The sequence below is a fragment of the Protopterus annectens genome, chromosome 1.part1 (genome assembly GCF_019279795.1).
Source record: "Protopterus annectens isolate FY-2018-M chromosome 1.part1, PAN1.0, whole genome shotgun sequence".
In the NCBI taxonomy this organism is placed as follows: domain Eukaryota; kingdom Metazoa; phylum Chordata; order Ceratodontiformes; family Protopteridae; genus Protopterus; species Protopterus annectens.
In genome coordinates this window covers 941,982,777-942,126,955 of record NC_056726.1, presented here as the reverse complement: position 1 = coordinate 942,126,955, position 144,179 = coordinate 941,982,777, and the positions used below count along the sequence as shown (strand labels likewise).

General features: G+C 40.2%; 1 protein-coding gene across 1 annotated transcript in view; it reads left to right on the top strand.

Moving 5' to 3' along the window:
• LOC122808089 overlaps positions 1-4,139 on the top strand; it is a 101,133-nt gene extending 96,994 nt beyond the window's left edge. The window contains exon 7 of the mRNA XM_044079065.1: positions 3,369-4,139. Coding sequence (XP_043935000.1) covers positions 3,369-3,445 — 77 coding nt within the window. The 3' untranslated portion in view covers positions 3,446-4,139. The remainder of the gene's footprint in view (positions 1-3,368) is intronic.
• Positions 4,140-144,179: the final 140,040 nt, after the last annotated feature.

Genomic DNA, 144,179 nt, shown 5'->3' with positions numbered 1-144,179 from the left:
CAAGCAGAGATCGCCTCTAAGTAGGCAATATGAGACAGAGAATAGCTGGAGTTTTTTTGAGCCTGTCCATATAGGACAAGTTTTTAAGGCCAAGGATCATCTTTGTAAGGTACGTTTGCAGCCTCTCCAGTTGTTGCAGGTGTCTAGTGAGGTACATGCCAAATGGGGCATTGTACTCAATGATTGGCCTAATGAGGGAAGAGTAGAAGGAGACAATGACCTCTTTCTTCCTGGATGCAAAACCTTTAGTAATGAGCTGTGCCACAAAGAAGCACTTTCTGAACACAGTGGCAATGTGGTGGTCAAAAGAGAGGTTGCTGTCAACCTGTGTTCCCAGATCTCTTATAATGCCCTCTGTGTTCAGTGGACTACCATCAATGTGGTAATTCATGGGAACCGAGTTTTAGCTGAACTAATAAACAATGATAACTTCCTGGATAGTCACTGGTTCAGTTTTGTAAACATTTTGATCATGCCTGCTCAGCTTGGTTGAGATCTTTAAAAGGGCTATCAAGACCATAGATAAATGAGACACAGTCCATGCTGTCTACTTGGACCTAGCCAATACCTTTGGAACTATGATGAGGTTATTGACTCACATCACCATTAAATCATATGCAGTTCACTGAACAGGTAATTATAACTGTATCTGACAAAACTGATCCCAGTTGAGGTCAGGATATTTGCTCAAGTAAAAAAAAAATGTAACCAGTGGTGTCCCACATGTCTCTGCTCTTGGCTCCATCATTTTTGGTATCTATTTCTCTGCTTGAAACCTGATATCAAGCTATGCTAGTGACTGCAAACTGGGGGGGGGGGTTATCAAATCCCATTTTGATTCCCTCTGTATGTCACCATATCAGCCACCCAAAAGTTTATGAGAATAAACAAATTTGTCCAATTCCTATTCAGACAGGCAGTTGCTGAGAAGAATAGAGAAACCACCTCAATCAAGAAGTCTTTTTCTGGAAACAGTCTTGAGGATAGAGGCAAATCCAACTCTTTCAGCATCATATTCTAATTCATTCTAATATATTCTATTCCTGTATCTAGTTTAACTATCACGGCATCAGATGCCCCCTCCTTCATCTTGTAGTCATTTCTCCCACACATCAGTCTGCACACTGTCTTAATCTGATAGGACTATATTGCTCATGCAGCAACTAGCTATTTATTTATTTATTTATTTTAACATATGTCTATTGGGCAAGTCCGACAAGGAACAAGCCAATTTTCAGTGGAGGTCCGGGGAAGAAATACTCCAGACGCATGTCTTTGTAACGTGGGAGGAAACCAAGGCACTCTGAGGAAATCCACAGGAATGCAGGGAGGACATGCAGACCCTGCACAGAAGGCACCCCAGCCAAGAATCAAACTGGAGAACCTCTTGCTGTGAGGCAACAAGGCAAACCGCTGTACCACTGCACCATCCATTTCCTGAAAACACAACTTTCCAACATAGTTTTTGGAGCTGGTTCCAGTATCCCCATTCTAATCAAGGTTATCTAATTCTTAAATTAATCAAGTGGAGGAGGGAATGCTTTGATCTCTCTGACTGCTGTGTGTGTGTGTGTGTGTGTGTGTGTGTGTGTGTATGTGTGTGTGTGTGTGTGTGTGTGTGTGTGTGTGTGTGTGTGTGTGTGTGTGTGTGTGTGTGTGTGTGTGTGTGTGTAGAAGGATAGCAAAGGCAGGGCGAACTGTTACAGTGTGCTATGAAGAAGGGCAGTTCTACAGTAAAAGCTGATTTTTTTTTCCTCTTGCAGAGGGGGTGTGTATCTGGCTGTAGCAGTTGGCATGCTACACCAAATGTCTGAGTCTTTTTTTCTCCTTATTTGATGAGCTGAAGGGGTAGGGTAATGTATCAGAAACAGGCACCATGCAGTAGATGAGCCAGCTATAGCTGTGTGTGTCTGTGTGTGTGTGTGTGTGTGTGTGTGTGTGTGTGTGTGTGTGTGTGTGTGTGTGTGAGTGTGTGTGTGTGTGTGTGTGTGTGTGTGTGTGTACAATTTAAACAAGACAATTTGACTCTTGTGTAGAGGTAGAAGTATACCCAGGAAACACCCCCTACCCCCTCACAACAAACATGAGAAAAACATACAGACTCTACACAGAGGATGGAGATGTGAGAAGTCTTAATGACTTTGCCACCGTGCTGCCCCTGTCTAGACCCTATTACAAAGCTATCCACCTGATTAAATACAAGTGCCCAAGGGAGCAGGTGAAAGGATCATGAGGGATAAACTATTTGTGCAACATTCTTGCATGTCTCTAGGTTTATGAGCTACAAGTCAGTATTGAAAGAGAATAGTCAGTAAGGAAAGGAAGGCCATCCCAGAAGGAGCACCTGATGCTGCTTCTCCAAGTCAGAGTTCATCTGTATATGCAGTGAATGGCAAATTGGTTCAGCAAGGTTAGGTGTCATATACTTTATGCTTTGTTTTTGAATAATAATTTAAAAGCAGAGGTGGAAGGAAGTAGATACACAGCAGAACAGCTGTAAGAATTAATAACCTTTAACGGAGGAAGACTTGCCACCACTGCTACCACTGGTCTGAAGAACACAGACTTTTAACTAGAAGATTGAAAAAGATCATAGAGTACAAAAGGGCTGAGGAAAGTCCTGTAAATAAGCTTAGGCAGAGCAGAATTGTATGTTTAGGAGTTTGGATGCTACAGAATGGGTTCTACAAATATGTATTAAAACTTGGGTAAACCAGACTGGCCGTGCTACCCCTACTTATGTCTTTACGTTGGAGTAGCTGCAGGAAATCCATCAGGTGGTCGTGGCTCAGCATTCTTGTGTCCTGAATCAGCAAGGAGTGTTAACTGTACAACCCATGTATTTTGTAATACATGTTAGTGCAAAGTGGGGTAATATGAAAAAGACTGATTAGTTTGAATATGTGTCCTAGATCTGGCATTTTTCAGAGGCTAAGAGCATATCTTAGATCTAATAAGCAAACTGCCATTGGTGATGCAGTTTAAAAGATCTATATTTACCTCAAAGTATATCCTCTGAATTCTATTATATAATATAATTTGGCACAGGTGTTAGTACTCCTGCTGCATATATCCAGAAAAACAGATCTTCCAGAAATGTTAAGCTCTGTGATGGCCTAAATCTGGGTTAACACTGTATTCAGCATGGTATGTCCTTGTTTATATTGCCATCTACATCTAAGTGTCTTATTTTGATTAAAGCAAATGAAATATTTGATGTGCCTTTATGTACTTAGTAACAAGATAAGATGTTTTATGGAATGGACAAAAATAAATGCAGTTGAATATTTTGCTTATGTGGCTTTTTGCTAAGAACACTGCGGTTGTTAAATATGTTTTATTTACAATTCTGTATGGTTTTCTTGCAGAACTGAATCAGGAGGTCACTGCATTACAGCAAACAGACATCGAACAGGGTACTGACCCAGAAATTCAGTCACTGTGAACAACTTTGTTGTAGAAGTTAAAGAAGAATTTAATGCAGCACAAAATAGTTTTGATGGGATACATGTCAAGATGTCGCTGCTACCTGATGACCTTTGTCAATGTTATACTTCTGGTCCATGCATTTTAAAATTTTCTATAGTGTTAGACCTCCTACGATGCTATATATTTTGATTTATCTGATACTCTTCACTGTTACTAAATGCTTCACTAGACGGTTTGGTGTCTTAGTAGATTAAAGAGTCGGCAATTTGAGTTCATCGATAAGTAGTAAAGAGATGGGAAGGAGCACTAAAAGTGAGCTGTAGAAGTTTCCAGAGCAGATAAAAAGCAATGGGTACATTACAGTACAGCCTTGAGCTGTATTACTCTCTGTGTGCTTGGCAAGTAGACAGTACAGCCTCAAAAGGGCGTCACATTTGTATTGACTGATGCTACTTAGAAAGTGATTTCTGCTGATTTTTTTAACAGAAATCAATTTTCATTGAATATATATTTTATAGTTAGCTAGGTTAGATCTTGTCATAATGAACTGCACTGTGTTGTCTCAGCAGATTACTCTTGGGGGTAAAAAAGATGGGTATGCTAAACTTAGTAGAGGTAACGGGGTAACAGGGAGTAAACTCTGCATCGTATAAGAAGTCATATTGTATATAGCATAACAAACTGAAATGAAACTCTTTGTAAACACTGCATCAGGTTTAAATCAAATTTTCATTTAAATTAATTGTCTCAGACATTCTGTGAAATTATAGAGTACTGGATTTTGTATTGTTTATTTGAAAGGTACTGCATAGCTAAATTAGTTTTTGCAATATCATAACTTTGTAACTAAACACAGTCTTCAGAGTGATAACAGTGCCATAGCTGAGAAATCTGTTACCTAATCACCATGACTATTTTAGACAGAATTGCAGACCATCTTTAACACAACAGAGCTGCACTTAAAGCAACAGATGCAGTAAAAAAGCAGGGGATAAGAATCTATGACTTGCAATCTAATACTTTTACAGTCATTCCATGAACTTACTCCTTTATTTTTATGATTATTATTATAATAAGTATTACCATATTAATCGGGTCTGAAAGACTGGAGTTAGCATATATGTAAATGAGTTAGGTACTACAAGTACCTCCTTCATGATTGTACATACATTTGTATGGTAAATATAAACGACATTGTTCTCTGCAGTGGTATATGATGCTGTATGAATCACATAAAATCTGAAAAGTCAGATAATATATTTGGAGTAATGATCTGTAGATTAACGTAACTTATCTCTAACTTCTCAAGTTAGTGTGTCATTACTCTGGGTTATAAATGAATGCTTGTATCAAGCATAATAAAACCGTTAGCTCATAATGAGCATGCCTTATTTGCTAACAAGTTTGTAACAGACCTGAAACTAGTTTTCATAAAACAGCCAGATGTGACATAGCCACAAGTGTAATTCACTGCAAGGCTACATTCCTAATTGATGAACTTCATAAACTCTGGCTACTTCTTGGGTCTAGAGTTGGCAGTTCATTTTGGTCAAAATTTTCTTGGAGCTTCTAACTGTCAAAGTTAAGTCCCAGACAAAATAAATGTATATAGATTCAGCTCTACGTAATAATATAAAGTGAAACATTTATACGTGGCATGTCTTATTCTCTGGATTTTATTGATTTATCTGTTTATTTCATCTTTACTCATTGTACAGCTCAATACTAGTTCATATCCAAATAACTGCACTATATCACAAAATACAAGGTTACACTCTTCTGTCACAAATTTTAAAACACCATAATTCTGGTTTAGTAAGACTCTTGCATGGGTACTCAATCATTATAACATTCAGTCTATTCCCCATAAGCTCTATAGACTTTATTGAGGACACATAATAATCCCTCTGTCATCTCTCCTTATGGTTCTCATAGACAGCTCTACAAAATTATCCTTTTCTGTATATCCTGTATATATATATATATATATATATATATATATATATATATGTGTGTGTGTGTGTGTGTGTGTGTATGTGTGTGTGCAATCTAAAGATATACTAAATATTTCTGCTACAATAAGGTGGGATTGCCATAATGGTTAAAGGTATTCACCTTACTGGCACAAGGTACAGGGTTTTATTCTGACTTTGGGTTATTGGTTAGTCTTAAAATAGCCCTTCAAGTTGATTAGCCTAGCATACACGTATAAACTTGCACCTTCCGACCATGTCACAGTTTCCTGTCACTCTTACCATCTGTCTGTCCCTAATAAGTCTATGACACTTCATCAATTACAAGTATCTTTCCCCTGTGCAGTTTCTGTGTCCCACGTTTTTAATGACGCTTTTCTTTTTCTTATCACTGTCTATTTCTTCTTTCATATGTGGTTTCCAGTCAGTAAGACTATACATTGCCGTCTTTAGAAAAGCTTGCATTCTCTTTTAACTGATTTGTGATATACAGTCAGACATAAAGAATAATCGGGTATAATGCTGATTCCTGTGACACTATTTGTTGGGCCGTGCCATCTACAGAATGTGCTTCTGGCAGAACTCTGTACCCTGTCACTCATAAAGTTCCTAATATTGTTTTCTATACCATATACCATTTCAAGACTCATTATAGACTTCTTGCGAAAGAGCTTAGTGTTACAGCTAAATCCTTTTCAGTAGTGAAAGTGCAGTTCCTAGGGTTAGTATTTACAATGAGTGAAATGTTTATGAACAATATCTGTATTGTCTTGCTATTTACTGTGAAATGATATAACATACTGTTTATCATCTACTGGCTAAACACATTTTTCCTGATAAATGGTGTTCAAATAAATCATGAAATGAAGGATAAAACTGTGTGTATCATTTAATATAGAAATCAACCTTGAGAGCTGCATTTGTAAAAATAATTGCAGTGATACAGTTGTAACATGGTTGCTGGCAGTGCAACAGAAAGGATGACTCTATCATTTTTAGTTTACTGATAATACCATGTAGATGTATGTGTTGGTCTACTGTATTTAAAACCTGATTAAATGATTTTCTTTTTATGATGTGGTCATGACATCAATAGCCTTGTTGTCTGTATTTTAAGGAACGTTACAAAAATATGATAAGATTGAACAAAGGTTCCCTACCTCCCTAAACAAACAAGTTTTTTTCTTGGATGTGATAGAAATGCATATATGAAAAAAGAAAGTGACTGATAACCAAGATTAATTCTTGTATATTTACTTTATATGTTAATAAGCCACAGTGGGACAGCAGTAGCATTGTTGCCTCACAGAAAGAGGTTCTCCTGTTCGATTCTTGGCTGGAGTGCCTTCTGTGTGGAGTCTGGATGTCCTCCCTGTGGACAAGTGGCCTCCGAAAGACATGCATGAATGGGCATGCCTTTGTTGAAGGCTGGCAACTCGGTACCATAAAAAAATCTGCTGCCAGTCAATAGCAGACCAGAATTCCGCTGTGGTGACCCCTAACCTGGAAAAGCCGAAAAGACAAACAACAAATATACTTTATATGTTAATGTCAGAAGGAGCTTAAACAGTCAACATCTAACATATAGCTTCTCAGTGAAATAAATACAAAAATTATACCTCAGGTAGCAAAGTGTATTTAATCTGATAGGCGACTGGCTGAAACCTCATATTAGCCACAAGCAAATTCCGTAATCACCAGCATAAAAAGAGTGGCATGCATACTATCGATTCTGCTGGTTTATTAATTTATGTTTGTTGACAAGGGTAGTGGATTGGTCTAAAGCAGACATATTTCAGCCACAGACCAAAAGGTAGACTAGAAATACAAAATTTACACAATTATTTGAGAACATTTTAAAAGTGCAAAAATTAGAAGATTTTTTTTTAAATTTTCATATTGATTTAAGAACAACGAAATGTGCAGAAATCATATACAGAGAAATCAGTTCACTAAACTGGTCTTAATATAGTAAAAATCTGAAGTCTTAAATAAGCAAGAAGATGCAATACCACAGCTGGTGATGGGGGCCTTCAAAAATGGTTTCATTCTTTAGTTTCAAAATCAAGCAAGATTAGTTAATGCATAAGTAAGATTATTATGCACATAACTATCAGTACAGAAGAGGTGCCTAGTGAAAGAAAACTTAGGCTATTGAGGGATGTGGGACAAGGGTAGTGTAAGATTTTTGGTAGATTAAGATTAATTGTCATCCAGCTGAGACCATGTTCACTGGTACTAGATGATGTGGCAATGTTGTTGTTGTGGTTTAGTTGTTTAGTCAGATGTGGCTCTGTGTGACCTAAAAATGATTAGCAGACCAGGCCTGCTTATTAAGTACTGATTTAATTTCCAGCAAATTCATATTGACTGCTTTGGTAATGCTGTTAATCCACCTTAGCCTCTGCTGCCCCTTTCTTCATTGATCTTTCCCAGCATCAGTCTTATCTAATGAATCCTATGCTCATACTACATGACTAAAGTTGCTGAGTAGTATTGCTACCCTCAGGCATTCCAGTGAACAATCTTTTATTTATTTATTTATTTTTAAGTATTGACTGGCTTCAGCTTCTTGCAATCTGTGGAATTCATATAAAACTTTTCCAACACCAGAGGTTAAAAGCATCAATTTTCTGTTGCATATCCTTACTTGCAATCCAACTTTCACAATAATGCAATACTGTATGACAACTTCTGTTAGCAGCAAGCAGCCACCTCCTATACATACTCCTGGTTTGTCTAAAGGTATAGAATTATACTTGAGCATAGAGTTGTTGTAGCATTATGTGTAGATTTAGCCAAGTTTTAGTCAATGAATAGATGTATAAATTGTGCTGTAATAACATTATTCTACCAACTCAAGTTGATTGTTGATCATTTCACAGTTAAGGTTGCCTACCCATACGTGATTAGCTAAAGTAGGTTTGTTAGCTGAACGTTGTGATGTAGTCTAGTTAGCTGTTGTTAGTGGGTCAGGAATCTTACCCATGCTCCCAGACATTGCTAATAGGAAATTAAGGATTTTAATTTTGTTGTGACTTGCATGTACAACTCTGTATTTTAGCACAAGGATAATAATGCATTTCTTCATATTGCAGGTTAGTGAAATATAAGGCATTTTGTCTGCAGGTGGTAGCAGGGATAGTTCTAGGGACATATAGTTGTACTTTTGCTTAGTGTTGCTACTTTGTGATGTAAGTGGAAGAAGGTAGTTTGTAGTCAGAAGTAGTCTGGTTTTCATGTATAACTAAATCAGTGGTATATGCTTTGTCTTGCCCCTGTAATTTGTTTTATATAGGGGAGACTAAAATAATATTCAAGTTACGGTTGCAAGAACATATTAGAGAAATAAACAATAATAATGCTATGAACCCTATAGCTTTACATTTTTTTACTTATAGTAGTGACTTTTTATTGTTAAAAGCTTGTATTTTGGAACATATTTCAAAAACAGATGAAGTGTTAATGAAAAAGAAATTATTGTACAAAGAAACTTTATATATTTTAAAATTTAATACACTATCTCCAGCAGGTCTAAATAGTGAATGTAACTGGAGAGTGTTTCTTTAAAATATATATATGATTATTTTAATTGATGGTTGATTAATTAGATGATTGTTTAATTCATTTTATTTAAGTGAATGTATGTGTGTCTATATATGGATGTATGGTGTGGCTATTTTGTAACTCCAGGAAGGCTGTGCCAGAGTGAATAAACTATTTAATACAAGATTGGTGGCATCTTTTTCGCTGGCTTTGTAGTGTGGTGTGTTTTAATAATAATAACTTGTTTGTAATAGTGTTTAATTACTCAAGGTCTTTGAATTAATTAACACATTTATTTTGCTGTGGACAAGTCCGGGGTTTCCGTGCACTTGTGTTTGGATCTATTGTTGTCTCATTTACCTAGTTTGTTGAGTGTTTTTGTCATAGCATCTGGTGTTCCAAGCAACCCATCTAGTCCTAGTTTGTTCGGTCCTACTCAGCAACAGATGGATTCTCCGAGCATTACAGCATTGCTGAATGCTCTGTCTCAGCATATGGATGCAATTGTAACTTGTTTGGATTCAGTGGAAGCTTTTGGCTCACAACATAGTCAAGCTTCACTCACTCCCCCACAGAATGGGATGGTGCTTCTTCCTTCTGATCAACAGCAGGTCAACAGCGGCAACCAGTTTGGAAGTGTTGCTTCAGGTAATAGTAACTTTTCTCTTCCCCCTGCACAACAGAGATTATGTGGGTCGGCCGACGGCCCTATTCTTATCTCGGGTGAGCGTACATGCATACAAAATGGTGTTACAGGGCTTATTGGAGCTCCACACTTCACTGACTGGATTAAAGATACCACAACACTAGCAGCTGCTTTTGGACGAAGCCAGTATCTACCGGCCGGTAACACCGAGTATGTACAGGTCAGTTTGCAGCCTTTAGCTGAAAAGCTAAAACTTTTTGATTACAAATTGCTCAAACTTAATAAAATACAGTTGGAAGTTGTTTATTTTAAACAATGTTTGCACGAGCGCATAGTACCAAAGGGCTTGCGGTTCCACCAGTACCCCACTGGATTGACTGCAGATTCTCCTTTTCATTTAGAACTGATTGCTCTGTTTGATCAACAAGGGTTTGACTTGTTGAATTTGATGATCAAGCACTATTCATTACAAATAGATGTTCTTACTAAAGAAGTTTCTGAGTTAAACATTGACATTACCTCTAACAAGGATTTTATTAGCTATAAGTTCGACTATGAGAGGTCATTCTCTAGTATCGACCAGCTCCTAGAAAGACTCAAATTTAACAAGACTAAAAAGATGTACCACAACCGACAGGCTTATGGTAGTGGTACAGCATACCCTAAACCATCGACAGCACAAGTGGGGCTGTTTAACTCAGGAGGGAATGTTGTACATCATGATACTGATGGTATTGTGATTGAGTCTGAAGGTGAAAACATTGACAATGTGGGGGCAAGACGTAGTGAACGTATACGTAACAACAACAACACTTGGCCTGAGTACAACAATGACCGTGCTAATAATGTCTCACAAAATGACACCACAGACAACAACCAAAATTTTTACAATGCCAGCCAGACAGGTGCTGTTCCGAGGAGACAACATCATCAACTTCAAAAAAACAAGCAACGCAACAACAAGCACAGGAGATAGTACATTGTGCTTCTCCTAACGTGAACATTGTTAAAAATTTAGCGGGAGATTTCAATATTTATAATTATTCAATGTCTTGTACTGATCCTGTTCTTATAGATCTCCTAGCTAAAGGCAATGCATTTGTTCTGGGCAGACACTTGAATGTAGCACAAACCATTTTGGATTTAAAACTCTATGCCAAGAAACTAAATCTGAAGATTTTGCTAGGTAATTCTAATTATGTTGTGTATACAACCCTCCACTCCATCCAGTGCTTAACTTATTTGAAAATATTTGTGAGCTTGATTTGAGACACATATTTGACTTACATAGGGTTATTAATAGTAGAAACATTAACAATGACAATGCCTCACAAGATGAAATAACAGCATTACAGTATTTGAGGTCCTTACATGTTCGAGTGGTCAAACCAGACAAAGGGGTTGGATTGGCCATTTTCGATCAGGCTGATTATAGTTCTAAAATGTGCACCTTACTCGATAGTGACACTTATGTGAACATTTCATTGAATGAAATTCACATAGCGTACAGTCAGATTAGGGGTTACTTCAATGATTTGTTCATTGAAGCTAAAATTGATATGGATACATACAATTTCATATCAATAGGATGCCCAAAAATTCCAATTATGTTTGGCACCCCAAAGGTACATAAGAGTATCATTAACCCACCCATGTGACCCCTTATTGATAGCAGGGGTTCTATCACATGCCCCTGTGCAAAAGTAGTGGACTCTATCTTACAGAAATATTTAAAAACTGAAGATCAAGTCTGTAAAGACTCATTGACGTTTTTGCAAAATATTAATGAGCTACAATTCAACATGGGTGACAATTTTCTTACCATCCATGTAAAAGATCTTTACACATGTACCCCACACCTTGAAGGTATTGAATGGGTGAGCTCTATCCTTAGACGTAAAGGGGCAACAACACATGAGATTGACCTAAGTGAAATGACTTTAGACATTATGCTTACCAATAGCTTTTTTCTTTTGATGGAGAATTCTACCTCCAAAAAATAGGAGTTGCTATGGGTTCACCAGTTGGTGCCAGCTTTGCAAATTTAGTCATCGTCTATTGATAAACAGAATTTATTTTTAATAACCCCCAACAGTTGACTCAGCTTACATACCATACTCATTTTTAGATGATATTTTTATCATCTTTAGAGGTAATGCACAACAAGCTGGTGAATTTGTTAACTACTTGAATCACAGTACCAATTTTCTCGAATTTACATTTAAATTTAATAGTGAAGTCATTGACTATCTTGATATCAAGTTGACCAAAGATACAGTGAATGGTAGACTGGTTTCTAATATGTTTAGAAAAAACACTTACTGTAATTCTTTCCTGCATTTCACAAGCAACCACCCTTTTGCACAAAAACGCTCCATTGTCAAGGGACAGTTAGTTAGAGCAGCTAGGATGGTTTCACTTGATAATGATTTCTCCGACGAATGTCAGTTACTTACGGAGATGTTTCATCATCGGGGGTACCCCACTGAGTTGATTGCTTCATTAGCTGACAAAGTTAAAACAAAAAGAACTAATGGTGTAATTAAACCTATACTCAGGGGGATGAGCTTATTGACCAACACATTGAATACCCCCTGTAGCCAAGTTTTACAAGATGTTGTTCAGAATTCTGATGTGAGTGTTAATTATTCAAGCCCAAATAATAACTGCAGTTTTATAACAACATATAGTAAGGACAGTTCTGAGATAAGATCTATCTTATATAAAAATTGGGAGTTCATCAGCAATGATGTCTTTGTCGTTGAGAAATTAGGTACCTAGCCAAACTTGATTTTCAGGAGAGGTCTTTACCTCAAGAATTTATTTGAAAGGAAAAGTGTATTGAAGTTTGACAGGAACACAGGTATGAGTACTTGTGGTGTCTGTAGGTACTGTAAATTTATAAATGTAGGAAAGACTTTCATTATCAGAGGACGGAAGTTTAGTTTTCATTCCAAATTTGATTGTAATTCCAAATCAGTGGTATACCTGGTGTCGTGCACAACATCCATGGCATTTTATATTGGAAAGATGGACCGGCATTTCCATGACAGAGTTTATGAACACATTTACGATATTGAAAAAGAAAAAGCAACAAATTCCTTAGCGAAACATGTGTTATTAAATGGGGGACATAGATTCAAGTTTAAGATAGTTGACCAGATACATCCTGACATTAGAGGGGGTCCGACAGCTCTTTTATTGGAAGAACGAGAATTCATTTGGCAGATGCGCCTTAATGCATTTTTCAACCCTGGGCTCAATGAATGTTTTAAAATTTCTTGCCTACTCAAGCTTAAGAGCTTGGTTAGATAAACAGTGCCCAATGTTAATATCCACTAGTTAGTATTTAACCAGGGCAGGTTATATAGAATGTCATGTATTATTTTTTATATATTTGTCGTTTTTATTCTATTTATATATTCTTTAATAATATATATACTTTTTAACCATTCATATATATATATATATATCTTTAATAACATGTTTGTAATAGTGTTTAATTACTCAAGGTGTTTGAATTAATTAACACAATGAGTTGATTGGAAGGTTTGCACCATGGGGTAAATTTTAAATGTTATTTAAAATGAACTAATTGCTTTTAAACATGTCTGATGAAGTCACTGTATCACAGTGATGAAAAGTGCTTCCCAATAAATTTATTTTGCTGTGGACAAGTCCGGGTGTTTGGTGCACTTGTGTTTGGATCTAGTGTTTTAACACTTGCTTGAGGGGTTTTTATATGGTGAGAGATGGCTAGTGGATCACTGCAACAATTGGCACATATGTTTTTGAGATGATGCATCTGTTTCTGCTACTTTTCATCCAGTTGGTGAAACTCAGATGGAGCTGAGTACTTCCATATCCAATGCTGCCCCTATTAACACTTGGGAGCATCTGTTAGAAGAAAGAAGAGGGAAATACAAACTTTTTTAATGAAGTGGGTAAGGTTAATGCTGTACATTTGTCAATAGCTGACCGTACTAACTTAGAGTCACTTGAACGGCTGCTGTTTAGAGAAAATGCTTGACATTATATTCTAGGCTTGCAGAGATATTTGGATATAGACATTGCCCCTAAGGGGTTATTTTTTGTAAAGAATCTTTCTGCTGCCTTTGATACCTCTGATGTAACTGAACTAGAGTTTGAGAAAAGATGGATTGCTTCCTCCCATAGGTGTGTAAAGGAATGGCTGCTTATACTGATAGAACGAGACATCCTAAAACAGCTTAAAGTGAAGACTGAAATTGCAGCTGCTTGTGATTAATTATCTGGGCAGCTGGGTAGTTCTAAATTTGAACAATGGTTATGTTCTTTAGATATCAAGTTAGAGGAAAAGTCTAGTGAACTTATACAATGCAAAATCAGTAAGTTACAAAGAGACATTAGAGACTAAGATTCTGGTTTGGCTTTTAAGAAGGTAGCCAATCAGAATTGTACCAGAGGTTTTAAAAATGCTTCTGGGAGATCTAAGAAACACCAAAATGTCACCTTTGCCTCTACAGATGGAACTAATACTTCTGCAAGCTCTAATAATGAAAATACAGACTATCCACCTTTGCCTGCTCCACAACAACCTAATTACATAAATAATATGTTTCGGTGCCAAGGGACACCACAATGAAGACAGAAGAATGGCTACAATCAACAAAACAGCTTTAAATGATGGCATGAAGGTAACAGACTTTCAACAGTTTAAACAACAAAATAAAAGGACTAAATATTGATTTTAAACATGTTTGCACAGTAGTTAGCAGTATAAAAAGATGTGATTTGAATAATTGCATTGTGAATTTATCTGGGGTTGATTTAAGTGAAACTGAAATATCTATTTTGAAGTTTGGTTTAAAGTTTATACCAACAGCTCTAACTAGAGCACATTGTATTAAAGCAGAAGTGTTAAAGTTAATAAGAAAGCTGCACTTGGTTAATTACTTTGAATGTAATGGTGAAAGTATGTCGGTTAATGAAGACAGTGTATCTGCAAGTGAAGATAAGTTGCTGGATTTCTTCTCTTGTGATTCTTCATTTGAAACAGCTGAAAATGTTAATGCATATTGCACTTTGAATACTGAAATGGTTACATCTGATGTAAATCTTTTTTATTCATTACCATTAGGACCTCAGTTCCATCCTCGGAACCGATACAGCCGTTTCCAAGCTCGCACCAGCCAAAAACTCTCAGCTAAGACCTGCCCATAATGCCCCTCTCCTAGTTACTTCAGATCTTGTTTGCCACGTTCCTAGTTAGACGTGATAGCCATCTCTCTCAAAGTTAAGTAGAAAATTGCTATTTTTAAGACAGTTTTTCTTCAAAATTGTTTACTTTTTAGTCAATTTAGCCTTTTCTCACTGTCGTGTATAACTTAGTTCTATTCCCTTTTCCTTGGTAATTTAAATGTTACCATTTTTGGTACTGTCCCTCTCTTCTGCCTTTGACAGGCCCTTCCTTACCATTTGTGGTATTTTTAAATACCATCTCTGGTATTTTCTCCCTTATTTTGTTTTTTTTCTATAGGCTAGCCTTCTTGCCTTATTATGTCAGACAAAGCTAAGTTCGGGTTTAAACAGTGTGACAAGTGTGGACGGAAGATGCCTAACTTGGATACACATGCTCGTTGTGTCTACTGTTTGTGCATGGCTCATATTAGAGCTAACTGTGACATTTGTGTTAGTTTTAGTAATTGTACACTTGTACACTAGCAGAATATAAAAATAAACTTATCTTAAAAAGATTACTCATGATACCTTTTTCAGTGGCTCTATCTGTGTTGGAGGTCTCACCCCCTCCAAAGACCAAAAAACATAAGGAAAAATGGATTACTCAAGACACCTTTTTCAGAGGCTCTATCTGGGTCGGAGGTCTCATCCCCTCCAAAAACCAAAAAACATAAGGATAAATGGAGTCACTCATTTCCACATCTCCATAAGTTACAGAACGGAGTTGGCTCTGTGCTTCGCCGGCACCCTCAGTGCAGACCTCTTCGGCACCAGGCTCTGTGTCTTCTCCCTTGGTGCCATCCATGATATTCACCCCTATTTTAGTTCCGACCTCAGCACCACTGACTTCAGTGCCATCCTTGGATCTGACATCAGCTCCAATGACTGTACCTGCTTCGGCATGATCCTCAGCCATGGTGCCGACAGTTTCTTCATCTCCATTGGTTTCAAACTCGAATACCTGCCAAGGACAAGATAATTCCACTCCGGTGCATACTGTCTTGGTTCTGACAGCAGTGTTTTCCCTGTCAGTACCATCTACCCTTGCCGCATTGGCTCCAATGGAACCGATGCTCTCCCAAAGCAGTGCTTGGACCATCTGTACCTTGGTACCTAGCCCGGCACCTATTTTTTGCTGGCACCATCTATGTCCATGGCTTTGATGGCTTCCAGTTCTCTCAGAGCTCCTCACCTGGAGGTGGGCTCCTCACGGCAAGGTGTGACCCCGGTTCCGAAGTTGTCCCTCTCGGTTCCAGACTTCCATCCTTCCTCAGGTGGGCCTGCTGTACAGGTAGTGGACTTGCAGTCAGCACCAATGACATCAGTATCAGAACCCTCCCCTAGCATGCACCTCTTCAAACCCTCTATTTTGGGACCCCGGGCATGGGAGTCACAAGAACCCTCTTTGAAGGGAACCCTTTCTCCAGAGTCTTCCTCAGAAGATCCCACTGGGGAGCCACCCTGGAAGAAACGGTGCAAGAGGAAGCACCTTGATTCACCAGAGGAATCCATCACTGACGACACTGATTGTGATGAGGGGGAAAGCTCCCCATGGTGTTGCTCAGACAACATCTCATTCAGAGACATTCTCAAAATCCTCAAGCAGCAGGGAGACTGGAAGTCCTATAACCCTTCTTCTGAAGAATTGGTGTTCCTGCAGGCCTTCTGTGCCTGCCCATCTACTTATTGGGTAACTCCACAGGCAGATGACCTTGTTAAAATCATTGTGCAGCATTCCTGGAAGGCCCCAGACAATGTAGAACCTGTCCCTCAGAGACCAGACAAAAAATTTTATCTACACCTGAAGACCAGCCCCACTGGTCCTAGCAGTTGACAGTTGATTCTATGGTCATGGCGGCAGCCACCAATAGGGAACTGGCAGAAGATAGTTCCACCATCCATCCTCCAAACAGAGTCCCGGACCATGGACAGACTAGGGAAATGGACCTATGCTTCAGCAACATTCGCCATTTGGTCGCTGTACTATCTGGCACACTTTACTCACCTCCAAAAAGACCTAATTTCTGAAATGTCTCCCTCTTTGGTGGGGTACTGCCTGATGAGGTGCATGATACTGTCATCTCACAGCTAGCTACCCTTGAATTTATCTCAAATTCCTCGATGCTTTTGATATCTCACTTCACCAAGGGGGCAGCTCGATCTGCCGCATCAGGCGTTTTCATGAGATGTAATGCTTGGATGCAGTTGTGTGACTTTTCAGACCCCTTTAAATCTTCCTTTGTCAATGCACCTGTCGATGAATCTGTACTTTTTGGACCCAAAGTAAGAGACACACTTACACATAGTGGGAAAAACAGAAAGACCTTGTCTGCTGTGGGCATACGCCTTTCCAACCCCCAGAGGTCTTACTTCAGGAGCCAGATGGGAAGAAAATATGGTTCAAGAAATCCAAAGGACCTATTCATGACACTGGTGGTGAACAATCCCCCTGGGACAGAGGGGGCAACTCATATGGAAGACATCGCTTTCTGGGTAGAGGGGGTCCACGTAACCAGGGCACTAAAGATTCTTTCTCTGGCAGACCCTACCAGTGCTCCTGAGCAGCAGCCCGATTGCTTTCCTCTGGAAGCAGTCGGAGCTCATTTTTCTCTGCATCTACCAGCCTGGCATCTTATTACTACTGATGTTTGGGTGCAGAGAATAATATCCAGAGGCTACCAAATACCATTCGATTTAACTCCCATCCCCGATATACCACCCAATCAGAGGGAATTAGCAGCCTTAGAAATAGAAAAGCTGATAAGGAAAAGAGTCATCCAACCAGTACCACCAGACCAGACAAGATCCAGGTTTTACTCGAAGTTCTTTTTAGTGCCAAAAAAGACAGGGGACTGGAGACCAATCCTGGATCTCAGCCTATTGAACAAATTTATCAAACTTCAAAATTTCTGGATGGTCATGATACAGTCCATTTTTCCCTTCCTAAAGAGAGATAACTGGATGTGCTCCATGGACCTCCAGGATGCATACTATCACATAAAGATGGATTACCACTCTTGGAGGTATCTCCACTCCCGGCTGGGACCCAATCACTACCAGTTCAGGGCACTGCCATTCGGTCTCTCGACAGCCCCTCGAGTGTTCACCAAATGTATGTCAGTTGTGGTAGCTCATCTTTGACTACAAGGATTTCAGGTGCTTCCCTATCTAGACGATTGGCTGCTTACAGCTCTGACCAGGAATCTTCTTACACTCAAGGTCTCACTTTCCGCTTTACAATCAACAAGGACAAATCTCAATGTCTCCAACGAAGACACTGGAATTCATTGGAGTGGTCTTCAACACAACATCCTGTCAAGCTTCTCTCCCCCCTCACAGGTTTTTGAACATAACACACCAAATCCAAGACCTTCTTCCTCAGTCCTATGTACCGGCACATCTTGTACTGCAACTCATAGGCTCCATGGTGGCTGCCATTACATTGGTACTACTGGCGAGACTGCACATGAGAATCCTACAGTGGCTCCTTTCTGCACAATGGTCATTGCTAATTTACCCACTCGACCACATGTTACGTCTTTCAAACTGTTGCAAGGAAGAAATATTATGGTGGATGAACCCACAAATGAATCTTTGGTGTTGACTGTTCTGTCTTCTCCAGCCCATGGCCATGGTGACCACAGACGCTTCCCTTTTTGGGTGGAGGGTGGCATTTCCAGGGAAAGACTGTCCAAGGCACCTGGTCCCCCATGGATGCCAATTTGCACATAAATGTCCTAGAACTGAGGGTAATTCTCCTAGCATTGCAAGCATTCCATGCATCCCTACCATCTGGGACCATTGCAGTTCAGTCAGACGACATGTCAGTCGTCTGGTATATCAACAAGTAAGGCAGAACCAGGTCTTACCCCCTGTGTTGGGAAGTCATGAGAATTTATCACTGGCAATAGCTTCCAACCACTTCCTTATAGCAACACACATTCCCGGGAGTTCCAGCCTTATTGTGGACAATCTGAGCAGGAACATCCTGATGCCTCATGAGTGGTCCCTCAACCCTATAACAGCAGATCGGATCTGCCAATGCTTGGGCAAGCCTTGCTGTGACCTGTTTGCTTCCCCCCTAAACTACAAATGCAAAAGCTACTCTGCCCTGATCCCCCCTCAGGGGGAACCACCGAAGGATGCTCTAACACACAATTGGCCAATGTGTCTTCCTTATGGCCTCATCTGATTCACAGTCTGTGGATCCCGGATCATTCCCAAGACCTGTTATCTCATCCTAAGGGACTGATTTATCCGAACCTGCACAGTCTCAAACTTACAGCTTTGTTCCTTCACTTCCAGTGATTGCTAGGCTGCCTGACATCCCATCTCCTGTTTGTGAAATTCTTCTGGCTTCACACAAACCTTCCACTAGGAAAGTTTATTCTAGTAAATGGACTAGGTTCTCTATTTGGGCCAAAGATCAGAACTTATACCCTTTCTCTATGCCTATTCAAAAGATCCTACAATACCTGACTACTGTTTTGCATGCAGGAGCCTCAGCTTCGACAACCACTGTACATTTAGCAGCTATCACCAATTTTCATAATGATCTTGATAATTCTTCAATTATGTCACACCACCTATGTAAGACCTTCTTGAAAGTAGTATTACATATTAAACCTCTGGTCAAGCCTCCCTTAGAACCTTGGGACTTGACTTTGGTACTTCAGTCTCTCACAGGTTCTCCTTTTGAGCCTTTTGATTCATGTGATTTGCAATTTTTGTCATGGAAAACCTTACTTCTAGTAGCACACACCTCAGCGGGAAGAGTATCTGAGCTGCAGGCTTTGAGTGTCAAGAGTCCTTATTGATCTTCCACATGGATAGGGTGTCCCTTCTTTCTTGCCCAAGGTAATTTCTGGCTTTTCCATTAACCAGTCTATTGACTTGCCAGTTTTCTTCCCAAGGCATTCTAACAGAGGGGAGTACCTTTTGCACACCCTTGATGTGCAATGGCAGCTTCACTGTTATTTGGACATGACTAAATCTTTCAGGAAAACATATCAATTGTTTGTGGCCTTTGCAGGACCTAGATTGGGTAAACCTGCTTCCAAAGTGACTTTATCCTCCTGGCTTAGAAATGTCATTACCATTATCTACCAACAGAATAAGCTATCCTTACCAGCCAGAATAAAGGCTCATTCTACCAGATCTATGTCTACTTCTATAGCATTTTATCCCAGAGCCTCTATGGATGATATCTGCACAGCAGCCACTTGGGCAAGACCTCATACCTTTATATCTCATTACAAATTGGATCTGGCCTCCAGAGGACGAGCATCTTTTGGTTCTATGGTGCTCAGGAATATCCTTCCTTATGGCCACCCAGGACTCAAGTAGCTGGTGACTCAGTCCTAATGATAATGAATAAACAAAGATTTACAACATCAGATAAAGAAGTTATGTCTGACCATAATGTTCCATCTGTGTTGTAGATCTTTGTTCATTCATTACTTCCCACCCTCCTTCCCCCTGCCTGGACTCCTGGTGGACTTTAGGTACTCCTGGTTAGGGTATTTTCTCAGACAGAGCCTCCTACTATTTTTTCTATTGCTACATCTATTATCTAGGGGCGGGCAAACTCGATCTGAAGTAAATAGGAGAGGGGCATTATGGGTAGGTCTTAGCTGAGAGTTTTTGGCTGGCGTGAGCTTGGAAACAGCTGTATCGGTTCCGTGAATGGAACTGAGGTCCTAATGGTAATGAATGAACAAAGATCTACAACACAGATGGAACATTATGGTAAGACATAACTTCTTTTTATACTAGCACTTTTATACCTGCATTTAACAACCAGGTGATTTTGCAATTTTCTAATATGCTTAATTTTGCATTAGAGAAAGTTCTGAAATATTTTTCTTCTGAGAAGAAAGACATTTTGTATAACATGAGTAAGAATGAATAGTTGCTATTAAATTTATGTAAAAGATCAGACATAATTATAAAACTCTCAGATAAAGACAGAAAAATTGTTGTTATGCACTAGAAACAATACCCGAAAATGTGTATGGACCATTTATCTGATGGCCAAATATATAGGGCAGTAAATATTGATGTTTTTTATCAATCTATAATTAATTTTAAAGAACTAGTAGCTAAAGGCCTAGGATTGGGCTATTTTACCCCCCCCGAGGTAGACCCAGAGTAGCAGCACAGAATTATTTTCTCCATAATATGGGAATTTTTTTACATTCCTATCTTCTGAACTATGTAGTCAAGTTAAATTCTTATATTAAAGACACTTTCCATTTTCTGGATAACATAAAGAATGTTAAATGTGATGAAGAATATTACTGGATAATTATAGATGCAAAAAGTCTCTATACAAGTATTACCCATGAGTTAGGTATGGAAGCTGTTAGATTTTTTTCTAGGTGATAGCCCTGTGAGTAATTATGTGATGGAATTATTATATTTTTGTTTGAATATTTTTTTTGAGTTTATAAGCTCATTTACTATCAGGTACAAGGTACTTCCATGGGTGCATCTTTTGCACCCATGTATGTTACCCTGTTCATGGGCCTTTTTGAAGTTGAGTTTTTGTATAGATTGAATTTTTTTAATAGTTATGTTATTTTATATTATAGATATATAGATTATTTTTTTTATGTAATTATGTAAGGGGGTGCTGAAATAGCTCCCCAGTTTATAAATGATTTAGATGCAAATCATTGTCATATAAAATTTGATGGCTTACAGATAGGAAAAACAGTTAACTATCTAGATGTCACTTTGACTATTAGGAATAATAATATAGTAACTAATATACACAGAAAGGGAATTGGGGATTATAATATTTTGGATAGTAGCAGTTGCCATCCACCACATACTTTGAAGGCACTACCTTATAATGAATTATTGAGAGTTAGCAGGCTATGTAGCGATGAAATGGGCCTAGAAAATAATAAAAGCACATATTAACTTCAAGCAAAGGGAGTATGATGAAAATGTTATTTTAGATGCCCTTCATAAAATAATAGATACCAGCTTACCTCATAATAGGCCTTTAGTAAATAAGATAAACAATAGAGAATGTAATACTGTGCAGGAGTGTAGAAAAGTTTTTTTGTTACTGTATCTAATATTCTAAGTGAGAAAATTAAGATATGGTGGTACACAATGGATTTGTTTCACCTGGTGAAAAATTAAACCTACAGTTTGGTGAATGTGGCACCTTCCCTTGTGGAAGGTGTTCTGTCTGCCTCAACATTACCAAATTTTTAAAAAATAAATGGTGTAAAATTCTGTTCCACGTCTGCTTTTTCATGTATAACTAAATTAGTGGTATATGCTTTGTCTTGCCCCTATAATTTGTTTTATGTAGGGGAGACTAAAAGAATATTCAAGCTACGGTTGCAAGAACATATTAGAGACATAAAAAACAATAATGGTATGAACCCTATAGCTTTACATTTTGTTTACTTGTCATAGTACTGACTTTTTACTGTTAAAAGCTTGTATTTTGGTTAATGAAAGAAATTATTGTACAAAGAAACTTTATATATTTTAAAATTTAATACACTATCTCCAGCAGGTCTAATGTAACTGGAGAGTGTTTCTTTAAAATGTATATATGATTATTGTAAATGATGGTTGATTAATCAGATTGTTTAATTGTATTTAAGTGAATATGTGTGTGTGTGTGTGTGTGTGTGTGTGTGTGTGTGTGTGTGTGTGTGTGTGTGTGTGTGTGTGTGTATCTATATCTATATATATCTATCTATATATATATATATATATATATATATATATATATATATAGATTCACTTTGAATAATTGAATGTTCAGAACATCGACGTTCTGATCATCGAGACCAGAACATTGATATTCAGAACATCGAAAATTCAAAATGAACCACAAAAAAAAAAAAAAAAAAAAATCGCAAACACTATGTTATACAGGGTGGCTTTGCCCCCCTACATGCCCCCACCCCCCACTTTAATATTCCAACTCTGAGATCACACTACAGTGGGGTAAGGGAAATCTCCCGTTTACTGCTATATGCGGTAGCGCTAAACAGGAGATTTCCCGTACCCTACCTGCAATGCCAACACTCAGATGGCACACACACACACACACACACACACACACACACACACACACACACACACACACACAGACACACACACACACACACACACCCCATGCAGGGCACCTTGCAGCCCTGCATACACACCCAACATTCCACAATCTCACTTACTTAATTTAAAGGGAACCCGTATATATATATATATATATATATATATATATATATATATATATATATATGGGTCACCTTTAGATGCCCGACAACGCGTTCCGCCGACACGGAATCCGACGGGACGAAAACACCGACAACGCAGATGACCGACAAGGTGAGAACCCGACGGACTCGGTAAGTGTGCGATCCAGTGAGGGATTTAGTGTTAGGGAGCGGACAGGTAAGTGTGCGATAGTGAGGGACTGTGGGTTTAGGGGTGGGTTAAGTGAGTTAGGGTTAGGGTGCAGGTAGGGTGTGTGTGCGATAGTGAGGGACTGTGGGTTTAGGGGTGGGTTAAGTGAGTTAGGGTTAGGGTGCAGGTAGGGTGTGTGTGTGATAGTGAGGGACTGTGGGTTTAGGGGTGGGTTAAGTGAGTTAGGGTTAGGGTGCAGGTAGGGTGAGTGTGCGGTAGTGTCGGATCTTGGGGTTACGGGTAGGTAAGTGAGTTAGGGTGCAGGTAGGATAAGTGTGCGGTAGTGTCGGACCTTAGGGTTAGGGTTTGGGTTAGGGATAGTGCATATGTTATGTAGTGTACTGTTTTGTTTACGTGTAGTGTGTTGCTGTAATGGTTTCGGAGTTTTGCGTTGTCGGCGTTTTTTGTTGTCGGTCTTTTGGGGTCGGTTATTAGTGTGTCGGCGAAACGCGATTTCAAGGATATAAAGGTGATCCATATATATATATATATATATATATATATATATATATATATATATATATATATAGATGTATGGTGTGGTATATTTTGTAACTCCAGGAAGGCTGTGTCGAGGCACCAGAGTGTTATTCAGTGTAAATAAACTATTTAATACAAGATTGGTGGTATCTTTTTCACTGGCTTTGTAGTCTGTTGTGGAAGAAGGTAGTTACTTGGTAACAGTCCTGTGAAAAGGATAACTAGGTGGTAGAACTAATAAATGTATAAGTGTGGCATGTGTCTCCAGATAAATAAGACTTGTCATAGGATATGATGAGTCAGTTTTAATGTCAGTGACATCATCTTTTTGGAGAGAAGGTTAGGTTTACCCATAGAATAGAGTTGTGGAATGCTAACATTTTTGGAGGAGACTATATTTTTAAATCCTGAAATCTAGTTTAGCTGCAATGAGTTACTTGATATGTTATACTGCTGACAGGCCAAAAGTCTTTTGTATGTTAAGCTATTATAGGTTAGCTGCTTTTGTTAATTCCCTTTACTCATATCTCAACATGCTCTTTACTGAAATCTGTTGGCATAGGCATGGCTGGCTTTTGTAGTACAATAAGGCTGCTCTCTGAACTGGTGCCCTGCCTTCCTATTTCTACATTTGAAGATTTGAAGAGGAAAAGGTCCTCCACTGTAAGCCAGATAGCTACCGATGGCCACATATACACCCTCTCACTCCTGCCCCAGGTTTTCATTGGAAAAGCAATACATGACCACAGCCCTAAGTCTTCATTGGAGGAGCAAAAAAAAATCTGTTCTGCACCAGCCAGATATACATCCCTTCTTCCTCTCCTTCCTCCAGCCCTTTAGTGGAACAGCAATAAAAAAATAAACAAAAAAGATTTGCTGTTTTACACTGGATTTCCAGTCCAGATATACACTCCATCATTGCACCAGCTCTTCGATGGAAGAGCTGGTACAGGGAAGTTTCTTTTTTAACAGCGTTTTTTCAATAGCTCCTTCTGATGAAACACAAACTTATTGCACTTTTAGGGGTGGGAAGATGGCATAATGGTTAAGGTGTTTACCTTGTAGACACAAGATGCAGGGTTTGATTCCCCCCCCTGGGGTAACTGGCTAGACTTAAAATGGCCCACAAGGGCAGTTTGCCTAGTACTAACGTATGAATATATAAATTGTAGCAAGCTGATTGCTGCAGTTTACCCCACAAAAGTGCTTTTGCTCTGAACTCCCTATTTGTACTGGCATTCAGAAATGTCAGCACAGAAAGAAGAATGCAGGGACTACACATCATGGTCACACCTCATAACACCTTGCAACCAAGACAGCTCCTCCCTTTGCCCCACTTTTACTACACTACTGTCTGCTGGTGGAGTATCGGATACCTGTCATGATGATGACCTTGGGCAACTGTGCCCACATGAATCTGACAGTGGTGGTGACATGGCCAGACAGTAATCATGTGGCTATGTGGTTGTGTTGCAGATATATTCAAATGTATCTCAGAAAGAGCATGTGATTAGTGACAGCGCCAATAACAGCAAAGAGCTGTTTGCACTTGCTCAGGAAACTGACTACATTGCACACCACATCTCCAAGTTACATGAGAGTCTGGAGTGCAATCATGCTGAGGGCAGGGCAGCACTCTCTGAACATAGAGAAGTATGGCATTGATTGCATGATCTGGAGATCAGCTTATCTCAGCTGTACTGGACCATTGCTGCAATACTTTGTGGGATGTATGTGCCCTGACCCATGTCATCTGTTAGCCTTTGCACACCCTTCATATTGCAGTTGGTCAGCTACGGTGCCTGTTTTAATGTGCATGTAGAGCTGTTAGTCACCATACTAAAACCCAGTCAGATGGTACTAGAAACACAGCATGTGTGATTGCACAGACCCCTGGTATGTCTCACCACATACAAGCCACCACAAGATGTATAGTACATCATCATAGGGTTGAGGTTTACTTACATGGCAGGGGGAGCCAAGACTGTAGCATGAGTCATTAGCGTGGATGACCTCATCTACATTTGTGTTACCATGACAGGTAGCCCAGTGTATGTTTCAATGTGTTTCTTGTAACCTGTAGCAATTAAGATCCCTGTGCTGACTATGGTGCACTGTATGTCTGTAGTCTTTCACGCCCGATGCCACAGAGATACTACATTTATATTATGTTCATCAGAGTGGGTTACACTGTCTTATCCTAGCTGTCACATACATTGTTCACAGGTTGGATGTCTATGATAAATCTGTCTTAGCATTTTCATTTACAAAATGTACACTAGCATCAATGATTAGCTGAATGGCATGGTTCACTATTTGCAACAACTGCCTTACTTCCACACATGATATTCAAGTATATTGTAATTGTTTTAATATAAGTAAGCAGTTGTATGACTACTGTTACTTGCCACCAACTGGAAGAATAACTTTACATATAGTGAGGCATACCTCTGTTGGATAGGTATACATAATGAGGCACACCTTTGTTAGATAGGTATACATAGTAAGGTACATCAATGTCGGATAGGTATACGTAGTGAGGCACACATCTGTTGGATATGTATGTATAGTGAGGCATACTTCTGTTTGATAGGTATGCATAATGAGGCACAGGTTTCTTGGATAGGTATAGTGAGGTACATCTCTCTTGGATAGGTCTACATAGTGAGGCACACCAGTGTTGGATAGATATACATAGTGAGGTACATCTCTGCCAGATAGATCTACCTAATGAGGCATGCCTGTGTTGGATATGTATACATAGTAAGGCATACCTCTATTGAATAGATATACATAGTGAAGCACAGTTCAGTCTGATAGGTATAAATAATAAGGCATATCTCTGTTGGATAGGTACACATTGTGAGGCACACCTGTGTTGGACAGGTATACATAGTGAGGCACATCTCTTTTGGATAGGTATACCTAGCGAAACATACCTCTGTTTGTTATTGTGTGGCATGTTTTCCTGTATGTACTGCCAATGGGTAAGCTCCACATCAATACAACGCATTCATTCCACAGTGTAGTATCACATGTTTACATTATAATGCAACATGCATACAGAATTTTTATGTGTTCCAGACATTCCACAATATACACAGTGCCCTTCTACTTGCAAAATATTCAGTGTTATTCCTCACAGACAGATTGTAAAATATTTTGTGAACTGAAATTATCTGGTACAGGTCTAATGACAAATGCCTTACAGGTATGGAAGTAACAGTCACATACAAAGCCTTTGGAGGTTATGGGATTCCTGGGGTTCCATATGAGTTTTCTGTCACTGTGGTAACAAGCACAGAACATGCCATGCATGCTGGCTGCATATGTCAGATGTTGTACTGACATAGGTTCATAGGTTCATACTAGGCTATCTGCCCAAGGGCATTTATAAGCCTAGCCCATAGTTATGTGGCTTTCGCCACCCCTTTAGTTTGAAAAAAAACTATGCCTATTATTTTGCTGTGCCTCTGTCAAGCAGTGACACTGAAGTAATCCCTGGGGTATATCTGCGATCTCCCATCCATTGGTCAAGATTCCTCTTGAACATGGCCAGCGAGGTGCTCTGCCTCACATGTACCGGGATTTTGTTCCACAGCATAGGGAGTCTCTGGGTGATGAATCTGTCCCTCCAGCACGTCCTATTAATAACCGTGTCAAGGTTTAAGTCTCCCACCCTTGTGGTTCTGAGGGATCTAGATTTTTTGAGGTGAAGCATATTCATCAAATCAGGGTTTGACATGGCCTTATATGTCAGGCACAGGTCACCTCTGAGCAAGCGGTATGAGACTGAAAAGAGCTGGAGTTCTTTCAGTCGGGCAGCATAAGACATATTTTTGAGACCCATTATCCTTTTGGTGAGGAACTTTTGGGGTCTTTCCAGCTGCTGCAGGTGTCGGGTCAGATACATTCCGAATGGGGCATTGTACTCAATCATAGGTCTAATGAGTGATGAGTACAGGGGGACGATGACCTCCCTTGATCTAGATGTGAATCCCTTCATGATCAGGTGGGCAATGTAGAAGGTTTTCCTGACTACTTTAGCAACATGAGTGTCAAGCGAAGGCTAGTGTCAACCTGGGTCCCCAGGTCCCTGATGACTTCTTCTGTGCTCAGTGGATTGCCACCTATATGGTAGCTAGGGGTAACCTTGTTTTTCCTGAAGGGTATGACTATGCATTTCTTGGCGTTTAACTTTAGGCCATGGCTCTGGCACCAGTTATCCATTTCTGTGAGGCCCTTCTGAAGGATATCTGTGTCAGAAGTGTTTTCGACTATGGCGCCTAGTTTGCAGTCATCTGCAAACTTTGTCAGCCATAACCCTCCTGTGTTTGCTTGTACTTCAGAAAAGTAGATGCCGAACAGGAGTGGACCCAGGACTGAGCCCTGTGGGACACCACTTGTGACAGGCTTTGAGTCTGACATGGCTCCAGCAACTCTGACCCTGTGGGTTCTGTCACTTAGCCAGTTTGCAACCCATCTTGTGATGTATGGGTTTACATTCAAGCTGATGAGTTTTTCGATGATACCTGAGTGGGGTATTGTGTCGAAGGCCTTTGCCAGGTCGAGGTAGGCTGTATGGACTGCCTTTCCCTCATCAATGGCCTTGGTGACTGTTTCAAAAAAGTCAACCAAGTTTAAAAGGCATGATCTGCCTTTGACAAAGCCAAACTGGGTTGGATCCAAAGTCTGCAAGTTCCCTATGTCTTTATTTATGAGTTCCATTATGATCCTCTCCATGGCTTTGCAGATAAGGCTTGTCAAGCTAATGGGACGGTAATTTCCAGGGTTGGTGGAGGCACCGCCCTTGTGAAGTGGGACCACAGTCACCGTGCGCCACTCCTTGGGTACGTATCCTGAGGTGATGCTAAGATTAAACAGCTGTCCTAACTGCGGGTTTAATTCCTCATTGAGTTCGTGGAGCACACAGCCGGGGACACCAGCCAGTCCCATGGATGCTGTGTTTTTTGCCTTGGAGAGAGCAGTTCTCACCTGGGCGTTGGAGATGTTTGGGGGGCTACACTCCTCTGGTATAGATATCTCTCCTTTTGGGGGGGAGGGGGGAGAAGTTTGCACTGAACCTGTCAGCCAGTATGTTGGCAATGTGTGTAGGTTCAGTAATCTTCACATCATTTTGAACTAATTCTGAGCATATCTGGGAGTTTTCTCCTAGGTTTCTAACATAGCTAAAGAAGGCTCATAGGTTAGTAAGTACTAGGCTAGCTACCCTTGCAGACCATTTGATCAACTGTTTCCATTTCTTCCTGTCCTCTGCATCTTGCTCTTTCACACCAACCACCTGCATATCCTCTCTCACCACATCCATAAACCTTATCTTTGGCCTCCCTCTTTTCCTGTTACCTGACAGCTTCATCCTTAGCATCTTTTTCCCAATATACTCAGCATCCCTCCTCAGCACATGTCCAAACCAACGTAATCTTGCCTCTCTGGCTTTGTCTCCAAACCTTCCAACCTGGGCTGACCCTCTAATATACTTATTCCTAATCCTGTCAACCCTCGTCACACCCAGTTCAAATCTTAACTTCTTCAACTCTGCCACGTCAAGCTCTGACTCCTGCCTTTTTGTCAATGCCACTGTCTCCAACCCATATAACATAGCTGGTCTCACTACCCTCTTATAGACCTTCCCTTTCACTCTTACTGGTACTCGTCTGTCACAAATCACTCCTGACACTCTTCTCCACCTACTCCATCCTGTCTGTACTCTCTTCTTCACCACTCTTCCACACTCACCATTACTCTGAATTGTTGATCCCAAGTATTTAAACTCATCCACCTTCGCCACCTATACTCCTTGCATCCTCACCATTCCTCTATCCTCCCTCTCATTCACACACATATATTCTGTCTTAGTCCTGCTGACCTTCATTCCTCTGCTCTCTAGAGCATATCTCCACCTCACCAGGGTCTCCTCCACCTGTTCCCTACTCTCACTACAGATCACAATGTCATCTGCAAACATCATAGTCCATGGGGACTCCTGTCTGATCTCGTCTGTCAACCTGCCCATCACCATTGCAAATAAGAAAGGGCTCAGAGTTGATCCTTGATGAAATCCCACCTCCACCTTAAACGCATCCATCACTCCCACCGCAGATCTCACCGCTGTCACACTACCCTCGTACATATCCTGTACCACTCTTACATACTTCACTGACACTCCCGACTTCCTCATACAATACCACAACTCCTCTCTAGGGACCCTGTCATATGCTTTCTCTAAATCCGCAAAGACACAATGCAACTCCTTCTGACCTTCTCTGTACTTTTCCATCAACACTCTCAGAGCAAACATCGCATCTGTAGTGCTCTTTCCTGGCATGAAACCATACTGCTGATCACTAATCATCACCTCCCTTCTTTGAGTTAACATATTCAATTTGGTTAGAAATTGGTCTTACCCATAGCATGGTCTATAGTTATATATTATCCCTATTGAAAATAACTTGGATCATACCATAGATCATTTGAGGTTACCCATGCATGGGATAAAGCATTGAGAGGCTGCATCTGTCCATTAGTAGTACAGGAGGCAGTCCTGGTGCAAATTTTCTGTTTTCCATGAATAGATCCAAGTTCTTAAATATTGACAAGGGATGAACTTTGTTTTATGTGGATGGGGAGTCTGTCCCAGAGCAGCTGTATCCTCTGCGAGATATACATGCTCCTACAAACCATTCTGTTGATGTTGCAGAGGAGATTTATTTTATTTTATTTATTTATTTTTATTTTACATTTGTTGGCTGGGCTAGTCCAACTGGATATATGTCCATTTTCAGTAGAGGCTCAGGGAAAAAAGCTCCATAAAAAGACATGCACAAAAACAGAGCAGTAAACTACAAGTAGAGGATACTTGAAGACAATAACAGGTGTTCCATTTTATTTTATTTTTCTTTTTAGTGCAAGAAGAAGAAAATAAAGAGAGGATTTAGAAAGGAGGGAAGATACCAAAGGAAAGTAATAAACAGGAACAGGTGAACAGGCCAGATAATAATAGAATTGGAAGAATTAGGATAAGGGTAGTGACTAAAGATAAGGCAGTAAGAAGGCCAATTCAGTTGTTCCTAGTTTCAGTAAGTGAACATCTAATGTAGGGGCCTTAAAGTGGCTGTGAAGAGAGATATAAGTGGTAGTAGCCTAGGGTAACAGTAAGATATTGACTTCTTTGAATCAGTCTCCAGAGCTGTGGACGAGGGTAAGGCGGTCCACACAGCCTATCTGGACCTCACCAAGGCCTTCGACACCATCCCCACTCGGGAATCATAGATAAACTTACTAAGCTGGGCATAAATCCCTACGTCACTCGATGGGTTGCCAACTGGCTTACTGACAGAACCCAGACTGTAAAAGTAGCTGACTCCAAATCCAGCTCCAGACATGTGACAAGTGGAGCACCTCAGGGTTCAGTCCTGGGACCACTCTTGTTTGGCATCTACTTCTCTGAAGTACAGGCCAACACTAAGGGACTCTGGCTAACAAAGTTTGTAGATGACTGCAAACTGGGAGCCATTATTGAATCCCCAAATTATGTTTATATTCTACAAAAGGGCTTACAGAAACAGATGCCTGGTGCCAGAGCCATGGGCTCAAGCTTAATGCCAATAAATGTATAGTTATCCCCTTTGGAAAAAAACATGTACCCATAAATTACCACATAGGTGGCAGGACACTAAACATCTAAAGTGTGATGAGAGACTTAGGGACACAGGTGGACAGTGGTCTCACTTTCGATAACCACATCGCCACAACAGTTAGGAAATTCTTCTATGTGGCACACCTCATCACTAAGGGCTTTTCATCCAGAAAAAAGGAGGTCATTGTCCCACTGTACTCATCCCTCATTAGACCCATTATAGAGTACAATGCATCATTTGGTATGTACCTCACAAGACATCTGCAACAGCTGGAAAGCCAACAGAAATACTTCAGTAAAAGAATCACAGGCCTAAAGCAGATGCCATATGCTGACCGTCTAAAAAAAACTCCAGCAATACTCTGTGGCATATCATCTACTCAGAGGTGATCTCTGCTTAACATACAAGGCCATGTCAAACCCTGAGCTGTTGGACATGCTCCACTTAAAGAATTACCAATCCCTCAGAGCCACATGCTCCAGGGATCTAAACCTTGTCATCACAATGAACAAAACATGCTGGAGGGATAGGTTCCTGACCCAGAGACTCCCCATACTTTGGAATAGACTGCCCATACATGTCAAGCAGAGCGCCTCATTGGCCCTCTTCAAAAGGAACCTTGATGATTGGATGGGAGATAGGAAATTCACCCCGGGGATCATGTCAGTTGCCCTGCTAGACAGGGGCCCAGAGAAGTAAATATTGTGGGAAGAAATATGCAGGGAATTGTTATGGCTAGGCTTGCATAGGCAATAGGGCCGATAGCCTAGTACCAAACTATGAACCCATGAGATACTCTAGTTGGGGTTGGTACAGGGACATAGCCAGTGGGTTGTAAGGTGTGACTTGAGATTCTTTTTAAATAGAGAAGTAGAAGAAAGAGATGTGACTGCACTAGGAAGTAGGTTCCAGCTTTTTCCCACAGTGTTAGAGAAAAGGGATTCTCCTGCTTTATTGTTCGGTTTTTGGGTAATGATGATTTGTTTTTTTTGCAGAAAGCATGTTTGTTACATTTTTTTATGGGCTGGCTAATTCAGTATTTTACGGGAAATAACCAGTTGGTGAAAAATAATTTGATTTTGCAATTCTAGCCAACCCAGTTGATTAAGATTTAGGCAGTAGTGGGTTCTAATTGGGGAGCTGGTAGAAAATCTGGCTATATTGTTGTAAGAGATTGCCAGCTTGTTGAGGTTGCTTTTAGATAGGTTTGTATATATAGGAGAGGCATAAAAGAGTGTTGAGATTAGGTGGGTGTGGGCAATGGTAGTTCTGGCATTGGGAGTAAGGAAGGGTTTAATTCTATACAGAGAGCCAAGTTTTCGGTTAACTGATTTTATTGTGGTATTGATGTGAGTATCATAGTTGAGGTTATGGTCGATAGTCACTCCTAAGAGTTTAGAGTTAGTATCAGGGGATATAACTGTACCATTTTTAGATTTAATAGTGAAGTGGGGAGGATTTGTGTGTGGGAGTAAACAGCAGTAGTTTAGTCTTTTTAGGGTTAAGGAGGAGACAACGCTGTAAAAAACATTCCTCTACAAGCTCAAAGACATTTTGGGTGAGGTACTGCAGTTCTGAAGGATTTGTAGCTGAGGATATTAGTGTGATGTCATCAGCATATTGTATGAATACAGCATGGGGGATACTAATAGATAGATCATTTATAAAGATAAGAGAATAGAAGAGGACCCAAAACAGAACCTTGGGGTACACCAAGGAAGACAGGAAGAAGGGAGGATAGAGTATTGTCCCAAAGCTCTGTCTGTAGCCTGTTGTCTAGGTAGGACTTGAACCACTGTAGGGCTTGAATATCGTGGGAAAGGGACTTAAGTATATTCAGTAGTAGTTGGATGGTTAACTATGTTGAATGCTTTTGAAAGATCTATAAAGATAGCAGAGGACAGGGTGTTATTATTACGTTGTTTGTTAATGAGGTCAGAAAATGATAGTAGGGCAGTGGTGGTGCTATGAAAAGGTCAAAAGCCATGCTGAGAGCTAGCTAAAATGTTATTTTGGAGAAGGTGGTCTAGAAGTTGCTGGTGAATACATTTTTCCATAATTTTAGCTATGGGAGAGAGAAGGGCATTTGGACGAAAGTTGGAAAGTTCAATTGAGTTACCACCTTTGTGTAGGGGGAATATATGAGAGAATTTCCAGATGATAGGGAGATTTAGATCTCTAGACCAAATATTTTTGATGCCATTTGACTTGCTGATGTGCAGTAAATCCATTAGTATTGCATTCGAAGATGCCTTGTATGCTCACTGACTGCTCCTAACTTGCAGTCATCTGCAAACATAGCAGCCAAAGTCCTTTGGCATTGGCTTTTATTTCAGGTCACCTTTTAGCAGTCTATAGGATATCAAGTACATAGGTTCATAGGTTCATAAATAGGTACAAGGCTATCGACCCAAGGGCCTATGTAAGCCTAGCCAACAAGGTTCCCTCTCTTACGCCACCCAAGAAAGTTATTTTCCTGTGCCACTGTCGAGCAGAGATACAGAAGTGATCCCCGGGGTGTATTTCCTATTTCCCATACCCTCATCAATATTTTTATTGAAGAGTGCTAATGAAGAACGTTGCTTGACATAGATGGGTAGCCTGTTCCAGAGTATGGGAAGTCTCTGGGACAGGAATCTATCCCTCCAGCATGTCCTGTTTATTGTGGTGACAAGGTTTAGGTCCCTAGAGCATGTAGCTCAGAGAGATTGGGATCTCTTTATGTGTAGCATGCCCAACAGCTCTGGGTTTGACATAGCTTTATATGTCAGGCAGAGATCACCTCAGAGTACGTGATATGCTACGGAGTAAAGCTGGAGGTAGGGCATTTGTTTGAGGCCAGTAATCCTCTTTGAGAGGTACTTCTGTGACCTTTCCAGCTGCTGCAGATGTCTTGTAAGGTACATTCCAAAAGGGGCGTTGTACTCTATAAAGGGTCTAATAAGTGTCGAGTAGAGGAGAACAATGACCTCTTTTTTCCTGAATGAGAACCCTTTTATGATGAGGTATGACACGTAAAAGGCCTTCCTGACTACTGTGGCATGTGACTATCAAAGGACAGACTGCTGTCCACCTGGGTCCCAAGGTCTCTTATCACACATTCGGTGTTAAGTAGATTGATGCCTATGTGGTAGTTCATGGGTACAGAGTTTTTACCACAGGGGATGACACTGCACTTTTTGGCATTGAGCTTGAGGCCATGGCTCTGACACCAGGCATCTGTCTCAGCGAGGTCCTTCTGTAGGATGTCCACATAATTTGGGGACTTGACTATAGCTCCTAGTTTGCAGTCATCGGCGAACTTCATTAGCCAGAGGCCTTCTGTGTTAGCCTGTATCTCAGAGAAGTAGATACCAAACAGGAGAGGTCCCAGGACTGAACCCTGTGGTACTCCACTTGTCACTGGTTTGAGGTCAGATTTGGAGTCTGCAACTTTTACAGTGTGGGTTCTGTCAGTGAGCCAGCTGGCAATCCATCTTGTGACGTAGGGATTAATACCTAGTTTAGTGAGTTTAGCTATAATTCTAGAATGGGGGATGGTGTCGAAAGCCTTGGTGAGGTCAAGATAGGCTGTGTGAACCACCTTACCCTCATCTACAGCTTTGTTGACTGAAAGAATTCGATCAGGTTCAGGAGGCATGATCTGCCTTTCACAAACCCGAACTGGGTGGGATCCAGAGTTTGGAGGTTACCAATGTCTTTGTTTATGAGTTCCATGATGATACAGTGACCGGGCTTTGAGTCGGCTCATGTAGGACATGTTGTTTAGGCCTTTTATCCTTTTAGTATGGTATCTTTGTGGGCATGCCAGTTGTTGCATGTGTCTGGAGAGATGCATGCATCTAGAATTAATAACTTATACAACAAGAGGAAGAAGTTGCTACCTAAGAATAAAAAAGAGAGGTCCCAGCACTGGAAGAACACCCTCCTCTGCTTGAACAAACAAAAAAGACAACTTGTAAAATCCTCTAAGGGCAACTTCGAAAAAATTTAGCATCTGTAGCTAAGGATAATGATAAGGCATTCTTCAGCTATATCCGTAACCTCAAAGGTAGGACCCAGATGTGTGCTGAATTAGTTGAATGGCATCATACATACATACTAATCCTGCAAAAATAGCTAACCTATTAGCTGACAGATTTGGTGAAAGGTTCACCCCCTGTCCCCTCCAAACATTCCACAAAACATTCCCTCTACATCTCCCCCACCTTGCAACTCCAAAGAGCAAGTCATTAATGCTCTTTCCAAGGCCAAAAATGCAGGCTCTATTGGACTAGATGGCACCCCAGGCTGCATTTAATGGTCTAAAACATGAGTTAGCAACTCCATTAAGTACTCTCTTCAATCACAGCCTGAGTACTGGTTTTGTCTCTGCTGACTGGAAAACAGCAACTGTTATCACCCTTCATAAAGGGGGTAGAGCAACAGACCCTGGTAACTACAGACCCATATGCCTAACCAGCCTTATCTGTAAGGCCATGGAACAAATCATCATGGACCTTATAAATAAGGGTATAGGTGATCTCCGAACCCTTGATCCGACACAGTTTGGTTTTGTCAGAGGCAGGTCATGCCTGTTAAACCTGGTGGACTTCTTTGAAAACATCACCAGAGCCATAGACTAAGGCAAATCTGTGCATACAGCCTACCTTGACTTTGCCAAGGCCTTTGACACAATCCCACATTTGGGCATCATTGATAAACTCCCCCAGTTGAATATTAACCCTTATGTCATCGGGTGGGTTACTAACTGGCTCACTGACAGATCGCACTCAGTCAAAGTTGGGGACTTTACCTCAACCAGAAGACTTGTCACCAGTGAGGTTCCACAGAGGTCAGTGCTGGGCCCCCTATTGTTTGGAATATACTTCTCAGAAGTTCAGGCCAAAACAAAGGGGCTGTGGCTAACTAAATTTGCTGATGACTGCAAATTAGGTGTAATCACTGAATCTCCAAGCAATGTCAATATGCTTCAAGAGGGACTTGACTGGTTTCAAAATGATTGACTCAAACTCAATGCAAAAAAAATGCATTATCATCCCCTTTGGTAAAAATGATATTCCTGTAGACTGTCATATAAATAATACCATAAGTAAGAAGTTGGTAGTGAGAGACTTGGGAACGCAAGTTGACTGCAGCCTAAACTTTGAACACCGTGTGTCTACTGTGGTAAGTAAGGCATTCTATGTTGCACACCTCATTAGAAAAGACATTGCCTCAAGAGTGAAAGAGGTCATAAAACCCTGTACTCAACCCTCATCAGGCCAATAATTGAGCACAATGCTCCCTTTGGTATGTACCTTACCAGGCACCTGCAACAACTTTGGAGACCTCAGACAACTTTGGCGACCTCAGAAATTTCTAACCAAGAAAATTCAAGGTCTGCAGCACATGTCACACATTGACAGACTGAAGTAACTGTCACTGTGATCAGTAGCATGTAGACTACCTAGTGGGGACTTATGCTGGCCTAGAGAGGAATCTCATATCCAAATCTAAAGAAAATGCTGCACATTCGCAAGTCAAATTGGGCAAGGGTCACCTGCTTCAGGGACCTTAACCTGGACAGTGACATAAATAGGACCTGCTGGAGAAACATATGTCTCTCAGAGGTTGCCACTCTACTCCTCTGGAATAGGTTACCAGTTCACATCAAGCAAAGCCCCCCTATGATCCTGTTTAAGTGTAGCCTGGATGACTGGATGGGAAACTGTAAATTCCTGCCGGGGATTTCACCTATGACCCTCCTAGACATGGGCAGTTGCAGCTAACTAAGATCTGGAGTTTAGGTAAGATCCTTTGTATTGGGTTTCTCTATTATAATATTGGGTATACACAGCTAGAATTATAAAGACCTTTGGGCAATATGACAGTAACCACCTTTGAACCAATGAGTATTATATTCAATGACTGGCATAATGATGACTGAGTAAAGGGGACAATGACATCCTTAGATCTAGACACAAACATTTTGTTTTAAACTATACAATATAGAATGACTTTCTTACAACAACAGACACATGTTGGCCAAAAGGTAGGCCGCTGTCTACATAAGTTCCCAAATCTCGAACAACTGAGTCAGCTCTTTAGGGTGCATTAGTGTGGCAGTTCCCTTGGAAAGATGACTTTACAAAGGATCCAAAGATGTATTTTTGGCATTTAGTTTCAGTCCATGATTTTGGCACCAGTTATTTATTTGGGACAAACATTCCTGTAGGATGGCTGTCATTTTGTGATTCACTGACTGCTCCTAACTTGCAGTCATCTGCAAACATAGCAGCCAAAGTCCTTTGGCATTGGCTTTTATTTCAGAAAAGTAGATGTCAAACGGGCAAGGTCCCAGCACAGAACCTTGAGGTACTCCACTGGTGACTGGCCTCTTTACAGAGGTAACTTCACCAAGTTTGATTTCCTGCTTCCCATCTGTGAGCCAGTTGGTAATCCAGCAGGTGGCATAGGAGGTTTATTCCCTCTTTGTTTAGCTTTTCTACTATGTCTGAGTGGGGAATTGTGTCAAACCTTTGACCAGGTCAAGGTATACAATGTGAACCATTTTGCCTTCATCTATGCCTTTGGTGACCTTTTCAAAAAAATCCACCAAGTTGAGTAAGCATAACCTATCCTTGAGAAATCCAAACTGAGACAGGACCAGTGTTTGGAGGTTCCCTATATCCTGATTAATTAGTTCCATGATAAGTCTTCCCATGACTTTGCATATAAGGCTGGTCAGATTTATGGGTCTGTGATTGCCTGGGTCTGTAGAAGCTCCTCCCTTATGCAGGGAATGGCTGTAGCTGTTCTCCATTCTCTTGGTACAAACCCTGTATTGAGACTGAGATTGAACAGTGTTAGGGGTGTGGCTAAAACATGCTTCAGGCTATTTAAGATGCATCCATAGATATTGTCAGATCCCATCAGTGCAATATTTTTAGCTTTTAATCACACTTGGGACTTGGTTTGTGTAATAGCTAAAGGCAAGCCAATTTCAGGTATATCTTGAGGGACAGATTGATGGGAGAGAGGTGTATAGTTAGAGTTAAATTTATTGGCATGTAGGTTCACTCTGTCTTCATCCTCAGTGTAGTTAATATCATTCACCATTAGCTCAGCGCATTGCTGCAGTGTGCTTTTGAAATTATGAACATAACTAAAAAATGCCTTGTGATTGTCTTTGGCTTGGGTAGCTATTTTAATATCAAACTTGTTTCTGTGGATTTTGTTAAACTCCTTAGTTGTTTGCTTATTTCAGTGACAAGAGCTCTAACATTCTGGGAATTCTTCTTACTTTTGGTCAGAATTGTTTTCCTTTTATTATAATGCTTGTTGATATTATGGTTCTACCATGTGGGTATGTTTCTGGGGTTTCCTATGAGGTACAGTCATTTACATGCTGGTACAGTGTGATGTATGTTTCTGCATATTTAGTGGAATTAACTAAGTTTGGTGGAAAACGTCTTTGACAATAATTAAAACCTGAGATGGGACAGATGCAGGCCATCTGCAGTGAAGCAGAGTGGTCTGTTGGTCATATCCTTCCAGGGTTACAAATACTGGACCTTGATACTAAAAACTAAGCCAGTTATTGAAGTCTGTTATTTTTTGCTTATATCACAGCATCACCCCTGGAGAAGAGCAAATGCTGCCCAATGGTACCTGCCTTGGACACACAGTCTGAGAGCTCCGTCATGTCTCTCTTCATATAGTCCAAGGAGAGAAATCTGCAGTATGGCAACAGTCTGAACATACTGTTCTGATTGTGTGCATAGGAATCATATGTTACCATCATAATTTACTTATACAGTCTTACCTGGGTGTTCCACTGTACTACTACTAACCACCCCAACCACCCCCAACTCACTCACACACACGCATATCCACACACACATCAGTCCACATATTTCATGGCTTTTTATTGGCATTATGAATGCAATGATGCAGAACATAAATGCAGCAAGTACATGGGTAAGCATGTCTGTGGTAGTTGTACTTGTGCAAATGTCCTACATATGTAGCCGCACATACTGTACTTCAGTACATACTTCCTCACACATTCCTGACATCTGTCCCTGAATGGTATGTAGCTGATGTGGCATAATACACATTGGATAATTTTGGTGTCTGTCTGATGCTCTTCATGTACTGGGCACATTTGAATTAATGCACCTGTCACCTGTGGTGTCACTCTATAGCCATGAATGGGTGTGCATCATATGTTGATCTTTGCACTAGTGTATTGTGTATCAAGACTCAAACTTCTCAGACAGATGTTGCCATGTTGCCTGAGCCAGCATATACAGCTGCAGTCTTCACTGCACACACCTAATTGTTAATTCATTTGTGTCATATTGAGCATCTTATGAAGTGTGTGATTTCTACCCCTCAGACATTTAGGGCTCTTGGGGTAGATCATCCCTACCTAGGACTAGCAGGCCAGTGTATGGCACACACTGTTCCCATTTACTTAGACTTTTCTGGTGGGGGCTACAGTGCACCCCAGATGTATACAGACATCTGAATCCTCCTTTTAGCATGCAAGATATTTACTCAATGCTATTCTGAGTTGTACTCACTCAGTGCTGTTCTGAGTTGTGACTTGTTCTCTGTTAAATGCATCCTCTCAGCAGGTGTGAATGAAGCTCTGAATGGTGTTATAATCCAGGCCTTCAGTGGATAACTGCAGTCACCTGTTGGTACATACAGGGAAGACATTAACAATGCAGTATCGAACAATGCCACAATGCAGAACAGCATTTTCATGTGCAGGTATACCTATCAAGTAGTAGCCCCTAGGGGATATCACCTAACTTAAACATTACTTTTAGGTCACTTTTTCATCATATGGCAGCACTGTACCAGAGTACGTAGCCATCGGATTAATTATGAATCCATCTGTGAAGCATATTATGTGACAATTGAGCAATGGCCACCCCTTTCATTTTTAGTATAGTGCTGCACCTTCACTGCTAGGGGACTTAATTGGAACACAGATCCATTCAATTGATCTGAAGACAAGATGGAAAATTTGCTTTGGAATAGAAATGTTCCATGGCAGCCTGCTGCTCATGTGGTACTGTCACAGTACATGATGAGCATCTTTCAGGAATAGCCCTATAGTATCACCGATGCACCACTGGAATGTCTCAGAGGCCAATATACCCAGGCTCAGACTAACTTTTGTTTCTATTGGGAGTGGGCTACCCCACAAACTGCATGAAGACATGAGGGGGGTGCATAAATCCAAACATATAGTTTGCACCAATTCTTTGTCTACTGTATAACTATCTATGATTTCTTGATCAGAGAACTGGCATAACTGCAGGCTGGCTCACCACCATGCTGGCTGTTTACAAATAACAGAATACATATACTGATCATCCTCTTACACCACCTGTATTACCCTTGCCTGCTGTACTGTATTATAAGCATTATGCATTTTTCACAGGTATATTACCAAATTCGCAAAGTCACAAATAACAGAAATTTAATAAAGTTATAGTCTTTAGCAGGTTACTTTGACCTCCACTTTACTCCTGACAGAAATTAAAAGTGATGCCAACATAGCCATTGGTCACCTTTTATTTCCATGTGGCATACACATTGTATTTCAGAACCAGGCAAACATTTTTTTTGTACAACACAAAGGTTTTTTTTGAGACATCACTGAACTGGCCCAGCCCCCAGTGCTCCACATCCATGCTGGGTCTACCAGGTCACCTCCTTACATGCTGGACTTACACTGGTATTGTCCGGGTCATTCGTTTATCCAGAGTGAGTCCTGGGGGCTCAGCCATCTCAGTGTTTATGGAGGGGGGCTGTTATATGTCCTAGTCACTCCCTGCTCCACCTGCAGTACTCATTGATTTTGTCCAAGGACAACTCCCCTCTTTGGGCCATAGTTCCCCTAAGGAAGTGTCATTGATGAACACCCTACTAACTGAGATGGGCACATCTATCCCTCCCTGACACTCCATCAGTCATGTGAGCCATTAATTTAACCCAGGTCAAGTGAGCCATCAGGGGTTTATCCCATTATACCAACAGTGTGTCTTTTAATCAAGCAACCATTGGCAGAGGTAGCTGTTGTACCCATTATCATTTACACCACATTTTGAGATGTTTTTGTGATTGCACTCACCTTGAGCTCACAGAAGACTACTTTTGGCATGCTACACTGGGAACCACTTTCTTTTGGAATCTGACACAGAGTACATGAATAGTGCTTCAGGCCCATATTAGTAGCTAAGTTTTTTTAGACCAATAACCTTTTTAGTTATGACCATTTGAGCCCTTTCTATGTACTGGGACTGTGTACAGAAGGATAATTACTTATTTTGACATGAATGAGATGCCTTTAAAATTATTTTGGATCAATATAAGGATTTCCTGACTACTGAAGCTACATGGTTGTTAAAGAAGAGGGAGTTGCCAAAGTCACTGACTATTGTGCTTATTTGGAGTGGGGTTGTGGTTATATGTAGATGAGAGGTGTTTGCCAAACTGCACTTTTTCAGTCAGTTTAAGCCCTGTTTTTGACTCCCCCCTGGTATATAAGGATTATTTCTTGTTGTAGCAAGTTTACAACTGAAGGGCGTAAACAATAGCTCCCAGCCTACATTCAGTGGTAAGTATAGTTAGCCTGGCTTTACAGTATTAAGGTCAGAAAAGTATATGCTAAAAAAGAGAAGATGAAGCACTAATCCCTGGGGTACTCCGCTAGTTACTTTCCTACTTTCTGAAGTGACACCTGCCAACTTAATTATGAGTTCTCTTTCAGCCAATTTGCAATCCCTCTAACCATGTAAAGATTAGCCTTGATGCCTTTCAGTTTACTTACAGTCCCAGCATGGATATTTCATCAAAAGCCTTGTTTAGATTCAAATATGCTGTACAAACTAAATGACCCCTATCCATTGACCCTGTGACCTTTTTGAATGACTTTACTAAATTAAGAAGACTTGAACTACTCCTGGCAAAAGCAACCTGTTGTGGATATGGGTTTATATTGGAACATCGAATGAACAAAATCCCAAATCACATTACATCGAACACGGAACATCGAATGCAAAAAACACCAAAATCCCATAATTCTGAAAACAGAGTTTACGAACAGCAACACTAAGGTTCATAGGTTCATAGGTAGGTACTAGGCTATCAGTCCAAGGGCTTATGAAGCCTAGCTAACAAGATTCCCTGGCTTACACCACCCAAGAAAGGTATTGGCCATCTACTCACCTGCACAAACTGACACTTCACCGTAGCAAACAAAACCACACCTCTTCAGTCATTCCAAAACCATCCAGTAAAGCAGCACACAACCATTCTTCCAATACACAAGACAAAACACACAAACACTACAAACTGTTCCTTATGTGGTGGGCTTTGCCCCCCCCACCTCCCCACCCCACCACTTATATATACCAACTCTGAGATCGCACCATAGCCGTGGAAGCCTTAGTTATCCATAGGAGGTGTTATTCATATTATTGCACATTTCTCACTGACCTCAGGATGTGTAGCTTTGTGAAGGCCAACTATGTATGTCTGGGGTTTTCGGGTTCGGAATTCTGAGCTTTTGGGTGTTTTTTGTGTTCGATGTTCAATGTTTGATGTAATGCGATTTGGGATTTTGTTTGTTTGATGTAATGATATATACCCGTGGATACAGTTGTCCGAGGTTTGAATGTTGTAGTATATGAAGTCAGAGATAATATGCTTTATAGCCGTGTGAATTAGGCTATTTAGGTTGATGGATGTATAATTCCCAGTGAATGTAGTAGTACCCCCTTTGCAAAGGGACAGTGCAACAGCTGCCTGCTATACCTTAGGGAAGTGTCCCCTAATTAGGCTTAAGTTAAACAAGCCCAGGAGGGGTTCAACAAGGAATGGTTTGGTACTATTTATTAGTCATACTGTTGAAGAGTCAGGGCCCAAGAGGTTAGTTTCTGATGAGTTTAAACGTTGCATGTGACACTGGGATATGAAGAATTCCAATTATTGTTTCTGTGTAGGGTTAGCACTTAACCTATCTCCAAGTAAGTTTGTTATATTTTTTGGGTCAATATTCATTGCCATTTACAATTAATTCAGAACACTAATAGGTATTATTTCTGTTTTCCAAACTAATTAAAGCATGATTTGTAGTTATTATTGGTATGGTCAGAACAACTTACTGTAGTTTATTTAGTTGTGTGTGGGTTGGAGACAGTGGCATTGACAAAAAGGCAGGAGTCAGAGCTTGAAGTGGCAGAGTTGAAGATGTTAAGATTTGCACTGGGTGTGACGAGGATGGACAGGATTAAGAATAAGTAAATTAGAGGGTCAGCCCAGGTTGGAAGGTTTGGAGACAAAGCCAGAGAGGCAAGATTACATTGGTTTGGACATGTGCTGAGGAGGGATGCAGAGTATATTGGGAAAAAGATTCTAAGGATGAAGCTGCCAGGTAACAGGAAAAGTGGAAGGCCTAAGATAAGGTTTATGGATCTGGTGAGAGAGGACATGCTGGTGGGTGGTGTGACAGAACAAGATGCAGAGGACAGGAAGAAATGGAAACAGTTGGTCTGCTGTGGCGACCCCTAACAGGAGCAGCCGAAAGAAGAAGAAGAAGATTTAGTTGTATATTGCTGGTGTGATTTTTTTTGTCATAGAAGTTGATTTAAGTTCTCTTTGAATTCTCTGGTTACTTGTGTCTTTTGACTTTTCCTGGTTAGGGGTCGCCACAGTGGAACTCCAGTCCGCTAATAATTGGTAATTGATTTTTACGTGCTGAGTTACCAGCCCTGATGCACAACCTTCAATGAAGGTACGCCCATTCACACATCTCCATGCAGAAGACGCTCTAGCTAAGAATCAAACCGGACAGCGTCTTACTGTGAGGCGACAACGCTACCGCAGCACCACCACCGCGGGTTTTTGAATTCTCTGGTTACTGATTTTGATAATTTCTTTTGTAATATTATATTTATTTGAAGCTGAATATGGATTCCTTAAATGAGTTTGCAATTAGCGATTTGCTAATGCACAAATATCTTGTACAGTGTAATAAATGCTATGCATATTTAAAGGTAACAGCTGATAACACTGGTGATCTGTGTTCCTCGTGTGAAAAGTGGGATGATTTGCTTAGCATTGTTAGAAGTAAATCTAGACAATGATGATGATGATTGCACTTGTGCAATTGGCATGGCTTGGGGAACTGTTGTTTCATATATGGACTGATGAACTAAATGTTAGGCATAGAACAAATAGAATCCATATAGGAAATGATGCATCTATTTTTTGCAAAGATCATTCAACTCCTATGAAACAAGATGATGCCGCTGACAACTCTAGAATTCTGAATGCAAGTATTCAGCAAGCTGAGGATCCAGTTTGTTTAGAAGGAAACAAAAAAAGAAAGAAAGGAAGAAGTTCACAACAAATAAAGAAGCAAAAGAAACTGACTAATGACTGAAAGAGAATACATAGTAAAAAGGACACTGCTTTGTTATGTAACATACAGGTTACAGGGAATGATGATATTTTTCTATCAGCAAATCTTTAGTCTACAGAAAAAGGCATCATTTTTCCCAAAGAGAAGGTAGAGAAAAAGGCAAGGGGCAGGTGAAAAGGAAGAAATCAAAACTGAACGTGGAAGGATTGAAGAACATTACTGTAAGAAAAAAAGAGAAAGACAGATGCTCACTCTACAGGGCTCAAGCTGTGGGTTTACAATACCAGCTGGATGAGAAATTAATACACAATGAAAACAGTGGGATTAATAGACTAATAGTGATGAAGAGCTATCCTTTGTAACAATTGGTAGAGCAGATATTACTATATCAGAAGATGAAGATTCTTCAGAGCTGGCGAGCAAAGATATTCCTGTAATCGGTGATTCAATTATTAGAGGAACTGATATGTATATTCGCAGAGATGATAATGAACATCGAATAGTGTTATGCTTGCCAATAGTGAAAACAGAAGATGTGAGACAAGCCTTGGAACGCCTTAATGTAAGGAAGTATGGCTCTCTTTTTATTCATGTTGGTACAAATGATGTCACCCACAAGGATTCTCCGACTGTTAGTAGGGAACTGACAGCCCTCTTAGACAGTATTGCTTGTACTGGTGTGCGGACGTATTATTCACAAATCCCGTATAGAAAAGATAGTCAGGTCACTGTGAATGAAAAGATTTTTTGGGTAAATACTTACATGGAAAAAATGTCCTGTTTTAAAAAATGGGAATGTGTAGAGCATCCAAGCCTTGTTTTGGGCACATGTGTTCAGACAGGATGGTGTGCATTTATCAAGATAAGGGAAGAGAATTTTTGCAGCAGATATTTTAAAATATTTGTCGAACACTAGGCAGGATTTTTGCCATGTCAAAAAATTAACAGCCCACAGATAGCAACATTTGATGCCTCTCTGATGGTTGTTAATGCTAGGACCATTAATAATGTTTTTTATTAGAAAATTTGCTACGTTCCCACAAGATTGATGTTATTGTTTGTGAAACATGGTTAAAGAACAATGACTGTAAGCCAGTTCTGAGAGGGTATAAATGTTTTTATCTGTAACAGACATTCTAATAAAAAAAATCAGGTGGAGGTGTTATGATAGGGATTAAAGATAACTAAGAGATCCATGATTATTACATGTTCAGTGATAACACCACCACTATGACAATAAAGACAACCCTGGAACATATAGCAATTGTTGGAGTGTATAGACCACCAAAGTCAAGTGCAGATGACCTAGAGGAATTCATACATTTCTTACATGAAACATAGGAGGGAAGAATAATATTAGCTGGGGACTTAAATTTACCAGAAATAGACTGGAATAATATTGATGCTACAACATTAGCAAGGAAATTATTCACAGTGTATATTCAGGAACAACAATTGCTTCAGATTGTAAAAAAAATACCAGAGAACAGAACATACTAGACATTGTTTGTGTTCCCAAAGAAATTACTTGTAACTTCAAGTCAAGTTTTACTACCATTGATTTGCAGTGATCATGGGGTTATAAAGGTTTATTTGTTGGTAGATAATTCTTCCAAACTGAAATCTAAGCCAATGCACAGAAGGTTAATTACAGATTATATGGAAGCAAAACAGTCACTATGTAAAACTAACTCGAGTGAGGTGTTCAGTGGAAAAACTACAGATGGAATATGGAAAGTTTTGAAGGAGAAATTGAGTGCAAAAAATCAAAAAAATGTTTAACATCAGGATCTAGACATACAACATCAGGTGGATATATTTCCATAAGAACAAGATATCTGATTTAGGTGAAAGACAAAAAATATAAGAAATGGAAGAAAAGTTGAACTATAACTTTGAAAACTGAAATAAACAAGCTGGACAAACTGATTAAGCATAGTGTGAGACAAGATCAAGAAAAATTTGAAGAAAATGTATATAAAGATATTGAGAATAACAGGAAACCTTTTTATATATGCATGTGGAAGGAGTAAAAACACACAAATTGATAAACTGTGTGCAGATTCTAAAATTTATTCTCAGACACAACAGATTATAGATATATTTACAAAATCTTATGCAAAACAGTTTGGCTCCACAAAAGGGGTGTTAAGTTGTCCTAGTGACATCCAGGTAACCCCAGATACTGGAATCAAATTAGATTATATTGAAAAAGAACTGTGCAAACTGGATCCAAACAAAGCACAGGGAGGAGACAGAATTAGTAACAATGACCTGAGAAGACTTCTGCAAGAACTTACAGTACCATTATATCTATTATTTACTATGTCATATAAATATGGGGAGATTCCTCAAGATTGGAGACATGCACTTATTAAACCTGTCTTTAAGGGAAAGGGGAGTAGGACAAATCCAGAATCATATAGACCCTCAAGTCTACTTTCATGTTGTGGAAAAATAATGGAGAAGGTAATATTGGATAAGTTATTGTCAGAACTAGATAGGTTGGGACTTGAAACCATATATCAGCATGCATATGTTGAAAACTGATCTATTACCACCTGTAACATGATGTTCTGTAACACTATAATAACAGCTATGAATGAAAAATTGTGCTGTGATGTAATTTATATAGATTTAACTTCAGCATTTGACAGGGTCATACACATAACACTGATCAATAAATTAGTACAACTAGGTATTGATGTACTCTTGATAAGATGGATAGCTGTGTGGCTGACATAGTGGACATGGCAAGTATCATACAGCAACTGGACAGGCAAAATCCTTGGTTACAGTCAGGGTGTCCCACAGGGCTCTTTCCTGGGCCGTTATTTGTTTAGATTGTATCTTTCAGACCTAACTTTTTAATCTGAGGTGTTTTATAGTCTATATGCAGACGACCTGAAATTGAGAAAACTAATTACATGTGTTACAGATAAGGCATGTCTGCAAAATAACTTGACTAAATTGACCATTTGGGCATAGGAGAATAATATGCTGTTAAATGCATCAAAAACTAAGCATATAAGATTTGGGAAACATAAACTGAAAAGCAAATATTTAATACAGCACACAGTGATTGAAAATGTGGACTCATTTAAGGACCTAGGTATATGGGTAGATTCCGCTATGAGTTTTTCTAATAATATCAACTAATTGGTTAATGATAGTTATAGAACTATAGGTTGTATAAAAATATTTATATAGTCTAGGAAATCAAAAATAATGAAGTCATTGTTTGTTAGTTACATTAGACCCAAACTTGAGTATGGAATAACAATATGGAAACCCTATAAGAAAACAAGCATGAGTCAACTGGAAAGAGTACAATGGAAATATACTAAGGGTATCCAAGGATGTGAAAATTTAAGTTATTATGAAAGACTAAAATATCTGAACTTGTACAGTGTCTCTTACAGATATCTAAGAGGAGATATTATTCAGGTATAGGTTCATAGGCGCATAGGTGTGTACTAGGCTAATGGTCCTGGAGCCTTTACAAGCCTAGCCCATAGAATTTCCCTGGCATCATGCTGCCCGATGTTAGTTCCCAGTGTTTCTATCGAGTAGAGCCACTGGAGTGATCCCTGGGGTGAACTTTCTTTTTCCCATCCACTCATCAAGATTTCTCTTGAAGAGGGCCAGTGAGGAGCTCTGCTTGACATGGGAAGTCTATTCCATAGCATGGACAGCCTCTGGGTTATGAACCTGTCCCTCCAGCATGTTCTGTTGATTGTAGTAATGAGGCTGAGGTCTCTGAAATGTATGGTGTGGAGTGATTGGGATTTCTTTAGATGTAGCATTTCTAACAAAGCTGGGTCAGACATGGCTTTGTAAGTCAAGCAGAGATTGCCTCTTAGTACACAATATGAGACAGAGAAAAGCTGGAATCTTTGAGTCTGTCCATGTAGGACATGTGTTTAAGGCTTAGGATCCTCTTTGTGAGGTACTTTTGTGGCCTCTCCAGCTGTTGCAGGTGTTTAGTGAGGTACATGCCAAATGGAGCATTATACTCGATGACTGGTGTAATGAGGGAAGAGTAGAGAGAGATGATAACCTCTTTCTTCCTGGATGCAAAACCCTTGGTAATAAAATGTGCCACATAGAAGGACTTTCTGGCCACAGTGGTAATGTGGTGGTCGAAGGAGAGTTTAGCGTCAACCTGTGTCCTCAGATCTCTTATAACGCCTTCAGTGTTCAGTGGACTACCACCGATGTGGTAATTTGTGGGAACTGAGTTTTTTTCCAAAGTGGATGATGATGCATTTTTTGGCATTTAGCTTAAGGCCATGGCTTTGACACCAGTCATTTGTCTCAGTGAGGCCTTTCTGTAGAATGTCTGCATCACTTGGGGAGTTAATAATGGCTCCCAGCTTGCAATCGTCTGTGAACTTGGTCAGCCAGACTCCCCCATGTTGGTCTGGGCTTCTGAGAAGTAGATGCCAAACAGGAGAGGACCCAAGACCGATTCTTGTGGGACTCCACTCAAGACTGGTCAACAGTCTGACTTGGTGTTTTCTACTTTCACACTGTGGGTTCTATCTGTGAGCCAATTCGCAGCCCATCTAGTGATATAGGGGTTGATGCCAAATTTGGTGAGTCTATCTATAATTCCTGAGTGGGGAATGGTATCAAAGACCTTGGCCAGATTGAGATAGGCTGTATGAACCACATTGCCCTAATCCACAGCTCTGGAGACTGACTCAAAGAAGTCCACCATGTTGGGCAGGCATGATCCACCCTTCACAAAACCAGACTGCATTGGGTCCAGAGTTGGGAGATTCCCTATATCCTTATTAATTAGGTCCATGATGATGTGCTCCATAGCCTTACAATATCAGACTCATCAGGCTGATGGGGCAATACTCAGGGTCTGTAGTCACTCCCTCTTTATGGAGAGGGATCATTGTAGCAGTCCGCCGTTCGGAAGGGAAAAAGCCTGAGATGAGGCTTTGATTGAACAGGGCACACAGGTGTGGTGCCAGTTCACTTTGTAGTTAATGTAGAGCACAGCCAGGGATATTGTTGGGTCCCATGGAAACTGTATTCTTGGCCTTGGACAATGCAGCTTTAACCTGTGCTGCAGTAATGCTGGGTGCCTGGCATTCTTCCTGTATTGTGATTGGTCTTTTGGGGGGGAGAAAGGGGTAAAGTTGGTAGTGAATCTTTCAGCCAGTATCTTGGCAGTATCAGTTGGCTCAGTGTAGGAGGTACCATTGTGCGGTAACTCAGAGCAAATCTGGGTATTGCCATGGAGATTCTTGACATAGCTATAGAAGGCCTTGTGGTTGTCTTTAGTATCTGCTGCAATTCTGCCTTCATAGCTAGCTTTAGAGGATTTTATAAGGGAATTCAACTTTTTGTTGAGGCTAATAGTCTTGAGAATTCCTGATCTCGAACACCACGTCACACAACAATTACCAAAAGAAATAAAGCTCCGTCGCTGTACCATAAAGGACTGTCCTCCAGTTACCACTTAGATGTTCTGCAAAGCATTCGTAAAGGAATATCAGGCTGAAGTTAGTCCAACGTTTTAATGCCACAAAAACCACAAAAAACACAAGCTGACATGAATAAAATACACTGGTGATTGAGCGCGCTTTCGTCTTTACATAAACACCTTCATCAGAATCACAAATTACAATAAAAATTCACCGTCTTTTATATACATATTGCAAGCCCTTATTGGTTGACTAATTAGTTAGTAATTGATTAATTCCATACAATTAAAATGTAACCCTTTGTTTGAGTGCTGTGTTTAGATCCTATTTAATACATGGGACATCTTTTCATAAAAAATGTCTAGCCCAACACAAATAATGGTGTTAATATATGGCAATACTTGTTCTTACCTACATGTAAATATCCCAATCTTAATTAATGTGAATACAAGTATAAAGTGAGTACAATTATAAAGTGCAAAGTGCAAAACAAATGTCTGTGTGTCTTTGTACTTCATATAATAATGTCAAAAAATATCGTTGACTCCCAAAGTATCCTTTCAGCAAACAGTCAAAAGTAAATGTTAGCAGCAAAACCGTAAGGATACACCACGAGAATAACTCTTAAAATCTTCTTTATTCAAACAAATGACAGAATGGATAAGCGCTTTCACATATGCTTTCAGCATCCAGTTTAAGCTGCCAAATTAATTCTCTATACTCTAATAGGGATTCCCAATCTCCTCCCCTGTCATTCTTTTTCACTTCTTCTAATACCCAAAATTTGAAATTGGCATTCTCACAAATATTTGTGTGTCTAAATAGGGCATTGTTCTCGTTCTTCCTGGTAATGTCTCTCATATGCTCATAAATACGTTTCCTGAGTTGGCGTTCTGTCTTGCCCATATAGTATCCTCCACAGGTTACACAGTAGGCAAGGTATACAACCCCCTTAGTATTACATGTGAAATACCCTTTGACCCTAAGCTTGCCTTCACATCCTTTCAAAAATATTTCTTTCTTACCAGAAATGAATGAACATTGCCCACATCTACCACATTTGTGTTCCAATCTTGTTTGTCACCCCTTTATGTACCAAATTTTTCTTCTCAAATAATTTTTTAAAATTAAGATTTTTCCTATACGTAAATTTTAATGGTTGTTGGAAAATAGATAAGCTATTAGACATCTTGGAAAAAATGTTCCAAATTTCATGTATTCCTTTTTGTATCCATTCACATCCCTTGTGGTAGGTGAATATTAATCTCAGGATTTCCTCATTTCCAATGCCTATGTTTCTAATATTCCTATTATTTATCACAGTAGAATCACCTTTTAGTAGTGGGGAATATTGTGTATTCCGTTTTCTCATTACTTCCCTTTTTATATTCTTAATTAATTCAATAGGATACCCTCTTTCCTTGAAGAAACTTTGTATTATGTCCATTTCATACCTACACTCTTTGTTATCACTAGTCATCCTAGAGGCTCTGACCATTTGCCCCTTAATAATGTTCCTTTTTAAATATAGGGGGTGGTCACTTTGGAAATGAACGTAAGTGTTGGAAAAACAACTTTTCCTGTATACCCTTGATTGGTATTGCTTATCTTCTCTATTCTTTATTAGAGTTACATCAAGGTAGTCAGCATACTCCATATTGTATTGATAAGTAAACTCTAAAAAATTGGTAGTCTCGTGTATATATTATATGAATTCCTTAATCAAGGCTGTATCACCATTCCAAACAATAAAAATATCATCCAAAAATCGGAAGTATTGTTTTATGTAACTCCAAAATTTGGATTTAAATACAAATTCACATTCCCAGTAGAGCATTATGATGTTTGCATAGATTGGGGCACAGGCTGACCCCATAGCCACCCCCCCCAATCTGATGATATATGTCCCCCTGGAAATAAATAAAGTTGTTCTTCAAAACTACTTCAATGTATTCTAATACTAATCTAAAGTCTATATTATTTAAAAAATTGAACTCTATTAACATTTCCTCAAACCATTTAAGCCCAGTACTGTGAGGTATTACTGAGAAAAGGTCTTTGACATCGATGGTAATAAACCCATAATTGTCATCATAGGGAATATTGTTAAATTTTTCCAAAAAATCCCATGAATCTATTAATATATGGGGATAATAATTATATAAAGGTTTGAGTTTGTTATCTACAAATATTGCTAGCGTTTGTGTCTTAGAACATTGGGAAGTAACGATAGGCCTAAGTGGTGGATTTTGTACGTCCTTATGTATCTTGGGTATCCCAAAGACCTCAGGGATTACTGGTTTAGGTACCTTCAAAAATTTATATAAATCCAGGTCTATAAAACCTTGCATCAAATTATCTTCCAAGTAATGATCAATTTTACTATACCAGATGTTCATCTCATTCCTTGATGCTATTTGATATCTATCACCCTGGCTCAAAATTTCAACCATCCTGTTTGTGTAGTCCCAGTGGTCCATCAAGACTACCCCACCCCCCTTGTCAGGCTTCATTATTCTAATTCTTTCGTTGTCCTGTAACATTTTTAACACTTTGGCTTCTTCATCCGATAAATTCACTTCTTCCCTGTCTATTTTATGTGATAGGTAACCCTCCCTAACCATATTAAAAGTACAGTTCTCAAAATTGGAAATGTCATTGTGTAGGGGTGGGTTAAAAATACTTCTCCTTTTAAGCCCTTGGTAGCTATTTGCTTCTTCACTTTGAAATATGTTCTTTAAGTTTAACTTCCTCGCAAATAACTTTATATCCAGTAATATATTCTCAATTTTGGGTTTCTGTGTAGGTATAAATGAAAACCCTTTTGTAAAAAGTTTAAAAAACTCCATTGTAACTTCTAAGTCAGTGAAATTATAAATGTTAAACATATTTATGAGCATATGAGAGACATTACCAGGAAGAACGAGAACAATGCCCTATTTAGACACACAAATATTTGTGAGAATGCCAATTTCAAATTTTGGGTATTAGAAGAAGTGAAAAAGAATGACAGGGGAGGAGATTGGGAATCCCTATTAGAGTATAGAGAATTAATTTGGCAGCTTAAACTGGATGCCTGTGGACCTAAAGGGATGAATGACCACCTTTCTATAAAACCAGCCTTAAAGCTTTTGGCAAATAACCCCAAATAAAAATAAAAATAAAAATAAAATAAAGACAAAATAAAACTAAATAAAATAACATAAAATTAACACTAACACATAATATAAAACTCCTATGACAAAATTCCTATGACTAAGATTAAATATTTTAATAGTGCAATATTTTAACATTTTAACATTTTAATACATAAATACAGTTAATACTAATATTAATATTACATATTGATTATTTATTTATTTATTTGATAGATGTTTAAAACAAGAAATAATACAATATTATACATAGGTTGAACTTATAGCATTTCAAGTGTATTACAGTTTTTTGACAGATGGAATCAAATTAATATTTATGTTTGGATGTATTCATAATTATTGTTATACTATTATATGAAGTACAAAGACACACAGACATTTGTTTTGCACTTTGCACTTTATAATTGTACTCACTTTATACTTGTATTCACATTAATTAAGATTGGGATATTTACATGTAGGTAAGAACAAGTATTGCCATATATTAACACCATTATTTGTGTTGGGCTAGACATTTTTTATGAAAAGATGTCCCATGTATTAAATAGGATCTAAACACAGCACTCAAACAAAGGGTTACATTTTAATTGTATGGAATTAATCAATTACTAACTAATTAGTCAACCAATAAGGGCTTGCAATATGTATATAAAAGACGGTGAATTTTTATTGTAATTTGTGATTCTGATGAAGGTGTTTATGTAAAGACGAAAGCGCGCTCAATCACCAGTGTATTTTATTCATGTCAGCTTGTGTTTTTTGTGGTTTTTGTGGCATTAAAACGTTGGACTAACTTCAGCCTGATATTCCTTTACGAATGCTTTGCAGAACATCTAAGTGGTAACTGGAGGACAGCCCTTTATGGTACAGCGACGGAGCTTTATTTCTTAAGTCTTGAGAATTCACCTTTTTCTGCAACAGTTTCTTCTTTCCTTCCTTCTTTTGTAGAGTTTAATGGCAGGGGACCACCAGATTGGAGGAGAGTGTTTTAGTTCTGTTGGGTATGGCTAGTTCCATGCATTTATGTACTTGTTCATACAGTACAATGGTGTATCATTTGGCAGTCATGCAACTATTTTCCATTTGTATGGGTGCTGTGAAGTTAGCCACTTCTGTTTTTAGGAGCCCAAACTTAGCTTTGGAGAAGTTTTTCATGGTGGTTACTTTTGCGGGGGGTGTGGGTGGAATGTGGATTTCCATGGTGAATAGTTTATGGTCGGATCTAATCAGGGAAGAATTGACTATTGATGTAGAGCAACAATCCCCTATGTTGGTAATAACCAGGTCAGGGATGCGGCCGCTGTTGGGGGTAAGAATGAGCTGTTCCAGGGCATTGGAATTAATGAATTCTAGGAAACATTGGGCAAGTGTTTTGATGCATGAATAGTTTTCCCAGTTAATGGCAGGAAGTTAAAGTCAACAAGTATGAGGATGTTGGGTTGGACCCTAATATTTTCCAGGTTGTCTAGGAACATGGAATGAGAGTCTTGGGACACGGTTGGGGACCTATAGCAGGCTATGACCTGAATCTCTGTTTTACCCAGTGTTAGTTGCACCCGGAGTATCTCCGATGCATTATGCTGCACTAGTAGTCTGGAGGTGTGCATATCCTTAATGAATATGGATACACCCCCACCTTTGGAGCTTCAGTCCAAATTCTGTGGCCAAAAGGTGTGAAGTGAGTTATAACCTAGTAGCGCAGGGGTGCTTTCTGCTGCTTTAAACCACGTCTCCGTTACAGCACAAATGTCGATGTTCTCCATTTTTAGGAGGGCTTCAAGTGAGTGCAACTTGAGATTTAGACTTCTAGCATTGAGCAGCATGATCCTCAGATTGCATTTATTTATAGCTGTTATGGTGGTAATTTGGTCTTTGGAACACCACCGAAAAAAGGCACTAAAGAGTTGGTAAGAGCCTTAACCAGTATTCGGAAACTCAGGAGTGACAGATGCAGGCCATCTCTGGCAAAGCATTGAAGTCTGTCAGTCACATCATCCCAAGCAGTCTGATACTGGATCCCCTTAGAATGACACCAGAAACTTAGCCAATTGTTGAAGTCAGTCATTTTCTGTTCATACTGCAGTATCATTCTGGGTGACGGTAGGATGGTGCTCAGGTCTAGGGTCATACCTGCCTGGGCTACATGATCCTAGAGCTCCTCCATGCCTCTTTTCATGTAGTCCAGGGAGGTGCGTTAAAGGTCATTCACACCCACATGGACAATGACAGAGTCATACTTGTACTTGTTGTGGAGTGACTTGAGTGCATATGTTGTGTCAGATCCTGGCACCCGACAGGCAGCTGACTGTTACCTTTTCCTTATTCAACCTAGTGAGTGGGACATCAGTGTGCCTCACTATTGAGTCACCTATGATTAATGTATTGGGTAAGCTGTTTTGCCTTAGGGGCTTAGATTGAGGGGCACACTGTGTGGATGAGATATGTGTCCTGTGATTTGTGCTGTGTTGTGGTGGTTGAGTGCATTTCTGCCTTGGAGGTCTCTGCTGTTTAGTTAGATTTCTCTTGAGAGCCTCCGCAAAGGTGGGTGTGTCGTTTGTGTTTTTATGTGAGAGTTGTGATAGTGGGTGTTTTGGAGGGCTATGTGTTCAATGTGGTGTGATGCAGGTGTTAACCTTCTTCTCTTGACCAGCTATTTTGGTCGTCTGGAGAGTGCATGGCTTCCAGTTTGGATATATAAGTACATCTCACACAAGTCTGAGTGTTTGGGGGTAAGAGGAGAGGGTTGTCTGTGTACATGACCCAGTTGCTACACTGCCACAAGATGCCCAAGTTCACCAGGTTAATAGGATAAAGTACAGGGAACTGACCTTTAGACATGCCTGGAGAGATGGGCATTATTAGTAAGTACTGGAGTTGTTTCCTTGTAGGATGTTAAGTGCTAATAGCACTTGTGTGCTACTGTAATTTCTACAAAAGTGGTAGACAAATAAGCTAGTTAAAGTGAAAGAGAGAAGAGAACTAGCAAGATCTAAGGGAAAACATGAAGAGCAGACTTACTGGCACCAGTAATGGTTTACCCGAGCTTAGTACGCAAACACAGGTTTTTAAAGCAAAAAGTTAAAAGGGATAGAAAAGCTGCCCAAATCACCAATAAGCTACAATTTCAGAGCTGGAAGCCACTCCTCTTGTGGTACATAGGCTACCTAGTGCTTACCACTCCCACTGATAAGCTGAGAGGCTTCCCTCTAACACAGAAAGGTCTGGGGAACTCGGAAACTGCAATACAGTCCTGAATACAGCAAATCTGTATCTGGACTACATAGGAAAGGCAGGAAAACAAACAAGCTAGAACTTTTTTTTTTTACCAGCAAAAAAGCACTTAAAACAGTAATAAAATTACTTTAAACACAGTGAAGACTATCACACCTGCGTGTGAAGCAGAATACAGTAAATGCAGTAGTGACAACTACCTCTGGGAATGTTTGCGGTTAACAAAAAGTACTAGAAAATCATCAGACAACCTATGTAGGATATTCTACAGGAATGAGAAGTGTACTAATTGGTTTTCTGAAGGAGTAGCTGATGCATGGAACAGACTACCAAATTACATTAAAGCAAGTACTAGTTTAGATATTTTTTAAGAACAGTCTGGACACTTGTTATGGGAACAAGGATTTTGGCATATTGGCATGTTAGAAGGGCATTAATGCCCGTGCTTGAAATATTTGTATGTATGTATGTACAATGATAATTTTAATCCATGTTTAGGTTTGACTTTCATATGGTTGTTTTTAGTTCTTTGCTGAACATTTTGACAAAGTCTTTAATGTGAGTTGCTTTTGATTTGCTGTAGGATTTTAGAGTTTTTTATTTTTGTAATTGAGGTTATTTATGCTTGTGGATTAATAAAGAAATGTAATTGTTTTAAAATTCTGATTATATTTGATTCCAGTTGTGACTGCTACATCTATACACTTACATGGGTGACATTAGAACTCTCTTGTATAAGGGACAGCTGAAGCCGCATAGGACTGGTGAGACTGCAATTAAACTTAAGATAGCTCATTATAGAATTTAAATTGCTTTGTAAGTTTAAAGTTCTTAAATTAAGAACTATTTGCAGCAGTGAAGTTTAAAGGAAAAGATTACACATTTGTCATCTGACTTGATCAGAGAAGAAGATACTATAAGCGTGGTAAAGTTGGGGATTACCTTGGGAAGGACTTGGTCCAGAATGCTTTGGCTCCTAGTGAACTGATTAATAAATGCTTGTAGCGGAACTGTCATTTATTAGGTTATGGGACCTTAGGACATTCCATGCTTCTGAGGTATGGATGCACCAGTTAATGGGAGAAAATTTGACGTTTCCCAACATAAAAGCATTTTTTATTAAGGGCCGTTCAATGAGTACCACTAGGCTTCACTTGTGGTGTGCTGGTGACATGGATGGTGTGCCATAGCCATTAGGAGTCTGAATTGAGAGATGAAACTGGGAAACAAAGTTGAGCATCATTGCTGGAACTGAATTCATCCTCAAGTCTTGGTGAGTACCTTCGTGTGGCTAACCCTGTTATTACAAAATTTCACCAAAACAAACTGCACTTTATGTATCATGGAAATAGGTAAGTTAAAAATAAAAATGAAGCTGGGTACACAGGTCCTACTATAAAATAGTGCCCAAACCTGATGTATGCACTGGTGCCAGGACTGGATAAAAGGCAGTACACAGGTCCCATGATAAAATGGTGCCCAAATCTGATGTATGCACTGGTGCCAGGACTGGATAAAAGGCAGTACACAGGTACCATGATAAAATGGCGCCCAAACCTGATGTAGGCACTGGTGCCAGGACTGGATAAAAGGCAGTACACAGGTACCATGATAAAATGGTGCCCAAACCTGATGTATGCACTGGTGCCAGGACTGGATAAAAGGCAGTACACAGGTCCCATGATAAAATAGTGCCCAAACCTGATGTATGCACTGGTGCTAGGACTGGATAAAAGGCAGTACACAGGTCCCATGATAAAATGGTGCCCAAACCTGATATATGCACTGGTGCCAGGACTGGATAAAAGGCAGTACACAGGTCCCATGATAAAATAGTGCCCAAACCTGATGTATGCAATGGTGCTAGGACTGGATAAAAGGCAGTACACAGGTCCCATGACAAAATAGTGCCCAAACCTGATGTATACACTGGTGCCAGGACTGGATAAAAGGCAGTACACAGGTACCATGATAAAATGGTGCCCAAACCTGATGTATGCACTGGTGCTAGGACTGGATAAAAGGCAGTACACAGGTCCCATGATAAAATAGTTCCCAAACCTGATGTATGCACTGGTGCCAGGACTGGATAAAAGGCAGTACACAGGTCCCATGATAAAATAGTGCCCAAACCTGATGTATGCACTGGTGCTAGGACTGGATAAAAGGCAGTACACAGGTCCCATGATAAAATAGTGCCCAAACCTGATGTAGGCACTGGTGCCAGGACTGGATAAAAGGCAGTACACAGGTCCCATGATAAAATAGTGCCCAAACCTGATGTAGGCACTGGTGCCAGGACTGGATGAAAGGCAGTACAGAGGTACCATGATAAAATAGTACCCAAACTTGATATATGCACTGGTGCTAGGACTGGATAAAAGGCAGTACACAGGTACCATGATAAAATAATGCCCAAACCTGATATATGCACTGGTGCCAGGACTGGATAAAAGGCAGTACACAGGTACCATGATAAAATGGTGCCCAAACCTGATATATGCACTGGTGCCAGGACTGGATAAAAGGCAGTACACAGGTCCCATGATAAAATAGTGCCCAAACCTGATGTAGGCACTGGTGCCAGGACTGGATATAAGGCAGTACACAGGTCCCATGATAAAATAGTGCCCAAACCTGATGTATGCACTGGTGCTAGGACTGGATAAAAGGCAGTACACATGTCCCATGATAAAATAGTGCCCAATCCTGATGTAGGCACTGGTGCCAGGACTGGATAAAAGGCAGTACGCAGGTCCCATGATAAAATAGTGCCCAAACCTGATGTAGGCACTGGTGCCAGGACTGGATAAAAGGCAGTACACAGGTCCCATGATAAAATAGTGCTCAAACTTGATATATGCACTGGTGCCAGGACTGGATAAAAGGCAGTACACATGTCCCATGATAAAATAGTGCCCAACCTGATGTATGCACTGGTGCTAGGACTGGATAAAAGGCAGTACACAGGTCCCATGATAAAATAGCGCCCAAACCTGATGTAGGCACTGGTGCCAGGACTGGATAAAAGGCAGTACACAGGTCCCATGATAAAATAGTGCCCAAACCTGATGTAGGCACTGGTGCCAGGACTGGATGAAAGGCAGTACAGAGGTACCATGATAAAATAGTGCCCAAACTTGATATATGCACTGGTGCTAGGACTGGATAAAAGGCAGTGCACAGGTACCATGATAAAATAGTGCCCAAACCTGATATATGCACTGGTGCCAGGACTGGATAAAAGGCAGTACACAGGTCCCATGATAAAATAGTGCCCAAACCTGATGTAGGCACTGGTGCCAGGACTGTATAAAAGGCAGTACACAGGTACCATGATAAAATGGTGCCCAAACCTGATATATGCACTGGTGCCAGGACTGGATAAAAGGCAGTACACAGGTCCCATGATAAAATAGTGCCCAAACCTGATGTAGGCACTGGTGCCAGGACTGGATAAAAGGCAGTACACAGGTCCCATGATAAAATAGTGCCCAAACCTGATGTATGCACTGGTGCTAGGACTGGATAAAAGGCAGTACACAGGTCCCATGATAAAATAGTGCCCAATCCTGATGTAGGCACTGGTGCCAGGACTGGATAAAAGGCAGTACGCAGGTCCCATGATAAAATAGTGCCCAAACCTGATGTAGGCACTGGTGCCAGGACTGGATAAAAGGCAGTACACAGGTCCCATGATAAAATAGTGCTCAAACTTGATATATGCACTGGTGCCAGGACTGGATAAAAGTCAGTGTAAAATCTTCAGAAAATTCCTACAACAGTGTTAGGTCAGCCTTAGGGTTGGGGGGGGGGTAAAAGGATTAAGTAGTCTATAAAAATAAATCTGGCAGGCCAAAAAAAGAGCCATAAAGATGTTAAAGTGGACTATTGAGGATAAGGAAGAAATGACGTATTGTTACTATTACATACGAAGCACATAATTTCCAGATAGAAGATATTCAGTAGTATTAAGAGAGAAATTAGAGGAAAGAAAAATACTTGCAAATGAAAAACTTGAAAGCTTCAGATAAAAAAATGTGTATTCGTTAATGAAACACTTCCATGAAAAACACTGCATTGATGAAGAAACGTTGGGCTGTCTGGAAAAAGAAGTGACAGAGAAACTGAGAAAATGTAAAGAGCAAATTCCAGCATTTTTGAAAGATATAAAAAAGAAACATAACATGGGAAGCTCGAGAGACTTGAACCTCAGCACTGGAATAAATAGGACATGCTGGAGGGACAGATGCATAACCCAGAGGCTCCCTTCACTCTGGAATAAAATCCCAGTCCAGGTTAGGCAGAGTCCCTCATTGACTCTCTTCAAGAGGAATCTTGATGAGTGGATGGGAGATCATAGGTTTACCCCGGGTATCACTTCTGTGTCACTGTTAGACAGAGGCACAGTATACTAACCTCGAAAAAGGGCATAGCAAAATTATTTTAAAATGGGTGGCGAAAGCCAAACACACTCTGGCTAGGCTTATAAATGCACTAGGGCAGATAGCCTAGTATGAACCTATGAACCTATGATCCTAAGTAAAAAGAGATCTAGCAAGGTGTAATATTTTTACAAAAGAGAAAGCCAAACTAATTAATACAAAGGAGCAACTCTGAAGATATTTGAAGAGAAATACAGGCAAAGGCAATTGGATATGGAAAATTTCACAATACAAAAAATACAAAAACAAAGGAAGAATGTAAAAAATAGAATTATTAAGGTAGTAGTTAAACAAATAAAAACTGAAGTTATGAATTAAATGTGAAGTGAAGATTTAATGTGGAGAATCCAATGCAAGCATTACTGCAGCATGATGGAATAACAGGACCCCACATTAAGGAGCAGCAGGTAGAGCATCTGGGCATCTGAAGTAGATTTGCCACATGGTGATGCTGTGGAATCTTTTGTAGAAGCTGGTACAAAAGTCCAGCTGAAACCGTATAGCAAGGAAGGGGCAGGAAACAGTGACAGCTGGGTCAATGGATTCCCATATGAAAGAGCAGCAGAAGAAGCATGGTACATCTGAAGAGGATATGACACAGGAAGATATTATGGAACTTTATGTGGAATACCCCCAGGAAACAGAGAGCACAGAAGTTGTTGATAGTATAGAAGAAAATGATTTAAGGGAAGACGTGTTTGATTTAATTCAGATAGACATATTAAGATAGATGAAAAATATAGATTACAGAAAGTTAATAGGTCAATGCTAATAACTGAAATAAACTGTAAATTAAGCATGAAGAAAGTAAAATGCCAAGAACACCAGGAAATGTCCTACCCTCACAAGAAAAAAAGCCTGCAGGTATTCCAAATAAACACAACTCTGAGACAATAAACTATACAAATTGATTAGCAGGCAATCAATTTTCACAGCACACAGATGGAACTGAAATAAATAAAACACACACTTCCCTGTTGCTGTTGAGACTTGTGTCAACATCAAGTCTGGTTAGAAATGGTCAATCCAGTAGCAGTATGTAGCACTGAATCGAACACTGTGCAGGAGGGTGTGCATCTGTGTGTGTGTTTGAGGCAGAGAGAGAAAAATTGTTGAATGTGTGTCTACGTATGTGCGTGTGAATGTGTATGTGTGTTTGTATAGGAGAGGGAGACACCTAGCTGGAAGTTTATAAATAATTATGTCATTTGCATATCAAACTGATTCGTACAGATGCTTGTGCTGAAAATGTATTTGCGAGGTTTGCTTGTGTTAAAATGTATCAAAGGTGTGCTCTGCTGAAGGAAAGGAAATGTACATGTATTATTCTAAATGAATTAAATGTATACATTGTAACAGCATATACTGGGAGACAACAGGTTAATCCACCTGACTTTGGAAAAAAATATTCTTGAAATTAAATTACTTTATGGGTTAAGCCATAAAAATGTTATTCGACAGTTTTGAAGTGAGTCAGAGATGCAATGTCTGTACTAGAGAATAGGTTGTAGCTCCTCTAGGAATAATAGAATATTTACAAAAACAAAAATTGTGTGTGTCTACATATATATATATATATATATATATATATATATATATATATATATATATATATATATATATCAAATTACTCTGTTTTTCTCTCTGATACTGTAACTTCCCACAATGTATTAGTCTGTTTCTCATTTTGTTATATTGTACTGTATTGTACTGTAATTTCTGTAAATTCTTGTAATATACTGTGTAATCATAATGTGTTTGTGGAGCTTTTCTCCCCAGTGCCTCCACTGAAAATGGGCTCTTGTCCTAGTCGGGCTTTCCTAGTCAACAAATGTCAATAAATAAATGCAATTATTACAAAATTCCAGCTAGCTGTGCTGGCACATGTTATCAATCTACTGACTAACTCCTCCTGGCATGGCTGACAGTACCTCCTATCATCACATCTCTCTCCCCTTTGAAGACTCAAGCTACTTTTTCAAGTGCCCCTTGAGAAATGTTGCTTGAGAAGAATGAGCCTGTCTGGGAATACATTATCCTTTACCCTGTCTTGAGATTCCATCTGCCTTGACATTGTTGACCCCACTACAGTGATGCACTGTCATATCATATCATATGCCTGCAGCCCTAGGCTCCACCATAGTAACTTACCATTTTGCTAGTTGGCTCGATGTAGCCATGGATCTCCCTTAGATATCCCCTGCTTCCTACTGCAAATACTTAGCAGTAGGACCTCCCTATCATGGTAAGGATCCATCATGTTAACATTGTAGAATTTGATCCCCTGTCTCCTGCCTAGCAGTTCTACCATATAGTTAACATTACTGACCTTCCTTCCCACTTTGAAGAGTCTCTCCTAAGCTGCCTGCAGCTTATTTATTTATTATTTGTCATTTGTTAACTGGGAAAGTGGACTGGGTCAGGAACCCATTTTCAATGGAGGCCTGGGGAGAAAAGCTCCACAGTTAAACAAAGTATTATACAATAATTATACAAGAAAAAGTACAAAATCAATATAATGTTACAGAGCTGCATGTAGATTCTCAGTGATATACATTCAGTCAGAATAATAGTAGTGAAACTTTCGTGAAACTTTAGTAAAGTATAGCATACTTTCAATCCAAATGCCTGACAGAAATGAGAACCATAACCTGCTGTCCTACAGCATACTCTCTGGCTCGAGCATTCCTATCATACCAGACCTTTTTCTGCTGTTGGGCTCCTGTCAGGTTCTCATGGGCCAAGCCTATGGATTCCCTGAGCCTTGTCCTGAGGTTTAGGGCATATGCCACAACAGACTCCTTGTGTGATTCACACACACCCTCCACTCATTACAAATCAAATCTAGAGGTCCCCTCACCCTATGCATATACAGCAACTCGAAGGGTGAAAAACTTGTGGATTCCTGGGGTACCTCTCTGTAAGCAAACAGCAGATGGAGCAAATATTTGTCTCACTCTCTCTTAAACTGATCTGCAAATGCCCGTAGCATGCACTTTAGTGTAGAGTTTAACCTTTCCACAAGACCATTAGTCTGGGGGATGGTAGGGGGTGGTCTTTAGGTACTTCACCCCACAGTGCTTCCACAGACAAGCCAGCAAGTCTGACATGAAACTGGCACCTCTGTTAGTCAGTCAGTATTTCTGTTGGGAAAACTACCCTGCTGAAAAACTCTAGCAAAGCATTTGCCACCTTCTTTGCCTCAATGGAGGACAGGGTCACTGCCTCAGGGTATCTGGCAGCATAATCAACTGCCACTAGTATATATTTCTTCCCTGTGGAACTTGGGGTACTCAGAGGCCCCACAATATCCATAGCTACCCTCTGAAATGGCTCCTCAATCACAGGCAAAGGCATTAAAGGAGCTTTGACCATGTCTTCTGCCTTATCTACTTTTTGGCACTGCCCATAGGTCCTGCAGTACCCTGTTACATCCCTTACAATCCCAGGCCAGTAAAAGTTCAGCATAATACATCTCTGGGAATGATTTATGCTCATACAACCTGCAAAAGGAATTCCTACGGGCTATGACTAGAAGTGCCAGACAGTAGGCTGTAGGCAATACCAACTGCTATATTACCTCATCCTCTAGCTCTCCCTCAGGGGTCCACTCTCTATACAGTAACCCTTTGTTCCAGTATACAGATTCCCCTTTTCTTTGAGAATCAGGTGCCTCACTAGCTACCTCCCTCAAGTCTCTTAGTGTAGGGTCTGAAAGCTGAGACTGTCTCAGCTCTACATTTGTGACTCTTCCCAGCTCCCCTTCCACAGGAAGTCTGGCATCCTCTGACAGTGGTGCCTCACTGTCAGGCTGGGTACTACCACTCACCTCTGCCCTTGCAGTCACTCTGTCCAAAGTAACATCAGTACCTACCAGCAGCTGTGGCTCACCTTCAGGCTCACTGCTACAGGGTAGCTCCCTTCCTGAAATATCCACACCACAAGCCCTGGCTTCAGGTGTAGTGTCTGTCTGGGTCTCCTCCAGGCTACCAGACCCACATGCCTGTCTCCAAGCCTGACTGCATGTAACTGCATGCACGCAAGGTAATGTGTTATCTAAATCATTTCCCATCAAGACATCTGCAGGGATATCCTCAAACACACCTGCATGCTTGCTTCCTTTTCTACCCTCCCAGTCAAGGTGAACCCTGGTCAAAGACATTTGGAATGGGGTTCCTCCTAAAAGCTCTGACTGGAGTGGACTGCCCAAGAAAGTACTGTTTTTCTTTAACCACTGCAGGGTTCATAATGGTTGTCAGAGGCTGTCTCTCTCTCTCTCTCTCTCTTTCTCTCCAAGCAGTGGCCTGTTTTCCATCCACTAAGACAGGATATAACCTCTGGTGATAGTTTGGTACCCCTGTTGTTTCTAGAAAACTTACCACTGGCATTCTGTTATTCCCACCTGCTGGCTCCCCCACCTTTTGTTCCCCACTTTGCCTCCATGGACCTGTCTATGCTACATGGCCCCACTGTTTACATTTAAAACATTTAATGCTTAATCCTGGCCATGTACTGGAACTAGTGGCTTCTCCTGTTACTGGTGGACTCTGTTGGGGCAAACCATGGATTCTCTTATATCTATGTGCAACACTGGGTATCCCTTTCCTGTGCAGTTATGCCCTGTTTGCTAAGTAAAGATCCCCTTTCTTCCCCAGATCATCTGCAGAGTTAGATTCTCGGTCTGCCAACCAGATTCTCATGTCCTCAAGTGAAGTGATAAAGGTTTGTTCCCTCACCAAAAGGTTTGCCATTCCTTCAAAAGTAGTGACTTGACACCCAATTGCCCACCTAACTCAGCAATGTAATCACACAGACTTTTTATCTGCCTTGCATCTATGCTCATGAAAGTTTTTTTCTGTAAGCTTCAGGTGTTAACTTAAAACATTCTAGTAAACAACATTTGACTTTGTCATAATTTAAACAATCAGTATCAGGCAATTTAAAAACAGCAGTTACAGCTTTACCATGGAGTAAGGAGGTTAGGAACCATACCCAGAGCCATTGGTCAACATTATACTGTTTACATGCTCTTTCAAATACATGAATAAAACTATCAAAATTATCACCCTCTGTAAATTGTGTAAGGAATTTATTGACCTTTTTTGATTCTGGGGTTCAGTTATTCCCTTCCCCATTACCTCCATGACCCTGACAACGAGTCAGCATCTCCCTCTAATGTTGACGCTGCTTCTCCTTTTCTGAATGCCACAGTTTCTCATTTTCTTCAGCCTCCAAATTCAGCAGTCTCTATGCTGATTATAATTCTAAATGTTTGGCTTCCAGTTCAAGTCTCTTTAACTCCAATGAGATTTTTTAAGTCCTCTGAGGAAAAGGTGAACTGTCCTATTTCTGAGAGCTGCAAATTCTCATCACCTATCTGGTTATCTTCCTGGTTGCTGGTCTATGTTGTAACTGTGACTAAGGGTGAAATCATTTCCTCTTTAGTCAGGGGCCCAGAAAGTACTGTTCCTCTTTAACCACTGCAGGGTTCATAATGGTTCCTTGTCAACTTGCCATAATACTCTGCTGACATTTTTACCTGTTCTGCCTAATTAGTCTAAACTAACAAAAAAATAAATAAATAAATAAAAACAGTTGTGATATGAAACTCTTAATGCTCACCATGTGGCTGCTGAGAGAATGCACAAGTTTAGTGATAACTGCTTATAGGCTTCAGAAGTTCTATATCCACACCACTGCTCACCAATATGTGACATACACACTCAGGGCCAGTAATCAAAAAGCCTGAATTCTAACTGCTGACACTGGAGAGGGACATTCACTTAGAATACAAATGGATACACTCAGTATTTCTAGATACAAACATCTCTGCATCAAGCACTATTTCCCTTACATGCACACAGGGAACACAGTGAGCCCAGGGTCTAGATTTCTTTATATCTGTCTCCCTTCAGGTCCCCAGTAATACTCTCCAGTGGCACAGCTGTAGGGTTAGGTCTTCAGCCGAGTGTTCAAGCCAAGTCCTCCAGCACCCTGTCTTTGAAACCAGTGCTTGTGTAGCTGACACATACACACACACACACACACACACACACACACACACACACACACACACACACACACACACACACACACACACACGCATGCACACACGCATGCACACACACACACACACACACACACACACACACACACACACACACACTTTGAGATTTAATTTTCACAAACATACACTTGGGAAAGACTGGCACAGATTACCCACTCTACCAACTTTGCCCAGGCTATAAGGTAGATTCACTGCCACCAGTCAGTTACTATAAGGTTCTTGAAAGGATATCCAATTATATTGAGTGAAATTAATACTAATACAAATGGTATTGTTGACTAGACAGCAAGGCTTTGCAAATAATTATATTCAAATACTTTCAAAACTTAAACATTTTTCTAAAAGGAGAAGCAACAATGAAAAGTTTAAATATATTTAATAATAAGTAAAAGAACATGAAAATACTAAATTTCTATTTACAGTAAACACCAAAGTTGCAGTCACAGGAAGCATTAAAAATGACACTAATTGAAAGTTTTACACAGTTATAGAAAAACAGCATTTAACTAGTCTCAATATCTATTCCTGATTGATTAAAAGAATTACTGTTCCTACTTACTCAATAACACAAGGATGAGTGAGTGGTCTTTGTTGTCAGATCCAATACAGAATACAGAATGCTCCTGAGACTTCAGTCTCCTCTAATATTAAAACATTATTTCTGTACAGAATGACATCACATACATCTGGTCATCTGACTCTGTTTCCCACACTATCCCCCATCACTAGAAGCTACAAGTGTTTTAGCAGCTATATGCTACAATACAAACAAAGCATTGCTCAGATGTGGTACAGCTGCTGTAAGTCATAAAACCATTCTATTCTTCCTACAGGAGCTACAACCAATATTCTCTAGTACAGATGTTGTGTCTCTGGCTCCCTTCAAAACTGTGGGATAACATCTTTATGGCTTAACCCATAAAGTAATTTAATTTCAAGAATATTTTTTCCAAAGTCAGGTGGATTAACCTCTTCTCTCCCATTATATGTTGTTACAATGCATACATTTAATTCAGTTACAATAATAAATGTACATTTCTTTTCCTTCCAGCAGGGCACACTGTTGATACATTTTACAATTTTGCTTGTTGATACAAGCAAACCTCACAAATAAATTTTCAGCACCAGCATCTGTACAGATCAGTTTGATATACAAATGACGTATAATTATTTACAAATTTCCAGCTAGCTGTGCTGGGGTATGTTACAAATCTACTGCCCTACTTCTTCTGGCATGGCTGGCCATTCCTCTTATCGTCACATCATGGATAAAAGTACTGGTAGTATTAGGCATTACCAGAAGGTCTAGTATTTGCAAAACACCATGAATTTATATAATGCCCATCTATCATGTACATGATTTATTCAATAAAGACTTCTGATAACCAACTTATTTAAAGTGATATGAAAAAATATTTATTCTAGATCAGATTTTATTTTGTGTACCGACTAACCCCCACACACATATATTGTGTTCCAAGAAATCTTGGTTTATAAAAAAAAACACTAATTGTGAAACTCAGTTCCTAAATGGCAAGATATCTCAAATAACCTATACATACATGAACTGCTTATACTAACTTTACAACGCTTGATATTCCAAGTATCACATCAACCAGATTTATAAATTTTCAGTTTTCCTGATTTTCTCCCATTTATTTTATTTTATTTTATTTTACTTAGTTTCTGTCATAATAGAAAATCTAAATTAATTGAAACTAAACCCCTGCATCACCTGTTGGATTGCCAATTGGTTCACAGACAGGGCACAAGAGATCCAAAGATGGAAAGCTTCCTCCACAAAGAGATCATTCACCAGTAGAGTCACCCATGGTTTGATGTTGGATCTCTCCTGTTTAGCATCTACTTCTCTGAAGGAAATGCCAACACCAATGGTCTCTGGTTGACAAAGTTTGCAGATGACTGCAAGCTAGGAGCAGTTACAGAAAACCCAAATGACTGTTCCATCTGTCAGAAAGGTTTGCCTCAAACAAATAACTGGTTCCAGAATCATGGACTGAAACTAAATGCCAAAAAATACATTATCATATCCTTTGGGAAGTCATCTACCCTGAGGAACTACCACATTGACAAGATGCCCGCTAATAGTTAACCCAGTTGTACAGGAGTTGGAAACATATGCGGACAATGACCTCAATTTTGCCCAACATGTGCCCACTGCTGTAATAAAGTCCCTCTATATATCACAGCTTATAAACAAAGTAATCATGTCTAGATCTATAGATGCCATTGTTCCCCCTTTACTCAACCCTCCTTAGGCCAATCTTTGAGTATGATGTCCCCTTTGGCAAGTAACTGCCCAGACACATGCAACAACTGGAACACTTGTAGAGTTACCTTACTAAAAGGATACTAAGCCTGAAAGATATGTCTTACATGAACCAACTCAAAGCTTTGTCACTATACTTAGTATACTACAGACTGCTGAGTGGTAACCTGTGTCTGGCATACAAGGCATCCTCTGACCCAATACTGATGGACCTACTGCAGATTACCAAGTCAAATGGCTTCAGACCTACTCTGTCCGGGGATCTAAACCTCTTCTGCATTATCAATAGAATGGTTTGGAGGGACAGATATATCTCATAGAAGTTAGCACTGCTCTGGAACAGACTCCCCAGCCACGTAATGCAAAGCTCATCCCTGTCAATATTCACGTGCAACTTGGATCTATGAATGGGTAATAAAAAATGTACCCCAGGACTCATTCCTGTACTTTTAATGGACAGAGGCAGCTCCTAAATGGTTTACCCCACTCATGGTCACCTCAAATTATCTATGGTTTGATCTCACTTATTCTCACTAAGGGTACTATATAATTATCAGCCATGGGATGGGTAAGGCCAGTCTAACAGCAAATAGGATAGGTTAATTCAAGCACCAAAATGGAAAACTGGCTGGATGAAAATGGCCTGCAATGGCAACTAGCCTAGTACTTACCCATGAATTTAGTTATTACCCCCCCCCTTCATTGAAGTGGGCTGAAATGATTAAGTTAATAATTGAACAGGGTTTTACATGATCTTCTCTTCTAGTTCTCAGGTAACTTCATTTATTTCCTTGTTTGTTTACTGTAGTGAGACATTGTTTTCTATTGTTTTTAATACTGTAGTAATGGTCATGTTAGCATTTCTAATACATAATTCAGTTACTTCTACAGTTTACAACTGTTTCCATTTTTCTGGAGATGCAATTCTCTGATTAGCTAGTTGTCGTGGCTTTATTTTGTATTGAGTCTTTAGGCCAGATTCCAAAACATTTGTGGAAGTTGGTGGAGAGCACTGAGTTCAGTGCAAATTTTGCAGGAAAACAGGTAATATGCTTATGCATATTAATGTGAGAATACTGCTTCAGAATAATGCAACTAGAAAAGGCAGTCAGTAATGTTGGCCTGACCTGAAATCGCATGTCTAACAAGAAATGTCCATAAGTAGCTGTAGTCTCCTTCGCAAGGCATGTGCATGACATGTACAGAAAAACAACCCGACTTGTCCCAGATATGTGGCAAAGTAGTGGCACAAAATAACATCAGCAAAATCCCTAGTATACTGCTAACATCCACAATATATTGTGGATTCTGTCATAAGGCACATTGGAAAAATTGAAATATTTCCACACACACACACACACACACACACACACACACACACACACACACACACACACACTCTTGTGGAATCTGTTGAAATCCATAAAAAAAAATACATAAAAAAATATTAATTTCTGCAACATGTGACACATGGCCACACCACCAGCACTAACTGTAGGTAATAAAAGAAGTCTGTGAGACATGTCCGAGGAACAAAAGTAACACACACACATCAGGAAATAGGGTAATAGGAAAGCAGATGGAGAGTGAGGGTTAAGAAGGAGGCACACAAGAAGAATGGGTTAATAAGAAGCCCAGAGTGACAGTCAGAAGGGCATGGGTAATTTTTTGGAAAAAAGTAGGATTGGAAAAGCCTTGGCAAATGGAGGAGGGGAAAGGTTGATTAAAAGACATATGGCAAATAGCACGCCACAAGACATACAAAGGTAGGTAATATAGAAAACACAGGTAAGGTACACAGGTAGCCAACATATGGACTGCACAATATGGGTTAAAGGAAGTGAAAAAACAGGTTAGGGATGCAAACCAGCTATGGGATATCACAATAATAAATTATGCAGCAATGCACCAAGCAGAACTGTGATGTCATAAACTGTGTGAGAGCCATACAAAAAGGAGTAGGACTGATGGTGGGCATGTGACAGGGAGCACTAACTGGGAAAAGTAGATATTGCAGTACACAGCAAACAACAGACATCTCCACTCAGTAGGAAATCGGTAGTGAAGTGTAACCCACTTAACAGCAAGGTAAACTGAATCTGCAAATATACATGCACGGTCATATACAAGCAGAAGTGAAATTACAACCTCCAACCCTGCATTCAAGAGGCAAACATCCATGCACAAAGCCAAACAGCAGTACTGCAACAAACATGACAAGTGGATGTGTAATAACCAAATAAGCATAGTAAACCCACAGTTGGTCAGGAGACCTGTGAAGTTTGTTTTCCCAGGGGGTGTTATACACCAGTGACAACATAGATGTTGGTCAGTTATGCAGTGGGGATGTGTGTCATGCATTCATATCATACAACTGAAAAGTCCAAAATGCTCAGTAAGCACAGCTCAAACACAGGGATGCAATGCTGTGTTGCCATGCATGATGGTCATGGTGATGTGGATACACTGAAACACATCAAAGATGCGTTATGGATGAACAATATCAATACTGTTCAGCATCAGATAAGCAGGAATAATGACAACACACTTCACACTTGTCAAGATAGCACACAGGCGAAAGCCTCACAATTTCCAGCACATTGTGTCTGTGAGCTGTACAGAAGTGACAGCCTATCATGCTGACTGAAATGTCCTACCAGGACATTAAACCTACAGGCCAATGATGGTACTGTACACAAATGTGCATATAAACATGTACACATTATTTTATACATCTGACCTGTAGATGTGTACCACATAGCCAAAAGCTATAAGAGGAATGGAATGTGGTCATGTTATGAGCCTAGTAATAATGAACAACCTATTTGAAAAAGGTGCAACAGACATAGAAGGGACAAGCATGTCAGAGTCAAACCAGCAAGCAAGTCTGTATGGACTGCAAGTGTTGCATAAAAGAAAGTGCAAGGTGCATACAGCAATGTGAAGAGGGCTGAGATGTGTGCAACATGAACACATTAGAAGATCTAAGGTGTGTGTGTGTGTGTGTGTGTGCATGTGTGCGTTTGTGTGCATGTGTGTTCGTGCGTGTTTGCATGCGTGTTTGTGTGCGTGCGTGTTTGTGTGCATGTGTGTTTGTGTGCGTTTGTGTGTGTTTGTGTGTTTGTGTGTGCGCATGTGTGTTTGTGTGTGTACAGGTGTGTTTGTGTGTGTGTACGTTTGTGTGTGTGTGTGCAAATGACAATACTTTTATGTACAACACAAAACCTGCATGTAGCACAGGTGCACACAAACTCATTGACAGTTATGGCATACCCATATGCACTGTCATGAAACCCTTTGACAACAGAAGGCACACTCTCACAAAAAAGGAATGTAATCATGGAAGGTAACTGTTTATGTTTGGAAAAAATGTCAGTCTGTTGTACACACCTGTAGCACACTACAATGTGGAGTAAGACACATTTGCAACTCAAAGTAAAAGAGGGAGAAAAATGCCACTGGTGATGGACTAGGTATAGCTCCCCTGGATGAACCAGTTCTATTCCTGGCTTCCCACCATATCCCCTGTTAGAACTGTTGTATTTCTGGGGGAGGGATAGAGCCTGGTGTTCCATAAAGCCATGGCTTGTACATTTTTTATGTACAGGACAGCACTGTACATGACAGTTGCATGGATGTACTTTCAAACATGTCTTATCTGTTCAAATTTATTTCACTGCAACAACCCAGGGAACAGTATGGCACTATACCTCAGCTGAGAGAAGAAACAGTAAAACTAGTTCCATATGCTGTTCATTAACCTCTGATTTAGTGTCACTGTGAGTAGTGTGTGCACTGATGTTCTTTTCAACTTCACAGGGCCTTCACAACCAGTACATGAAATTGACCTTCAAGTATCTGTCTATGTACTCATACAGGGATGTCTGTATTAGTTAACCTGACACTGCATGAGATGGCCTGCACCTGTGACCCCAGGGATTCTGGATGCTGGCCAAGGCTCTTGCCAACCCTATAGTGCCTTTTTAGGCAATGTCCTGAAGACAAAATTACCACCATAACAGCTACAAGCAAACAAAATCTGAGGGTTATGCTACTCAATGCTAGAAGTCTAAATCTCAAAATGTACTCGCTCAAAGCACTCCTTAAAATGGAGAACATTGACATCTGTGCAGTGACCGAGACCTGGTTCAATGCTCCAGAGAGTACCCCAGCACTACCAGGCTATAATTCATATCACACCTTTTGGCCCCTAAACCTGGACTGAAGCACTAAAGGCGGTGGTGTCCCCATGTTCATTAAGGATATGCACACCTCCAGACTAGTAGCCCAACATAACGCATCAGAGATACTTCAGGTACAACTAACACTGGGTAAAACTGCAATCTAGGTTGTAGCCTGCTATAGATCTCACACCATATCCCAAGACTCCCACTCCACATTCCTAAACACACTGGAAAATATTAGGGTACAACCCAATACCCTTATACTGGGAGACTTTATCTACCCCTTCATTAACTGGGAAAATTACTCATGTACCAACACACTTGCTCAACATTTTCTGGAATTCATTAATTCCAATGCCCTGGACCAACTCATTCTTACCCCCACCAGGGGTAGAAACATCCTTGACCTGGTCATTACTAACATGGGCGACTGTTGATCTACACCAGTAATCAACTTCTCCCTGGTCAGATCTGACCACAAGCTAATCACCATGGATATACACATCCCACCCTCACCCCCCCTAAAGGAAACCACTGTAAAAAGCTTCTCCAAAACCAATTTTGGGCTTCTAAAAATAGAGGTGGCTAACTTCACGACACCCATGCAAATGGAAAATAGGTGCATGACTGCTGAATCATACACCAATGCACTGTATGAGCACATACACAAGTGCCTGGAATGGGCCATACCAAACAGAACCAAGATGCTCTCCTCCAAAAAAGAAAGCCATTCTGGTGGTCCCCCACCATAAACAAACTCTGCAACAGAAGGAAAAAAACTGTTGCAGAAAGGTGTGAATTCTCAAGACTGGAAAAACTCTCTTGTTAGCCTCAGCAAAAAACTGAGATCCATCATAAAATCCTCTAAAGCTAGCTATGAAAACAAAATTGCTGCATATTCTAAAGACAACCACAAGCCATTCTATAGCTATCTCAAGAATCTACATGGCAATACTCAGATCTGGTCTGAGGTATAGCTGAATGGCAATACATATACAGAACCAATGGATATTGCCAACATATTGGCCGACAGGTTCAGTGCGAACTTTACCCCCTTTTCACCCCCTAAAGTGCCTATCACAATACCTGAGGAATACCAAGTCCCTATTATCACAGCTACACAGGTAAAAAACTCACTGTCCAAAGCCAAGAATACAGCTTCCATGGGACCTGGTAATATCCCTGGCTGTGTTTTACATGAATTACAAAGTGAACTGGCACCACACCTGAGTACACTGTTTAATCACAGCCTCATTTCAAGCTTTGTTCCTACTGAATGGTGCACTGTTACGGTCATCCCACTCCACAAAGGGGGAGCAACTACAGACATTGGGAACTACCACCCCATTAGTCTGGCAAGTCTGATATGTAAGGCTATGGAGCACATCAACATGGACCTTATAAATAAGGACATAAGGAATCTCCAAACTCTGGACCCCATGCAGTTTGGGTTTGTGAAAGGTAGATCATGCCTGCTCAACCTGATAGACTACTTCCAGTCTGTCACCAGAGCTGTGGATGAGAGAAAGGTAGTTCACACAGCCTACCTAGATCTTGTCAAGGCCTTTGACACCATCCCTCACTCAGGAATCATAGATAGACTCACTAAACTAGGCATAAACCCCTATGTCATAAGATGGGTTGCCAACTGGCTTACTGGTAGAACCCACACTGTGAAAGGGGTTTCCAAATCTAACTACCGACAAGTGGTCCTAGGTCCTCTCTTCTTTGGGATCTACTTCTCTGAAGTTCAAGTCAACACAAAGGGACTCTGGCTGACCAAGTTCACAGAGGATTGCAAATTGGAGCCATTATTGATTCTCCAACTGATGTAGACATTCTACAAAAAGGCCTCACTGACACCAATGACTGGTGCCAGAACCATGGCCTTAAGCCCAATGCCAAAAAGTGCATTGTCATTCCCTTTCGGAAAAATTTGGTGCCCATGAACTACTACATAGGAGATAGTCCACTAAACACTGAAGGTGTGATAAGAGACCTGGGGACACAGGTTGACAACAACCTCTCCTTTAATAACCACATTTACACTGTAGTCAGAAAGTCCTTCTATGTGGCACATCTCATTACAAAAGGTTTCTCAGCCAGGAAGAAAGAGATCATAATCCCTCTCTACTCATCCCTCATTAGACCTATTATAGAATACAGCACCTCATTCGGTATGTACCTCACTAGACACCTACAAAAACTGGAAAGGCCACAGAAAAACCTCATTAAGAGCATCTTAGGCCTTAGACACATGCCCTATACGGACAGACTCAAAAAACACCAGCTATACTCTCCGTCTCTTATCTCCTACTTAAAGGAGATCTTTGATTGACCTTGAGCCATGTCTGACCCAGAGCTGCTAGATATTCTACACCTAAAGAAATCCCAATCCCTCCATGCCACACGCTCCAGGGACCTAAACCTCATTACCACAATAAACAGAACATGCTGAAGTGACAGGTTCCTAACCCAGAGATTTCCCATAGTCTGGAACAAACTTCCCATTCATGTCAAGCAGAGCACTTCACTGGCCCTCTTTAAGAGAAATCTTGACAAGTGGATGGGCAATAGGAAGTTCACGCTGGAGATCACTTCAGTGGCCTTGCTTGACAGGGGCACTGGGAACTAACTTCAGGCGGCATGATGCCAGGGAATCTTCTTGGGCTAGGCTTATATAGGCTCCAGGGCCATTAGCCTAGTACACAGTGCTGTATCAACCAATCTGCAAGCCATCTAACCAAGTAAGGATCAGCCTTTATGTCTTTCAGTTTACGCACAGTCCCACTGTGGATGCATTGTCAAAAGCTTTGTCTAGATTCAAAGATGCTGTATGAACTGAATGATCCCTTTCCCTTACCCCTTGTGACCTTTTTGAATGAATTTGACTGACTATAGGTTATATTGAGATTTCATTAGATGTCACTGTGAACAGTCTGTACTGATGTCCTGTTCACCTTCAGAGGGCCTTCATGTACTAGCATACTATATCAGCCTTCAGGTATGTGTTTCTTTACTCAGTTACAGTTGTCTGTATTAGATGTTCTGCACCTAGATGATGCCAGAGTGCTTCCTACTGACTCAATTCCATAGTGGCATTGTAGCTCTCACCACAGGGGGTGCAGTCTGAGGAGGACATGTTGGATTTACATGTTTGAATACTTTCACAATACATCTATCCTGTGCTCTTCTGATGCTTATTACAGAATTTAAGGTTAGTGAAGTGTCTGAATTTTTGACATATATTCTACCCCATTCATCCTTTTTCTTTGTATCTGACGTATGTCATAGCTGTATTTGTAGCATGTCAACTTCCTGTCTTCTCCTCAAGCCTGTCCACTGATTCTGAGGAGGGATGTGATGTACTTCATTCAGACAGTACAGCCACCTACACACAGGTACTGCATTGGAGTCATCATTGTTATATCCTGGAGGGGTCAGTCCTGTGGCTCAGGGTATAACATTTGATGGAGGGATGGTTTGGCCGGCCAGTCTGATAATGTTCAGGCATTGGAAATTGGTCACAATGATGCCCTTTAGCTGCTCACTCCTGTTGAATGTGAGAATGGTGGTGACTCTGTATAACAACAGACTGATAATATCCATAAGGCTGCACCTAGACACATGCCTGATATGTGTGGATGTGTGTCTGATTTGTATGCTTGCTCTTACAGGCACACAAACATTACCAGCAACATCTTGGCAATGCCTGGAAAGCACCGGCTCATACTACTGATCATGTAGTACACCAGCTCTATATGTTACCCAAGGGTCAAAGGCACAGGCAGGGGTGGGGTGGGGTCATGGCAGCACTGGCTCACAGTTGATAATGTGGCATCTGTTGCATGCTCTGTTGAAAGCCTTGGTCCAGCATTGCAGGAGCAGTGTCCGACTACAAACCAGGTGTTATGTGCCTTGACTCTCATGAGCACATTAACTCCAGTGGGAGGAGACAGACCTTGTGCTTGACACTTTGTCCATTTTGGAATCACGTCCACTGCTAAATCACCAATGTCTTCCTTTGGCATGCTGAGCTATGCACATCTTTCTTTTGGAATATTGGCCTTTAACACTATTTATTTATTTATGTTTTATAAGTAATACATTTCATATCTAGCTGTTGATTTACTTGGGTAGAGCTGTTTGCTTTGGGGGTGGGGGCTGTGTATGCATCTTCTATGTGCAGTATGTGACTTGTCATTCTTTTTTTAATTTTTATTATATGGGGAAGAGTATTCTCAGTTAATGCCTGATGTTGCAGATAAGCTGCTGATGAATACTTGGTGTTGTAGGAAAGATGGTGCTAAAAAAAAATCTACACTTTTATTAACTCATTTATAGTGTCCATTGTTAGTGGGGAAATTATTTGTTCTAATAACTGATACTGATAAACAATGTGAAACAAATTTATATCTGAGATAAAATGTATATTTTTATTTATTAACATATTGGGGGAGATTCTAAAAGATTGGTAGAATTCAATGGAGTGTGCTGAGTGAGTTCAAGAATTGTGAGAAACCAGGTAATATGCTAATGCATCTCAGTAAGAGAATACTGCTTCAGCATAATAAACTAGAACAGGTGAGTAGTAGTGTTGGCGCAATGTCATATGCAACCTGGAACTGCATGTCTAACAAGGAATGTCCATATGGTCTCATTAGCAAGGCATGTGTGCAACACGTACACAAAGCAATCTGTACTTGCCCACAATATGCGAGAAAGGAGTGACAAAACATAAAGTAACATCTGTAACACATTGTGGATTCTGTAGTAAAACACAATGGGTAAATTAAATAGTACTTCATCTGTATTTGCAAAATTCATTATATTCCCCAAAAAATACATAAAAAATATTAATTTTGACTGAGTGGCATACACCGTCACATCATCAGCTCTAACTGTAGCTAACCCACGAAGGCTGTAGGATGTGAGGGGGATACAAATAATGCACACACCCTAGGAAATAGGGCAAAAGAAAAGCAGAAGTAGGGTGTGGGTCATGAAGAGGGCCACACAAGATGAATGAGAAAATAGGAAGGCCAGAGGGAGAGCCAGAGGAATACAGGTATTTTTTGGGGTGGGAAATTGGCCCTCTTCATTTTTGAAGAAAAGAAGGTTTGGGAAAGTCATGACAAATGGAGGAGGAGAAAAGGGTGTGTAAGAATCATATAGCAGATAGCATATCACAGGACATGCAAAGGTAAGCAATATACAAAAAGGGTGCATGTCGGTTAAATATGAAGGAACAACCATGGCAGCAAAACAAGCTCATAGAAGGCACACCTCTCTCCTCCAGTTTGTATATACACTATATGCACATGTCAGGATTGTGTTCTCTGTCCTTAGCACCTCTGGAATATATAAACAGTAGAAAAGTATTATAAAAACAGCAGCACATGTTTCTTCTTATGCAATTATACGTTAGATTTAATCATGGACTGGATAATGACATCACCTCAGAAAATAATATCATAATAAAAAATGTAAAGATCTGAACACAAAACAACAAGGCCATGTACATAATTATGTAAAGAGAGTACTATGTGCCCATGCAGAATTATTGTGCATGCAATGATACCTAACAAAAACCAAGAAGGTGCTAGCTTTGAACCTATAACAACAACATATGCCTACACAAGAGACCACTAGCCTACCTGCCTAGGTATATGTGCTATGTTATGTGACACTATGCTATAACATGAAGAATGAGGGCCTGTAATTCTAGCAAAGCTGTGAATATACATGTAATCTATACTATAATGTCACAGATATTTATTTTAACTCAGAAAGTGGACAATATTGAATGCATGGCAGGTAGCTCATACAGATGTCCTGCTGTTTGATGTGAATGATGATCTGCTCATTATCATGTGTAGTGGATTATATCACAAAACAATGCTAATGATGTATATACAGCATTAAGTGGTTATTTGAATGTACGGATGTGTTATCTAGCCCATATTCTGTGGACTGCAAAGAGTGTAAGATAATTCACTACAGGATTAACTGCACAGATAATGAAATCTCATATTGATAAGTACATACACATATACAGATGTACTCAAACAACATTTTATATATATATATATATATATATATATATATATATATATATATATATATATATAAAATATTATCATTCCCCTCAGACAGTTCACAGTCATATGCATAGATGGAATACCTGTGCTAAATACCTGTGAAAAAAGTCTATAATGCTTACAGATTTCCAACATTATACAATCAGTCTAAATAATAAAGCCTTGCAGACACCATCAATATGCTTAGTCATTCTCAGCCGACCTGAAGTAGTTGCTATAACACACACAAGTTTATAAAGAAAGTGTTTTGCCCAGCATATTTGAAAGGTTTATAGAGAAACGGGAGATTTGTGAAAACTAAATTGCAAACCTTATGTTGTTCTTTGTGTCAGTTAACTGCAGATAGAGTCTATGGGCTGTGTTCCGCAGTTGAAGTAGCATTTTTTTGCACCAGTCATTTTAGCACAATCAGGGCACACAGAACCTTACCTGTATTACTGCACTGCTTTAGTACTGTCATGGCCAGGGATTTTGTGGAGCATGCCACAGATAATATACTTTCATTATGAGCAGTCAGTGACACCATTACCTCATCATGTCTGCAGCATGCACCACACCCAGTGAGTGTGCAATATGTGGCATGGGCAAGTGAGTGGAAATCAGATCCATTACATTACTGGGAATGTTCATTTACCTGTTGGAATAAGTTGATACCGTCTGACACATCCCCATGCACTCCAGCTGCATGCTTACATCTACTACGATGGCAGAATCAGTGTTTTGGGAAGAATTGTCAATATCAGCAGCAGTCTCTGTGATGCTGTGCACTGGCACAGTAATCAAGGAGACTCAATCCTCACCACTAGCACCAGTGAGGGGTGTAAACATTGGGAGGACAACAAGTACACACACAGTAAAGTACAATTTCCCTTAAGAGCACACAGTGATCACAGTCAGTCTGGGGCTGGTTTCTCCCTTTCGCTCCAGATCCCCAATAAGACTCCTCACTGCCACAGCTATAGGGTTCAGATCTCAGCTGAGTATTCAAGCCAAGCCCTCCAGTACCCTCTCTATCCAACCAGTGTTTCGTGTCCCTGCCAAAGTAACTGACACACACATACTTTGAGATATGAGTTATATACAAACACACAGACACTCCTGGGGAAGGCTGGCACAGGTTCTCCAGCTATGCCCACTTCTGCCCAGACTATAAAGTAGAATTCACTGCCACCAACTACTCTTATCACCTACTAATAAGGCCCTCCCAAAGTGTGATCAATTCTACTGTGTAATGTTATTATTATCCAATTAGTAAGTGTGGTGAACAGCAAGGCTATTGGAGTGGCTTTGTACAGTATCACCAAATACATCCAAATACTCTAAGAGCTTAACTTATCTCCACACAAAACAGCCACAGTTGAAAAATTTCAAATATTTAATAATGATAAATAATAAAAACACAAGACAATACTTATTAACTCAATACAATGATTACGCGCTCGAGAGACTTGAACCTCAGCACTGAAATAAGTAGGACATGCTGGAGGGACAGATTCATAACCCAGAGGCTCCCTTCACTCTGGAATAAAATCCCAGTCCAGGTTAGGCAGAGTCCCTCATTGACTCTCTTCAAGAGGAATCTTGATGAGTGGATGGGAGATCGTAGGTTTACCCCGGGTATCACTTCCGTGTCACTGTTAGACAGAGGCACAGTATACTAACCTCGAAAAAGGGCATAGCAAAATTAATTTAAAATGGGTGGCGAAAGCCAAACACACTCTGGCTAGGCTTATAAATGCCCTAGGGCAGATAGCCTAGTATGAACCTATGAACCCATTAGAGTTCAGAAATCACATAAAATACTTTAAAATAACATTATAGGACAGTCTGACATAAATATAGAAAACAACTAGACTAATCTGGCTGTATTCCTATCTATCTCTAAGAGAAATACTAAGATCTAAATAACTTTACTTACAGAACAAAGCAAGTGCTGGTGAGTTGTTGTCAACTTCACAATAAAATACAAAATGCCATCTTTTTCTCTTTGAGATAATACATATTACTGCTGAGTCATTTCAGATTACATCATTCTTGTCACTTCTACTTAATTTCCCAGGCTAACAGAAATCAAAATTTAACATTTCGTTTTGATCTGCACCTGCCAGGAAGCCACAGCAATAAAATAAACTTTACATGTGAAACCTAGTAATTATCCCTGTCTTAGGACAATAGAAAGAATTTCTAGCTGCAGACATCATGTCTCCAAGCTTGAGATCAGCGATCACACACAGTTGTAAAATCCTTTCAGCTGTCATCCAACAGGGTGCACTGTGATTACATTCTTGAAGCTCAGAACATAACACAATTTTCTTACATTTGTGACACCAGCCTGTGGATCATATGAATATTTACAATGACATAGAATTATTTACAAAATTCTATCTAGCTAGGCTGGCAGCCTTTACAGTCTCAACATAGGTCTGATGTCCACAGGTCTCATCCTGTTTACCATACAATGTGCTGTCATTGTCAGAATGGTTGGGCAAGTTTTTCTCCACATCTGAAGCTACCTCTGCATCTACATGACTGTGTCTATCTGGGCTGGACTCTATCACCATGTCAACATCCTGTGTGCCAGGGGATATGCTATCACAATGAGACACATCAGATCCCACATTGAAATCAGTAGATGGGCTAATGGAGGATAAAGGCAGCTGATCTGCTAAAGTAGAAACAGGTGACAAAGATCAGGAAAATGTGCTTATATCACATGCAGTATATCATGAAAGACATATAACACATATATCTCACTACAATGTTACAGATAATAATTACTTACCATGAGTTCTTGTCTGTGTATGGGCCACAGACTCTATATAACAAGGAGTTGACAGTTATATTACATGTCCAATATACCTGACATATGTGAGGAATACAGCCATAACAAGCAAGTCCTCGTGGAAAGACAGTGCTGGAAGAATGGGATGAAATGCAACTGTTGTAGGGAAACAAATTCATAAACATAGTATTCTTAATCACATCATTGCCAGCATGGACCATTCCAACAGCATTAAACATACAGCAGGTATTACATAGACAGACCACTTGTATGTGCATTTAATGATGATGTAGTCTGTCCTATGAGTGGGTAGAAGGATACAATTGTTTTAATGGAGGAAAACAACAGGAATAACAGCAATGACATGTATGAAAGATAGGTAATAGCATAATACTGACAGCCTTCTGATGTTGTGAGTTCATGTGTTGCAGTGAAGATCCTGCAGTGATAAAGTAAAGAGAAAACAACAGTCATGTATGCATGCAATGGAATAGTGACATAACATATATGACACAGTTACAATGGCTTCTGATACACATGTGATGCACTGTGCACCTGTTGACCAGATGTTCCTGTGTAGGAAAAGAGTGACATTAATGTCATGCAACACAGGTCTGTTACACATTGTTGCAACGTATGAACTGTTGTGGTATCATATCAGGTCTGTTTGTACTTGCACAAGCATGGCTTGTGCCTCTAGTGGATGTACCTGTAGTTTACAATGTTAGGAAAATATCAATATGACAGTAATCAACAGTGCCATTACATGAGGCTGAAGCAATAACGGATATTGGTCACATTAACACTGTATGGATACACTCACCTGACATTTTCTGCTGTTATGCAGAAGTAAATGGACTGTGAAAATTAATGCAGACATTACACATGTTGGTTGCACTGTTCTGTCTATACTCCAGTTGTACAGCTACATGTCATTGCATTTACGTTGATTGTCATCACTCTGTGTGAACCCATGTGCAAGCTGCAATTCTGCTGCTGAAAAACAAAAATGACAAAACATGAATATCCATACAACAGCAATATCTGATAGTTTACTCTATAGGCATCAATGTTATGCAAAGTAACACATACATGAGCATCCAGCAAAACCTGCTTCTATCCCACCCCTGGGTATGCAGCATTCACCATTTGCTATATACAGGGATACAAGAAATAGTATGATCTGGTGGCATCCCTCAATCTTTCATACTGTCATACCATATTGGCTGCATGGAAGATCAGGTTAGATTATTGTAAGTGACACACTTCACTGGATCAATTCTGACCTCTCATTGCATTAACCACATTGGTAAGTCTGGCCCAGACTTCATTCCTTCATACTGTATTCCCTGCTCGTTCAAGGAGTCAATGTTCATGCTGTCACAGAGCATCTATTATAATCTTGTTCTCCTGTGGGGAGAAATTGTCATGCCTAGGTGTGTTTGCCATCTGAAAGACAGTGATATGCACATGTTCAGATTCATGTGGGGCCCCACTTATGCAGATGGTTGTGTGGATAGCTTATGCCACTGTAAACACTATGCATTCCTGTGCAATGCAAAATTCTATGAAATACTCACTGTGACATATAGTAATGTGACATATAAAACCATACAACAAAGCCTGCAGACATAACACTTGTAAAAGCAACATAACTTGTAATATGTGTAGAGGCTGTCTGTGGGATTCAAACCCCTTACAGTTGACATCTGGGGAATGGAGGTCTAAACATAATGGTAGCATGCCACAGATGCCAAAGTCTGCATGCATTTCACACTAACATACTACTCAAACATATGTGTATAATGGAAAAGTGTGATGGCTGTAGCTGTAATGCAATTATAGGTTCATAGATTCATAGGTAGGTACTAGGCTATCTGCCCAAAGGCATTTATAAGCCTAGCCAGAATTGTGTTGGCTTTCGCTGCCCCCTTAGATTAGTTCCCTGTGCCTCTGTCCAGCAGAGCCATTGAAGTGATCTCCGGGGTAAACTTTCTATTTCCGATCCACTTGTCAAGGTTTCTCTTGAAGAGTGTTAGTGAGGAGCTCTGCCTAATGTAGATTGGAATCTTGTTCCAGAGCATGGGAAGTCTCTGGGATAGGAATATATCCCTCCAGTACATCCTATTTATTGTTGTGGTGAGGTTTGGATGATGCACTCCATAGCCTTGCAGACCAAGCTAGTCTGGCTTATAGGGCGATAGTTCTTGGGGTCTGTTGTGACTCCAACTTTGTGGAATGGAATAACCATTGCTGTGTACCACTCCATGGGCACATAGCCTGTGGAGAGGCTGAGTTTGAACAGTGTGTTTAGGTAAGGGGTTAGTTCATCTTTGAGCTCATGTAGGATGCAGCCTGGGACACTGTGCGGTCCCATTGATGCTGTGTTTCTGGCTTTGGAGAGGGCTGTTTTAACTTGAGTGTCTGTGATTTCAGGGGCACTACATTCTTCTGGTATGGTTATGGGCCCTTTTGGGGGTGAAGTTTGCACTGAACCTGTCTGCCAGGATGTTGGCAATATCGGTCGGTTCAGTGTATTTTGTGCATTCTGCACTAACTCCGAGCACATCTGAGAATTGCCACTTAGATTCTTGACATAGCTAAAGAATGCCTTGTGGTTATCTTTGGAGTTCTTGGCAATTTTTCTTTCGAAACTAGCCTTGGATGATTTTATGAGGGATCGTAGTTTCTTGCTGATACTGATCAGGGATATCTTACTTTTTTGGGATTTTACTCTCTTCTGTACTAGTTTCCTCCTTCTGTTATATAGCTTGTTTATGCAGGGGTCCACCAGACTGGTTTCCTTTTCTTGGAGGAGTGAGTCTTGGTTTTGGTTGGGATAGCATGATCCATGCATTCTTGTAGGTGCCCGTAGAGTGCATTAGTAAAGGAGTTTGCAGCTTGGGCAGCGTTATCCTTTAGCATGGGGGCTTTGAAACTTTCCACCGCGGTCTTAAGTAATGTGAAGTTTGCTTTTGAAAAGTTTTTCACAGTGGTTTCTTTAAACCGGGGGTGAGAGCAGAATGTGTATATCTAGAGTGATTAGTTTATGGTCAGATCTAACCAGCGAGGGGTTGATCTCCAGTGTGGAACACTGGTCGCCCATGTTGGTGATGACCTGGTCCAATATGTTGTCACCTCTGGTGAGGGTGCTGACCAGTTGATCCAGGGCATTTGAGTTTATAAATTCTAGGAAATGTTGGGCAAAGAAGTTAGTACTTGAGTAGTTCTCTCAGTTAATGTTTGGGTAATTGAAATCACCCAATATTAGGGTGTTTGGTAGGACCTTTATGTTTTCAGTGTCTCCAGAAATGCAGAATGGGGGTCCTGGGACATGGTGGGTGATATGTAGCAAGCTACAATTTGAATTGCAGTTTTGCCCATTTTTAGTTGTATGTGGATGATCTCTGAAGCATCATGCCGTGCCACTAATCTGGAGGTGTGGGTATCCTTGATGAATATGGATATGCCCCCGCCTTTTGCATTTCGGTCTGGGTTTTGTGGCCAAAATGTATGGTATGTGTTGTAGCCTGGTAGTGCTGGGGTACTCTCTGAAGCCTTAAACCAGGTTTCTGTTACTGCACATATATCGATTTTCTCCATATTGAGGAGTGCCTCGAGTGTGTGTGTTTTGAGGTTTAGACGTCTGGCATTGAGCAGCATTACCCTCAGTTTTTTATTACTTGTGCTATTTACGGTGGTGGGTTTATCTTTTGAGCCTTGCTTAAAAAAGGCACTATGGGGGTTGCAAGAGCCTTGGCCAGTATTCAAAAGCCTAAGGGTGACAGGTGAAAGCCATTTCTAGTGAAGCAGCGTGGTTTGTCGAGCATGTCATCCCAGGCTGACAGACACTGGATCCCCTTTGAGTGACACCAGAAGCTTAGCCAGTTGTTGAAATTTATAATTTTTTCTTTATACCATGGTATCATTCTTGGTGAGAGCAGGATGCTACTCAAGGTCAGGGTCATACCGTCCTGGGCTACATGATCATAGAGCTGTTCATGTCTCTTTTCATGTAGTCCAGGGAGGTACAGCTCAGGTCATTCACACCAACATGGACAATGACAGAGTTGTATTTGTACTTGTTCTAGAGTGACCTGAGTGCTTGTGTTATGTGGCGGATCCTGGCACTCGACAGGCAGCTAACGGTAACCTTCTCCTTGTTCAGCCTTGTGAGTGGGACATCAGTGTGCCTGACTATAGAGTCACCTATTACTAGTGTGCTGGGTATGTTATTTTGCCTTAAGGGATGTGACTGCGTGGCACACTGGTTTTGTGAAGTATATGTTTCATGGTTTGTGTTGGGGGGTGGAGGTTGCTTGGGTGTCTGCTTTGGAGGTCTCTGTTACTTTTGCAGATTTTTATTTACAACCTCCGAGTATGTTGTCGTGTATTTATGTGTGTTTTTTGCCAGTGCTGGTTTCATAGGTCTATGTGAGACTGTTGGTGTGATGCAAGTAGTTCTCTCCTCCTCTTGACTGTCTGGTCCAGTCTTGGGGTGAGAGAGCTTAGCCTCCAGTTTGGCTGTATAATTGCATCTCTTGCATGTATTAGTGTTTGGTGGTAGGTGGAGAGGGTTGTCTGTGTATATGAGGCAGTTGTAACACTGCCTCAAAATGCCCAGATTCACCAGTTGGACCGGAGAGTACACCTGAAACTGCCCTTTGGACATGCCTGGATAGGTACAGTAAACTGTTTTACTGATTGGCTGGTAAGGTCAAATAGATAGCCTTGTCCTTCTCTACAGTATAGGGGGGGTCTAGTGCTAAGGTTTATTAGTGCTTGCTATGAGTTTAGAGCAAGTGCCAGGCTGAGAAGTGAATGGCTTGTGTGGTTAAGTTGAAAGTTTGTCTAGTTTCAAGGGAAAAACTGAAGAGTAGACTTTGCAGCCTAAAAAAAAAACAACTCGTCTAAAACAATCTATCATATGATATTATATACATGATGACCTTATATCAATATAATCATTACTGATCAGTGAATGCCATCCATATAAGTAGAGAATATCTGTAAATTTTAATTTGAACAACGTACGGAAAGTGTCAGAAAACCTCAGGATCTGTAAGTAGGCCACAGATAGTACAGATCATTATTATATTGACCCAGTAGTTTTAATACCTGTTTTAATAATCATCAATGAATAAATATCCATAGCAGCAAAAGAAATACATCCCACATAGTAACATGCAGATAATGTCAGAATTCATAGTTTTCCATACATACACAACACAGTGTATAGAGTCATCTGCAAGATATACAGAAAATCTATAAATCCATCCTTATGAATTGGTCAGTTTTGCTATTTACGTCTGTCTGTACAACTACATATGAGAAATAACTGCATGTCCTTGATGCAGATGTCAACACCTGTATGAATAAAGGTAAATCACATGCCACGCAATGAAGTTACAAACATTTTCATAATGCACACATTTACCATAAATGCATCAATATGAACAGATGCATTTGATAATGAGTAATAATGACATAACTCTATAATGAGCTATTATTCCCCAAAAAAGCAATGCTAGCAGGTGCCAAATTACCTTTACAGCTACCTATGACTCAGGCATAAATGAAAATAAAAGCAGCTGAGTGCATACAACTTTTAAGTACCATTTGTGTTATACATAATTAATGATGTTCATTAAAATTCAAGTTATTGGAAACCCATTTAAGCACATCCACATAAGTTCTCAAAATTTGGCGGATTCACCATTAGCTTGATCTAACAGAAAGGTGTTCTGTACAAGTACGCAACAGGTATCATAAAATGGGAGCACATGTAGCATGTGCCTGTTAACTTCCAATGATCTGATAACATTACATAAGCACCACTTTTAAATATTGAGTTTGATGTATTTACAGATCAGACTATTGTTATCTGCAAACTAAGTGGGACCTCAGTAAGCAATTTTCAGATCCGCGGTTTTCTTCATTGGGCTACCAACATTATTGAGATGGCTACTTCCAGTAGAATTCAATGTGTCCAGGTGCTCAACTGGACTGAGGACGAGACCACCCAGATATTGACTGTCTATGCTGGAGTGGTGCATCACATGAAAACTAGACCATGGAACTACGTGAGGATTGACATTTAACCCCAGATTGTTAGGGAGCATCGATGGTGTACTGGGATCTACTTCACTGGAGTTCAGGTTAGCCACTGCTATAATGACCTGCTTTGGCGTGACTCAGAAGAGCTTTGTCAAAGCATCGACAGCAGGTGGATGCCTACAGTAAGTGTCATGATACTACGTATATCTGAGCATTCCTAGGGCATTCAGAGATATAGCTGTATCCCAGGATTAGGGTGTATGTCACCACTTTGAAATAGCAATAGGAGATAAATGCACACACAGCCAGGAAATGGAACAGCTTGTTGTAAGTTCACCAAGGCAGATTCAGTAAATCCAGGTAGGCACCAGATGAATTTAAATAATTCCTTTATTCAGAACCACAGAATAATAACACACAAGCGCTTTCGCTCAGAGGAATTCTGAGCTTTATCAAGTGACACCATGCTGTTGAATCAGGTGTCTTATATACCTTGAAAATCCTAGGTTAATTAGAAAGCACTACCAATTAACATTTTAAAGAGACTGTGCACTATTCCACATGCTTAAAAATTCCTTTAAAACAAAATATATAAAAAAATATAATAGATTGCTTAAAAATAATGCATTAATGCATCTGTCACTACTAAAAATGCTGATAGCTTAAAAATAAACAAAACATTGTGCACTGTTACCCTACTGTTTAACTTTGTAATAAAATTTGCTTTGTGCAAAAAGTTGCACTTCTTTTGAAAATTGGGATGAGATGGAGTGACTTGACGTACCAACTGTTGTTCGTGTAAGTATAATATAAGGCTAATGCCTAGTATGGGTATGACGATATTTTCCTTTTCTTGGTCTTGTTGACAACCCTGCTGGAAAAAGAACACTATATCTTAACCAAGTTAGCAAGCAATAGGAGATGACATACAAGGTAGGTGAAGAAGTCGGTTTTAGAAAAGGACCTAACTAAGGTGTAAGAAAATATTTTTGTGTATTAATGATGGGAAGAACTCTGAAGTTTGGGGTGAGTAAATTGCTAAAATGAAATAAGGATGATGAGATGTTAGAAAAGCCTTTTAAATTAGGTTGTGGTTTACTAGTTAATGTAGCCATTCTTGAAAATGGAGAGGATGGCATAGTGTAGCGGGAGGTTACATGGGTTAGTATAGAAAGAGGCATACTTAAGGAGAGAGGGAAGGTAAGTAGATAGGCAGTGTTGTTAATTTGTATATTAATTGATATTGGGTGTAGGTAAAAACTTACGATATCTGAGTGTTTGGAAATTAGGTTAGTATGAAAGTATTAATGTAATATGTGGGGGGAGGAATGTAATGGAAAAATAATAGTTTCAGTTTAGAGAAAGAGGGCACCAGTTATGATGCTATAGAGAGGGGAGTGGTCAGGGAAGGTATGGTGGGAGTGTATAGATTTTATTATTAGGTGTGGAGAGATGTTATAGGGTGTTGAGTGATAGTGTTTGTGAAGATGTGGTTAGAGGTTAAATTTAGAATAAGTGGGGCTTGGTGGAATTGGGTGTAGGGTATGGGAGTGGAATGAGTCTGAGCTTATTGAGGGCAAATGGAGCGGGGTTACACTAAGATTGACACAGCTTAGGACAATCGGTGAAAGACAGAAATTGGGAGGTGAAATAAGTTATATCTGTTAAGTATGAGTAGAGAAGGGAAAGAACTGTATAAAGTGTAAAGGGTAATACCATTTGCACATATGCTATTGAGAGACTGGTAGAAAGATTGAGACAGATAGAGCACTGGGTGAAAGCAGACACTTTTAATTGTGCTAAGTAGGGCAGAGAGGAGCAGATAGATTTACAGTAGAAAGAGTGGAGAAAGTATAGTGCTGGGTCAAAGCTGAAACTTTTAATTTTGCTAGATAGAGAAGGGAGGAGCAGTTACGGGTAGAGTGAAAAGAGTGTGGCAAGTAAAGCACTAGGTTAAGGCAGAAACTTATACTATTAAATGGAGAAGAGCGGAGCAGTTTGACGATTTACAAATAGGAAGGCTTGGAATGTTAAGTAAAGATAGAATGTGCTGTCAATTGCAAAATTGCTTTAAGAGTAATTGTTTCATTCATTATTAAATTCACTTAAGCAACCTTCTCTATGGAAGGAGTCAGATGGTCAGACATACAGTTTATTTATTTATTTATTTAACATTTGTTTACTGAGAAAGTCCGACTTGGAATGAGCTAATTTTCAGCAGAGGCCCAGCAAGAAATGCTCCAGACGCATGTCTTTGGAACACGGGAGGAAACCAGAGCACCCAGAGGAAACCCACACAAACACAGAGAGATGACATTTAGACTCTGCACAGAAGGCACACCAGCCAAGAATCAAACAGGATAACTTCTTGCTGTGAGGCAACAATGCAAACCACTGTACCACTGCACCAGTTGAAATGCAGAACACGGAGGTTCAGTTAAGTATTTTTGATTTGTGATGTGTACTTTGCCAATGAATGTCTTTATTTGTAGTCCTCCCACATATATTACTATGTCCCTGATGTACAGCATCTTGTAGTTGTCTGTTAACAACAGCTGTGTAATACATGACATTGACCCACTCTTTGAGGGATGAAGGTTTTCATTTGCTGTTAATGGTTGTGACCGCTGCGCTGACATGAATTTATTCTTGCAAATTATTTACCTAAATGGCTAGCATGTTTTCCTTTTTGTAAATCCTAAGCCATGATCCATATTAGTAACCCATCCCTGCACATTCATAACCCCAAGTCTTTTCATAGGTTCATAGGTTCGTACTAGGCTGTCTGCCCTAAGGTATTTATAAGCCTAGCCAGAGTGTATGTGGCTTACACCACCCCTTAGGATGAGAATACTACGCCCTTTTAGGGTTTAGTTTACTATGCCTCTGTCTAGTAGTGACACAGAGATGACCCCCGGGGTAAACCTACGATCTCCCATCCATCACTGCTTTCATACCATATGCTCTCATGTAAGACTGATTCATTAGGTAAGTAGGTATCAAGTTTAGAGTGTGGGCATAGCTAGCTTAGAGTTACAGGTTTGAATTGCAGGTCCTGTGTGTATAACATTGCAAAAGGTGTATTATGATTCTCTGATGTTTGTCAACAGAAATTTTTTTAGAACCTGATCTTAGCAATGTACATCACTTATGATTCTAAGCTACAACAATAAAAAAGTAAAACAATGCAGAGGGATTATCAAGATTTCCTTCAGGGAAACATCTTCGTATGGCCAAAGGCCACTCAGACTACTCGACCATGAATTAACTCTATTGCTAGAGGCTATGGTCATTCCACTTTAAGTTCTGAGGAAGGAGGTGATAAGATGTGATAAGAGGTAGCAACCATCAGTACAATCAGCCACTATGCCTCACGAGACTACATCTGTAATGCGCAATGAAGAAAATGAGGGCAGTCAATGACTATCCAGGGCTTCAGGCACTACCGATGTCATTTCAATACTTAACCCTGATATGAATGCACTAGGAGTGAGAATAAAAATGCGAAGTAATTCGTTTCCAACTCTATCTGTCCCAGTGAAGAAGATGATAAATCAATTGAGTAATTCACCACAACATCGGAATGTGAAGAGAAGGAAGACCTCCGTTTGACTAAAAATGGTGACTTTAATGTTTACAATTGTAATGTTTACAATTTATCTGATATTATTTTATCTGAAGATGAACTATATACATATATATATATATATATATATATATATATATATATATATATATATGCAATGAAACCAACCCTTGTCAACGACAAATAACAGGAGCCTTTGACTCCAAATTGGAAGTTCCCAGTTAGACAGAAAGAAATACAGTCACCATATGTAAAAAATGTCAGTAGTAAAAGGATAATGCATATCCCTTGGCCACAAACCTGATAGCAGCCTAGTTATAGACTCAGGAGTCCAAACGGGTGAGTGACAACTGCCGTTGACCAAATGCTCGCAATGATAAAATTACTGCATATAAAAACAAACGAAGGTTGCACCAGCTTACAACGAACTCCAGTGTACTCGTATATAATCCAAAAAATAAATGTAGCTCATCCAACGGGGACGCCAAGATCAAAGGCAACAACGCAGCACAACTGCTCCAAAACTATGTGCAAACAAATCCAAAGAAGCGATGACACCTTTCGGTTCAGGATATAAGTATTTTATTAGTGAGCGCTTTCACGGCAACTAAGAAGCCGCTTCATCAGACAAAACAGTAATGCGCTGTTTAGGCGCCATATTTAAACATTAGAAAATAAGCATCACAACCAATGAGCTGACGCTCTTAATTTAAAAAGGTACGATCCTAAAAACTTTAAAACTTATTAAAACTTCGTACAAGGACTAGCCTATGTACACCTAAATAACAGCCTAAAAAACTAAAGAAAACTAAATAATGTATAATATAAAATACGTGACAGTAGCAAAAACATATTACATAAAAATAATTAACTCTTACTTCTAAGTCTACAAGCACAAATGATTGCCGTGTTGAATACATGATATGGTGCTAGATGCCTAATCTAAAGACCTAATCTAAAAAACATTATCGGTCATGCAGACCACAAAAATAAATGAATGTAGTCATTGATATCAAACAATTACTAATGGAACTAGAACTACAACAGCTGATGCATAGAAAGGACGCGTGGACCAAATGGGAAACAAGACACATGGATGGAAAGGGCACAATAAAGGATACTAAAGAACAGATACACAAAGCTATAAAACGTCAACCAGGACTGTTAAGTGCTACGATGTGTTGTCAAAACATGAACCATAATGAGGCAAGAGCAACGCACAATGCAAAAATACCATCGATAGATATATAACCCACGAAAACAAACTACAAAAATGAAATAACTAATAACTAATGGCTAATAAAAACTGCAATGTATATATACACATAGCACTATAATGAGCACAAACAAAGGTGCACATAAAGACGAAATAAATGAAGATGTAGTGATAGACAGAAAAATCATAATAGAAAGTGTGAGTGCAAATGTCTACAAGGGCATGAACAAGCATGCACTCTTAAACCCAATACATAACAATGTATATAAACCTGAGGAAATGCAAATAGGCAGAAATCTAAAGACAAATTATATCATCTAAGGGGTCTACCTTTCAATAGAGGTTTGATAGAGAGGATCTCATTCAAACCCTTCTCCCTATGGGCTGCTAATCTGCAGATCCATCTAAGTTCTGCCTGTTCAGTAATGTTGACCAAATCCCCTAGTCTGTCACTGCTCTGTATAACCTGCAGTACCTGAAATAAAAACGTGTGTGAGTCACCTTCCCGCATGGTATGTTTCGCCAATGCACTATATTCTTGACCTCTGGCTAAACAATAGCCATGGTCACGTATTCTCTCCCTTAATGTTCTATTAGTTTTTCCTACGTAAAAGGAAAAACATTGGACACAATGCGCTACATAAATAACATTCCTGGTATTGCAACTGCTATCACATTTTATAGTCCAAAGGTGACCTGTTGTAGGGTGTCTGTAGTAATGTGATTCATCTATGAATCGACACTGTTGACAAGAACCACACTTGAGGGTCCTTTCAGATCCTGTGCTAGACCTCTCTCTGACAGCTCTAGAACCACATAATATCTTCTTCAAATTAGGCATATTACTAAAGACAAAAGAAGGAGCTTGCCCCACCAAGCCAGCAATTCTATCATCGGCTGTAAGTATATTCCAATTTTTCTCCACTGAGGTTCGAATGGTATCAAGGCCTCTACCAAAGGGAATAATAAAACTCAATAATCTCTTATCTCCTGTGGTATTAGAGTCATGATGGACAACATCAGTAGAGTCTGAGTAGAATGGTGTAGCCCTAGTACTTCTGAGATGATCCATTTCTCTAGAGACTCTTCCAATTTCCTCTTCTGTATAACCCCGTGTGAAGAAGCCATTACAAAGGTCATCCAACCCTTCCTGGAAGTCAACAGACTGGGTAGATAATCTAGAGATACGCATCATCTGGCCTTTTAGTACATTCTTAAATATTCTGGGATGATGCATACTATCTCTGTGTAAAAAACTCGCTCTATAGCAATCTTTCCTATGGACCCTCGTATGAATGGCATGTCGTACCTTAAAAATGGTAACATCTAAAAAATCTATTGTGTTCACATTGTGTTGTATAGTGAACCTAAGAAAAGAACTACTTGAGTTGATAACTTCATAGAAATCAGTCAACTCTGCCAATGTCCCTCCCCATAACATCAGGAGGTCATCCACGAACCTTTTATAGAATAAAATTCGTGGATGATGGATAATGTAGGCATTCTCGAAGGTCGCCATGACCAGGTTGGCATAGCTGTTCGCACAGCTAGTGCCCATGGCGACCCCTTTGATTTGCCTGTATACAATCTGATCATACATAAACAAATTGTTATCTAAAACCATCTCTAAGAGCATGGATATAAACTCTATTTTGCCACTATTAAAGTGGGAGTACGAAGTCAGATATCTCTGTACAAACTGTATTCCGTCTAAATTCGGAATACAGGTGAATAAAGATTTAACATCAAGTGTTACAAATATCATTGAGTCAATGACTGCAGAGTCGAAGGCTGTTACTTTCGAATGTAGTTCCCTTAATAGATGTTCCGTATCTTGTAGAATTACCGACGATGATTGTACAACGGGCTTGAGTTCAGTGTCAATATATATAGACAATGGCTCAGTGAGCCATCCAGAACCCGCTACGATAGGTCGTAGTTCTGGCATAGATGCATTCTTGTGGATTTTAGGAAGTCCTGATATCGTTGGTATTAAAGGTTGGTCCACCTTTAAAAAATTCAAGAGGTCATCTGTTATAAGACCCACTGATTTACACTCCATTAATGCATCATCAATCCCTGTTTTCATAATATAAACAAGATCCTTTTCCACCACAGCATAGGCATCGTCATTGAGCATATCAAGCATCTTGCTGTTGTAATAGGCTGTATTCATAACCACCATCGCTCCTCCCTTATCAGCAGGACGTATGGTGATGGCTGCATTACGCTTTAGATTATCCAATGCTTCTATCTGTTCAGGGGTGAGATTATTAGTGAAATCAGATGTACTGATTCTAGGAGCATTGTATAGTTCTTTCTCTACTGCTTTCATAAAGACATCAACATTGGTGTTCATAGGTGGCATATATGTACTGTTCCTCTTGAGGGATATAACATTAGTTCTTTCAGTGTCACCAAATTGTAATTTAAGACAAATATTTCTCGCAAAAAGTCTAAGTGATAATATCGCCTGACTAGAGTCTATATTGGAGACAGGTATGAATGAAATGCCTTTATTCAATACTTCAAACTCCGCTACAGTAAGAAGATGGGAGGAGATGTTATGCACCAAACCACTCATCCCCAAAAGTTCTGAAGGGTTTGCTGAGGTGGTTCTTTCCTCTTGGCCCCCCTTAGGTTTTCGTTTTCTAGGGACCTTTTCCTCCCTAGACGTATGGGAAAAGGGGCTGTGATGGGATTATGAGTCTCCAACCTCTCTAGTTGTATTCTCCTTCTAACGACCCCTGCTAGCCCCTGCTGAGTCACCGAGGTAACCACCTTGTTAGTGTTCGAAGTAGTGTTGGCACTGACCTCCTCGTTGGGGGTAGTGTATACAGAAGAGACTGTATTGGCACCAGGAGAGACCAAGTTCTCCAGAGTATCTATGGCTAACTCTTGATCAATAATTGATGGTCCCTCTATCGCCGGACCTGAGTTCGACTTGACAATGATACTGTTGTTATCAGCCCCAACTCCCAGATTAGACTCAGGTCTAAATACATGAACTCCAGGGTCATTGGTGCAATTCACCACCCTATTGTTGGAAGAAGTATTGTTCGGCAATCTTGACCGATTAACTCCAGGCCCCCTCCCTGTACTCATACTAGATTGTTCCGTTGTTGCCATACGTGGCCATACAAAGACATGTTGCTCTGCAAAGTCTCTGATGTCCCTGCATATTTTCTTCTTTTTGCTGTTCAACAAACCAGTTTCATAACGGCTGACCCTGTCCGATAATTCTTGGACATAAACCTCAGTTGCTTCCTCACCTAAAGTGGTGGTCAACCGTTTCTGTATATTCACCACATTCGCCTTACATTCGTCCTCAATCGGACGAAAGAAGTCAATGATTAGTTGAACATATGCACGACTTGCATTCAAGTTAATCTGCTGCCATCTACGGAGTAAGTCTGGATATTGGTTACCATAAGTAGGCATATTGAGTATTCTCAATCCCCTGGGTATGATGTTCTTAGTCATACATGCCTCCATATGGTACCTCTGAGTTTGTAAACGTTTAAATTTGTATAATTCATTGTCCATATCCCTTTTTAGTGATCTCACAAGTACTTCGTTCTCCGCATTCAATTCAGCGGCATGAACGGTATCAGTCCCATCAAACATAGCTAGGGGATTAGTAATATCCTCTAGTAGGCCTGAGAGACGAATGCTGGTGGAGAAGGAACGAATACCACCAACCGATTCAGTCTCCACTCCTGCCATGACCCCAAGGATATCGTAGAAGCCTCCCAAAAGTAAAAAGGAATGTGCAATGAAACCAACCCTTGTCAACGACAAATAACAGGAGCCTTTGACTCCAAATTGGAAGTTCCCAGTTAGACAGAAAGAAATACAGTCACCGTATGTAAAAAATGTCAGTAGTAAAAGGATAGTGCATATCCCTTGGCCACAAACCTGATAGCAGCCTAGTTATAGACTCAGGAGTCCAAACGGGTGAGTGACAACTGCCGTTGACCAAATAATCGCAATGATAAAGTTACTGCATATAAAAATCAAACGAAGGTTGCACCAGCTTACAACGAACTCCAGTGTACTCGTATATAATCCAAAAAATAAATGTAGCTCATCCAACGGAGACGCCGAGATCAAAGGCAACAACACAACACAACTGTTCCAAAACTGTGTGCAAGCAAATCCAAAGAAGCGATGACACCTTTCGGTTCAGGATATGAGTATTTTATTAGTGAGCGCTTTCACGGCAACTAAGAAGCCGCTTCATCAGACAAAACAGTAATGCGCTGTTTAGGCGCCATATTTAAACATTAGAAAATAAGCATCACAACCAATGAGCTGACGCTCTTAATTTAAAAAGATGCGATCCTAAAACTTTAAAACTTATTAAAACTTCGTACAAGGACTAGCCTATGTACACCTAAATAACAGCCTAAAAAACTAAAGAAAACTAAATAATGTATAATATAAAATACGTGACAGTAGCAAAAACATATTACATAAAAATAATTAACTCTTACTTCTAAGTCTACAAGCACAAATGATTGCCGTGTTGAATACATGATATGGTGCTAGATGCCTAATCTAAAGACCTAATCTAAAAAACATTATCGGTCATGCAGACCACAAAAATAAATGAATGTAGTCATTGATATCAAACAATTACTAATGGAACTAGAACTACAACAGCTGATGCATAGAAAGGACGCGTGGACCAAATGGGAAACAAGACACATGGATGGAAAGGGCACAATAAAGGATACTAAAGAACAGATACACAAAGCTATAAAACGTCAACCAGGACTGTTAAGTGCTACATAGGCTAGTCCTTGTACGAAGTTTTAATAAGTTTTAAAGTTTTTAGGATCGTACCTTTTTAAATTAAGAGCGTCAGCTCATTGGTTGTGATGCTTATTTTCTAATGTTTAAATATGGCGCCTAAACAGCGCATTACTGTTTTGTCTGATGAAGCGGCTTCTTAGTTGCCGTGAAAGCGCTCACTAATAAAATACTTATATCCTGAACCGAAAGGTGTCATCGCTTCTTTGGATTTGTTTGCACATAGTTTTGGAGCAGTTGTGCTGCGTTGTTGCCTTTGATCTTGGCGTCCCCGTTGGATGAGCTACATTTATTTTTTGGATTATATACGAGTACACTGGAGTTCGTTGTAAGCTGGTGCAACCCTCGTTTGATTTTTATATGCAGTAACTTTATCATTGCGAGCATTTGCTCAACGGCAGTTGTTACTCACCCGTTTGGACTCGAGTCTATAACTAGGCTGCTATCAGGTTTGTGGCCAAGGGATATGCATTATCCTTTTATTACTGACATTTTTAACATACGGTGACTGTATTTCTTTCTGTCTAACTGGGAACTTCCAATTTGGAGTCAAAGGCTCCTGTTATTTGTCGTTGACAAGGGTTGGTTTCATTGCACATTCCTTTTTCACCTTTGGGAGGCTTCTACGATATCTTTGGGGTCATGGCAGGAGTGGAGACAGAATCGGTTGGTGGTATTTGTTCCCTTTCCACCAGCATTCGTCTCACAGGCTTACTAGAGGACACTATCAATCCCCTAGCTATGTTTGATGGGACTGACACCGTTCATGCCGCTGAATTGAATGCGGAGAACGAAGTACTCGTGAGATCACTAAAAAGGGATTTGGATAATGAATTGTACAAATTTAAACGTCTACAAACTCAGAGGTACCACATGGAGGCATGTATGACTAAGAACATCATACCCAGGGGTTTGAGAATACTTAATATGCCTACTTATGGTAATCAATATCCAGACCTACTCCGTAGATGGCAACAGATTAACTTGAATGCAAGTCGTGCATATGTTCAACTAATTATTGACTTCTTTCGTCCGATTGAGGACGAATGTAAGGCGAATGTGGTGAATATTCAGAAACAGTTAACCACCACTTTAGGTGAGGAAGCAACTGAGGTTTATGTCCAAGAATTATCTGACAGGGTCAGCCGCTATGAAACTGGCTTGTTGAATAGCAAAAAGAAGAAAATATGCAGGGACATCAGAGACTTTGCAGAGCAGCATGTCTTTGTGTGGCCACGTATGGCAACAACGGAACAATCCAGTATGAACACAGGGAGGGGGCCTGGTGTCAATCGGTCAAGATTGTCGAACAATACTTCTTCCAACCATAGGGTGGTGAACTATACCAACGGCCCTGGAGTTCATGTATTTAGACCTGATTCCAATCCGGGGGTTGAGACTGATACCAACAATATCATTGTCAAGTCGAACCTTGGTCCGGTGATAGAGGGACCATCAATCATTGATCGTGAATTAGCCGTAGATGCTCTGGAGAACTTGGTCTCTCCTGGTGCCAATACAGTCTCTTCTGTATATACCACCCCCAACGAGGAGGTTAATGTCAACACTACCTCGAATACTGACAAGGTGGCTACTTCGGCGACCCAGCAGGGGCTAGCAGGAGTCGTTAGAAGGAGAATACAACTAGAGAGGTTGGAAACCCATAATCCCATCACAGCCCCTTTTCCCATACGTCTAGGGAGGAAAAGGTCCCTAGAAAACGAGAACTTAAGGGGGGCCAAGAGGAAAGAACCACCTCAGCAAACCCTTCAGAACTTTTGGGGATGAGTGGTTTGGTGCATAACATCTCCTCCCATCTTCTTACTGTAGCGGAGTTTGAAGTATTGAATAAAGGCATTTCATTCATACCTGTCTCCAATATAGACTCCAGTCAGGCGATATTATCACTACGACTTTTTGCGAGAAACATCTGTCTTAAATTACAATTTGGTGATACTGAAAGAAGCAATGCTACATCCCTTAAGAGGAATAGTGTATACATGCCACCTATGAACACCAACGTTGATGTTTTCATGAAAGCAGTAGAGAAAGAACTGTACAATGCGCCCAGAATCAGTACATCTGATCTTACTAACAATCTAACTCCTGAACAGATGGAAGCATTGGCTAATCTTAGGAGCAATGCAGACATCACCATACGTCCTGCTGATAAGGGAGGAGCGATGGTGGTTATGAATACAGCCTATTACAACAACAAGATGCTTGATATGCTCAATGACGATGCCTATGCCGTAGTGGATAAGGATCTTGTTTATATCATGAAAACAGGGATTGATGATGCATTAATGGAGTGTAAATCAGTGGGTCTTATAACAGATGACCTCTTGAATTTTTTAAAGGTGGATCAACCCTTAATACCCACGATATCAGGACTTCCTAAAATTCATAAGAACGCATCCATGCCAGAACTACGACCCATCGTAGCGGGCTCTGGATGGCTCACTGAGCCATTGTCTATTTATATTGATGCTGAACTTAAGCCCGTTCTACAATCATCATCGGTGATTCTACAGGATACGGAACATCTACTGAGGGAACTATATTCGAAAGTAACAACCTTCGACTCTGCAGTCATTGACTCAATGATATTTGTAACACTTGATGTTAAATCTCTATTTACCTGTATTCCGAATTTAGATGGAATACAGTTTGTACAGAGATATCTGACTTCGTACTCCCACTTTAATAGTGGTAAAATAGAGTTTATATCCATGCTCTTAGAGATGGTTTTAGATAACAATTTGTTTATGTACGATCAGATTGTATACAGGCAAATCAAAGGGGTCGCCATGGGCACTAGCTGTGCGAACAGCTATGCCAATCTGGTCATGGCGACCTTCGAGAATGCCTACATTATCCATCATCCACGAATTTTATTCTACAAAAGGTTCGTGGATGACCTCCTGATGTTATGGGGAGGGACATTGGCAGAGCTGACTGATTTCTATGAAGTTATCAACTCAAGCAGTTCTTTTCTTAGGTTCACTATACAATACAATGTGAACACAATAGATTTTTTAGATGTTACCATTTTTAAGGTACGACATGCCATTCATACGAGGGTCCATAGGAAAGATTGCTATAGAGCGAGTTTTTTACACAGAGATAGTATGCATCATCCCAGAATATTTAAGAATGTACTAAAAGGCCAGATGATGCGTATCTCTAGATTATCTACCCAGTCTGTTGACTTCCAGGAAGGGTTGGATGACCTTTGTAATGGCTTCTTCACACGGGGTTATACAGAAGAGGAAATTGGAAGAGTCTCTAGAGAAATGGATCATCTCAGAAGTACTAGGGCTACACCATTCTACTCAGACTCTACTGATGTTGTCCATCATGACTCTAATACCACAGGAGATAAGAGATTATTGAGTTTTATTATTCCCTTTGGTAGAGGCCTTGATACCATTCGAACCTCAGTGGAGAAAAATTGGAATATACTTACAGCCGATGATAGAATTGCTGGCTTGGTGGGGCAAGCTCCTTCTTTTGTCTTTAGTAATATGCCTAATTTGAAGAAGATATTATGTGGTTCTAGAGCTGTCAGAGAGAGGTCTAGCACAGGATCTGAAAGGACCCTCAAGTGTGGTTCTTGTCAACAGTGTCGATTCATAGATGAATCACATTACTACAGACACCCTACAACAGGTCACCTTTGGACTATAAAATGTGATAGCAGTTGCAATACCAGGAATGTTATTTATGTAGCGCATTGTGTCCAATGTTTTTCCTTTTATGTAGGAAAAACTAATAGAACATTAAGGGAGAGAATACGTGACCATGGCTATTGTTTAGCCAGAGGTCAAGAATATAGTGCATTGGCGAAACATACCATGCGGGAAGGTGACTCACACACGTTTTTATTTCAGGTACTGCAGGTTATACAGAGCAGTGACAGACTAGGGGATTTGGTCAACATTACTGAACAGGCAGAACTTAGATGGATCTGCAGATTAGCAGCCCATAGGGAGAAGGGTTTGAATGAGATCCTCTCTATCAAACCTCTATTGAAAGGTAGACCCCTTAGATGATATAATTTGTCTTTAGATTTCTGCCTATTTGCATTTCCTCAGGTTTATATATATTGTTATGTACTGGGTTTATGGGTGCATGCCTGCGCATGCCCCTGTAGACATTTGCACTCACACTTTCTATTATGATTTTTCTGTCTATCACTACATCTTCATTTATTTCGTCTTTATGTGAACCTTTGTTTGTGCTCATTATAGTGCTATGTGTATATATACATTGCAGTTTTTATTAGCCATTAGTTATTAGTTATTTCATTTTTGTAGTTTGTTTTCGTGGGTTATATATCTATCGATGGTATTTTTGCATTGTGCGTTGCTCTTGCCTCATTATGGTTCATGTTTTGACAACACATCGTAGCACTTAACAGTCCTGGTTGACGTTTTATAGCTTTGTGTATCTGTTCTTTAGTATCCTTTATTGTGCCCTTTCCATCCATGTGTCTTGTTTCCCATTTGGTCCACGCGTCCTTTCTATGCATCAGCTGTTGTAGTTCTAGTTCCATTAGTAATTGTTTGATATCAATGACTACATTCATTTATTTTTGTGGTCTGCATGACCGATAATGTTTTTTAGATTAGGTCTTTAGATTAGGCATCTAGCACCATATCATGTATTCAACACGGCAATCATTTGTGCTTGTAGACTTAGAAGTAAGAGTTAATTATTTTTATGTAATATGTTTTTGCTACTGTCACGTATTTTATATTATACATTATTTAGTTTTCTTTAGTTTTTTAGGCTGTTATTTAGGTGTACATAGGCTAGTCCTTGTACGAAGTTTTAATAAGTTTTAAAGTTCTTAGGATCGTACCTTTTTAAATTAAGAGCGTCAGCTCATTGGTTGTGATGCTTATTTTCTAATGTTTAAATATGGCGCCTAAACAGCGCATTACTGTTTTGTCTGATGAAGCGGCTTCTTAGTTGCCGTGAAAGCGCTCACTAATAAAATACTTATATCCTGAACCGAAAGGTGTCATCGCTTCTTTGGATTTGTTTGCACATAGTTTTGGAGCAGTTGTGCTGCGTTGTTGCCTTTGATCTTGGCGTCCCCGTTGGATGAGCTACATTTATTTTTTGGATTATATACGAGTACACTGGAGTTCGTTGTAAGCTGGTGCAACCCTCGTTTGATTTTTATATGCAGTAACTTTATCATTGCGAGCATTTGCTCAACGGCAGTTGTTACTCACCCGTTTGGACTCCTGAGTCTATAACTAGGCTGCTATCAGGTTTGTGGCCAAGGGATATGCATTATCCTTTTATTACTGACATTTTTAACATACGGTGACTGTATTTCTTTCTGTCTAACTGGGAACTTCCAATTTGGAGTCAAAGGCTCCTGTTATTTGTCGTTGACAAGGGTTGGTTTCATTGCACATTCCTTTTTCACCTTTGGGAGGCTTCTACGATATATATATATATATATATATATATATATATATATATATATATATATATATATATATATATATATATATATATATATATATATATATATATATATATATATATATATATATATATATATTCAACAAGGGTTTAATGTTTGTTCCCAGTGTAGGCTTGAACTACAGTGATTTAATCATTGATTTAAGGCTTTCTTGGAGAAATTTAAAGTTAAAGAAAATGTTTGGTATTAATGACATGACATACAGCACTGAGCTCAGACAACCTAGTACTTTTAACCCTCCCCTTAGCCCAGTAATTGAAACTTTTTAAGAACTTGTGAAATTGATATAGTGAAGTTTTTAGATATTAAACAACAACATGTTTTCCATGACTGGACTATGGAACAAAAGCACGCATTAAAATCACTGATAACCAACAATAATATTAACATTAAGCCAGCATACAAGGGAGGGGCAGTGGTTGTGATGAAGAGTGAATTTTATAACAATAAGGTGCATCAACTGCTGAGTGATATTAATACATACCACTGCCTATCTCTCATAGAAGCCATGATGATTATGAATAGAGTCAAGTGTGAGTTTTTAAATTTTAAATGTAGCAACCAGATCACTGAGGATATATTTAAATTTATTTGGATAGAATATCCTGTGATTCCAATTTTTAAATCTTATCTGAAAATAAATAAAGATCCTCAGCACCCACCCCTACGTCCCGTTGTTTCTGGCAACTGAACATTATTCAATATGGGTATAATCTAAGCTCAAAGGATGCCTAAGAAAAATATGGAGAGTACTAAAAGATACAGCCAGTTTCTTACAATCCCATTATGCATTCTTGGAATTTGCTGCTGATAACAGTAGTTATCTGTTTGTAACACTTGACATAAATAATCTTTTTTACGGTCATTTCCAAAGATTATGGCCTAGCAGCCATAGAAATGGTTTTAAATAATGATAATGACCTAACACCCATAGAAGTGAACAGAATCTCAATATTATTAAACTGTGTCTTGAATAACAATATATTCATGTTTGATAATGATGTGTATCGACAGAACAGGGGTGTAGCCATGGGCACCTCCTGTGCGAACACTTATGTCAACCTTGTGTTGGCATATTGGGAAGATCAGGTTATGTTCAACAATACATTTAGATGGAAGGAACAACTGAAATATTATGTATGCTTCATAGATGACGTGTTTTTTGTTATGGCAGGGCACATGTAATGATTTATATGATTTTATAACTTACTTGGAAACCACAACTGATTTTTTGAGATTCAAAGTGATACATTCCGAAAGATGCATAGATTATTTAGATGTTCATTTGGTGAAAGAAGCTTATAATAAGATTGAAACGATGCTTTATAGGAAGGAATCTTGGCGGAACACAATATTACCCTATGATAGTATATATATCCTAGACATCAGTTTGATAATATAATTAAGGGACAGTTCTATAGAACATCAAGACTATGCACCAATGAAAGGGGCTTTAGACAGGAATCCTCTCAATTAATGAGTAATCTTTGTGAGAGAGGCTACAAAGCCAATAAAGTAAATCAGGCAATTCAAGGATGTATGAGAGAGAGATCAAATAGAGCCATGCTGTGGTTCTCTAGGAACATCAGTCAAAGTAATTATATACAGCATGCAAGGCAAACAGGACAACCCTTAAGGGTAACTTTGAAATACAGTAATAACACAGGGGGTATGTGTAATATTATCACAAAGAACTGGGTCATTTTACAAACAGATGATAAATTGAAAGGCATGATTACTGAAAAAACATTATTTTACTTTAAGTGAAATAAGGACTTAAAGAATCTACTATGTAATGAAAAACACAAGATTAATAATGTCTCTACAAAACATCAAGGTGCCTTCCCATGCAAGCATTGTAAGGCCTGTCAACACATTAGAAAGAATGATCTGTTTATCCATCCAGACACCAAGAAAGAGTACTCCCTGACATAATATGCAGGCTGTCATACTGCAGATATCATTTATTTGGCTCAATGTAAGGATTGCTATTGATTTTATGTGGGTAAACCAACTGCAAGCTAAAAAATAGAATATTACAACATTTATCAGCAATACACACAGCCAACATTCATAATGCTTTATATCAGCACATTGGTAATAATAATAATGGACACTCTTTTGATTTTATGGTGTTACAATGTCTAGAAGTGGACGTAATATAAAGAATTTAACAGAATCCTATGAAACTAAATGGATTTTTCATAGGTCCATAGGTTGGTACTAGGCTATCAGCCCTAGGGCTTATACAAGCCTAGCCATAGCAATTCCCTGGCTATTTCTTCCCACAGTATTTACTTCCCTAGACCCCTGTCTAGCAGGGTGACTGATGTGATCCCCGGGGTGAATTTCCTATGTCCCATCCAATCATCAAGGTTCCTTTTGAAGTGGGCCAAAGAGGCGCTCTGCTTGACATTTATGGGCAGTCTATTCCAGAGTCTGGGGAGTGTCTGGGTCAGGAACCTATTCTTCCAACATGTTTTGTTTATTGTGATAACAAGGTTTAGATCCCTGGAGCATGTGTCTCTGAGGGATTGGGATTTCTTTAAGTGTAGCATGTCCAACAGCTCTGAGTTTGACATGGCCTTGTATGTTAAGCAGAGATCGCCTCTGAGTAGACGATATAGAAATGATAGCTGATATCACAGCAGGTATGAATGAGATAATTCCCATAAAACCCACCCTTAAGATGATGTGGGTTCAATATTGAAGATGATTGGTTACTGGGTATTTTAAATATCTGTTTTTACATATTGTGAATTGTCTGAAGAAGGGTCTTAACATGTTTTAATAAACAAGTGTTTTTACAGCATGGCTGTTCGACATCTCCTTATTTCACTTTGTTTTGCTCCCTTCTTGGATTTTGAATCTTTAGTGCAGTAAGGTCCTTTTAGGCCACAGTGGTGCAGCAGTTAGCATTGTCAACTCACAGCAAGAGGTACTCTGGTTCGATTCTCGGCTGGAGCGCCTTCTGTGTGGAGTCTGCATGTCCTCTCTGTGGTCGAGTGACATTTAAAGACATGCAGGTAGGTGCATGCATGAATGGGCATGTCTTCTTTGATGGTTGGGCATCGGGCTGGCACCTCGGCACCATAAAAATCCACTGCCAATCATTAGCGGGCCGGAGTTCCACTGTGGCAACCCCTAACCAGGAAAAGCCAAAAGACATTAGTTTAGTGCAGTAAGGTACTAGTTTGCTTTGGATCACTGTTATTTGAGGACTACATCATTCAAAGTTGCTCTTTTCTTTTTGCAAGTGATGAGGACAGGACCTGTAACCATGCCCCATGCATCAAGCAGATGCACAGGCTGGAGAAGCAGTGGAGGGAGAGAGGTATGTTGTTTACTTGTCTGTTTTGTTAAATAAAATGTATCTGATCCTTGTAACAGGCTCATATTTTTGACATTACCATGATTAATGTCTATAATGCAGGAATACCCATCATGCATCAGTAAGATAAGTGCAATACCTATGTGCTTACAATTCTGATTGAAATACAAATATGTTTAAATATCATTTAGCAGCAAGCCATGTTTTCTGAAGATAGTTTTGGAAATGTAGGCCACAACCTAAATGATAATCAGTTATGTGAACTGTCACACACATTTTGAGGTGTATGTTTCATATACAAGTTTGTTGTGTTTTGTTTGCTGTTTATATTGTATTTGTTGGTACACTTGTATGTGGTTCTTGGTGATTAATCTGTTCTGCATATCTGCTTATTTGTGTACTGAACTGTTGTTTGCTGTGTCAGTGTTCACACTGTCATTGGCAGACTGTGTGGTATGTTGTGCATTTCAGCACTGGTATTGTATCTTTTTACAGTACTTTTTATGGCTTTATTAAAACATGCCTGTACCTTGTGTTTGGAGATACAAGTACACATTGGTATTTTTTTCACCACTTCATAATCAATAAGCAGCAACAGGATGTTTATATTTTGCATGGTAGTGATTACTAATAAATGTAGATAGGTCATGCGTGCAGCTGTAGGTTGACAATAATGTTTGCATAACATATACTAGATTTTCATGTTTCAAAGGCTGTGACTGTGGTTATTATTGAACATCATTACTGTTTGTTACTGATGTATTTCTTAAACTGATGTGGGGCCAGCCAATGACCATGTTGCCTGGCTCAGCTGTTTGTCAAATACATTTTATATTTTCCACATTATTGTCATCTCACTTTGTCTTCATTATAACAATGTTAATTTGTGGCTGTTCATATATCTCATTACATCCACAGATACATGGACTACATTTTCCATTCCCATACATACATAACTGCTCAGGGAACACATGCAAGGGAAATAATCGAAATAGTGATATCCTGTCAGACACTCAGCTGGACAGTTTACTAAAGCAGACATCATTATTAAACAGTGAGAGTCCCAATACTAATGGTATGTTGTAATTTTCCAATTTTTCTTTTGTCAAATTACAGTTATGCAAATGTTGCATGAGGCAGTGTCAGGACATGCTTCCCTTCAAATGTCAGGATATGTTACATGTGCTTGCTTTGCATATTTTTGCCATGCTTAATGCTGGCCAATAAACAACCGTTCGGGTCATGTCATGATTTCCACTGGGAAGCTATGTTATACATGCCATTGCACAGCCTTGATTAAGCTGCTCACATTGCGTAATGGATATAGTGTCCCTGACATGCTTTGTTATTGGACATTTCCATGTGTATAGATGATGTGACATAGGGAAGGTGATGTGGGCATGAGGATCCATCTGCTAGCAGCATATCTGTTGATTATAATTGTGCTACTCGTTAATGTTTGTGCCATTTCATCTTGAATTGGGTTTTAAATGAGATCTTCAATGTATGATAATATTTTATTTTTATTTTTTATTTATTTTTTATTTATTTTACATTTGTTGACCGGGCTAGTCTAGCTGGATATATGTCCATTTTCAGTAGAGGCCTGGGGAGAAAAGCTCCAAGCAAAGGCACACACAATCAATATTATATATAGTAATAGTTGACATAAATACAGTAGATGGTTTATAATTGAGGCTCAGTTAGACTTGAAACAAAGCAGTATATTAGGATATACTAAAACAAAATACATTTAGTGAGCATTTGAGAGATAACAATTAATAAAATTATTGACTAATATACTTTCATTACCACAAGGACTCATAGTGCAGTAGATCAGGAGAATAGAGAGAGCAGCAAGAGGAAGGAGGTGTTAGTCAGGGTTAGAGCAGGGACAGAACCAGTGAGTTTTAAGATATTCTTTAAGTAGCGTTTTGAAAAGAAGAGTGGAAGTGAGGGTGATAAGTTCATTAGGAAGCTGGTTCCAACTTTTTCCTATTGTGTTGGAGAAAAGAGAGTCCCCTGCTTTGTTGTTGGATTTAATAGTGGAAAGTAGTAGCTTATTAGCTGATCGAAGTGTAGTAAGATTTTTGTAGGGGGTGATCAGATTATTGAGGATTGGGGTATTGTTAGGACGATAGAGAATCTTATGGGAGATGACAAGTTGTTGGCAAAGCAGTTGGTTCTGCAGTTCTTCCCAGTTGTTTGATGTTGTGACAGTGGTGGGTTCTAAAGAGGGTGCCAGTGGCAAATCTGGCTATGTTATTGTAACATGCTGAGAGTTTGGAGAGGTTGCTTTTAGAAAGATTGGTATATATTGCAGAGGCATAGAATAGGGTAGAAATCAGATGGGTCTGGGAAATGGTTATTCTGGCAGAAGGGGGTTAGGAAGGGTTTGATTCTGTAAAGGGTGCCAAGTTTTTTGTTAACAGACTTTATTGTAGAGTTAATATGGTGATCATAGCTAAGGTGGTTATCAATTATTACTCCCAGTAGATGGGTAGTAGTGTCAGGGGATATATTAGTACCATTGTTAGAGGTTACAGTGAAGTACAGTTGAGATGACTTAAGAGTAGGAGCAAAGAGCAATAATTTAGTTTTTTTGGGGTTCAGTAGGAGACCATGTTGCAAGAACCAGTTTTCAGCACTGTTAAATACGGATTGGGTGATTGACTGGAGAGGTTATGGACTTGGCTGAACAAATTAAGGTAGAATCGTCTGCATATTGTATGCAGGTGGCTTGTGGAATTGCGGTGTGTAGGTTATTTATAAATAAAGAGAAGAGAAGAGGACCTAAAATAGAGCCTTGAGGTACTCCTATGTTCACAGGGAGTGGTGTGGAAGGATTATTATCCCAGAGTACGGCTTGATGTCGGTTTTCCAGATAGGATTTAAACCATTGTAATGCCTGTGCATCAAGTGATTGGACCTTTAGTATGTCAATAAGCAAGTTATGATTCACCATATCGAAGGCCTTTGAAAGGTCAATAAAAAGTGTAGATGAAAAAGTGTTATTGTTTCGGTTTTTGTTTATGGTGTCAGAGAAGGATAGCAGGGCAGTTGTTGTGCTATGGAATGGTCTAAAACTGTGTTGGCAGCTTGCAAGTAAGTTATTCTGGAGAAGGTGGCCAAGTAGTTGTCTGTGAATGCATTTCTCCATTATTTTAGCTATTGGAGAGAGTAAGGCAATGGGGCGAAAGTTGGAAAGTTCAGTAGATGGGCCACCTTTGTGTAGAGGGATGATATGGGATACTTTCCATATGGATGGGATTTTGCTTTCTGAGATTGTACTATTTATAAGTATGGAGATGGGATAGGCAATGGCTTTAGCTGCAATTTGCAGGAATTCAGCAGGAAGACAATCAGCAGAAGGGGTGCAGGGTTTAACTTTTAAGAGGATGTTGCATATGAAGGATGTGGGTACTGGTTTTATATGAAAGGTAGGAAATGGAGTATTAGTGGTATCTAACTGGGAAGAGGTGACAGGTGGCAAAGTATTAGCTAGGGTTAGAATGGCTTTGGTAAATTAGTTATTAAAGGCATCTGGAATCTGGTTGGCATTATTATGGTTGAAACCTGAGGGGGCAGGAGTTGTAGAGTGGCCTGGCTTAAGAAGATTGTTTATGCCTGACCAGAATCATTGTGGTTTTTGTTGGTGGGTTTGTTGGAGGTGAAGGTAATAGTCTTTTTTGTCTTGGAGAATTTGTTTTTTGGTGGCATTTCTTAATTGTTTGAAGTGGAGGTGATCTGATGGGTTTTTTGTGGCTCACCATTTGGCCCAGATTTTATTTCTGAGGAGGATCTTTTGTTTGGTTAGTTTTGAGAGCCAGGGGGCGGTTTTGGTCCTTATTCGGGAAGTGCGATATGGGGCATGGAAATCTAGGATTTGAAGGAATCTGGTATTGAAATAGGTCACTGCTTCATCAAGTTGAAGATGAAGCAAAGGTGACCAGTCACATGCTTTTAGTTTATTTTGGAAACTGACTGGGTTAAAGTGTTTTTTGGAATGGGAGGTTTTAAAAATATTAGTGTTAGGGCTATGAACTTTTTGTTTAATAATATAGGTTAGCATATGGTCACTAATGTCATCAGGAAGGGTTCCTGGTTTATAAGTATCAACATGGCTGTTCAGTAGTATCCAGTCAAGGTTGGATTCCTTACTGCTTGGCTTATGGATTCTAGTAGGAGTGGTTATTATTTGAGAGAAACCGTGAAGATTTATGTGATTGGTAGGATTAGGGGAATTACAGGTTGCCCAGTCTATATTAAAGTCACCTAAGACAATGGTTTCCTGAGGTAGGTTTGAAGAGAGGTAGCTAAGAATATTTTCCAGCGTGCTGATATTATTTCCAGGGGAAGATATGTGCAAATTATATAGATAGATTTTGAGTTGTTAATTTGGAGTTTTATACTGAGGGTTTCAGCATTTGTATCTGAGGGTAGGGGCATATTGAGAGGTAAGATTTGGAGTTCAGATTTGTATAAAATGGCTACTCCTCCGCCCTTTTTATTATTGCGGTCACATCTCAGGATATTATATCTGGGAGGGGTAATCTCCTGGTCCAGAGTTGAGGGCTTCAGCCATGTCTATGTAATACAGAGAATATCGAATGAGTGCACATATAAGAGTGCATGTAAGTGGGAAATTTTATTGTTGATGCTGCGGATATTAAGGTGAGCTATCAAAAGGGAGTTAGATGATCTATTAGAGAGAGTGATAGTAGGAGGGGTTGGGTTGTGGTGGTGGTGGTTAGTGGGAATAACAGTATGAGGGCCAGGGTTTGGATGAACTTCACCATCTAGTAGTGGGTGTTTTTGAGGAAGTTGAATAGACTTAAGAAGTTTATAGTGATTGTTTAGGGTTTTTCTGATATGGAAGTAAGCCAAATGGGTACATCTATGATACTTAGGAAGTATATAGATAGAGGTGGAGGTTATGTTACTGTGGCTGAGTAAGTTTATATGGGAGATGGGTAGGGTTTGCTGGTAGGGGTGGTGTTGTCCAGGAAAGTCAACATGTTCAAAGAAGGTTAATGTATATGGTACAGTAAGACAAGCAAGAGTAGTAGTTAGGAGTAGTAGGTTTGTGTATGTATCCTTGTGTGATGGGGTCATAGTGATGTGTAGATAAGGTGTTAGGGTATGTTGAGGGGAGAAGTGAGGTAAGTAAAGAGAGGATGGGGGAGGAAGAGGGTGTTGTAAGAGGTTAAGGAGTAGATAAAAGTGGTGAGCAATAGAGTGAAATAAAGGTGAAAGGTAAGAGATGGGCTATATAAAGGTGAAATGGAAGGAGAGAGGCTATATAATATTAATAAAAGTGCTGAAGAGATTGTACCTGATGAGGTAAATAATTATTAAGAACTTGTAGAGGTAGGGGGTGGGGCTGTTAAGTAGAAGAGGTAAGGGATAGGGTGTTATATAGAGGGGTGTGGTTACAGAAGTATAAGGCTAGGATTACTGGGGTGGTTGGGAATTGGGGGTAGGGTAGGGGAGCGGAATGAGCCCGTAGGGTGAACGGAGCGGGTCACAGCAGCTAAAAAGTTTACAGAGACAATCAGAGAGGATGCGATGCCTGAAGCAGAGAAAGTGGTCACAGGTAAGTAGATGGTGATAAGGAAGTTAACAGGAGCAAAGGATGGTGGAGTGGGGGAGCTAAAAGAGATAGAAAAATAATATGAAGGAGGGAGAAGAGATGAGAAGGGGAGTGAGAGGACCCAGGAAGTTTAGCAACTAGGAAAGGGGATGGAAAAAGTGATAGGAATAAGGAAAAGATGAAGTTGACGAAGGGTTGTAAGCCAAGGCTGGATTAGAGTGCCACCTAGTGGGCAGGGAGCAGAATGTAACTATCCATAAAAGTGTTAGATAGAGGTGATACAGAGAAATGGAGCCAGGGGGGAGGCAAAAACGTACCAGGGGAAGACAAATAGGTGCAGGGACAGAGAGGAGTTTGGCTGCTGGCTTTCTGACTCAGTGGTTAGGGTTCATAGGTACGGTGTAAATAGTAGGAAAAAAAATAATCAACCTGTGACTAATTACAGTGGTATAGTATGATTATTACATATCAATTTAATGTCTAGGACCAGGGTGGAACATACTTCCTTGATCTTTAAACAACAGGGAAAAATGACACCGCAACAGCAGAAGTTGGAGACTAGTCTTTAGGATGGTTGAAGGTAGTTAGAAGGGGTCTTTAGTGACTAGGCAGGTCCTTATGTGCAGGATGGGAGCTAAAGAGTTCCTTCATTTTTAAACAACAGGGAAAAATGACACCGCAACAGCAGAAGTTGGAGACCAGTCTTTAGGATGGTTGAAGGTAGTTAGAAGGCGTCCTTAGTGACTAGGCAGATCCTTACGTGCAGGATGGGAGCTAAAGAGTTCCTTGATCTTTAAACAACAGGGAAAAATGACACCGCAACAGCAGAAGTTGGAAACCAGTCTCTAGGATGGTTGAAGGTAGTTAAAAGGGGTCCTTAGTGACTAGGCAGGTCCTTACATGCAGGATGGGAGCTAAAGTGTTCCTTGATCTTTAAACAACAGGGAAAAATGACACCACAACAGCAGAAGTTGGAGACCAGTCTTTAGGATGGTTGGAGGTAGTTAGAAGGGGTCCTTAGTGGCTAGGCAGGTCCTTACGTGCAGGATGAGAGCTAAAGAGAATTTGATCCTATGATTTGGAGCCAGGGACGCGCAGCAGCCAGGGTGGGTAAAAAGATAATAAAATATACTTTCATTCTCATATTCTGATATGCAGAACTCACATGTGGACATGTGGACAGGATGTTAATTCATTTATGTTAGAGTGCACAACAGTTTCAGTTTAATGCCAGCTATGATCTTCATAGAAATATGCGGCCTGATAACCATTTGTTTTTCACTGTAATGGTTTTGATTACTCACATACATCACATATGGTGGTACAGTGGACTCTGGTCATAACATATATTGATGTTTCAAGACTACTGTTTTCTGCTTGTTCATTGTGTCCCAGTGGGTATGTTATGCAGACAGGTAGTATCAGGTATGCATATGTAATTTCTGTCCTGTGTTGTGATTCATCTTGACAGAGCATGGGACCCATGGATGATCGCCAATCAGATGTCAACAACAAGTGCATACCAGGCTACTGCAGGAGTCCTCCAATGATGACGACCATGACAATGATGAGGATGATGAAAAATATGGACCTGCATATGCCATCATCCCTGCTGCACCCCAGAAAAGAGAACATACCACCTTCTCAGAGGCGATCTCTGTCTAACATACAGAGCCATGTCCAACCCAGATCTGTTGAACATGCTCCATCTTAGCAAAACCAAATCCACTTGAGTTACATGCTCTAGGGATATAAACCTCAGCACAACAATGAATAGAACATGCTGGAGAGATAGATTCCTTTCGCAAAGACTTCCCTTGCTATGGAACAAGGTCCCGATCTACATAAGACAGAGCCCTTCACTATCACTCTTCAAGAGGAACCTTGACGAATGGATGGGTAATAATAAGTTCACACCAGGGATCATACCAATAGCTCTACTAGATAGGGGCCAAGGGTACTAGCTGCTAAATCAAGGGCCTAGGGAACTAACCAAAGGGGCAGTGAATACTGCACAATGTGGCTGGGCTAATATATAACTTCAGGCAGATAGCCCAGTACCTACCTATGAACTTATGAACAGTGAGACAATTATTAGGAGCAGATCCTAAAGGCAGTGACCAATGTGCTTTGTACACAGATGAGGCACATGATGGGGAATTATTTTCAGGATATGGCATGGGCTATGGATGACTCATTCAGTGAGATAGACTGAGAGATCATTCACATTCTTCATTCCCATCAGGGCAGTCCCTCAGGTCTGTCAATATTGTCTGTGAGCTCCAATTGTGTAATGTTGCCATCTTGGTGTTTGCCATATCACTGATTGGACTGTATATGCACTCTTGTGGGTGCATAACAATTAGCTGCCATGCTTATGTGTTACAAGTCTAAACATACAATGCAGATATCATTGTGTGACATTTAATTATGTTTCAATCTGTGCATGACACACATTAACATGTTACACTCTCCTTCCATATTCAACTTCCTATACATTGTGGCAATTAACATGCAGCTACTGCTGCAACAATTACACTGTAAACATGTGTGTTAGAGACAAGATGTTTGAAGACAACAAATGTTGGCCATAGTCGAGTACTACCATAGTGATATTGTGAAGATTTTTGTGTATTGCCTTATGTGTGTGCAACAGAAGAACATGTCCTTACATGTGTGTTTTGGATGACAGCTGTCATGCTGTCCCACTGGCATGATGTCATGCTGTATGGCATGTGCTGGCAATGCTGATCCTATGAAGGTATGTCATACGGTTCCCTATCAGAAGCCTGAAACACTATAAACCTGAAAATCAAAATCCTGAAAACTATAGACTGAAAGTTCAAAATCCTGAAAGCCCAAAATCCTGAAACTCAAAATCCTGAAAACACAAATAATGCTAATATGTCACTATAAAGACACTAATATCTACCAACTGACCCTGACCCTAACCCTAACCCTAAGGTCCGTCACTATCGTACACTCACCTGACCCGCGCCCTAACCCTAACTCACTTAAACCGCCCCTAACCCCAATATTTGTCACTATTGCATACATGCCTAACCTGCGCCCTAACCCTAACTCACTTAAACCGCCCCTAACGCTAACATAAAACCAACCGCACACTTACCTGAACCCAACGCATGACCCAACATCACAGGGCTAACAATAGCAAAGCCACAATGATGTCAGTATGTCCATTTTGTGTTTTCAGGATTTTGAGTTTCAGGATTTTGGGCTTTCAGGATTTTGGGCTTTCAGTCTATAGTTTTCAGGATTTTGATTTTCAGGCTTATAGTGTTTCAGGCTTCTGATAGGGAACCGTCATACATATGTGCAGTCCTCCTTTACTTATTACATAGACTGACAATGTAAATTTCACGTATACACCTTGGTAATGATAATTTATTCAGTAACATAGTAATCTGCATTTGGTCTGTGTTACCTTTTCATATTCATTCATTATTCACATAAATTCACATGTTTTGGCAAATTGTGTATGCATTCAATGATGTATGTACATGTCTCTGCACATAGTTTGATCCATACTGATACAACATTGTACTTTTGACATGTGAGCATTCACTGACTTTACATTGATGTAATGATGCTCACAGAACTGTCCTCTGCTGACTAATGAGCACGGCTCATGATGTATAACTGCAGTTGCTTTTTCCACATTGGCATGACAATATATGTGTATGTAATGGAAATTATTAGCTTGCTTACCTATAGCTGTTGATGCTACAAGACTGCACAATACTGTGTATGTGTGATTTATACATACCCATTTTTGTTGACATTAGCAATGCAGTCTGCCCAAGTGACATACATTTGCCATTTGCTTAAATGTATTTTGGGTTGGCTTTGACAGCACCCTGTGTGCTGCACACATGCATTTGCAATGTGCAACCTTACCATGTTGTCCTGTATTATCATTGTCTTCCTTGATGTGGTCCCAGGTTGTCCAGGTCACTTCCACCTTTGTAGGTATGTGCTATACTTAGCAGATATGTTTGCCTTTGTTGCAGTTATTGTCCATTGTCATGTATTTGTTTGTTTACAAGGTCAACATGTGCCACATCTATGGCCATTATACAAATGCAAGACATATTCACACAAGTAGCTGGCTACTGCTTGCAATTCATCCTTGTTCAAATTTTACTTGTGTGTTAACCATTGTATGTTGAAATTCCTGTACACAACCTGATATTTTTATATAGCTGTACTGTTAAATTTATGAACATAAATTATCCATGCATGTCATTGGTGTGTGTATGTGTGTTGAAGTTACTTTCATGTAAGTTCCAGTTAGGCATCTGACAGACATACAAATACACCTACACCTGTGTGTTTCCTTTGATATAGCACATGTGTGTGACATATATGCATTCCATTACACATTTGTTTGGGTTGTGTACACCTAGTTGTGTGTGTTGCAGCCACTTTACTGCAATACTGCTTTTTGGCACTGTGCTTGGCTGTTTGCCTTTCACATGGAGGTTCTGTTCTGTTTTCTGCTAGAATCGTCTAACATTCCAAGATCTTCATATACTTGTAATGCTAACAGACTACTGGATAGGTGTTTATTTGATGTGTACTGTGATCCATATATATTACCCTACAACACACATCTGTCAGTGGTCATACACATCCAGGTATGACTGAGAAACAGTTTGAAATGTGATAATTTGATAGTGCATATGTAGATATGTTTTTGTGCATTTTACCAAGCCTGGTATACATCCCTACCCTGTTAGACAACTTTCCAGTGCTCGTGGTGTGCAGTGTGCCATCTGTGTAACTTGCCTATCCTTGCAGTTTTTTTTGAACCTTTGTCTGTCATGTGTTGTGATATTTGTTTTATGGGTATACCTGCTGTGATGGCCTTCTCCTCCTCTTTTCTTATCTTTACTTTTCCTTCTATTATTCCCACCCCCCCAAAAAAGAAAAAAAAAAACATTGCCCATGACCCTAGAGCAGGATCATAGTCAAATGGGGCCCTCGGCAGAGTAATGGATCAAACCCCTGCCCCCACAGCAGCCCACCCCTGGCAGCAGCACCCCCCAGCAGCCATTCCTGTATCTCATTACTTGGCTATTTCTCCCCAGTTACCTTAAACACTGTTCAAACTCTCAGTGTGCATACTATTTTCTTATTTACGTTTACAATGATTACAGATATCTGGATTTAATTTAAAAAATTTATTTCAAATTTTATAGCACAAACACTGATAGAAATTTGCTAATCAAAACAATACAGTCTCACAATGAAAACAGACTTAGCATGAAAGGGAAATTTCTTTACCCTTGAAACTCACATTCATTGAAATAGCATTGAAACCCACATTCAAAGAAAATGCATTTGGCCAGTGATGGATTAAGTTTACCTTGGGGTTGTTTTCAAACCACAGGCCCCTTGCACATATTTTTAGGGCCATACAATCATGCACATGTTCTTTGCTTCACCTTCTTCATTTTGTTAAAATATAGTCCTTGTATAATATAGCACAACTTGAGTGTGTTTTAATTTTGTAGTTTTGAACATTATTCCAGTAAACAATGAAACAAAATGTATGAATCAGTAATGACAAAAATTACCCATTTCAGAACATTTCATCCATAACAGGCCACTCTACCATCTGCCATTACAATCCACCAACATAAGTAAATATACACAATCTCTGAAGAAGTAAAAGTCATCTGAAGAATGCCACATTAAAGAGATATGTAAGTAATGAAGAGGGTGCTATTGGCAAACAGCTTTACATTTCAGTGTTCCAGGTACAAATTCAGTGCCTACTACCCTGAAAGAATAAATTGCCTATGTTACGTTAAACAATGGTAAGCTGGTAATATTGCAATAGGGAATGGCTGGCAAGCTGACAATAGTTTCATAGTTACTAGGCATCTCATCCAAAGGAGGACACACTCAGGAGTGCAGCACCCTCCCCCCTTTAAATAACACTGCAGTATCAGAAAATCATCTACATGGTGTGGAAGTAGAACTCACAGCCTTCTGCACCACAAACTAAACATGATACCTGCTGTAATATTACCACTGCTTTTGAATTTCATTGCACCAACACTAATGACCATTTGCTAAACAAAACAGATGCACATTGAAGTGGACAATGCATGAGCAACAGTAAACTTCTCTTCCCTTGAAACTCCTAATTCCTTGAAAATGGACTGAAACTCAAAGAAAATGCACTGAATCTCAAATTCCTTGAAAATGCAATGATGCTCACATTCCATGAATATACATCCTTGATAACTGAGCAGTCTGGTAGTTGGGATAAAGGATTCAGACTCTTCTTTCCTGTAACCAGGGGTTTGAGCATGAGTAAGTTTAGTTACCTAGGGGCATTTTACACACACACACACACACACACACACACACACACACACACACACACACACACACACACACACACACACACACATACACTTTTCTCTATACACTCACCAAAGGATCACTCAATTTGTATTCCACATGAGCAGTATCAGGGAAAGTTAAGTGTGCATGCATCACATAGCTGTGCTGTATTTGAAAGGAAAGTTAAAAGTGTGTTTATTATGGATTTATTCCACGGAGTTCTTACACATTTGAATTCCGCTCAAGCAGCAGCAGAAGAAAAGGGAAAGGGAAAGTTAAGTGTTTGTACATTGTGTACACAGAGTGTGGTTATGTGTGTGTGTGTCATGAAACACACAGAAAGAAAGTGAAGGAAAAAGTTAAGTGTGCATACCTGATGCAGACTGCATCCTTAAAGAAGAAATGTAAACTTTTTTTTAATTAAAAAAAAATGTTGTGGCATTTCCTAGTCAGCTGATACACAGGCAGAGGCCAGCCAGCAGGCCCTAGGCAACTGCCTAGGTCATCTAGTGCTGGATCGAGCTGTGCATGCCCCTCTGACTTTCCCACAGAAATTTCTGTTTCAATGTACCTCTTGTCTGTCCCTTTTATTCACCCATACCCCATGTCTGCTTTTCTATCTTCCAGTTTCCTTGGGTGCGTGTTCCCCACATGTCCCTTATTCATTGTTAGCTAATGTTACCTGTGGCAATGTGGCCATGATTACCCTTTGCCTTTATTAATGTTTTTATTAGAAATTTATGGATTCTATAAGACTCCATAAATGATAACTAGCATATTTAATAATAACAGACTTATGGAGATATTCCAATTATTATCTTTAAGCTTACTGGAGAGATTCTGTTATAGATATGTATTCATAAATGTCAGGCTGCTTAGATAGTTAGATTCTTTCCATAACTTTGTTAATGTTTTTCACATTTTGAGAATGCTTTTTCATTACTTACAGAGTACCTGCATGTGATATACAATGCGCATTTACTACTAAGATACTCCATTGTGCACCGAAATATTCTAAGTTCACTGTAGCGTGTTTACATATTACATAATTCCCAACTTTTCCACTGATATTGGCATAATGCACTGGATTCCATGAATTTTATGGAATCCAGACCATGGCCTCAATCATATGAAGTTCAAGTGTTCGAAAAGTTGATATTCTGAGATAAATCCCTTCAGGTCCACCTCTTAACTTGATGCTCCTTAATCTGGGAGATGACTCCATGACTTCAGATTCTATTTGATTAACTTCTGCCTTACTAATCCACTTTTGCACATTTCCTTTCTTTTTTTTTTGTTTTGTGAAATAGTCCATATCTAGATGTCTTTGTTGAATTTCTCTTCAAATAATTTTGGAACTTTTTTTATTGATTTATTTGACTTCCTCCTTTACATACGTATTGCACTGTATCAGACCTATTTTTCTTTCCTATGCCCATATTTCTTTTTATTCCTTTCAAAACTCTCTGGGTTTTATTTATATTTTCACATTTCCTCCATAGCTTCTTTTTCTAGGCAGTCTAGAGTTTCTTCTATGCAATGTTTTTCATGGAACTGTTGTAGTTATGAAAGCAAATTTTTATTTGAAGCTTTTGACAGTTTTTCTTGTGCAAGTAGTTTTCTTTTCTCTAATTTCTCTTAATCTTTCTGAATATCTTCCATCTGAAAATTTTAGCCTTCTTGTGCAGTAGTAGCAATACTTATTATTTTCATTATCCTCAATAGTCCAATCTGTCATCTTTATGACTTTTTTTGGCCTCATTGTTTTTGTGATTTTTGTGAACGACTTCTTCCCTCTACAAGTGGCCATCACCCCCCTGAGCCTATTGTAACTGCATTGTAAGAATATTTTCATGCCCTGAGGATTTAGCATTGCCATTTTTCCAGTCCTTTCACCAGGGTGTATACCAGGATCAGGCACTTTTTTATACTGGACCCATGCACCCTGCTGTCATTTTTATTTTTTTAACCTACCTTTTTCCATGATATATGCTATACAAAACATACTCTATATATCAGTGATTCCATTGGTTTGGTCAACATCTGTTTAATTGACCACATTTGGTCAACTCTACAGATATTCGATAGATGTGCGAGGTTAACAATTCTCACATAGAGGAATATTCCCTTTCCCTGAGGACCATGTGATCTCAGAGATAGTATATATATTTAGCAGGGGGTCTGGGGGATGCTGAGATGTTGTTTATATATTTTTTTAAGTAATATTTGTATGAGCTGAGAAGCATCCTCAGCACATGCATATTAGGAAATCGACATTTCTGCTTTTGATGTGGAGTGGTTTACTTTCAGGATGTCGACCATTTGAAGGTAGATAATGTGTCAGTGACATCCTGGTGAGATTTTGTGAAAACAAGGTCTACCACATTAAGGTACTCATCCAGACTTGAGGATGAGTTAATTTCCAGCAATTCTATCTTTTCTTGCTGATTTCAGCATCTCTCCATTTGGATACCTCCCTATAGGGAGAACAAGATTATTTTAGATGCCCTGTGACAACATGGTGGGAATCTACTTGAACAGGTGATAGATTGTGGAGGACTAAGGTCTGATTGGATATCACCAGCATTGTAAATGATGTGGGTTTTTACAACCGATCATAGGAGGTCTAATATTGTTGCTGCTCTGACATGATCCTATGTGCAGCTAAAAGACTCCACTGTTATGAGAGGAAGAGAAATACCACTGATGGTAGATTGCCTGAAGCTCCCGCAGATAAAACCACCCTATCACCAGGGCCATCATATATATGGGGGGGGGGGTAGAGGCTGGTGCCTCAAGATGTTATGGTAAGTACACTGTTCATATTAGTTTCATGGTCATTGGTCATACATTTTATTTCATAGCTGTAACCAGAATGGCATCAGCCCTTAGCTGAGGCAAGACTCAGTATGACTGCCTGTACATGCTGTTTATTAAGCACTGTTTAGGTGACACTGTGAGCACTATATGTACTGATGTTCTGCTCACCTTCACAGGGCCTTCATATACCATCAGACAGCATCACCCTTCAGGCGTGTGAATCTCTACTATGACTGCGTTGTTCGCCTTAGTTTACCTGTACCCAAATGATGTCTCCAAGCTTCCTACTGACCTATTGTTATTTGTATTCCACAGTGGATTTTCAGCTTTCATCATATGGGTGGAGTTGGAGGAGGACATTTCAGGTATATATGCATGTATGTGCACTTTTACAATGCCACTATCAAATTATTTTTGGTTGCTTAATATGGTATTTCACTGTTTTTTAGGGATATTGCACAGCCCATAGCCACTCTGCCCAGGTAAGTCACTATCTCAGTTTCTGTTCTGTGTATTTAGTAAATTGTCAAACATTTTCACTTGTATTTTGCCTCATTTATTCTTTTTCAGTGTGCATGTTGTGTGTCATATCTGTATTTGCAACATGTCCACTTTGTGCCTCCTCTACAAGCAAGTCCGCTGATCCTGATTAGGGATATGATGTGCTTCAATTAGACAGTACAGCCAACAACAAACAGGCACTGCATTGGGGTCAACATTATCATATCCTGGAGGGGTCAGTCCTATTGCTCAGCTTACAGCCTCTGGTGGGGGATAGTTTGAATGGCCAGTCTGATGATGTTGTGACATCAGGTATTCATCATGATAATGACCTTGAGTTGCTGTCTCCAGATGAGCCTGAGAGTAATGGTGACTCTGCACCACAAATGAGTGATAATGTCAATAGGACTGCACATGGGCATGTGATTGATATGCATGGATGTGTACCTGATGGTGTATGCTTGCTCTTACAGGTACATGAACATTCCCAGCAACGTCATGACAATGACCAATGTGTACTTGTTAATGCTACTGACCATATAGCACACCACCTACATGAGGGTCAGAAGCGCGGGCATGGGGAGGTCAAGGTAGGATTGGCTGCACGGCATAATGATATGGTATCTGTTGCACGCTCTATGAAAAGCCTTGCTATAGTGTTGCTGGAGCAGTGTCATAGTACAAACTGGGTATTACGTGCCCTGACACTCCTTAGCAGATTACTTCTGGTGAGTAGAGGCAGACCACCTCTCACAAGACCCACACATTGCCCTCATCTGTCAATATCAGTTCTGCACATGAATGCATATCTGCTGTTGGTCACCATGTTTAGGACCCGGCAGTCACACCCCGACATACAACTCACACTACTGCTTAAACCCACACTGTATTCCAACATGGAAACATCACCACAACAAGCTCAATGGTACAGCAACATGGGCATAGTGTTTCCAGATGTGGCAAGGGCAGCCAAGACCACTGTGTGAGCCATCAGAGTGAGCACCCTTGACTGCATTAGTGTAAAACTGATAGCTACGTCATTGTGTGTCCTGTTGTGTTACTCTGCCCTGTGGCATTAATTGCTGCTCTGCTGACTACTGACTACTACCCAGATCTCACCTCATTGTGTGCCCTGTTGTGTTACTCTGCCCTGTGGCATTAATGGCTGCTCTGCTGACTACTACCCAGACCTCTCAACTGGCCTCATTTTGGAGGAACCTTCCTATGTTTAGGCCTGATTTACCTCTGCACTGGATATCCCTATTTTTTGAAGGTATGTCCCTATTTTCAGGCTTGATTTACTAATTCACACCATATTCTGTATCCACCTAATCACATTTAATTTTTGAAGCTGTCTAGTACACAGAAAACCATACTACATGACCAATATACTTGTGCTGCAAAATTTTGCAGAATGGTTCAATAACAACTATGGATTTTACACCATCCTTTTGATAATGTCTGTTTTCTGTGCATTTCTTAAACATGTTTCCAAGTAATATCTTACATTCCTACTGGGAGCAGGAAGAGTTATGTGCTATTTGGCATTCAAATTTATGTTAATTAGATGTCCAGGTTTTTAGCTGGATGTTATTACTTTTCAAGAGACTTTGTTCCTATTTTCAATGTCTACAAGTTTTATTTTATTTATTTATTTATCATTTGTTAACAAGGAAAGTCTGACTTGGAACAAAACCAGTTTTCAGCGGAGGCCCAGGAAAAAGCACTTCAGACACATGGCTTTGTAACATGGGAGGAAACCGGAGCACCTGGAGGAAATCCACACAAGTGCAGGGAGGCCATGCAGACTCCACACAGAAGGCATCCTAGCTGAGAATCGAACCAGAGAACTTCTTGCTGGGAGGCAACAATGCCACCACTGCACCACTATGCCATCCAATGTTGAGAGGTTAGATACTACTTCCTGTACCTGTCAGTGATGTAAGACATGTCTGATGCCACTGGCCTTTTCTTGGTGTTTGGCTAACATGATAGTCTGCCTACATATTGTGTCATGGTATACATATATGTCCTTGTTCTATCCTTTGTACCATATTGATACTTGTAATAATGTATGTGCTGTTATTGCTATTTCCATTTGACCTGCTATTCCTAGTTGACATACGTGAACCTAGTTCTGAACCAGATATTAACTTCATCAGCATACAGCCTCTCATCTAAACCACTGAGTTTCAACACTCAACATTTCATTGTTGTCTGGCATAATCGCATGCACAGGTATATCTAAGATGCAATACCACTATGACCTGTGGCGCTTTATTTTGGTACTGCCACTGACTCCCCCTCAACACAATGTGCACCTGCATTTTCCTTTTTCAACTTTGTTATATTCCTTATGTACTGCACTGGTCATATGTAAACATAAATGCTTAGACACACACGCAGATGCACATGAGTACACACACACACACACACACACACACACACACACACACACACACACACACACACACACACACACACACACACACACACACACTTCTCTTCATATGCTGGCTTTCCCATTACACTACTGAGTGTCCAATAGCTGATGTGCCACACTTGTTTTTGATGCTTCGTTGTATTGCACTTGCTTCTGGATCTGAATAACTCATTTTGATACAACCACCTGTGCATAATACCCTTGCCTTAGGTGTTATAGGCCCGGACAGTCATGACCCGTTCTACTTGTATATTCCTTGTTAGATATGTGGCCTTGTTAGCACAACCTAAGATGGTATAAGTACTGTAGCTGTTCCATGCTGCACAACCTTGCATTCTATGGAGTTACTCATTCTTATGACATCTGCATACTGCATCTCAATGTTATCATACCCCCCACACACACAATTAGGTTCCATTGGTTATGGTAAATCCTCCCACTGCATAATCTAATAGGTATTGTTTTGCACACATTTATGTTGTTACATGCAAGCTATGTACAAGGATGCAATGACTCAAGTACAACAGTGTTCGGTCTCACAGAGGGATTCCTAGTGGGAGTGGGCATGCATCAGATTTTGGCTCTGAGCCCACTGCTGTTCATACTGGTGATAGGCTACATTAGCACACAGGTTGGAGGAGACATATCAAGAAAATTACTGTATGCTGACAATATGGCATTACAGGCAGACTCTGAGCAAGAACTTTAACAAAGGATAGTGGAATGGAATGCAAAACTGATGGGATGAAACAGAGTACAGAATCGAGTGTTTTGTCATTCATTATTAAAATTCACTTCAACAACCTTATCATTCTTATCTTTTGAGGGAGTGAGATTAGCAGAGTTGCATATGAAATGCAGAACAGGGAAATACAGTGATGTATGCATTTGTTTTGTGATGCGCATTTTGTCAAGGAATATTGTTAAATGTAACCCTCCCCCATACCTTACTGTGTCACAGATGCACAGCGCCTTTTATGTTTCTGTTAATAGAAGCTTTGTGATACATGACACTGTCCCCCTGTCTGAGGAATGAAGGTTTTCCATTGCTGTTAATATCGGTGACCACAGTGCTAACATGAATTCATTTTTGCCAAATATTTACCTACATGCCCAGCACATGTTTAGTTTTTTGAAATCCGGAGCCATGATCCATATTAGTAGAACATCCCCATCCAGGTGATGTCATAACACCAAGTCTTTTCACTACATTCGCAACACAAAAATGTGCAGTGAACCTGGATTAGCTAGGCAGGTAGATAGTAAGGTTAGAGTTTGGATGTAAGTTACAATTGTAGTTTTGATTCTCATGACCTCCAATCTATGTTCAAAACTATAAAGCCCAAGTGTAGCATTGTCAAATGTGCATGGTTCTAGAAGTAAATTTTCTAAAACCTGATATGAGCAATGTATATCCTTGTTATTTAGAACTCCATCATTCATAGTTGCCCTTTTATTTTTTCAGGCAATAAAGACAAGACCCAGAATTGTGCTCTGTGCATTAAGCGGATGCACAGACTTGAGGAGCAGCAGAAGGAGAGAGGTATATAGCTTAATTTTTCTGTTTTGTTAAATAAAATGCATCTGATCCTTGTTACACACCTGCATTTTTCATATTCTCATGTATATTGCTTAGAATGCCTGAATACCCATCATGCATCAGTAAGGTAAGTGCAATAATCACAACATAGCTATGCTTAAAAGTCTGACTTAAATTCAAATATGTTGAAATATCATTTAGCTTCAAGCCATGTTTTGTGCAGATAGTTTTTGAAATGTAGCCCATGACATAAATGACAGTAGGTTTTGTGTATGTGTCACACATATGGGAATTATTTTTGTATATATATATATATATATATATATACATTTGTGCATATATGCTTTGATTGCTTTTTATAATGTGTGAGAGGGTGCATTTTTAAGTGTGATGTGTTGTTGATAGTCTACCTAGTCACTGACTGAATGGGTGTCTTGTGTCAGTGTTCACACTGTTTATAGACTGTGTGGGATGCCCTTCAGTTCAGCATTGGTATTGCATCTGCCTTCGACACATTGTGTGTTTTTGTTACAACATACTTGTATCTTGTGTTTGTGGATACTTGTGCAGATAGGCATTCTTTTAATCAGCAAGACATCATCAGGATGTTTGCATTTTGCAAGCTACTGATTGCTACTAATTGTAGGTAGGTCATGTGTACAGTTATACAATACTGTTAGTATAGCATATAGTAGATTCCCCATGTGTCACTGGCTGTAGTGATTGATCATAAGTATTTGTTACTGTTGTGTTCTTCATACTGATGTGGGTTCAGCCAGTTGCCATGCTGCCTGGCTAAGATGCTTGTCATATGACTTGCCTAGTTTTCACAAGACTGTCATCTCTCTCTCTTCATTTTAACAATGTTACTTGATGGCTGTTCATGTAACTTATTACATGCAAAGACTACACTTTATAGATTCCTAGATTGTTACTAGGCTAACAAACTGGAGGGCCTTTATAAGTCTAGTTTTTTTTCAAAAAGTAATGACATCCTGTATCCAAATAGGACATTGAGGCCAGGCATTTATAAGCTACCTCTGTCTATAGGGGACATAGGTGCCAGGCCCAGTGTAAATTTTCTATTCCCATCCAGTGGTCTAGGTCATGCTTAAATTGGGTAAAAGATGAAATCAACTTCATAAGGGTGAGAAGCCTATTCATAGGATGGACAGTCTCTGGGACACATACTGTCTCTCCAGCATGTTCTATTTAACTCACAGGCAAAAATCAGGTCCTTAGACCTTGTGTTTCTGGTACTGTTTGACTTATGAATATGCAGGAGATTCATAAGTGTGGGGTTTGCAGATGCCTTGTAAGCCAGTCATAGATCACTCCTCAGCAATCTATATGAGACTGTGTAGAGGAAAAGGGCTTTAAGGCACTCTGTGTAAGTTAGGCTTGTTATGCTGTAAGGAACCTTTGAGGTCACTCTAGTTGCTGCAGATGCCTGGTCAGGTACATGCTGAAGGGAGCATTGTACTCTGTGATTGGTCTAATAAGGGCAGAGTACAGCAAGATAATGACCTCTTTGGACATGGATGGCATGGCCCTACTCATAAGTTGCACAACATAAAAGGATTTTCTCACTGCTGTGGCCACTTGGTGGCCATGGGTAAGGCTACTGTCCATGTGTGTACCCAGATCCCTGTCCACTGGGTCAACTCTCAGGATTGTATTGTCAATATAGTAAGTAGCCAGGATGGTTGACTTCCCAAAGGGTAAATTATGCATTTCTTAGTATTGAGTTTAAGACCATGGATTTAGCACCATCTTTTAGTCAGAAATAGGTCGTCTTGAATAACGCTTGTGATTGCATGAGAGTTGATGATAACCCCCAGCTTGCAATCATCTGCAATCTTAGTCAGCCCTAAACATTCAATGTTTGCTTCCACTTCAGAGAAATATATGCCAAAAAAGAGTGGGCCTAGTACTGAGCCCTGAGGGAGTCCGCTGTTGACTGGCCTCTTGGTGGAGGTGGCTTCACCTATTTTGACCTCCTGGGTCCTATCAGTGAGCCAGTTGGCTATGCAGTGTGTGATAAAGGGGTTTATACCTAATTCAGTGAGCTTGTCTATAATACTGTGGGTGGGATATTGCATCAAAAGCCTTTGCCAGGTCGAGGTAAGCTGTGTGCACATTCTTGACCTCATCCATTGCTTTGATGACCCTCTTAAATAAGTCCACCAGACTTGGCGACCCTCTTAAAGAAGTCCACCAGATTTAATAGGCATGATGTTCCTTTAACAAAGCCAAACTGTGATGGGTCAACTGTTTGTGGGTTACCTATGTCTTCATTTATCATTTCCATGGTGATTCTTTCCATGGCTTTACATATGAGCCAGACTTATCAGCCTGTAGTTACCCGGATCAGTGGTTGGACCTCCTTTTAGCAGGGAATGACTGTAGCCATCTTCCATTCCTTGGGCACAAAGCATGACTGCAGGCTGCAGTTCAAAAGTGAGTCAAGTGGACCAGAGCTATTTAGTAAGCATCCCAAGATGTTACTGGAGCCCATCAATGCAGTGTTTTTTGTCCTTAGAAAGTACATTGAAGACCTGTTCCCTAGTAATCGACGGAAGGATTGTGGTATACAGTATCTCCTTTGGACTATTGGGGTGTAGTGGGGGGAGACATTTCAGCTGGACTTCATATTTACATTGAAACACAGACATAACTGCTCAGGGAATACATGCAGGGGAAAAAGAAAGGGAATAATTACATACTGCCATACACTCAGATGAACAGTGTGGTGTGGTAGACAATATTATTAAACAGTCTATGCCTGAATAATAATGTTATGTTGACATTTACAAGCTTTTATTTGTCAAATTTCAGTTATGTTAATGTGGTATGAGGCAGTGTTGGGCAGGATTCCATTCAAATGTCAGGATTTGTTACATGTGCTTGCTGTGCACATGCTTGCCATGCTTCTTGCTGGCCAATATTCAAATGTTCAGGTGATGTCATGATCCCCACTGGTAAACCTGTGTTATGCATGCCATTGACGTGAACTGCAGGGTGTGTGACATACACCTGTAGCTGTTTGTTGAACATTGGCATGACAGGATATGTGCATGTGAGTGACATTCTTAGCTTGCTTACCTATGCTTACCACTTACCTATGCCTATTGATGTTGTATGATTGCATATTACTGTGTACATGTCTAATTATGTGGACATCAGCAATCTGTGTGATGTACAGTTGCATTTTGAATGTGTCAACTGACCTTGTTGACCTGCTTTTCCTTGATATGGGCCCAGGTTACCCACCTCACTTCCACCTTTATATCTTCATATTATATTTTCAGATATGTTTGTCTTCATTGCATTTATTGACTATTGTCATGTATTATGTTGTTGACATGGTTAACGTGTGTCAAATATATGGCCATGTTACAGATGCAGGACGTGCACAAAAGTAAGAAAGGGATTATGCTATAGCAATTCTGCTAATATTATTACAAGAATTTTTACTTACTGATTTTCTTTGGCACTTTCCTTGTCTTGGGTGTAACATCTGCCTAAGACACATTGTGTGTTTTTGTTACAACATATTAAAAGACAAAGAGCAGCAACCGATTCAGCTTCAGGAACCACAGGCAGTACGCACACACAACGAATGGATCACACAACGAATCGTTGACCTAGGTTTCGTCCTTTAATTTTAAACAGACTTCCTCAGAACTATAATCAAATGTATTAACACCAACACAGCCTTTAAATACTCACATTACCATACATAAATTGATTAATTAATTGGTTCCAATTAACCCATGAATACACATCGATTTAAAGATCCATTTCATTAAAAAGAACAAAAACACAAGTATATATGTATATATGAAATAAATATTTCAATTATTGCTTTGCATTGTTCCCATTAATATCAATACAACTATAACCTAAATAACAACACATTTAAAATGAAAAAATAATGAATAAAAATATATAATAAAAATAAAAATAAATATAACAAAAATATATGATGTATGAAGTACAAATTTGATCATTAAATTTAATTGTATTAACCATAAGATGTCTATACTTTAAAATAGGGGCAATACTGATGTGGTCATTTATACCAGGAAAAGTAGTGGCATCTAATATTAACTGCCACTTCATCTCACTGATATCAAGATGGACATCCAAAACACTTCCTTGACTGTCCTTAACAATGTGTTGTATAACACAAAACTTGAAGTCATGCCCTTTAAATGATTCAATGTGCCTGACCAGGGCATTAGTATTTCTCATGTGCTTAATGTCAAGCACATGCTCCCTAATTCTATCCCTAAATGCCCTACTAGTCTTACCTATATAAAAGGCAGGACAACAACAGCATTTATCTCAATAAACCACATTGTTAGTGTAACAATCAAAGTGGCCATAAAGATTAATACATGAATTGGCTACAGATATTTGAGAACCTGTAGGCATAATGTACCTACACGTGCCACATCTACCACACTTAAAATTACCATTAGGTCTGTTATTACTAGTAGAATGATCACCCCTCCAGTTACCCCTTTCAAATATTTGTTTAAAAGACCTCCCTTTTCTAAAAACACACATTGGTGGACTTTTCAATTTATCCCAAATCACATTATCAAGCTTTAGTAACCTCCAATTTTTACGTACTATATTGGTAATATATTTAGTATCAGAAGAATAAGTTGTAATAAAATGTAATGGTGAAAAATTACCATCAATAATAGACATACCATTGGTATGTGCATTATTAATTGGCAGACCTAATCGCACACCCGCAGAGTTATATATACTTGATATACCAATGTTGTTGCATTCCACTAATTCTCCTTCAATCATTGAAGTTAAAAGGACTTTATATATACCATCTTGTCTTTTCCTAATAACCTCATCAGGAATATTTTGACACAAAGCAGTTGGATAACCTCTTTTTATGAACATATCCTTAATAAATTCAACCTCATTTAAGAAGTTTCCATCATCACTAGTCATTCTAGCTGCTCTGACCATCTGTCCCTTAATTATTGCTCTCTTCTGATGTTCAGGATGCCAACTAGAATAATTTAAATAAGAATTTGAAAAAGTGGGTTTCCTCTAAATCGATGAAACCAATAATTTATTAGCTCTATCAATTTTCAAATTGACATCCAAATAAGACAACTCATCCATACTAAAGGAATAAGTAAACTTTAAAAAATTATTTGGATGTCAATTTGAAAATTGATAGAGCTAATAAATTATTGGTTTCATCGATTTACAGGAAACCCACTTTTTCAAATTCTTATTTAAATTATTCTAGTTGGCATCCTGAACATCAGAAGAGAGCAATAATTAAGGGACAGATGGTCAGAGCAGCTAGAATGACTAGTGATGATGGAGACTTCTTAAATGAGGTTGAATTTATTAAGGATATGTTCATAAAAAGAGGTTATCCAACTGCTTTGTGTCAAAATATTCCTGATGAGGTTATTAGGAAAAGACAAGATGGTATATATAAAGCCCTTTTAACTTCAATGTTTGAAGAAGAATTAGTGGAATGCAACAACATTGGTATATCAAGTATATATAACTCCGCGGGTGTGCGATTAGGTCTGCCAATTAATAATGCACATACCGATGGTATGTCTATTATTGATGGTAATTTTTCACCATTACATTTTATTACAACTTATTCTTCTGATACTAAATATATTACCAATATAGTACGTAAAAATTGAAGGTTAATAAAGCTTGATAATGTGGTTTGGGATAAATTGAAAAGTCCACCAATGTGTGTTTTTAGAAAAGGGAGGTCTTTTAAACAAATATTTGAAAGGGGTAACTGGAGGGGTGATCATTCTACTAGTAATAACAGACCTAATGGTAATTTTAAGTGTGGTAGATGTGGCACGTGTAGGTACATTATGCCTACAGGTTCTCAAATATCTGTAGCCAATTCATGTATTAATCTTTATGGCCACTTTGATTGTTACACTAACAATGTGGTTTATTTAGCTAAATGCTGTTGTTGTCCTGCCTTTTATATAGGTAAGACTAGTAGGGCATTTAGGGATAGAATTAGGGAGCATGTGCTTGACATCAAGCACATGAGAAATACTAATGCCCTGGTCAGGCACATTGAATCATTTAAAGGGCATGACTTCAAGTTTTGTGTTATGCAACACATTGTTAAGGACAGTCAAGGAAGTGTTTTGGATGTCCATCTTGATATCAGTGAGATGAAGTGGCAGTTAATATTAGATGCCACTACTTTTCCTGGTATAAATGACCACATCAGTATTGCCCCTATTTTAAAGTATAGACATCTTATGGGTTAATACAATTAAATTTAATGATCAAATTTGTACTTCATACATCATATATTTTTGTTATATTTATTTTTATTATATATTTTTATTCATTATTTTTTTCATTTTAAATGTGTTGTTATTTAGGTTATAGTTGTATTGATATTAATGGGAACAATGCAAAGCAATAATTGAAATATTTATTTCATATATACATATATACTTGTGTTTTTGTTCTTTTTAATGAAATGGATCTTTAAATCTATGTGTATTCATGGGTTAATTGGAACCAATTAATTAATCAATTTATGTATGGTAATGTGAGTATTTAAAGGCTGTGTTGGTGTTAATACATTTGATTGTAGTTCTGAGGAAGTCTGTTTAAAATTAAAGGACGAAACCTAGGTAAACTATTCGTTGTGTGAACCATTTGTTGTGTGTGCATACTGCCTGTGGTTCCTGAAGCTGAATCGGTTGCTGCTCTTTGTCTTTTAATAGTTTATTGTAGTGCTGTGTACATTTATTTGTTACAACATACTTGTATCTTATGTTTGTGATACCATCTGGTTAGCCAGTGTCCCATGGTATCACATGTGCAACACCGGTGATACATGGCAGGATGTTGAATTGCTGTACAGTGCCATGTAGATGTTTATGGCAGAACACATACATGTAAAACCTTATGTGAGCAAGTCTGCAGGGTCACAGGTCATGTCTGTTAAGGCAGTGTAAGTCCTTATATGTGATATATACACAGCATCAAGGTCGACTGCATTGGGTTGGGAGGGTGGCCTAATGGTTAAGGTGTTTGCCTTACAAACACAAGGTGCAGGGTTTGAGTCTCACAAGGGATAATTGGCTAAGCTTAAAATGGCTCGCAAGGGCAGGTAGCTTAGTACTAATCTATGAACCTATGAACCTATAATGTGGACACATCCAGCCATGTGCTGATAGGTAGAAACACCAGTACAGGCAAACAGACATGCCCACATCAAGACAGCATCAACATGGAGTATGAGCAAGCAATGTAATCAGGTGACACACACACATATATGGTGATAATATCCACTCAACATTGAGTGTCACATGCGTGTGACACAAACACGTCAGTGTCATGTAGGTTTGCAAATACAACTATTTAAACATAATAAATCCGATACACATGTATGTTCAGCTGTAGCTCTGTATGCCTCTGTGAGTTACTGTGACCTGTCTCCATCATTATGTCTTCCAGGTATGCCACGTGCAAGGCTACCCCCTTTTATCCAGTTGGAGGATGAGGCCCTCATCCCATACCTACTCAGTAATCATGATATCCTGTTCAGCCATGTGCCACAGGATGCACATCAGTGGGATGCCCTGTGGATGGAACTTCGCAGGAGGGTTAATGATGTTGGTGGCCACAACCGCACATACCAGCAGGTGCGCAGACACTGTACAGACCTCATTAGATGGGCAAAACAGTGTGTGAATGTAATCGCCAGGGAACAAGGTGCAACAGGTGGTGGACCACTAACCCAGCCCCCACTCACATGTACTGAGGAGCTACTGGCCAACCTGGGGACACCTGCAAAACCACATCCACAAGCCTTAGCCGATATTGTGGAGGTGGGTGTCTCTCAACCACTGAGCCTGGAGTTGCCTGGTAAGTCAGTACTGCACCTATAACAACTATATTCCATATAGTCGCATGTGTCACTGTACAATATGTAATGTAACATCATATGCAAGGCATGTATACACATTGCACCCTGTAGCCATTATACAGGGGTAGATTATGCTCATACTGCTGGGTTACTCCTATTTAGGTACCTCTGGCGTTCCGCTGCAACAGCAGCCTGTTGCAGATGAGAGTGTTATTATTTATCAGGAATCGTAATGCACAAATCTATCTTCCATGTGGCCATTTACAACATGTACACATAATGTATGGTCCTGTCACAATATACAAGTCAGACCTGTAATGCATCACAATGACTACCCAGGTGCAACACTTGCAAACTATGTGAATCATCTCACCGACATGAATCCTTACAATCTGTCATTGCCAGATGTGTGGACAGCTGTGCATACAATGGTGGAGGTGCTGCTCACTTTAGGGACTTACTACAGATCAGATGTACACATGTGGTGAATACAAACAGTACTACACAGTGGGCTGGAGTATGGCCAGCACACAGGATTCACTGGTGTGGATCATAGCCTGCTATGAATGTCACACAATATGATGTGCTATCTTGACATGTCCATGACATCTAGTGGCCTGGCTGCAACACTGCCTACCTAACTTGAAAACATATCCCACATACCACCCTTTATCTGCATAACTCTGTTGTAAGTGGAGCATATATGTCATATGGGACAACACAGACATGTGAAAAAGATGCCCGTCACAATAATTTGGACAGCACATGTACACGCATGGCCATGGAGGATGGCCAGAGACATGGAGCAATACACACAGTAGAAGTGTTGTGCTTGTGTGTACACCCTGTCGTACAATGGCTACACATGGTTCAACTATGGCCTTTGTATAATGGTCATATTGTAGATGTGGAACACTAGACATCCTACAGGCCTGTGTACATCTTGTGTAGGCGTAACATCAATCCACCACATAAGATGTGTTGAACATCTTGAGGGTGTCATGACATGACAGCAGTCACCTGTACAGTATCCACATCAGCCCACAGATAAAGTACATTACCCTTGCTGGTGTTGGACATCAATGTCATACTTGCTCCTCGTGTGTGTGTGTGTGTGTGTGTGTGTGTGTGTGTGTGTGTGGTACACAGCTGTCATGTGGGACATGGTGTACTGATGTGTTCGTCATGTCTGGCCATAGTTGCCAGGCAGCAGCAATATGGTTGCAGATGTGCAGGGGTGTCATTCGTATACCCATCAGTGACCTGTTTCACAACTTCCACATCATGGTTTAGTGTGTACACCTCAGTGACGTGGGTCACATTCCACAGTATATATGTATTGTATCTGAACACAGTCATGGCTATGAACCCTGTCTGTAACTCACACTGTGTAGCACTAGAGACGCCTCATGATTCCCTGCAATGGACATGCACATTAGCTAAATGTGCAATATATCTGTAGGGCGGACAGACAACACTGCACTGGGACACCATTGCCCCACTGTATATTTGACAGGACACCATTGTGTTAAACATGTATGCATGTCATTGCACATGTCAGCAGATCACATGTCATACTACATGTGATTGTTAAGGTCATATGCCACATATCAGGCAGGTGTACTGTTAACCTGTGCTGGTCTACATGGTGTAACACAGGGATGTATGCTAATTACTACTATGATTGTGTTATTTGCATGCCATCTGCTATAACACATGCATGGGATGTGTGATAACTACCAGTATTACTGTCTGCACTGCATGCCATCTGCCGTATCACATGCATGTTGCATGCCTTCTGTCATATCATATGCATGTGTGTCTGTGTGTGTGCCTGTTGTATAGATTGTAATGTACAGTTCTTGTCTGCCCTCACAGGTGATGTAGGTGCATTGCCCTCCTGCATTACATCTGATGTTAGTGTCCCCACAGACTCTAGCAGTGATGGTGAATGTATGATTGAGTCACAGGTAGAGTTTTCAGGGGCTGAAACTGTGCCATTGGTTGTCATTCCATCTATAGCCCCCTCATCCCCGCACAAAGATCCCATGCCTGCACATACCCCATCACCAGTGGCCATAGAGGAAGGACAGTTGGTGCGTGGTAGCTTGGAACAGGAAAGTGTGGGGGCTATGGAAGGTATGCCTGCACACCATGGTGCCAGCCAAATGACTGGTGGTGCCCCACACAGGCACGTGGCCAGTGCTGCTCATAGGAGGACCTCTGGCCAACATGCTCCTGCAATACAGAGCGCTGCAGCAGGTATCACCAGACGCATGTTTCAGGCTGTAATGGAGGCACAGGCATGTGCTGAATGGCGCAACAGAGAAGATCAGAGGATATAGAGGGCTGCTGTCCATTCTTTAAACAACAACATCCAGGCAATGATAAATGCTCAACAGCAGATTGCTGAAGCTTTGGATAGATGGTTGGGTGACATGGTTGGAGTCCCTGACCATGGCATGACAATCCGCGAGTGTGAGCTGTCTGTGTTGGAACATCTGGTAGGAGTGAGGCATTGGGCACGTGGATGTAGGCCTGCTACATCACCTGTGCTAGGTCTACGTGTACGAGATACCTCACATGTCTGCTCCCACAGTGGCAGTAGCAGCAGCAGTGCATCTGGTGCTGTGCTGTCCACGCCACGACACAGCAGGCCACGTGCACATGGCCTGGGACTGTCCCAACAGGGACATGGTTCCAGTGGACAAGTGACATCAGACAGTACCCAATCTGCACCTCTGCCTGGTAGTGCCCATGCAACCCCTGGCAGGCACAGGTCACATGTCCATGGCCGGACACAGTGAACTGTAAAACCTCACCTGTACAGTCTGCAGCTGTCAGTAATACCCCTGTGTAGGACAGACACATGGCAGAACTGTGTACATACATACACGCACACACTGGAAACATATGTAGGACACCACAACACACACATACATAACATCCACGCACGCTCAGTTAGATCAAAGGTCCTAACCCACACACATGATGTCATCCAATGGAGCAGCCTAGGCCTTTGGCAAAAATTATCACCCTGTGCATATGATGATGCCTGTACCGCATCCCTGACATCCACACCAATGGTGCAGGGACATGCTCATATGGTCTGATGCACAGGGTGAACAGACTAGGAAGATGAGTGTAGTTTACAATTGTTGAGTACTGTTGACAGGCAGCAGATATACCATCTACTACAGGTGTACAATACTGTTAACAGTATGTGTCTTGTGTAACAACAGTAACTGCATGTTGGTCATGATGTTCTACTGTCCTCCTTCAGGTCTAATTGCACGTGCCAGTGGATGTCAGTGTTTGCAGTTAGTGTCCCATATGTCAATGTGGACTACTCACAGGTATGTATGAATATACCAGCATGCACCATGTAGCTGCCACATACCAGTGAGAATGTTCCATGGTATGAACATGTCTACCGATCCAAGAGCATGATAGCTGTGTATTAAGCTGCTGTGGCCACAGACGTGACATCCATAAAGGGTGACATCACAGGTACAGTTACATGGAGTGGTGAGGTAAGAGAGTGGTCTAGCTGATTACAAGGGTAGAGGCCAGTGGGAAGTGTGATGCCTCATTGGGAATCAGTAATACATGTTCCCATGACAGGATGCCAACACACAACTGCACCTACACACTCAGGTATTGACACACATGTATTCAGTGACACAGTAACACACCCACACACTAATGGATTCACCGACACAGTAACACACACTCGCAAACAGTTGCTACTGGTGAGGTGAGGACCCCTGCCTATGTGCAAATCATTACAGTACTGTGCACCTACATGACGCGCCACAGAGAATACACATGTACAGGTAGTCAGTATGGCCTAAGATCGGGGACATCAACACGGATAGTAGAATGCATCGCCTGGATGATGGCAGGGGTCTTATCAGTTCAGTATGGTAACATACATCCTCACCCCAGGGACTAGTCAGCCCTACATACACACACTGTGGCATTCCGTATTTAATACACCTATGGCACGCACATACAGATACCTCACATGTGTGAGATACATGCCCCTGCCTATGTCCTGCTTTCTACATTGCAGTTTGTACAGATGTGTACACTAGTGTACAGGAGAGTGAGTAACAATTGAGATGTATTCCCCACAATATGTGACATATATGGACACACATGCAACCACACATGCCAGTAGTGTGAATCTCAGACCTGCCTAGCTCATGTTATGTATGTCAGACGTACAGCAGTATTGCATGCGTTACAAACTGTACTGACACTTTCTGTGGCAACATTGCTGATATATGCACACGGGACATCTTAACTATTAACAAGTGTCAAGTGATTTACCTTCGCTGTCACCCTGACTGCTGTCTAAGTTGTGTGTTATGTCCTTCAATTAACAAAACCATTGCTTAACGGTTGCACAGGTTATTGTAGAACCACTTCTGACACACCTGTGAGCTGTCCACAGCAAACATCCATCTGCAAAGATGCCCCACCACTTAGTTATTTCCACACATCTGTCCATACCTGAGGTACATCTTTCTGTACATTCAGCATATCACCATATACAGTTGGCAATGTTGAGGCTGCATTGCAACTGCATGATGTACTAGGATACATGTCACCTGCATACATCAGACACTGCACACACATGTTATCTGAATGCACAACACTACGTGTACAGGTGTGTAGGTCCTACAATCCTGACATTTGGGCATGTTTGTAGGCATTGCAATTGGTGGACATGTGTAATGACATACATGACACATGGACTGTTGTATGATATGATGGGTGTAATGGGTGATTAGTACAGAGGGAATGTTATCTCTGTCAACATTGATATCACACCTTATGTACTGTTAGCATTCAGCAGCCATGGCCCTACATTCCATTTGCATGTGTGTAATGGCTGTAGCCACCTGTTTGCACAAAGGACAACAACAGCTATGCTATTTACATGTATGTTGTGTGTGTGTGTGTGTGTGTGTGTGTGTGTGGCATGTACATATCCAAGGCAGTTACAGGTATGTCGTATTCATACATGAGGGTGTGTACTGGTGTACAGCAACAGTCATCTGCTAATGGTGGAAAGTAGCAAGGGACCCTGGTATGTGTACAGCTGACCTGGTCATAGACAGTGGCATCATTGCATTGCATAACACATGATGCAACTGTGTCAGCACATGTGTACTCTCCACAGATGGCATACTTCAGGTCAGGATGGATTCCTACTTTAAACACACAGGTTCACAGGTATGTACATCTTAACTGCCAGCATCCCTGTTGATGTCCACATTCCCAGAAGGTCATAATGATAGCCTTGACATGTGTAGTCTGTGTGGCGTGATTAGTAAGAATGTAGTATTGTAATAGTAATCTGTAAATAGGCAGGTGTTCTGTTCCCACCACTGGTGTGTGTGTGTGTGTGTGTGTGTGTGTGTGTGTGTGTGTGTGTGTGTGTGTGTGTGTGTGTGCATGTCTGTCCCCATTTGCCAGTGGACTATAAATTGCTTTTAGACTTAGCAAGGCCGATGATGTCACCCATCTACAAATACACCTCTGGGAGTGCTGTGTCCCAGTAATCTCGGTAGCATGTAATGTAACTGCATAATGTTGTAGTGTAATAAAGTAGTTAGGTTGGTGTTCTAGTCCCATATTTGCTGTGTGTGTGTGTGTGTGTGTGTGTGTGTGTGTGTGTGTGTGTGTGTGTGTGTCCGCTTGCCTGAGGACTGAATAATGCTTTTATACTGCTCACATTCCATACATTTCTTATACCCACCATTAGCAAGGCCGATCATGTCACCCATCTACAAATACACCTCTGGGAGTGCTGTGTCCCAGTAATCTTGGTAGTGCAGTCTGTAACTGCGTAATACTGTAGTGTAATAAAGTAGTTAGATCAGTGTTCTAGTCCCACACTTGGTGTGTGTGTGTGTGTGTGTGTGTGTGTGTGTGTGTGTGTGTGTGTGTCCATTTGCCTGAGGACTGAGTAATGCTTTTATACTGCTCACACTCTATACATTTCTTATACCCATCGTTAGCAAGGCCGATGATGTCATCCATCTACAAATACACCTTTGGGAGTACTGTGTCCTAGTAATCTCGGTAGCATGTTCTGTAACTGCATAATGCTGTCATGTAATAAAGTAGTTAGGTCAATGTTCTAGTCCAACACTTGCTGTGTGTGTGTCTCCATTTGCCTGAGGACTGAGTAATGCTTTTATACTACTCACACTCCATACATTTCTTATACCCACCGTTAGCATGGCCGATGATGTCACCCATCTACAAATACACCTCTGGGAGTGTTGTGTCCCAGTAATCTCGGTAGCATGTAATGTAACTGCATAATGTTGTAGTGTAATAAAGTAGTTAGGTTGGTATTCTAGTCCCATATTTGCTGTGTGTGTGTGTGTGTGTGTGTGTGTGTGTGTGTGTGTGTGTGTGTGTGTGTGTGTGTGTGTCCGCTTGCCTGAGGACTGAGTAATGCTTTTATACTGCTCACATTCCATACATTTCTTATACCCACCATTAGCAAGGCCGATCATGTCACCCATCTACAAATAAACCTCTGGGAGTGCTGTGTCCCAGTAATCTTGGTAGTGCAGTCTGTAACTGTGTAATACTGTAGTGTAATAAAGTAGTTAGATCAGTGTTCTAGTCCCACACTTGGTGTGTGTGTGTGCGTGTGTGTGGGTGTGTCCATTTGCCTGAGGACTGAGTAATGCTTTTATACTGCTCACACTCTATACATTTCTTATACCCATCGTTAGCAAGGCCGATGATGTCATCCATCTACAAATACACCTTTGGGAGTACTGTGTCCTAGTAATCTCGGTAGCATGTTCTGTAACTGCATAATGCTGTCATGTAATAAAGTAGTTAGGTCAATGTTCTAGTCCAACACTTGCTGTGTGTGTGTGTCTCCATTTGCCTGAGGACTGAGTAATGCTTTAATACTACTCACACTCCATACATTTCTTATACCCACCGTTAGCATGGCCGATGATGTCACCCATCTACAAATACACCTCTGGGAGTGCTGTGTCCCAGTAATTTCGGTAGCGCGTTCTGTAACTGCGTAACGCTGTAATGTAATAGAGTAGTTAGATCAGTGTTCTAGTCCCACACTTCCTGTGTGTGTGTGTGTTCCCATTTGCCTGAGGACTGAGTAATGCTTTTATACTGCCCACACTCCATACATTCCTTATACCCACCATTAGCAAGGCCAATGATGTCACCCATCTACAAATACACCTCTGGGAGTGCTGTGTCCCAGTAATCTCGGTAGCGCGTTCTGTAACTTCATAATGCTGTAGTGTAATAAAGTAGTTAGATCAGTGTTCTAGTCCCACACTTGCTGTACGTGTGTGTGTGTCCCCGTTCGCCTGAGGGCTGAGTAATGCTTTTATACTGCTCACACTCCATACATTTCTTATACCCACCATTAGCAAGGCCATTGATGTCACCCATTTACAAATACACCTCTGGGAGTGCAGTGTCCCAGTAATCTCGGTAGCGTGTTCTGTAACTGTGTAATGCTGTAGTGTAATAAAGTAGTTAGGTCAGTGTGTTCGAGTCCCACACTTGCCGTGTGTGTGTCCCCGTTTTCCTGAGGATTGAGTAATGCTTTTATACTGCTCACACTCCATACATTTCTTATACCCACCATTAGCAAGGCCGATGATGTCACCCATCTACAAATACACCTCTGGGCGTGCTGTGTCCCAGTAATCTCGGTAGTGTGTTCTGTAACTGTGTAATGCTGTAGTGTAGTAAAGTAGTTAGGTCAGTGTTCTAATCCCAGAAGTGTGCGTGTGTGTGTGTGTGTGTGTGTGTGTGTGTGTGTGTGTCTGCCTCCGTGAGACAAGTACAGTGCTTTGTAGTATTCGCCTTAGCACATGACCTAAATAAATGTTACTGCAGTGTGATATGGTAGGGGTTTGTATACAGGAGATGGCAAGTGTGCGTTTGTCTGTCAGAGCCTGTGTAGAGGTGGCCGTGATTGTCTTACCATTGGACATGTTTGGGATTGAATTTTGTAGTTTTCCTATATAGTATCCATCTTATGACACATTGGCCACCTCATGAGGAGTACAGCTGTCAGTCAGCCATGGCACTGTGTTGGCAAGCCATACCCATACATCTGGCAACAGGCCTGGTGAACTAAGTATGCAGCCCTACTAGTACCCGGTATATGTCCCACACCCATGTGCCATGCTCATACAACCTTGCCTAGGATATCCCACTATGTTGCTAGTAACATGCACATTGAGGACAGATAGTAGGCATGATGTGACTGCAGTGGTCTGCAGAGGACATGGCACGCTGTGCAGTGGTACAATAGGCACATATATGCAGACATTGTGCCTTCACTATGTTCCACACTGAATGCCTGCAACATATACGGTGCCATCAAATGTGATCCACTAAGGCCAGACAATGCTGTACACATGTGCCCTGTATGGACCCATGCCACTGACACCACAAAATACCTGTATCATACTATCCATGCAGGTGCAGGGCCAACTTGCTCACTATAAGCATGTTTCGCCACACCAGGCCAGTATTGGCATGTCAGGGTATAACAGGCTGTGTACACTACATGTGTCTGCCAAACCAGGTACACCTGTACATGTCACTGTACAGCATTGTGGGACAAGCACATCCCAGGCAATGTCCATGTGAAGGACTATCAAACACAGATATGGCATGCATTGCAAAGCTATGGCCCTACACATTGGTAACCAGGATGTCAGGCCAGAAAATGCAGTACCCATCTGTGTGGGACATTGCAGATACTACACCTCTGCACTGCACACCATTGTCGGGTGACGCGATGGCAAGGATTACCCCTCACCCAGCCTTGTACAGTCATCTTGCACAGCCATACACTGTGCACCCATGGAGCAATGCATACCTGCATGCCAGTACTGGCACCCTGTGTCTGCATGTGGGTTGTGATGCTCCCAACCACAGTCACTCCCAGTATAAACCTCATTGCCATACCAACAGTTGTCAAGCACTTTCACATGCCCTAGCCCATAGAACCTCCAGATATCCCCTGTGGTTCATGTGGTCCTGTGCATTACTGCGGTGTGGCAAACTACGTAGTTACATTGTGTATTTGTGGCCCTGGCAAAGGTGTCAATGAGTGTCCATTAGAGAGTGTGGTTGTGGTGACAATGGCATCCAGTCACGTGGACTGACATGTGTGTCACACCTAATGTATGTCTACTATATCTGTTGCAGATGGCACTCACTCACCTACACACATGTTCTTGCAGCACAGCAACATGTCGCCTTTGTGGCACATGTAGTAATGTCATGCACATGTAATAGCAATGAGTAGTCAGGGGTTTGCCCCTTTACTATTCCGCATGTGGCAGATGATGCTTATGGTTAAGTCTCCAAGCCTTTCCCTGGTGTACATTGCCTGTCCTGCCCACACAATCTCTGGTGGATGTGAAGGTGTACACCTGCACAGCAGCAGCCTAAATAAGACATGCTGGAGGGACAGATTCATAACCCAGAGGCTCCCTTCACTCTGGAATAAAATCCCAGTCCAGGTTAGGCAGAGTCCCTCATTGACTCTCTTCAAGAGGAATCTTGATGAGTGGATGGGAGATCGTAGGTTTACCCCGGGTATCACTTCTGTGTCACTGTTAGACAGAGGCACAGTATACTAACCTCGAAAAAGGGCATAGCAAAATTAATTTAAAATGGGTGGTGAAAGCCAAACACTCTCTGGCTTGGCTTATAAATGCCCTAGGGCCGATAGCCTAGTATGAACCTATGAACCTATGAACCTATGTGTATTGTAAGAGATGGAAATGGTCAGGTGATGGCCTCTGCACCCTACTGCAGTCCTCCTCCAGCTGATTGCATGTGGTACAACTGTGATGGTGTTCCCATAGCCATCCACATGATAAACACAGTACACTATCTAGGGAAACATG